Here is a 144179-nt window from a genome sequence, read left to right on the forward strand (position 1 = left end):
AAGGCTGTACATAATAATTTTACATAACATGTTTGGATCGAAATGATATATCTCAAAAAGTGATTTGTGCGTGAATAAAATCATTTATTGACGTTTAGACGCCTCCTCGTGATATAATTCCTTTTCATCTAAATTTCAAAGATGATTTTATTCAATTTGGAATGTATCATTTCTTAAATAACTATTCTGTACAGTAACTGTATAAATAACAGACATGAATAAAATAAATACGAATGCTATTTAGATGCAATGTTTAGTTTAATATCTGGTATTTTGCAAAACAGGAAATGGAATTTTTAAATCAATCTCTACAATAGATAACGAGATTTATTTGGGAAAACAATGTCTTATTCAGCTATTGCGAAATATCATTATCATTATGGCGGCTTCATTCTCGTTTTTACGATAAAATATTTCGTAATTACAATAATTTGTATTTTTATTATAAAAAGTAGTTATTATATCATAATTACGATACATTTTGTCATTACAAGAAAATTATCCGTATACCCGTGTCACATAACTATGAAATCTTTACATGCCGACTTCATATCTCGTTTACACGAGAAAATATTTCGTTAATTACTATGAACTATATAGCAATAAACTATGTCTTTATGATATGATAATTATTTCCAAATTTTCTCGTAATACCGAAACGTGTAGTAAAACTTTAGGAAATTTGACTTCATTTATAGTAGAATGGTGAATTTGCACATTTCTGGGTATGACTGCAATTCATGGCAAAAAAATCTAAACAAACACTACAGGAGTTATGGGTATGCATAATCTGAAAAATAAAAGAAAATTATTTTATTATTATTAGTATTGCTATTATTATTATTATTATTACGTTGTCCATTTTCAGCTTAAAATGCAAGATGTATTTTTACAATACATTTCTATCACTGTTTACGGATGTACAAAGAGGACTTTACTACTTTCTAACGGTTAAAGATTTAATTAAATTTCTGTTATTACTTTTGGCTGGTTCTTTGATTTTTATTCTACTGGTACTTTGGGGTGTTGGCTCAAAGTCATACGTTTCCCTTCAGATGTTTTATTGCAGCTTCTATTTCTGTAAAACGTTGCAGTTTTACGAAACTTTTGAATTTCATAGCCAACTGCAATGTATGCGTTATTTTAAGAATGGACAGTTATAAATGTGTAGTTAAATAATGGTCAGATATAGTAACATAATCGTGTGTATAGAGCGGTATTGGTACAGTAACTTATATAATGGCTTGTTTAAACGAACAATAAACAGAGTTTGATTTTCTTTTTTTGTTTATCTGGAGAAAGAAATAGTTTTTAAAAGATAATACGTAAGGGCAGACCCTCCGGAAGCACAAAGCACCAAAGAGCCACGTAAGCCCACAACAAAAAGAAGCTGTAATGGCAAAACTATTTCAGACGGATTTCTTCAAACATCCAACAAGGAATTTATGCTAAATATAAGAGGAGAAGGAAATGGTAAGGGGCAAAATGGGGCAGGGGGAGGAAACCCGAAGGTAAAGAAAAGGTAAAAGTTGAACAAGGACTTATAAGCAAAGAGAAAGCCGCGCTCTTTAACAACAGCCACACCTAAACGTAAACCACAATTGTTTTGCTATGAATCATTTCATAAATGAAGCATTTAATTCATTTGCCAAAACAATATCAAATTACAAATTATCTTTTATAGATATGGTTTAACCACAAAGTTAAATGGAAAGAAAATGGCAGCTGCTGATGCCAATAACCGTGTTCACCTTTTCCGTCTACAAACGCTTATCATAGATGGCGGACTTCTGATATTAAGAAATATACTCGACCAGAATCTCCACGTCCAGAACATCTCCCTAAGTACATGCTTGAGTACAGAAAGACCGACAATTACACGTCTAAAGAGCCGGAACACAATTACACAAGTCCAGTATGATCTACTGTATCCACCTGCAGGTGGAAAACTTCCATCGACAGCAGACTTTGACATCACGCTTATAATTTGTCTGCTGAGAAATCTGAAAACTTGTGGATTGAACACAAAATTTAAATGGAATGACCCGCTACAGGCAACAGATACAAGTATAGAAGCGGATGTGTTAAGGCTGAAACATTTTAGAAATGAGGTGAAAACACATTTATATAATAATTATATTTATACCATGCTTAAATATAGATCAACTTTAATGCAGTGACTTTTATCTTATCACAGTATGGAAATTAACGACAACGTAACTATAAAGGAAATTGCACATAAATAATGATAGACAAGTTACTATAAATATTCCTCTGTAAAGATAACATAATTATTCTTTCCATTAACACAATTTGTAAAATTCTCATTTACAGGTTGCACATATATCGACAACAACTGGAATCGACGTGAAAACATTCAATTTAAAATGGACGGAAATCGAACAGGTGAGACAATGTATTACAGAAATCATTCCAAAATTTAAATTAACATGGTAATGGTTAATCGCTCTGCTTACTCATAGGTAAAGGGGCGACTATTCTAATCAAGTTATGCTTCATACCATGGTTTAAGTGTATTTGTTTGTACCCATGATCGTTGACTATTCTTATAAAGATTGTACTATTATTAAATTCCATATTCGCTGACGACATGCTCCAGTGGTCGCTTACCATTCTATAAAAGTGATGAGTATATTTTTTTGCGGGGGGGGGGGGGGGGGGTTGGGGTGGGGGTGGATTTAACGTCGCATCGACACATGATAGGTTATATGGCGACTTTCCAGCTTTAAAGGGTTTATGAAGACCCCAGGTGCCCCTCCGTGCAGTAATTCATCACGTGCGAGAGAGGACACCTTAGTAGAACCACTCCCAGGAATAATTCAACTCCCCTAGTGAGGATCGAACCCTTATTAATGAAGGACAAGTGATTTGAAGTCAGCAATCTTAACCACTCGGCCACGGAGGCCCCGAAAGTGATGACTATCACATTCTTCCTGACTACAATTAAAATGTAAAGATTTATACCCATGTTGGCCGACTACTTTAACCAATGTAGTCATTGGTACAAATCCTCCCAGACAATTTTAAGCTTCACTATTTTGATAATAGGGGGCTGTGTGGGGGGGGGGGGGAGGTGGAGCTATTCTACTCGTCCTAGCGTCGGCGTGACTTTTTGATTAAAGTTTATTCGGCAACCTTTGATTTTTTTCTGTCATATCTTAGTAACTGTTGCTTATATCATACTGTAACCTCACATTACATTGTCCAGTATACAAACAAAATATGTATAGGGGCAAGGCCAATTATACCCAAGGTCAAGCTCACCAAGGTGTTATACTTACGTTGTTTTTAAGGTTAAAATTTTCGGTAACCTTTGATTTTTTCTGTCATATCTTTGTTACTATTACTTATGCCTTACTGTAAGTTCACACAAACATTGTTTAGCATACAAACAAAGTACTTGCAGGGGCTGGGTCCATTATATCCAAGGTCAAGGTCACAGAGTTGTTATACTCTGAATTATTTTCATGTTATTTTTTTCTTGAAGCCTTCACTTTTAGACATATCATCAATTTTGTACTTTAAAAGATAATGATTTGAAATAAAAAATGTTTCTTTATAATAATTCTCTGCATGTGCGGTTACAAACTCAATGACTCTGATTGTATTTTTGACAGAATTTTGCCCCTTTTGTACTTAAGGTTTCTTTTTTGCAATCTTCGCTTTCTGGGTATAACTTTAATGCAATGTAAGGTAAAGACTTGAAAATTAAAATGCATCTTTATTAAATAAATTATTCTACAAAGCCATTGTCAATTTACTAAAATATGTATTGAATTCAAGAAAGGGACTGCATGAAGTGGCTACACTTCCGGACAGTTCAGCGCCTTTAAAAACTCGCCATTTTTTAAAGATGTTGTACACGTCTTCGTTTTGAGGCATTTACAACATCGTGCGAGTTTTTAAACTTTACCTAACTAGATAAAACATCGTTTTTGACAATTGTTTACATTCATTTCGTTACAAATGGCATTTTTATTTAAAGGGGGACCACTCATTAAAATTATTTTAAGTATCCAACTCTGTGGGACAGAACAGTAAAACATGTATTAGACAGATAAGTTGTGTGTCAAGTTGTTGTTCATTCGTTAAAAAATCTGTTGTTTTGTGATATACTGCTAAACCTTAAGACATACACCATCGATCAGCCTTTTTCCACTTAAGCTACATTCTGTTCAATCATTTTATATCCCACGTACTAGTTTAAATTATCCAGCTGTTTTTCGTAATAATCTACGTATTTGTCTATCACCTTTAACTTCTACTATACTGAAGAAATATAAAATTAAACATACAAATTTTCCACAAAGATGTAGAGAGTACCGTTCTATTAACAAATGCAATTCTAAGAGGTGCGGTTGTTGCAATCATTTATCGCACAGGTCTACAATTACCTCAAACGTTAATGGCAGAACTTTTAATGTGGTACTTAATTCTGACGTTGATTGAATTACGTCCCACATGATATATGTACTGACTTGAAACGCAACTAATTGTGGTATTCAATATGTTGGCCAAACAGGGCGTTCTTAAAAAAATCATTTCCGTGAACATTCATACAAAATGCGTAGTCGAAACAAGTTTACTACATTTTTATATCAACACTTTCGTAAATCTGGCCATACATTTGATCCGGTAACAATGCAACCAGTAGAGCAAATAGTATATGATACTAATTCCACATCTAGTTTTAAAATTAAAGCCAGACATGTAGCAGAATTCAAATGGATTAAAAATTTACAGTCACCGTTTCCGTTGGGCTTAAATGATAATATTTATCTCTAAAAACCCTGATATCGATATCTTTTCTATTTTAAATATTAGGCTAGTCGAAGAAGCGGGCCAGTATGTTATTCAAACAGATCCGTTTTACACTGCATCATATCTTATTCAAAGTTACACATGTTCTCCGTCCACATATTGACACCCAATCTGACCATGAGAGGAGACATCTTCTTAAAATTTATTTCATGAACAAAGGTATTGAATTCATCGATGTACCTAGTGTATTTCGTGATAAACGTGTCATTGATTCTGTGCCTAAATATTTCAGAAACTCCGAAGTTCCTATAATCTGTTATAAATATAAAACACCAGTAAGAAATGTTATTTTCAATTACAATAAAATTGTTTCCAACTTAGATGTTCAAACAAATACTCCTTCTTACTGCAAATGTAAAACCTCAACATTTTGCTATTCAGATGCAGGTCGTGTCATCACTGGTAATTTTGATATTATTAAGGACAGGCGTATTCGTAATTTATTCTTTAAAGGACTAAATATAGAATTTCTTCAACTATTGATTTTAATGCTTGTCGTGGTTGCAGAATCCATCGAAACCTTCTGTGTTAAATGGTGTCGTCGTGAGAACGCTGATCCCAATGCATTAACATCTTGGAAGCATATTATTATAATATTTTTAACATTGCTGATTCTCGAATAATATTTTATCAAACTAATGAACACCTATTTCCACCAAAACCCAAGTTACTTTAAGACATTTGAAAAAGGAAATCCAAGAATTTCATTCTAAGTATGTCTTAGTTCCAGCAGACAAGGCGGCCAACAATATCATCATTTGACGTCTACATTATATTAATGTTTTACACTCTTGTTGCTCTGTCTTCTGAAAAGGCATTGAGTACATACGTTTTTGGTTCTTAAGGTTTGTTTTTTATATATTTATACACGAGCATTTTTGTGTTTTACATGCCATGCCTTTTTGTTTCCATTACGTGTGTAAGAGATTCACCTGGAGGGGATTACTTTTATTTACACTGTCCCATGTCTTTGGAACATGGTGCGGGTAAGAGTGAGGTTAGGTGCACCATAAACCGGTTTAAGCTCCCCAGTGGTGTTTTTGCCACTGACCGTTCCAAGGCGGTGCCCCACTGTGTTCCTTTGTTTGTTCGTTTCGTCTTATTTGTTGGCTTTGTGTGCGTGTGTGTTGTTCGTTTTGTCCTTATGTGTTGGCTTTGTGGGTGTGTGTGTGTGTGTGTGTGTGGAGCACGCGTCTGCGTGCTGGGGGTTTCGTTTAAAGGAGGCTACGTTTTTGGTGCGTGGCATTCCCTGTTTGATATTTTTCTTTGTTTTTTTACAAGACGAATTAAATAGCACTAAAACTTATACATTGAGTTCTTCTGTTGAAAATAAGTTGGTTACTGATCACATCAGTGAAGTTTCTAATTTAAAAGTTCGTATAGACGATCAACAAATTAAACTACCGACCATGTACTGGATTCCTATATTGTATAAACAACCATATAAAGCTCGCTTCGTCGCTAATTCAAGCTCTTGTACAACTGCAAATATTTCAAAACTATTAACATCATGTCTAACTGCTGTGAAAGCCCACGTGGAAAGATACTGCCATAAAGTATACGAACACTCTGGTAAACACTTATTTTGGTCGATTAAAAATTCTGGCGAAATCCTGGATAAGTTGAAAATTAATAATTACAAGGTATCTACAGTCAGTACTTACGATTTTTCTACTTTGTATACCACTTTACCACATAACTTAATAAATGACAAATTAACTGCCCTAATTCAAAAGACTTTTGCCAGAGAGAATGCTACATTTATCGCTTGCAATTTTGATAAAGCTTTTTTACTAGCAATATTATTAAACATTATACAATGTGGACCTGTGACGAAGTTTGTAAAGCCCTTTCGTTTTTATTGAACAACATTTACATCAGGTTTGGGAACGCAGTTTTTAGACAAGTTGTTGGTATTACCATGGGAACAAATTGTGCATCCCTTGACTCAGATTTGTTTTTATATTGTTACTAAAGAGACTTTATGTTGAGCCTCTCTCCAGATACGCAGGCAGATATTATAACTGCATTTAATAATACATTACGCTATCTGGATGATATTCTTAATATGGATAATCCGTTATTTGGTCAATTGATGGTTACTATTTATCCTAGTGAGCTTCAGTTAATTGAAACTAACAATTCGGATACTGATGCTTCATTTTTAGATTTAATCCCTCTATTTATGACAATTTTATACATACAAAAATTATGATAAGAGAGTTGATTTTAATTTTAGTATTGTAAATTTTTTCCCATTTGGATAGGGATGTACCTCAGGCTACATCTTATGGGGTATATATTTCTTAATTAATTCGATTTGCCAGAGCGTGTAGTCATGTCAAGCATTTCAATGAACGTAATCAATATATTACAGGTAAACTTCTTCAGCAAGGCTACCGTTATTACAAATTGCGTAAATATTTTGCTTAATTTTATTATCGTAATTCTGATTTAGTTTTAAAATTCAATAGTAATTTAAAAACACTTCTGGGAGAAGGTATTTCTAAATCCGTTTTTATGGGGATGTGGTTTACAAACTTCGTAAGATCTTGGGTCATAGTAATTTTCCAAATGTATTTGGAAAGATTATAAAACATTTTATTATAAGAGGTTACGACCCAACCGTTTTGAGACATACCGCATGTTAAGTGTTCAACCCGTTTACAGTTGGACACTACGCTTCCCTCTTTGATTGCACCTGACGGAAGAAGGGGAGGACTCTTTGATAAGCAGTTTTTAAATCCTACCAGGACTGAACTGTTTTGATATTTGTCTTCTGGTCTGTTTCGTCGGGCCTTATTTGCTATGTCTTCTGAAAAGGCATTGAGTACATACGTCTTTGGGGGTTTTTTTTATATATATTTATACACGAGCATTTTTGTGTTTTACATGCCATGCCTTTTTGTTTCCATTACGTGTGTAAGAGATTCACCTGGAAGGGATTACATTTATTTACACTGTCCCATGTATTTGGAACATGGTGGGGATAAGAGTGAGGTTAGGTGCACCATAAACCGGTTAAAGCTCCCCAATGGTGTTTTTGCCATGGCCCGTTCCAAGGCGGTGCCCCACTGTGTTCCTTTGTTTGTTCGTTTTGTCCTTATGTGTTGGTTTTGTGTGCGCGTGTGTGTGTGTGTGTGTGTGTGTGGTGCACGCGTCTGCGTGCTGGGGGTTTCGTTTTGAGGAGGCTACGTTTTTTTGGTGTTTTTGGCATACCCTGTTTGATATTTTTCTTTGTTTTTTATGTATCTTCCTTTTAAAGTGGAGGTCTCTGATTGAGACATATATTTATTTTACAATCAAATCGCCGAGTAGTGGAGCGCGCTGTCTTACTGTCTTACGGACATTTCTTGTTATCTGTGTAATTACTAATACCTATGCCTGCTGACTATTCTTAATGTAACAATGAAAACTCATACTCGCTGACCGCTCCTATCAGTGTAATGACACATATCCATGCTTGCTAACTATTGCTATCAGTATAATGATTTTATACCTATGCTCCATCACTACTCTTATCAGTGTTATAATTTAAACCTATGACCCTTGACTCCACCTACAAATGTTATGGTTAATACCTACGATTCTTGGCAACCTTATCAGAGATTTGATTTATACCTAGTTTTGCCTCCTGAGATCCAATCTTGCAAAATCCACACGAGCCGAATACTGCCTCCCAGATCAAGTAGTTATAATAACCCTATTATACCAACGCCTGTAACTGAAACAGAAACAATGATAAACTTATTGTCCGTGACTTCTCTTATCGATATTGTGTTTGCTACCAATGCTCGTTGACCAAATTATCAATGTAATGATTACCACACATGCTTACTAGCTATGGTCATCAATGTGATGCTTGTTACACCTGCCCCTTTTCTACTAGACACATGCCTTGGCGCGCTTACTACTGTTCTCAATGTAGTGACTAACTCCCCAGCTCGCTTACTTCTCTTGTCAATATACTGAATTATATCAAGCTCCTTGACTACTACTGAACTGATAAATGTCCCTGCTTGCTGACTAGTCTAATCAATGTTATGATTAATATCAATGCTAGCTTACAAATCTTATCAGAATAATGAACAATGCCCATGTTCGCTGATTATGTTTTAAACATGTTTTGACTAACGACCATGATCCCTGACTACTCATTATGTTATGACCAAAACCAATGCTCGCTTACTACTGTTATCAATAAAATGAATAATACCCGTGCTACCTAACAGCTGTAAGCTATGCAATGACAATAACCTTGCTCTCTGCTAAATCTTAAAAATGTAAAAAATAGTTTTTTCAATATCATTAGTAATACCTTATCGTGACAATTCTTGACAATGTAATGGCAAATGACAAATGCCGGTGTTCTATAACACAACGGGTGTCGTGAGTTCGAGCCCAACACGAGGCGTATGTTCCCCGTTACGATTTGATAAAACAAGAGGGCCAAGATGGCCCTTGGTCGCTCGCCTGAGAAATACACCATAACACAAAATAACAGTGTAAACATGTTTGACCTAGTGATTTCATGGAAATAAATATTCTGACCAGTTATTAACATTGGAGCTAAAATCTTGAGTATAAGTAAGTATTTTCTGTGATTTGACCTAGTGATCTAGTATTGGACCCCAGATGACCCATATTCGAGCCAACTGACCAAATTTCATGAAGATCAATTGAAAAATACAGCCTCTATCGTATACACAAGGTTTTTGTATGATTTGACCTAGTGACCTACTTTTTGACCCAAGATGACCCATATTCAAATTTGACCTAGATTTCATCAATGCAATCATTCTGACTTAATTTCAGAAAGATCAATTGAAAAATATAGCTTCTAGTTTTTCTTTGATTTGACCTAGTGACCTAATTTTTGAACCCAGATAATCTATATTTGAACTTTACCTATATTTCATCAATGCAATTATTTTGACCAAATTTCATGAAGATCAAATGAAAAATACAGCTTCTATCGCATACACAAGGTTTATTTTTGATTTGACCTAGTGACCTAATTTTTGACCCCTGATGACGCTTTTTCCAAAGCGGCCTACATTTCATCAAGGATATCATTCTGACCAAGATTCATGAAGATCAGTTGAAAATTACAGCTTCTATCGCATATACCAACTTTTTCTTTGATCTGACCTAGCGATCTACTTTTTGACCCTAAATAACCCATATTCAAACCCGACCTAGACTTTATCAAGGCAAGCATTCTTATTCGAACTTGATCTAGATTTTATCAAGGCATCATCCTGACAAAAACTCATGAAGATTAATTGAAAAATACAGCCTCTAGCGCATACAAAAGGTTTTTCATTGATTTGACCTAGTGACCTATTTTTTAAACTCAGATAATCCATATTCAAACTCGACCTAGATTTCATTAAGGCAATCATCCTGACCAAATTTCTTGAAGATTAATTGAAAAATACAGCCTCTATCGCATACACAAGGTTTTCCTTTGATTCGAACTTGACCTAGATTTCATCAAGGCAAACATCCTTATAAGAATTCATGAAGATTAATTGAAAAACACAGCCTCTAGCTCATACACAAGGTTTTTCATTGATTTGACCTAGTGACCTAGTTTTTCACCCCAGCAAACCTTTTTTCAAACTCGGCCTAGATTTTATCAAGGACCTAGTGACCTATTTTTAAACCCAGATAATCCATATTCAAACTCGACCTAGATTTCATCAAGGCAATCATCCTGACCAAATTTCTTGAAGATTAATTGAAAAATACAGCCTCTATCGCATACACAAGGTTTTCCTTTGATTCGAACTTGACCTAGATTTCATCAAGGCAAACATCCTTATAAGAATTCATGAAGATTAATTGAAAAATACAGCCTCTAGCTCATACACAAGGTTTTTCATTGATTTGACATAGTGACCTGTTTTTTCACCCCAGCAAACCTTTTTTCAAACTCGGCCTAGATTTTATCAAGATAATCATTTTGACCAAAATTCATGAAGATTAATTGAAAAATACAGCCTCTATCGCATACACAAGGTTTTTCTTTGATTTGACCTAGTGATCTAGTTTTTGACCCCAGACAACCCTTTTTCAAAATCGACCTAGAATTTATAAAGGTTATCATTCAGACCAAAATTCATGATTATTTATAAAAAAATACAGCCTCTATCTCATACACAAGGTTTTTCTTTGATTTGACCTAGTGACCTAGTTTTTGACCCCAAACAACCCCTTTTCAAACTCGGCATAGATTTCATCAAGGTAATCATTCCGACCAAGTTTCATCAAGATCAGTTGCAAAATACAGACTCTACCGCATACACAAGCTAAATGTTGACAGACAGACGACAGACGACGGACGCCGGACATCGAGCGATCAGAAGAACTCACCTGAGCTAAAAACGTTGCCTCATGTGGAGAAATTAGGAATTTTGTTGAGTATAAATACTGTTGAAAAAAAGCGTTAAATACTTATTCACACATACTGTTTTTAACAGTTTTAACAATGTATTAATATGATGGTTTGTAGTCTTGCTCCTGACTACGTATTTTAATGTTAAGACTACTGTTGCTAGTTTACTACTTTTATTAATGAAATAATAGATATCCTTGATCTTTGACTTCTCTTATCACTAACTACACTTTATAAATATAATTATTCAATCTATGTTTCCTGCCTAGTATTATTAATGTTTCTATTAATGTCTAAACTTGTTGTCTTCTCTTATCAATGTAAAGGTTATTACATAAATTCCAAATGCTTTAATTAGTATCCATGCTCCCTGACTATCTCTTATCAATCTAATGATTGAAACTTGTACTGCCGAACTACTCTTATAAATGTAATTATTTGTACCGTATGTCTCGTACCAATGCTTTGTAAATTTGTAATTTTGTTCACGCCAAATTGATAAGTTGTTCATCGGATTTTTTATCTGAATACAAATATGAGGCGGCGAGCGAAAAAATAATTTAGATATTTGTTTTTATGTTTTGAGAAAATCAGGAGCGAGCGAAGAGCGATGTTTTGGCTCGCGATTTCATTGCATCGGCAAACCTTATTTTGTTTTCTATACAATGTTTAACGATATAATATCTTCTTGGTGTTCATTTATTCATCAAGCCAGACCTGAAGATCAATACAAAATGAAAATATTTCATTTTACATACCGTTTTAAAAGTATCCATACATACCGTTTTAAAAGTATCCATACAACATGATCATTTGGTAAGGCGCTGTAATTGTTCTGCCTTGCTTTGAATGAAGTCGACGGTATGTGTCATGTAAGGCATGAGCTAATTTTATTAATCATATAGCAGTTATTTGCTCTTGATTTATTAACTAACTTTCATGCAACTTATTTGAACTTGATGATATATGTTTAAGTTTAGTGTACCGAAGTTAGGACGCTGTATTCTTGATCTTGTCATCAAGAGCATTGCTGTTCAAATAAGCACCACTTGGCCACCATGTCCCTGTTACATATCATATGCACCCTATTCAATAACTTTCCATAGCTAAAATTTATCATTATTTTACTGTAGGTGCTCAATCGGCTGAATGTTCTAAATCCTGTTCAAAACCTGCAACAGCTAATTAATGAATACAAAAACAGTTCTCTTGATCCAAAGGCTGAGGAAAAGTTACTAAAAGAAATACACAGCTGGAGAAACATGGAAAAGGGCTTAGAAACTGAAATACGTCTTGTAAAGAAAGACGTATCAGATGTAATAAAGGAAGTTGGAAACGTTAAAACAGGAGTTGACAACGTGAAGGAAGAGGTTAACGTAGTGAAGAAAGATTTAGCACAACATTTTGGCAAAGTAAAAGAAGATGTTGACGAAGTGAAGAAAAATGTAGAAAAAGAGTTTGGCAAAGTAAAAGAAGATGTTAACGTAGTAAAGAAAGATGTAGCAATTGAGGTCGGCAAGGTAAAAGAAGATATTGACGAAGTGAAAAAAGGTGTTGCAAAAGAGGTTGGCAAAGTAAAAGAAGATGCTGACGTAGTGAAACAATACGTAGCAGAAGAGGTTGGCAAAGTAAAAAAAGATGTTGACAAAGTGAGGAAAGATGTAGCAAAAGAGGTTAGCAAAGTAAAGGAAGATACTGACGTTGTGAAAAAGCACGTAGCAAAAGAGGTTGGCAAAGTAAAAGAAGATGTGGACGAAGTGAAGAAAGATGTAGCAAAAGAGGTTGGCAAAGTAAAGGAAGAATTTGACGAAGTGAGGAAAGATGTAGCAAAAGAGGTTGGCAAAGTAAAAGAAGATACTGACGTTGTGAAAAAGGACGTAGCAAAAGAGGTTGGCAAAGTAAAAGAAGATGTGGACGAAGTGAAGAAAGATGTAGCAAAAGAGGTTGGCAAAGTAAAGGAAGATTTTGACGAAGTGAAAAAAGATGTAGCAAAAGAGGTTGGAAAGGTTAAGGAAGATGTTGACTTAGTGAAGAAAGAGATGCACAATATGAAGGCTGTAAAATTTAGAAAGAAATTTCAAGGTAAATAAAAAATTTTAGTATTGTATCTTTAACAACACTATTTTCAAACATGGTCCAAGTAGAAATTATTTCGTAGGCCCGTTAAAGCATTCAAGTCTCAATATTTTGCATCAACAAAATATTAATCATAGATATTGTTTATATGAAATAAAAGAAATGTGAATAGCGTTTAGTTTTTTAAGATGGTGATTGTTTAGCCACAGATTAAAGTATGTGATATTTAGTAAAATTTCTAAAATAGCAACATCTACCTATTAGTAATGCCACTTATTTTGTATGTAACCGATTTAAGAGTCTCTCATTTTTATATATCACGAATTATTTTCTACAACTAGACAGAATTATAGCTTAGAAGTAATTGTAATTTGGAAAATATCTTTATTGAAAATTCGTCTGCGATACATGTAGTACCGACTGCCACCAACATTAATTGAAAATCGATTGCGACCTGTTGGTAATTGAAATGCAGTAGTTGCATCACAGAAAGAAGCCACAGCAGAAGTTAAATATTTGCCACTTTCAGTTGGTAACAAAGTGTAGCAATTGTTTTTAGATATTTTAACAGCACGTTCTCGGTCGATATTTCTTTATTTTAGACTTTTAGTATAGCCTCAACCATTTCTCCATTACAAAATAAAATCTTAAAACTATTTGAGGCACACCATGAGAAAACCAACATGGTGTTTTTGCGACCACTGTAGATCCAGACCAGTCTGCGCAACGGCGCAGTCTGGTCTGGATCCACACTGTTCGCTAACGGTTTCTATAATTGCAATAGGAAGCAATAAGGAAAACGAGCACTATGGATTCCGACCAGACTGTACAAATGCGCAGGCTGGTCTGGATTCTTGCTGGTCGCAAATTCACTATATTGTTTTTTTCATTATGGTACGGCTCATTTTATTATTGAAACAAACGGGTGTTTTAATCACACGTTTACACTGATTTTGCTTTACTTTGACGGATTACGTTTATGCTCATGTTGATGTGAAAATGTGTTCATTAAAAATGAAAGAAATATGCCTCACTGGTAAAATCACGGACCACGTTATTCAACTAGAAACCTAATAACATTGTATTTGATCTCACTTCTCCGTCAGTTTGGGATATCGTTCTCATAGAAAGTAAGTCTAGGGAATAACGAAGGTTTAAAGTTTAAAATAAAAGTTATTCAATCAACTCTGGAATTGTCGATCTTTTAATGTAGCGGTGTATAGCACTGCAGTTTGCATTTAAAAACTTGTATCAGCTTCTATGAGCTAAAGCTGTGGCCATTTTGTTAGTGGTGTTTTAATCATGCCATTTTTGTCCGAACAAAATACGCTTTGAACAGACAATACATTCAAAGTTGTACAGAACAGATTATCATTTATAGCTTATAAATACACGAATTTTAGTACTTGAACCATTATGAAGATTTCGTATATTTCTGTATAATTATTGTTAAACAGATTTATTACAAAATATGAATATTTGTGAAAATAGTGAAGGATCTTGTCAACGTTGAATCTTGTTTACGACCTTTGTGTTGAAAGTTTCCTTCATATATGTTTCACTTACAAGTACAATTTAATGAAACGCTTTCCAATAATACTTCTTCAAGGAACACCAACACGAGGGAAGAAAAGAAATGTATTAAGATGTTTTTCATGGTTGCCATGTCTTCGCCGACAAATGAAAGGTAATGTTGGTTACCGAACTTCAAGATACACCTGAATTTACATTTTTATATATTTTACCTTATTTGCTGACGCGTGTCAATTCCCATAACTGCAAGGCCAAAGCAACTCTCAGAGTCATTTATGTTTACATGCATAGCTAAGTCTAAAGCTCTGGCCGCACCTTCTTTAATGTTTTCTTTTTTCACATAAATAAAAGGTAGATATTAAGTACTCAGACTTTAATTTATTCAGCCATGTTGTCATTTGTCCAAATTTGGTTTATTTGGTTTTATATAATTTTGCTTTGATTTGGCCTAAAACGACTATTTCATGGTAATATAACTTCATAGATTTCAAATGTGAAGACAACAAGAAGAGCAGTTATGATATCATTTAAATAAGATTTCGTGGATTGATGCACCAAATTCTTTCCCCATGAATATTTCCAATCATAGAGTCTAGTAGGTACTGCTGCCAATAGTGTTTCTCTGTAAAAATAATAGATGCAATCATCACAAGCCTTGATGGTTTCGACCGTCACATTAAAAGTTAAATAATGAAACTAAATCAAATAATGTTTGCCTTAAAATCAATTGTACTAGTATAACATGTTGTTCTTTGCTGTGAAGTTAATCAACTGGGTTACCAGTAGTTTCCTTTTTTTATTCAGAAGAAACAGAAACAAACGGGATAGAATATGAACAGCGTCCGGTTGAAGAGGAAGATCAGCATGTTAAGATGAAAAAACGTATGTAGAACGTAGTGATCTTCTTTCAAAAGCTATATCCAACCTAAATTCACAGTGGTACATATTCAAGAACAAAAAGCGAATTGGGTACAATCTGTTAACTAACCTTTCAGAAAAACTGTACTCGCAATTTTAACCACTAGTAAACTTTCCCAATAGCAGACGAGAACGTGTAAACAAAAGAGAACAAAAAAGAGTCGTCGCATTACACTGGCCTACTGGCCTACTTTACAGTGTTTACGACCGGTACGTGGTTCGGTCTGTTAACAGACTATACTGCTTTAAGTATCATATAAATAAAATGTACAAGGAAACCCAACATCTATCGTTGTGTGTGTTGGTCTGTCTGTAAAATGTCCGTCCATGCATAAACATGTGTTGCTCTTGTGTATCAATCAAAGTATCTTTAATTAATATTAATTGGGTTACTAGTAGTTTGTTTTTGTTTTCAGAAGAAACAGATGTAAGTACGGCTGTACATACACAGCATTCGGCGGCGGAAGAGGAATATCTTCAAAAGAAAACCCGTAAGTTGATTTCTTTTGTTAGATGATCTTCATTCAAAATATGTATCCATAAAAATTTAGAGGTAGACACTGAGAACAAACACCGAAATTAATACAATCCTATAAAACTGAAAACTTTCAGCAGTCGTCAACATTCGTGAACTTTATGGGTTGGAGCAGAAAATTGCAGCAAATGGCAAATAACGTGCCTTCGCATTGTATTTGTCCCAATTTACAGAAATCACGTACTGATGTATATATTCCATGACTGCAAAGTTCGATTCGGAAGTAAATTTTACTGCTCTAAGAGTAATATGAAGAAAGTAAACAACATTTAGTCATAATAGTATTTGGTTTGTCCGTCTGTTTGTCCATTCCTACATTTGGATTGACACAGATGAGAATAAAATTTATGTGCATCTGTCCTCAAGTCCTTCCGTTATGCTTTTGTTACCACGTATCTCTAGTATATGTAGATAGTTTCTAAGTGCAGACGTCCGTTATTCTTTTGTGTCCGTCACGTATCTATATTTCAAGTATATGTCAACAGTTTGTTATTAAGGAACGTGGTTTTCCCTTTACTGATCAACTTTGCTTTCTCCACCCCCGACCCCATTTTGCCCTTTACCATTCCCTTCCCCTCCTTCTATAATTAGCATTTAGCATAAATAAATATGTACTTGTTGGATGTTTGAAGCAACTCGTCTGAAATATTTTTACATTACAGCTTCTTTTTGTTGTGGGCTTGCTTTGCGGGTGCCAGGCTCTGGGGCTGTGTGTTTAGTGCTCTGTGCTTCCGAGAAATCTACCCTTACATTTTATCCTTTGTATCTCTAGTATATGTAAATAGTTTCTAGGTGCAACCATCCCCAAGCCCTTTCGTTAGGTTTCTGTGTCCTTTACGTTTCTATATCTCTAGTATGTGTCGATAGTTTCTAAGTACACCATCCTCAAGCCCTTCTGTTATGACCTGCGTACCTCACATTTCTATATTTCTAGTGTATATCGATAGCTTTTAATTGAAACCATCCTCAAACCCTTCCGGTAGGTCTTGTATACTTCACGTCTATATCTCTAGTTTTATAAATATGTCAATAGTTTCAAAGTGTAGCCCTTCTCGAGCACTTCCGTAAAGATTTAGTATCCATCTCATTACTGTATTTCTAGTATATGTCAATAGTTTCTAAGTGCAGCCGTCCTCAAGCGTTTCCGTTAAGTTTTGTGTCCATTACGTTTCTAGGTTAAGCCTTCTTAGGATGGTCGCAATCACGTTTGTGTACCTCTCGTTTATGTCGAAAGTTTCCAAGTGTACCCGTCGTAAACAATATATTTTTAGTGCATGAACCAGTAGTTGCCATTAACAGCACGAGAGTCATCTGGCATGGGGGGTGCCAGACGGGTTTTGCTGGCATGGGTAAAATAACCGGAAACGCCAGTCCGATATGCAAGAAATTATAGGATGTCATACTTCAAATTTATGGGAGGGATAGGTTTTTGTCACTGGCAGTTATTTGCTGGCCAGTTAAAACACTGTTTTCAAACCTGGTTAATTCTAAATGTACACCGTCTTTTATCTTTTAGCTTACAAAATATTTGTATCAGGTCTATTATGACCGTAAAACTACTGTTTTATTCAATGTAGGCCCTATTGAGTGTTTGTTTTGTTAAATTTGTTGTTATAATTGTAATATTGATGCCCGTATGGGTCCAGTTATAAATAAAACCTTGAATAACCATATAATTATGCTTCTTTTTCTTCATGATTCGGCTCTATTATCACAAAAACTCTGGCGACACGAAGCATGAATAAAGTATGAAATAAGAGAAATGGCAGTTTCTGACCTCATATGCCTTATCTGAGGACATCTGATGCTTTTTATGATAACTCAACTGTTATGAAATAACGGGTATCAAAATAATTTGCTTTAAATCCTGCTCACGGGGACATAATCGACAAAAAATCATCGGGAAGCGGGCTGCGCACCGGGAATGGAGTTGCTCGTATACATCATAATGTATATAATGTATACGCGCAACTCCATTCCCGAGGCGCAACCCTATTCCCGATTTTTTTTGCCAATCTTTCCCCCAAAAACAACATTTCATTCAAATATATGTAATATTCATGACTGTCATACACGTGTTTAATCATTAGAAGCGTTACATTTCCAGAAAGAAGGCACAAGAGTTAGAAAAAAATGCATTTTTTTAGGATTCCAAACTTTTTTTTACAGATCCAGCCAGCAGAGTTTTCATGATATCAGGGCTAATGCTTAAATTAAAAACTTGGTATTTCAAACATATGATCTTTATTCATTTTTGTGTCGAATAGCATTTTGCTTTTTTTGAAAACACTCGTAAATTTGTCATTATTTACAAAAACAAAAAACCACCTACTTCGATTTTGTATATATTGATGCGCAACACCAACACCGGAAGTCGCGCAACCCGTTTTAAGCGTATTCCCAGTGGGAATTGGATTGCGCGTTTACCACCCGTGTATAATTACAAGATACGATAAAAGGCAGATTTTTGAAGCCGCAGCCTCTCCCTATACGAATACATGCCTAGAGAGAGGGCCCGATTTCCCTTTCAAGAAGAACAAGAAGGTCAGTCTTAACATAAGCACTTTTGCACGGTGCGACGACAAGTGTGGTCGCTTTCATAATATGAGACTGAAGGAGAAAAAGAAAAACTCCAAGTAGGCATAATGATAGAATGTGTAGAATAGAGGGTGGGTGTGAGGGAAGATTTGATATTGGTGAAATACTGCTAACTCACTTCTTTACATTTTTAAAGTTAACATTCTAATCATATAGGTCTACTAATGTCGGGCTTCACATTTCCAGTTCTTATTGTCAGATCCTCAAAGCGATTACCTTTAATTGTGTTCATTTGAGTGTACCGTATTGCGGAAGTAATCGCTGCGGGGAGTTTTATAAATGTTCATTGACATAACGAGGACGGTACCCATGTGCAAACGGGTAGGTATCATTGATTATTTTTATCCATCGTCAGAGGTACCATCACAAACAGTGACAGGATGCATATAATTGAAATTTTATCAACAGAAATAACTTGCAGGTACACGATCCATTCGTTTTGTAGTTGAGTATGCATAGGTTTACCAAGTAGAGTGCCAAATTCAGTTATCGCAACTTCGAACAAAGAAAAATACGCCTCAAAACGTCAAATTACATGATTTTCGTTACATTTCTTCTAAGTTTGTATTCATATCAGTATTATTAAGGACTGAATTTTTCACTAGTGCGAATTAATGCATTTCCTCGGACGATTCTGTCTTTAAAATGTTCAACATGCTTAAATATGTGTCATACGTTGGTATTGTGTTATATACCCTATACAACCCAATGTAATATAAATCACACGAGAGCGGTATCGCTCACTGGAGTAGGTACTCGTATAACCAGTGTGTTCATTATAGAAAGAAAATGTCTGAAATAGAAAATTTAAAGAAAAGTAACCCAAGAGATTTTTGGAAATTGTTTAAAAAGGGTTCGGTCAAGCTCGGAAATAAAATACCATTATAACAAATCAGAGAATATTTTTCTAACATAAGCAATGAACTGTTTGATTGTTACAATGATGAGGCTGAAGATTTTTGTGAGAATAATGATTTTAGTAATCCAAATGTATCATTCCCTGAATTAGACCAGCCAATTACTGTTGGCGAGATTTTATCAGCTGTGAAGTTATTGAAACGTAGTAAAGCTTAAGGTAGTGACTGTCTTTTAAATATTTTATCCTCTCATTTAAGCGATTTATTTAATTGTATTTTGAAATCGGGATATTTTCTCCATAAGTGGACTGGAGGCATTATAATTCCTCTGAATAAGAAAGGTAGTCAGTCAGATGTTAATAATTATAGAGGTATAACACTTCTAAGCTGTTTCTCAAAATTGTTTACTACTATTATCAATACACGGATTGAGAAATTTTGTAATGAACATAACACAATTTCGGATGCCCAGTTCGGATTTCGTAAAGAAAGGTCTATTGTAGACGCTATATTTATACTTACATCACTAGTTCAAAAATATTTAAATGGAAATAAAAGACTATATGTTATATTTGTTGATATGATGAAATGTTTTGATACTATCTATAGAAATGGTTGAAAATGTATAAATGTGGAATACAAGGTAGATTACTTAGAATGATACGTGATATGTTCAAAAAAGTTCAGTCTTGTGTTAAATCATGTTCTAACTATTCTGATTATTTTCAATATGCTGTCGGCTTACGTCAAGGGGAGGTAATGTCTCCTCTATTATTTTCTCTTTTTGTAAAGGATCTTGAGTTATATCTACAAAATAATGCTGAGTCCGGTCTGCTTTTAGATGAGGTAGTCCTAATACTTCTTTTGTTTGCAGATGATATGGCCATTATTGATAAAACACCAGAAGAAACACAATAACCTTTAGATCTTCTTTTTTATACTGTAATAACTGGGGTCTTAAAGTAAACACGTCGAAAACGAAAATTATGGTATTTCATAAAAGAGGTGGACTATTTAGCATTTGACCTATAATGACCAAGTAATAGAAGTAGTTGATGATTGTCAGGATACTGGTTATATGACCCAGGGAAGTGCCTACGCCTTTAGTATCTTGAACAATGAAATGGGTCCTATCCCTAAGGTGACTATGTCTTAGACTAGCTGACAAACGAAATAGAATGTCCTTTGTTAAAACGTATAGCTAGTGAGACCAAATATCTCATATATAGAATTTTCCTCTGGCTAACTTGCCTAAGTGATTCGTGTACCAATGATTTGTAAATGATTTCTATTGAGCTAGACAATTTCAGGGATCAGGCAAATCACTAAATGTTTCAAACTAAAAATTTTCAATCAGCTCAAACTCCTATAGGCTGGAGACTCTCTACTTGACTGGTCTTGTTGTTGAAGTTCCCGTCAGACAATGTATATGAATCAACAACATACGAGTCCTATCGCATAGATGCTCGGCCTCTGTCTTCTCAACTCTTTATGATTGCCCTGACTCCTGGATGCTCAGTGCCTATATGCTATCACATGTAGCATTCAACTACCATATAGGTATATCCCCGATGCTTTGGCTGTACTTCGCCAGTAATGCTGAACTGTCTATAAGCTGGAACTCTCCTACTATCTTAGTAGATTACCAAACTCTGGGTCTCTGTCTCAGCTTCCCGATGCTCAGCCTACGCTATCGTCTATAGCATTCAACTGCCCTTAAGGTTAAACTCCTATGCGCTGGCCCTATAGCTCGAAACCTTTAATATCGTATTTCTGCTACTCTTCTTTAAATAGTCTACGAACTTCTATTTTTTTCTTTTTAATAATTTATCCGCCCTGACAGTGTAGTTGCAGTAACTTCCTTATCAAGGTACTGCGATAAATTATTAGTTGAATCCTCGATGTGTTTTCTTCAACCGCTGGATACCGAATGCCTTCTCCTTTTGTTTTTGTTTTGTTTTATTCATTTTTATTTGTTTACGCTGCGCTGCGTAGTTATGACTGTTTCCAGTCAAACTAATCAATCGTAGGCCCAGCGAGATTTGAATTTTGAGACCCGTTGCCAGATACAGGTCGAAGTCTGGATTGTTTCCAAAGAATTAGATTCATATGATATAATTAAACGGGGGCCTTAATTCAAGGCCCGGGTGTTAGTTTTTGAACATGTCTGGGTCTTGGCTGGAGTATTTGTTGTTATTGTAATGTTTTGAAATGTTATACCCCCCTAAATTATGTCTAAACTGCCAAAAAATAAATAGATTATGAGATATATATTTAAATTTATTAAATTTGGTCATCCAGGGTAAGAACCGCGATTACCTTACTTACACTCCTGAAACGCCTAAGAAAAACTGCCACTGACCATGGACTACATCTATACTTTAACCATAAACTTTTTAAAACTTTTAAAACTTTAAAAACACATCTATTACAAAACATTTATATACGTCCGATTGTTGCCAGTACACAGGTTATTTATAGATTACACGCCACGCCTATACTGCATAAATGTGTCTTATCGATAAATATGCTTATTCTATATTCTCGTAAACATTCAATGTACTTTACCGATACCGTTTTACTCTATGTTTTTAAAATGCTGTCATTTTGTCATTTTTTAATGTTTTTCATGTCTGTTTTTTGCACTTTATAGCCCAAAGTCTAAATTTAATGATTATATCAATATTAATTACTTTACCTATTGTAAAGAAAAGATATTTACGATCGCGCTGTATGAAATTTTGCGGTTGGTTTTATCAAAATTCAATCGTTTCTATGTGATTTTGCTTATTTTTATTAAATTATCTTACTAAAAATGCTCTAGCATTATAGCTATATGTGTTCTTTAGCGATTCTGAGAATTTGAAGATAAACTATGGATTAATAAATGTTTTACACGCAATTCCTGTGAATGCCTTCTCCATCATCCATCTACTTATTTATACCCCAGCAGACGTGCTATTGTTAGAACTAGTTTCTGATTGGTCCAAATTTTAACATAACGTTTCACAACGAGCACTTGCTCTATCAAATATCTGGTTCCCTTTCACTCCAACATGCTACAAACTGGATGAACTGTCAAACTTGGTAAGGACATTGTTTATTTCAATATTTTCTAATTACTCATTCTGACCGTTTAAAGTGTTATAACTGATTCAAAATAGTTTACAAGCTGAACCATTTGCACTAAACAATTTGCATATAGGACATATTATTCACTTTGGAAACCCTTTAACAATGTTTACATTTTGCTTTTGAGAACGAGTTTGGCGATTCAAACCGTTTTCAACCTCATATTATGGACTTTCGGTAATGAATGTTATTTTGTAATTTTCAGTTAATTTATAAACAATGATATGTTAGGAAGTTTTTATCTTAGATCAAATAACCCAGATTTACAAATATATAAGCATATGTATTAGTCGATGGATACTTACCAAAGTGTTCACAGAAATTTTGAAGATAAATCCCAAAATGTTATATGGATAATAGTCAACATTGTAAACTGACACGAAAAAGAAACGCAACAAGTATTGTAATAGTCAATATTTATAACCTACTGATGTTTAGCCATACAAACTTATATGTGTATTCAAAGTAAACATAACAGAAAAAAAATTTATCATAAAAAAAATGAATATCGTCTGAGATCATATTTCTTTCCATGCTTCAACGTCAGTGCAGTCAATAACGCGTATAGCCACATTTCTCTGTATGACAGCCTATACAAGGGTGGACTTGAAGGTGGAGTTTATTGTTGACCGTACTATGACTCTGCCACCATTGTACGGATAAACCTCACGCATACAGTTATTTGCGAAACGTTCGTTGCGGCGTCTGTATATTCTGACCTATCCGTCAGCGTGATGGAGATTAAATCTTGAATCGTCGCTGAATACGACAGTTCCCCACTGACGTCATCGGTTATTAGAGCCCAGCGTTGCTTTTCTTGACGATGACAAGAACCTGACATCGAGTTGGAGGACGGAAATGAATCCCGTATTTACGCAAACAATCTATGACTGTGTCACGGTGAATTGGCCGTCCGGGATTTTCAATTACAACATGTGACGTGGATTGCGACGTCACAAACACAAAGCTGTCACGTAAATGATGTTGACGTATCATATTATCTTGATGTATGCTTGTCAGACGCGGTGCAACTGAACGTGGACGGTCACCAGCTGTTACTGTAATGTTAACGTCAAAATTGTTAATTTTGAAACATTGTATCTGTGAAATTCCACCGGTTAAAAGTCCCAAAATTCGATTTCTCTCTGCCATATTTAGCCTTGGTATTTGAATAAGAAATTTAATCGGTGTTGAGTATACTCCTTGTACATGTAAATGAAGCAATGTATAGATTAACTTTATGCATCGAGGCGTGTCTGCACTTTTAGGTCATAACAATACTGCGGTAAACACTGAAAATAGAGGTTAAGTCACGCCTTATTGGCGTTGAATTATACACAGCAAAGTTTGTATTGATTCGCCTCGTGGTAAAATAGCACGAGGTTCACGAGCATTTTGTGCAGCGCCATTTAGATGACAGGAAGCGAAATATGGAATATAAGTATTGATGTATGCTCTTAAAATGAACTGGTGAGGAAATATAATTGTTGCATTAATTTTTCGTGTAAGTTTAGTTTGATATTTGCATATGGTGTTCTTCCGTTAGAATTTTGTATATTAGATAGGTATGAAATGTGGTAACTTATTGCTGTAGCATGCTCAGTGCAATGTATTATACACGTGGTCAGTAAGAGAGGTCTTGGTGTACCAATATGTACACCTAGGTATTCAGAATGTGAACAGGGTTTGTGTTATTAGTGATTATAAAAGGTAGTTGACAATCAAATACATGTATGTATTTTATATGGAATGTGGAGACCGTGGGATAAAAAGGGACAGCGGGGGGAAATAACACTTATGCATATGTGTACTTGATACCAGGAAGGTGCAAGTTGTACACTGCGCCTGTTACCAGCATATAAAGTGTTAACAGACTCATATCATCATGTTGTTACAAAGAAATTTATCAAAACATGCCCACGCACACAAAACTGGTCAATCTGTAATAGGATGTTAATGAAAAAAAAATCAGTTTTGGTTATTATCCACTTTCAAAGACAACGCATGTAGGGCATTATCCATGGTCATTTTTGGCTATTATCCATTTTCATACACAGATAAATATAAATGGTTTTGACATTAAAACGGCAAAAGTAAACAACTTACTGTAAACTATAACAGATAGTGAAATGGTAGAGTCGTATGTACAGTGAATTACAAGTATGAAAAAAATTCTAAATATTTTTTATGATTTTTCAAACTAAACTTACATGGTTTTTGTAAACTATTTAACATATTGTGTATTGTATTCACAAAAATACAGTAAAATAGTTTGAGTTCCATGGAAACAAATCGCCATTCGTTCTTTTTGCAACATCTGGGGGTTAAAATCACTTATCAAGCCACAGCAACTTACCGAAAAACGTGAAATTTTCAAAATCGTTTATCGGCCATTTTATAGCATGGTGGAGTTATCACATCATCTTGTATTATCCGGGTAACAAGGGTGATAATGTGCGAAGCTGGGACCCAGCTATGCATATAATGAACCCAAATAAGCCACAAATGACCCTAAGTCTATTATTTATAGCAATTCAACAATGATAATAGCAACGATTACATGAAAAAGGGAGTCAAGCACAATCTGTGCTTATGTGTCACGTTATCAACATATTAAATATACAAATTATTCTGACAATGATTTTAATTATCTTGGTACTATGTTTAATTTCACGGGTAAATTTATATTAAATCAAGAACATTTGATCGGTAAAGCTTTAAAGGCCATAAAATGTGCTTTTGTATAAATGTAAGGAATTTTATCTCAGTCCCAAAACATTATGTCAGCTATTTGATGCCTTTGTATCATCTATATTAAATTATTCATGTGAACTTTGGGGCTATTCTAAGTCCAAAGAAATTAAAAGAATACATCTAAAATTTTGCAAAATGTTACTGAAAGTGAGACCAAATACATGTAATGCCAGTGTCTATGGTGAACTGGGAAGATAACCTTTATATGTACATAGATATGTAAGAATAATAAAGTATTGGTTGAAAATGGTTGATACTGATAAATATAATATTAAAAACAGTGTATAATTTATCATTGGATGATAGCAATAATGGTCTTAAAGGCAAAGAAAATCTATATAAGTGACCTCCTCCAAATACTAGACTTTTTAATCCCCAATATACAAGATCCTGTCTGGTCAAATCTGATAAGGGTCCATAAAACCCCTGTAGACTTGACATGTAACCTAATTATTGTCAGGGAATCATAAATTTTATTACCTACAGATAAATTGGTTATTTCCTGTGTTTTGCATTTCATTGAAGTGCTGATTATTTTTTTGTTATTTTTTTTTTGAATGTACACAAAATTATTTTAATTGATGTTGAGTAATGACCCAGCCAATTAAATAATTTAACTCTTATAGCAAAGCAATTCTCACTCCTTAAGCATTAAAGAATTACTTGAAACTTAATAAAAGAAATTAAAAGTTTGTTTATTCAATGATTATGATCATTTTATAAAAAGTAACAAAACAAAACCAGAAAAAAAGATAATTGCTGGATTGTTTTAGAAATTAAAGAAGCGTGCAGTTGCATTTTTGGTAGATAAAATGGAATATGGACAGAAGGATTTTATATATTAAAAATGCATAATTCCCATTGTGTTGTCTAAATAATGATTCTTTTATGTACAACAATATCCAGCAATAAAGAGATATCATTGTTCAAAATATACATAATTTATTATTTCTAAAAGCTATGTGCCTAGTGAATGCATTTTTTATATTTTTGATTAAAAAAACAAAAACAAAAAAACAGAAACGATGTATTTTAATTGTTAAAAACCTTGATTATTGAAAATATGGAAAAAAAAAACACTGTTGCATCTTATTACTTTGTTTATTTAGCCCTAATTCAATCAAGCTTTCTAAACTCGTAATAAAGGTGAGAACTGATTTGCTATGAAGGTGAGAAATATCACCTGTAATTTATGTACTGCACAGTAGCTATACAGTAGCTTATTATGATTAACAGAAGCAAGTCTATCAATAGTCCAGTCTTGTGTATTGGCCCTTACCGTTGATACGCCGATCTTATCATTCCCATAGGCCACATACCAGGCATACCAGAATCAGTGTCTTTTAAAACTGTGTTTCAAACGTCAAAAGGCTTTTGAACGATTATGGATTTTCATATATGTTTGGTAATTCTAGCGGTATAAATAAGAATATGTTTTTGCGCGAATTTAAATGTCTCATTATTGACTCTGTCAAACAAGAATGGTATGCTAATTTGGAAAACAGCTGTGTTTTGTATATGTATAAAAATGTTAAATGTTTTTTTGAATATGAACGTTATTTAGATATTCTGCCAAGATGTTTTAGATTTTATTTCTGTAGACTTAGGATGAGTGGTCTGCCCCTCAGAATACATACTGGCAGATATAATAGAAATCGAATTCCTCGTGAGGAAAGACACTGCTTATGTTGTAATACTTTGGATATTTAGGATGAATACCACTTTGTTTGTATATGTAGATGTTACGCTGATATTAGAAAGAAATTTAATATTTAAAAGCTTTTTATTATAGACATCCATCAGTATATGAATTTATACAACTTTTAAATACAACTAATAAAGCAGAACTTATTCACCTATACAGATATGTTAAAGAAGCTCTTACTATTAGAAATGCACTTTTAAATGTTGAAGTCTAAATTTTCATGTTCATTCTCCATCAGATTATCATTATATTTGTTTAATTATATTTATTTTGTATCAATTGTTTGTAACTTGTCCTTTATTTCATGTTTATTTTCACGTTGACAGTATATATGTGAACTATGTGAATTAGACGTTGTACTACGTACAAGTCTGAATAATATATCTGTTCTGCTCGCACACAGGACATTTAGTGTGGTAAACAACGAACTCCAAAGTCGCTGCCTTGTCAGGGAGCTCAGAAAATCGAAATTTACGTCCTGAACAAAAATTTGCATAAAATATGAGCCACGGAATGACTAAGCTATATACCTTTGCTTTATTTGTTGTAACATTTGTTTTATCAGTTGACACCTGAGTTCAAACAAAGATGGAATGTAAACGGAGAGAAATGGCTCTGATGAACTCCTTGCAATGTTTAAGAAACATAAATACGACTCCTTGAATATAGCAAGTATATAGTACCTTAGATGTGAATTCCTTGATCCAATATCATTTGTAAATATACTTTAGGATTTTCATCATTTTTACTAAAAACGCCCTACGTTAGTGCACGGGATCCCTCTCATTCGGCGAAATGCTGCCTCACAGGATCTCTCTTGACTCCTTAACTACCGGCACGAGAATCCTCTCGGACACAATTTTCTATCGACACCGGCGCCCTCTCAGCTGAACTTCAGTGTTAGAGTTATGAGATGGTATTCACATTAAAAAAAAAAAAAAAAACACTGCACAATAATACAGATTAACAAGTGTGCGCAGGCGTGCGGGGGTTCCTATATTTGTTATGGTATCGATGTGACACTGAAATGCCTCCCATTCATAAAGGGCCCCTTTTTGTATCAAATCAAATTATACAAATTCTAGTTTAATTGATTTAAGTATCATTCTAATACATTTAAGATTTTCTTTTTTATAAACAAAGAAGGATTTTACCTTGTATTGTATTGTCGATTAAAACACGTTTCACAAAATGACCTACTTTTGGTAATGCGTCAATTTACGTCTAAAAAGGATTCAAGATTAGAATTCGTTCTTGGCGCAAATCGAACGTGTTAGAATGGAAATGGATTTTAGTTTTGTTGGCAAATAAACTCGTTTTTATCGTTCAGATGCGTCGTAATAAATCATCTCTCTTGTCTCCTGGGTCAGAATCAGGCGGACCCAATAATGCCATTTTTCAGGACTAAAAAGCGCTTATAAAATGTAAACTACACGCTGCAAGCTAATCAAAGCAGTGTCTATTTGCCGACATCAACAAAGTTGCGGGGCGCTATTTTGCGGGGTGGTTGCACGAGCGAGAAAATAATTAAATTACTGCTACCTGTTTTATTTCATAACCATGGAAATAAAATTAATAAACTCTAATTACATGTTCAATGTCGGTTTATTTTTATTATCATTAGTTAATACAGCCTATATCACGCCCCCACCTTACCCTTCGATTTTTATTGCATGTTTGGCATTTTTTATTTTTCGTTTTCTCGCACAATATTCAGACCCGGTGCCTTATAGAAACTACACCACTCCGCTATATGTTATGCCATGAGCACTTCACAGTACATTACTGACCTAGATCTATATTATCGATTTCTTTTCCATTGGTGATGTCACAGCTTTATAACGTCACTGTTGGCACATTTCTTTCACCGGCATGCACCAGTACCGAACAACAGTGAACAAGTAACACATATTCACAGATCAATTCTAAGTCTATTTTTGCGCTAATAATTTTTTTTTTTTAGGGGTTCAAAACATAAAATTTACAATTTTTTTTAACAAAAAAAGAAATGGGGATGTCTTTTCATTTTGTTCCTTGTTTATTCTTTCATGAAATGAAGGTAAAGTTGAGGGGGAAAATCGAACAGACCTTACACGTGCTAAGTATGCCGTATGTTCATGCATAGCTTTTAGTTTATTCTGAATAAATCACCACGTGCAAACTGCAGGCTTTTATGTTCAGTTGATGTGTTTAATTATAATGGAAATATACTGTTGATCTAGTGCTGGTCAAAAAAATATTTTAAAGATAAGGTCACCCTGGGTTTATTGTTTGAGAGCGATTAGGGTTTTTTGGCAAATTGCCCCCGCTTTACCTAATAAGGGAAATTTGGACCGATTAACGAGTAATGGGCCCGCCCAAATTTTTAAAATTCCCTGTTTTTTTTTTTTTTTTTTGGTTATTTTTTCGAAATAAAACCCCCAAATTTATTTCCAAAGGGTGCATGTTACTGCCGTAAGAGCTTGGCGTATACGGGTAAAAGGGTTTTAAACCCATTGCTACTAACCAAGGCGTAAAATCGGACCAAAAATTTTCCTTTGCTTGGTGTCAGCTTTTAAAAAAAAACGGGCTTCCCCTTTAAAAGGGCATCAGCTTAGAGTCTTAAATGAAAGCTTTTGGCCATAAAATCAATCCCCCTTGATCCCACTTTCTAAAAAAATTACAATATTTTCCTCTGAAGACCTGGGGTAAAAAAGTTTTTCAGAAAATATCGGTGTCATATGAAAAAATTAATATTTTTACAGCTTATATGATCTCAACAGACTTTATGGATAAGCCATAACAGTATGCTGTCTGCATAAAAAAATCCGAAACAATGAAATGTTTAAATTAAATTAAAAAGAAGCACACTTAATCAAATTAATATCGTATTTAACCCGGTTATTGTATGCCCCCTTTGAAGGGATGCTGTACTTTGTAGAAAAAATTTTTTGTGTATTCATATGACGCTGAGAATAGAAAACCCGGTCTAACAAATCTGTTCGATGATAACCCCCCTCGCAAAAATTGGTGGCGGGAGAAAAAATGCAAAAAATTAATTTTATTTTATAAATAAAATATGGCGAATTCCCTATACTGTACTTTTTCCCGTTTTATAAAATCGACAAAAAGGGTTCGAAAATGATTAATATTTTTTTAGATTTGAATTAAGATTTTTTCACAAGGGTGTCGGGGGTTATATTCGGTTTTGCGACGACTTATGGCAAAATATCCGCATGGTTTTTTTTTTCCCTCCTTCCTCTTTTTTCTTAATCAAATTTACTTCTTTTTTATTTTTTTTTTTTTTTTTCCCTTTTTTTATTTTAGAACTTATTTTTTTTAAAAAAGAATGTTCTTTTATTTCATTAATGCACGAAATACAAAAATATAATGTCATTTTGTTATAGCATATGGTATGACTTGGGGAACCAACCCCTAATGTTTTTTAAAAAATTTTGGGGCCCCCCCCATTTCTTTTTTTTGTAATCTATTATCTAGCCCTTTTTAATATTCTTACTTTTTCGTTTTTTTTGTATGCAACCTTTAAATTTTTTTGTATTTTATGGAAGCAAAAAAAATGATTAACAGACTTTTTTAAGTCTAAAAAAATTTAAAAATTTTAGGGGGTGTCATGCTACGTGACTGCAGATACCTCATCGTTTTGGGTGTTCCTTACCTATTTTTTAAAATTATTTTCAACATTTGTTTTTTCAACTCGCAAAGTTTAACTGATTGGGGTAAAGGATTTAAACCCCAACCCTAAAACCTACGACCGCCCCCGAAAAACCCATGTGCACCCTCATTAATTTGGGACCTACAAAGTATAAAATTTACGTTCATTGTTTTAAACCAAAAAGTTTTTTGGGCGGTCTGCGGATCGCGGGGCGGGTTCGTCCTCGGGCGGGGGGTAGTTCTCCCTGATTATTTGATAAACGAATTTTATCTGAAAAAATTAGTCTTCAACCTCGATTATGTGGGGAAGTTTTCGTTACTTTCGGAGAAAAATTTTTTACTGGTACAGAAACCAGTAAAACCGGTTTGGTAACGTCACCTTCATGTGAAAACTGTTGAAAAATGGCGTTAACCCCCAAAAAAAACAAAACAAAACAAGTTTTTATCAATAATTTTTGTTCAGGCCATGCTGCAACCTTTCGCGCCCCTTAACCCCCGCCGTGGCGCCCGAGAAAGCGGAGATCACCCAAGGTTAACAAAGTTTTGCTGCAAAAACAATTGTTTTCTCACTCACGGTATAGATATACGTTGTGCATTCGGGCGTAAATGTACTTTTAATATTGAATTTATCCAAGTAAAGGGGTGCTATAGTTTACTGAATATATATTTTATACATAAAAGGCACCAACCAGTTGGACGAAATAAACTTGTCACGTTGGCGCAGTATGTTAGAGTGAACATCGCATGTAATTTATTAGGTGTAGGTGCGGGTTTGAATCCCGGAAAAGTAAGACTTTTCTGGTAACTATGTCCAACTTTTTTCACGAAAGAAGTTTTTAACGTTGATGATTCAACGTACGATTCAGAAACAGACACTGCCAGCGAATCTGACGATTAACCTTGTTTATTTGTGAATTTAATCTCTTTTTTATATATGAAGTAAATTTTTATCCCGGATTATGTACCAGTAAAAACCTTTTCTCCGCAAATAACTGCCAACTTCCCCACATGAATTATCAGAAGTGGAGGAGGAATGATTTCAGACACAATGTCTTTTATTAAATCGTCACGGAGAACATACGCCCCGCCCGAGGATAGAGCTCGCGACCCTGCGATCCTTAGACCAACGCTCTCCCTACTGAGCTAAGAGGATGGGCAAAATTTGAAAAAAAATGAAGAAAAATAATTCAAAAAAGTAAATATTGAAGTCCAGGCAATAAAATATGATAGTACTTTTTGAATTCTGATTTATAATACAATAAAAAGAAATTCTGTTGGGGTTCGAACCCACATGTTGCGTGCACGCCATGTTACATGGGCAATACGCTGTGCAAGTCTTTGATCGCAACGCGGTTAATTTCTTACATTACATACCTATTTCTTACGTAAATCATCAGCCGACATTATCCGAAAACCAGATCCACCTTAGTTAATGAACTCGCCAAAAGGTCATTTTTGAAGGTCAAAGTATATCTATAACATGTTCATCACGAAATTATAGGTTGTTGATATCGCTCGGATAAGGTAAATGTTTATGAAGTATTATAGAGATAAATAGGTGATAAAGACAATATCGACAAAGCTACTATTTGAATGGTCTAGTAGTCGCAACTTGACCGCATGGCTGGCCTTCAGCTGGTTATTCATATCGATTATTTCATTGTGAAGAAAAAAGGGTGATTATGGTAGCAATGTATGGAATAAATATGTATGCAGTGCAGTATCAAAGTACTAGTATATATACTCAATATTTGTAATAATTAGAACTTCGTGATTTCGGATGTCTGTTAAATATGGTGAGAGGTAGTGATTGTTAATTCTGTAGAAAATTTATACAGCCGTTATATGTAAAATTCTGATGTCAGTTGTAAAACTAACTGCTCCTAGCTTTGTATGAATTAATGAGACACATTTTCGCGGAAAAATTAAAATCACAGAAGGTATCTGTGCTTGTTGATTGGTACTCGTAACACTTCCGCTATTTCGAGAAAAAAAACTAGCTGGATGGGCCCCCATTCCGTAACAGTAAGGACTTGCATGTAAATCGAGAAAGTCAATAATTTGGCATTGTTCTTGCAGCGGGATCATTGCAGGTTGACAAAAGGTACAAAATTGATGATTTTTGCATGTTTTGGTTTTTATTAAATGGATGGTGTAAAACTTTCGTTTTGATAACTTTCTTTATTTTTGTATGAGAATCCTGATCTTGCCATTAATTTAAGGTTTCGATGGAGGCCTTGAGAAACAAGAATCAAACAACACCAAATCATAGAAAGAAAGAGTTGTTTGACATGAAAATTGAACAGCATGTAAAACATGTATATTACTTTACGAAACAAGTGTCAGCATACTGATATAAACATTGAATTCCGGAAAAGGGCTGCCTTAAGGGGCTCCACTTCCGGACAGTTAAACGCCTTTTAAAAACTCACCATTTTCAAAGAACTGTTACACATGGTTTGTTTTGATGCATTTACAATAGCGTGCGAGTGGTGAAATTTCACGTAAACAAGGTGGAACATAGTTTTCAGCAATTGTTTATCTTTTTTTCTTTACAAATGGCATTCATTTTCAAAAGGGGGACAACTTTTTCTCAAAAATTACTTAAAATAATCGGAAAAAGTTGTTTCCCTTTGAAAATGAATGCAATTTGTACTTAAAAAAATCGGGAACAGTTGTCTCCCTTTGAAAATGAATGACATTTGTAAAGAAATAAAGATAAACAATTGCTGAAAACTGTGTTCCACCTTGTTATGCGAAATTTCACCACTCGCACGCTATTGCAAATGCATCAAAACGAACATGTGTAACTGTTCTTTGAAAATGGTGAGTTTTTAAAGGCGTTTAACTGTCCGGAAGTGGAGCCCCTTTAGGCAGCCCTTTTCCGGAATTCAATGTTTATATCAGTATACTGACACTTGTTTCGTAAAGTAATATACATGTTTTACACACAGGTGCCAGACACATAACCAAATATTTTACTTAATAGACCTATATATGTATATAATAGACTTAAGGTCCCCAACGGAACAAAAACATCGTGCTGAACAAACAAGAACACTGCTGCAAGAATCGATCAGATCATGGTTTTCTCTTTGTGGTCGCCACTTGAAAGCATCAATCCAAGCGTTAACACTTTTTATTTCATTAAAATCCCTCAAATAGCAAAGAAATGATGAAAAGTTTCACTAAATACCGCGATTGTCAATCCATGTCGTTTTCGACGTCCATTCTATACATGTATACAAACACGATTTCTGATCGATTCCTACGAAATAAACAAGAAACGGCTAAAACTTCCACATACTTCCAATAAATGAACTCTTTTCCTGTCAATCTGCGAAGTATTAACTGAACAAAAGCCCTCTACAAACATTATTCATCTGAAAATATCACCCGTGGAAGCAAAGCTCAAGTAATGCTCGCCATTTTGATTCTGAAGTGACAGGAAAATGATGCGAAGTAATAGTGTTATACGATTGGTCAATAATGAAACAGGTAAATAATGACAATGGTTTTAACCAATCAAGTCCTAGCATAATATTAAGTGCAGAAACAGTATACATGGGGCTAAAATAACTGTCACAAATTAAATAACTTCGTACTCTTTAGATGAATTATGTTTGTAGAGGGCTTTTGTTCAGATAAGACTTCGCAGATTGACAGAAAAAGAGTTCATTTATTGAAAGTATGTGGAAGTTTTAGCCGTTTCTCGTTTATTTCGTAGGAATCGATCAGAAATCGTGTTTGTATACATGTATAGAATGGACGTCGAAAACGACATGGATTGACAATCGTGGTATTTAGTGAAACTTTTCATTATTTCTTTGCTATTTGAGGGATTTTAATAAAATAAAAAGTGTTAACTCTTGGATTGATGCTTTCAAGTGGCGACCACAAAGAGAAAACCATGATCTGATCGATTCTTGCAGCAGTGTTCTTGTTTGTTCAGCATGATGTTTTTGTTCCGTTGGGGACCTTAAGTCTATTATATACATATATAGGTCTATTAAGTAAAATATTTGGTTATGTGTCTGGCACCTGTGGACTAAAGTACATCTCCTATTACGCTACGCATAGGATCTGACAACGAGCTATTGATGGCCTCGTTCTGACAACCCTTCCGCTAGCCAATCAAAAGCTACATTACAGCATTCTGCAAGCTTTAAAAAGCCTTGGATTTTGATATCAACAATTTTAATGTCGAAAGATTTCAGATAGCCGGTTAGCTCAGTCGGTAGGGCACTTGCTCTGTAAACGAGAGGTCCCAGGTTCGAGCCCTGGATTAACTGCAAATTTTTCTTACTCTTTGACATTCAAACAAGTTGTCTGATTGGTTCAAACAAAAATAGATTTGCGAAAATAAAAATAGCAATATTGGAAATCCAAAATATACAGAAGACGAATGTGAATGGGTCGTTTTCAGATCTTCGTTTAGAAGATCAAGTACTTTAGTCAGATTGCCCAGATTCTGCTCATAAGGGAAGTGCAAAACTGCGACTAGCATATCAGTTAAGTTGGTCTGCAGTTCACAGTTCGCAGTTTGCGTTTCGAATTGCGAACTGCAAACTGGTCTGCAGTTCGCAGTTCGCAGTTCGCGATTCGAATTGCGAACTGCAAACTGGTCTGCAGTTCGCGATTCGAATTGCAAACGAAACGGCTGCACTTTACGTTTAAAATGTCAACGGCAGTCTGATCTACACTGTCCTGCGCATTCAACAAGAATGCTTTTCACGGTTGGTCTGCGTTCGCTTTTCGAATTGCGAACGCAAACTGGTCTGCAGTTCGCGACGTTTTCAAACTGCAAACTAGTCTGCAGTTTACGATTAAATTTTTCAACGTGCAGTTGATCAACACTGTCCTCCCATTGCAGCAAGAATGCATTCAATTGGTCTGCGTTCGTTTTTCGAACTGCGAACGCAAAAGGGTCTGCATTTTCGGGGTTTCGGTTGCAAACTGCAAACTAACAAGGCATTGCGGCCAGAATGCTTTAATTTTAGTCTGCATTTCTCATTTCGCTTTTTTAAAACTGCGAACTGGTCCCGGTTCGCGTTCCAAATTGCAAACTGCAATCTTGTTGCTGATTACAATAAAAATTTCAAAATGCGTCAGATCAGCATTTTCTTGCCATTGAGACAAAAATGCATTTCACATTTGGGTTATAGTTTTGCAGTTCGCGATCTGAATGCGAACTGAAAAACGGTCGCATTCGGATTGTTTTTCGAACTGTAAACGGGGACAAAATTTTACGTTAAAATTTCAAATGCACTGACGCACTGCCAGCGCAGCGGAAAAAATGCTTTTAAAATTAGTCTTTATTTTCGCATTTCGCTTTTCCCAAACTGCGAATGAAAATTTGGCCCACATTTTCGCGTTTCAAATTGCAAACTGCAATCTGTCTGCTGATTACAAAAAAAATTTTCCAAAGTGCAGTTGCAGCACTTTTGCGCATTGAGACAAGAATGCATTTCACATTTGGTTTATATTCGCCGTTTGTGTTTCCCAATTAAAGAACCAAACTGGTCTGCATTTCGCATTTCGCTTTCAAATTGCAAACTGCAAACGGGTCGAAATTCGCATTTCGCATTTTCACGATTCAAATTGCGAACGCAAACTGGTCTCAGTTCGCGTTTCAAAAAACAAACTGCAAAGGGGTCGGGCAGTTGGGGAAATTCGTATTGCAAACTGTAAGGGGGCTACAATTAATTCAAATTTAAAAAGTCAGTCTATAGCACGTCCAGCCATTGGGGACAAGAATGTTTTTCCAAATTTAGTCTGTATTGCATTTGGGTTTTTAAAACTGCGATCTTCAAGGCCGCAGTTGGCGTTCCATATTCAAACTGCAATCTTGTCTGCTATTACAATAAAAATTTCAAAGGCAGCGATCAGCACTTTCTTGCGCATTGAGACAAAATCATTTCACAGTTGGCTATAGTTCTCAGTTTGGTTTCCAGTTGCAAAACTGAAAAACTGGTTGCTTCGCAGTTCCCGTTTCGAAGCAACTGCAACGGTCTGCAGTCGCAGTTCGCGATTCGAATTGCAATGCAAACCTCTGCGTTCGCGATTCGAAATTCGAACTGCAAACTGCTCTGCAGTTCGGATCGATTGTACACTGTCCCCCTGGGCTAAAATTTTACGAATCAAATTTCAAGAGCATCTGATCAGCACGTCCAGCACATGCGGGCAGAATGCTTTCCCCTAATTATCTGCAGTTCGCATTTCGCTTTTCCCCAATGCGAACTGCAAACTGGTCCGCATTTGCGCCGAATTGAAAACTGCAATTTGTGGGCGATTACAAAAAAAATTTTCAAAGTGCGTCGATCAGCACTTTCTTGCGCTTTTTCACTTTGGCTAAGTTCGCATTTTCGCATTCAAATTTTGCAACTGCAAACTGGTCTGCATTCGCGATTCGAAATTGCGAACTGCAAACTAGTCGCAGTTGGGCATTTGCGTTTCGAATTGCAAACTGCAAACTGGTCGCGTTCGCGATTCAAATTTCGAACTGAAATGGTTTGCATTCAAAAATTCAAAATAAATAATTTGTAGGTTTCTTATATTTTAAAGTAATGGGGTCAGTGTTTGCTAATAAAATTTTGAGCCGTCCCATGAAAAATAAACATAGGGGGGTTTTGCGACCAGAGGATCCAGACCACGCGCTCCGGCAATCGGTCGGACCATCCCGTTCGCTAATGTTTTCTAATTGCAAGGCTTTAAAAGCAACAGCATAGATCCTGTCAGACGCGCGGTGCGCAGGCGCCCCTGGTCATGCTGGTCGCACCCCAAAATTTGTTGGTTTCTCAGGGCACGGCCAAAAATTTTAGGTCTCACTTCCCCCCTCTTCATTAGAACGCAAAGGGGGCAAGTCTGCGGCCCCTTTTTTCGATTCGAACTCGAACTGAAAAAGGGGTCGCATTCTCATTCGCATTTCGAAATCGTATTCAAAATTTCAAATTGCAACTCAAACTGGTCTGCAGTTCGCAGTTCCAATTCGTGTTCTAATTCGAATTGCGAACGCAAACTGGTCTGCAGTTGCAGTTCACGATTCAATTGCGAACTGAAAAACGGTCTGCAGTTCAATTTTTAAAATGGAAAGTATATTGGGGAACATTACTCTTAGGCCTAGAATTTTGTATTTTGTAATTTTTGCTTAAAAGGGGGTTTAGGGGCCCCCAGCTGCAGTCATTTATCCGAATAAAAAATTGAAACTTTAAGCTGGTCTGACAAAGCGACCTGCCGGTTCTTCCCAAAAAGAAGGCTTCTAAAGCGCATTGCTACCCAAAAGGTTCAAAGCACCAGCTGTCTTTCCACAAAGATCTGTACTAAAAACACGTTTTCCCTTCCATTGCTCGGGGGACTCGCTCTTCATCGGGGAGATGTTGGGGGTTAGATTACTTTCGCGACCAAGTGGCTGCGTTTGTGCATGAAAAACCCCTTTAAAAACGGGCTTATCGAAAGGTCTATAAAAAACTGGTAAAAAAAAATTTTCAATTACTCTAACAGAGTCAAATACTTAAGTTTTGTCCTTTCGGAAAAGGGTCAAAAATTGGAAAAAAAAAATGTTCGTGGGTAATTCGAAATCAGTCCATAATAAAGGGTCCCAAATTTTACCCATTTTATTGGGGCACATTCGGAAAAGAGTGCTTAAAAAATCAATTTTTGCACACTGGAATATTTTTCTCAGGAATGAAACAGTTTACTGTTATACACCCCACATGGAAATTTTTGCGATCGAAACGGGAAGTAAATTTTTTATTGTGGGGACTAGAGCAAATATCGTTTTTTTTAAAGGGTAAGACCACAACGGCAGGCATTTTAATGGGAATTCCAACCCCCATTTCTTGTTATTATTTTTTAAACAGAGCTTTTTCTGAAAGTAGTTGTGGAAAAAAATTGTGTTCTCAAAGATACGTAAGAGGGCCTGAAGTTAGCGGTTTTTAATACAATACAAAAAGGTTTTTTAAACCCATGGACTTAAACTTCCTGTCTAATGTATTTGTATATCGGTTTACAATTAAAATTGTGAATTGCATTGAATTTTGATTAGCGATCGTTTGGAAAATGGTAAAAAAAATCCCCTTAAAAACAAAAAAAGGGTCAACTAAATTTTTGACATTTTTTTGGTTTAAGCCCATAATTTTTAAAAAAATTTGCGAGCATATACAATCACTTCATCCCCCCATTGGATCTTTAAACACGTTTGGGAATTTTGCACAGACAAACAACACAACCTCTTCACCCCCTTTTTAAGGTATGTTGCCCAAATTCATGCGGTCTTAGTGCCGAGTGCATTTTTGCGCCCTGGACAAAAAATGCGTGTTCCAATTAGTTAGGACTTTTAATTCAAATTACTTATAATGGCACAAATAGTAAAATCTCAAAAGGGTACAGACACCGGCACATATAAAACCCCCACTTACATTAAACCAAACAAGATTTATAAAGTAATTTTTTTTCTAAGCCAAGATCAAACCCCGGCTCTAGTACTGCCGTTTGCAGATTTCTTTTCATATTCTTTTATTACCAAGACAATAAACGGGTCTTTTGATGACCATTCCAGTGCACCTTTGGCATATCCGAAGGGGCGGCAAGAATGGTTTTTAAATGGGTTTTTTTTAGCGTGTATGTAATATGCTTTTTTTCCCAGGGACAATTTATAGGGACTTTCTTTTTTAATTGACCTATCTATAATATTTTTTTAAAATAATCCAGTATATTTCGCTTAAACCGCCCAAAATAAGACGCGTACTTTGCTTGTGTGTGGACTCTTTCGTTTATTCGTTATTTTATAAAATTTGTTCTGTTTCAGAAATTTTTAGAAAAGAAAAAGTTCGGGAAAATTTACCCCGTCTCGGTGCAGTTCATCGCAAAATTAGCCTCCTCTCTGACGGACAATAAATAAGCTTCAGCGGTATGTCAAGTTTGGCATTGACCTGTAGGGTTAAAACGAATTTTTATATGTCAGAAAAAAACCAAAGTCAGGTGAGCTAAGTCAGACGTGAGATAGCATTTTTGAGTGGGCTGAAGTGACTTGAACATTCCGGCATTACTTAAATACCGGGCAAATTCCTAAAATAAAAACAGTTCTTTGTTAACTTAAAATTTAATCTTTCGTTGTTTTTATTTACAAAGGGCAATTAATTTTTTTTTTAAAATTGAAATGATATACCACATGTACTGTAATGAAACCACAAAGAAAAACTGAATAATTTTTCAGGAACACGCACTACGCAAAAGCTGCACAAAATTTTTTTTTTTATTTTTTTATATGTTAGTTCATGGTTTTTTGGGCCTTTTAATAACCAAATACAAAAAAGTATTTGATTTAAAAACTTCCAAAATAAAAAAAGTTTATAAATCAAACAGTAAAACGAGTTGGTTTAAGCCATTCGAGTTACATTGGCATACTTGGGTGTAGACGATCCTTATAATGGGTTAAATGTCTTTACATTTAAAATGTCAAATATACACAAATGAAAAACAAAGATAAAATAATCAAAGTTTTACAAAAAAAAAAAATTCACGCGCTCTGAAAGAAAAAACAAACTACAAAAATTAAGTATTTCAAAATATTTTTTGACCCGACTGGTGAATTAAATTTTGGGAAATAATCAAAGAATTCTAAATGGTTTTAATTTTAGTTTTCTATAAATTTTACTGTATTTCCGTAAGAGTAATTAACACTCTGACGTAAAAAGGGAAATTGGCAGAAAAGGTACTAAGAAACCCAGTGAATTTCTTTTCTCCATCTAGCTCTCCTTTATACTCATAAAAAAACCAAGAAGATTGTCATACAGGACGGATTACACCAAACCGGAAGTGACTACCATGTTACCTGGAAGTAGTCCAAATTAGTTCCATGCTATGGACCCGGTTGGAAAAATGGGTGACAGAGGAGTGACAGTTAAAGTTTTGGCTTTTGTTTTTTTGCTTATTTTATTGAGAATAGATCAAAACCATTTTTTTTTGAAATTTTCCCGGAATAAGTTTTTTTTTTTTTGCGAAAAAAATGTTTTCCAGCGAATTGTAAAAGGTGTTTTCTGGGGGATTTTTAAGGGTGATGTTTCTCAGAATAATTATTTTTTTTATATACAACATAAAAAAATGTCAATATTTTTTTATTTTTGATAAGAAGACATGTTATACAAAAGACCAAATATGGTTTTCATATCATTGAAAAGCTTAAAATCTGAAAATGAGGGATGAAATTTTTTTTTTTAATATGAAATAAAAAGAAATGAATTTTTTAGAAAGTAACCTACTGACAAGAATTCACAAAGACGTACGGGCAAGGGGTGAATGCCCCGGGCATCTCCGTTAATTCTAATAAAACATTCATTGCCCGGGGTATCCCAATTCAATTAAAACAGATGATACCGCCCGGGAAAAAATATTAGTTTCCCCGCTATGCGCGGCCCCCGTCATATTAAGTTTAAAGAACATGAAAAGTTACATCCCCGGGCAAAATGCTATAACTTCTAAAGTTTTCATTGTTTAATTTAAGCTTACTAATTCGTCACCGGTAATTGATAGGGGCGGCTCCTCCAAAAAAATTTTACTAAATTCATTGGGAAAAAAACCTGCAAGATAGAGAAGCTCCCTTTCAAGATTTTTCAATTCTTCTTTACTTTTTCCCTTTGCGATAGCAATTTTAAAACGTAACTGAGAACTGCAAAATGCAGACCAACTGTAAAAGCATTCTTGTCTACATTTTGCTGGACATGTGAACAGACTGCACTTTGAAATTTTAATCGTAAATGCACACAGTAACAGTTCTCAATACGAATTCGAAATGGACCATTTTTTCCCGTTCGGAATTTGAATGCGAACTGACCATTTTGCGTTCGCAATTCGAATCGCGAACTGCAATGCGGCCTTTCAGTTTGCAATTGAAAGGCAACTGCAACGCGGACCATTTGCAGTTCGCAATTCGAATCGCGAACTGCGAAATGCAGGGCCAGTTTGCATTTGCAATTCGAAGGCAACTGCGAACTGCGGACCGTTTGCAGTTTTACAATTTGAAACGCAAACTGCGAAGTAATCAACTGTGAAATGCATTCTTTCTGCATTTTAATGGAGAGGAGGAAGTGCAGATTTTTACATTTAGTTTACAAACACTTGCCCGTTACTTTTAAAATATAAAAGTAACCTTTAAATTTCATTTTCATTTTAATCTTGAACTCAACCATTTGGGAGTTCGCAATTCGACGGAATGCGAACTGCAGACCCAGTTTGCAGTTCGCAATCGAATTATGAACTACGAAAATTTCGAACTGCGAAATGAGAACGCAGACCAGTTTGCAGTTCGTAGTTCGAATCGAAAACAGGAGCCGCAGACTTGCCGGCACTTTTCGTTCTACTGAAAGGGGGGAAGTGCCCATTAAAAATAATGGCCGTGTCATGAAAAATCAAAATAGTGGGTTTGCGACCGCGGGACTGGCCGCTTGCGATCGCGCGTCGGGGCGGGCCATGCTGTTACCTTAAAGCCTACTGAATTAAGAAACCATTAGCGAACAGCATGGGTCCTGACCGACTGAGCGGATGGCAACCGGTCGGATCCTGTGGTCGCAAACCCCCTATTTGATTTCTCATGGGACGGCCAAAATTTTATATTTAGCAAATATGGGCCCATTTCTTAAAAATATAAGAGTAACGTTCAAATAAAATTTTTTTTTGAATCTTGAACCCCCAACCCTTTGCAGTTGCAATTCAACAGAAATGCGAACTGCGAAAGCAGCCAGTTTGCAGTTCGCAAATTTGAAAAAGCGGACTGCGACCCTTTACAGTTCGCAATTTAAACCAAATGAAACTATGACCAAATGTGAAATGCTTCTTGTCGCAATGCGCAAAAACGTCTGATCAGTGTACTTTTAAATTTTTATTTTAATCAGAACAAGATTGCGTTTGCAATTTGGAACGCGAATGCAGACCATTTGCAGTTCCAATTTTGGGAAAAGCAAAAGCGAAATGCAGATAATTAGAAAACATTTTTTCCGCAATGCGCTGGACGTGCGATTGCGTGGACCCGTGCGATCAACTGCACTTTGAAATTTGAATCGTAAATTGTAGCCCGTTTACAGTATGCAATACGAACCCGAACTCAGACCCGTTTGCAGTTCGAATTCGAATCCCGGAAATGAGCCAGTTTCGTTCGCAATTCGAAAGCAAAATGCGAACTATAGACCCAACGTGAAATGCGCAAGAAAGGCGATCGACGCACTTTAAATTTTTATTTTAATCACCGACAAGATGCAGTTTTAATTCGGAACGCGAACGCGGAACCTTTGCAGCGCAGTTTGGGAAAAGCAAAATGCGAAAGCGACTAATTTGAAAAGATTTTGTCCGCAATGCGCTGGACAGTCAAGCAAGTCAAGTCAAAGTTTATGGGGCCCAAAAACAAATTTTTAAATAGGTAAAAAATTTTTCCAAAGGATCCCCCAAAAAAAACTTAAATCGGAAAGAAAAATAAATTTTTTAGGGGTTTGACACAGTCGATATAAATAGGCGCTGAAAAATCATATTTTAAAAGGTAAAATTATTTAAGAGTTTTTCAAGATACAATGCTGTTAGTAAAACACCTTTTCATTTTCAAGCTAAATATGTTTTAAAAAAAATTTGTATACTGATTTCGGTCCACTAAAAATTTTACATTGAAAAAAAAAAACATGATATTACATTCAACAAAACTATGTTACTTCTATTTAACAAAATTGGGAGATACGAAAATACGGATTCAAAAGGGTATTGTTGTGCTACCATTTTTAAAATGAGCTTTTGGCTTGAAACAACGAAATTTTACATTGTAGTCTGTATTTAAATGGAATTTTTTTGTAAGGTAAAGTTCTGTATTTAATAAAGTTTTAAAAGTTTTAAGGGGACATCACTTTATTCCCCTTTATAGACTCTTTCCTTTTGTTATGCAATTTTGAGTCCCTTTTACGAAAAAACTAACGAATTCAAAATTTCCAACATCATGTGAAACCCCAAAAAAAACCCAACCATACAAAAAAAAAAAAAGTGTTTGCCTGAGTGCCCCGGGGATTCTACCTCTTTTCTAAAGATTTTAGCAAATATAACCCGTTTAGGGAACTGAGGGGAAGCATTTTCCCCAAAAACGCTGGACGGGATCAGACGCCTTGAAATTTTTAATCGTAAATTGTAGCCCAGTTTACAGTTTGCAATACGAATCCCGAACTGCAGACCAGTTTGCAGTTCGAATTCAAATCGCGAACTGCAGACCAGTTTGCAGTTCGCAATTCGAATCGCGAACTGCGAACTGCAGACCAGTTTGCAGTTCGCAATTCGAAACACAACCTGCTAACTATAGACCAACTGTGAAATGCATTCTTGTCTGCAATGCGCAAGAAAGTGCTGATCAGACTGCACTTTGAAATTTTTATTGTAATCAGCAGACAAGATTGCAGTTTGCAATTCGGAACGCGAACTGCGGACCAGTTTGCAGTTCGCAGTTGGAAACGCGAAATGCAAACTGCAGACTAATTATGAAATGCATTCTTGTCCGCAATGCGCTGGACAGTGCTGATCAGACTGCACTTTGAAACACATTCTTAAAATGAAACAGTCAACTCCGAGTTATATGGTCTATGGTGAAACTGGATGCCCCCCGTTACGTTTAGATATTGAAGAACGAATAATTAGTTTTTGGGCGCGAATATGTAACAGTGACAACAATAACCCAATGTCCAAGTTATCTTCAAAAGTATACCAAGGTATTATATCAACATCAAAAACACTAAATGATGACAATTTCAAAAAACAATACCCATGGTTATATAATATTAAGCAAATCTTTATAAAGTGTGGTACATTTAATATATGGAACGATCACACATTCCCGAACATTAAATGGCTTAAATTGACAATAAGACAAAAGCTTAAAGATCTTTTTATAAACGAATGGCACTCCAGCATTGAAAATTCATCCAAAAGTTCATTTTATAGAATATTCAAGACAGAATTTGGATTTGAAAAGTACCTAGCAAAATACTCAATTTCTTCATGTTTAACCTTTGCAAAGTTAGAACTAGGAACCACCGAATGCCAATAGAAACAGGTAACTGGGCAAGAATTCCCTTAATTTGACAGAAAGTGTATATCATGTGATAAAATAGGAGATGAATTTCATTATTTGCTAGAATGTCAAGATCTTAGAAAAGAACGAATTAGATATATTAAACTTTCTATTACAGAAGACCAAATACTCTTAAACTGTCCCAACTAATGACATCTGAAAACAAATCTGAACAAACGAAACTGAGTAAGTTTATGAATGCATCCTTTCTAAGTTTGTACGTTGATAAATTATATCTTCTATGTAAGTTATAGACTATACTTTTACTTGTTTTTGTCCATTAATTTAATGAATTGCATTGATTCAGTCTTCTGTTTCGTTTCGTGGGCTTTTAAATAATGATCTATCTGAAATTCCACTTTATTTCCCAATTTCAATCCGAATCATATTACAAATAGTTTGACCACACATGCCACCTATATCAATTAATTTGACTTACCTATACCATACTGTCAAACTTACAGACTATCAAATGCTGACAGATGTTTTGTTTGTTTATTTTTCTGTGTGGCCCTCCACAATTATATTATATTTTACTATTTTATTTAAAAAAAAAATGATATCAAGGTATTTCATCATGCCTGATATAAATTATACTTCGATAAAGTAGATCGTTGGAAACCAATTTATAGATGTAGATTTTGTTTAGTGAGTATAATCATTGTTGTAGTGAATATTTTCTTTACTTAAATACACATAAATATAACTGTTTATATAAAGAGCCTCGATTATAAATTGTTATATGTTTTACCTCATGTTTTCATGTATGCCATGAATTGAGAGAATAAAAGAGTTTGAGTTTGAGTTTGAGTTTGAAATTTGAATTGTAAACTGCAGCCCAGTTTACAGTTCGCAATATGAATCTCAAACTGCAGACCAGTTTGCAGTTCGAATTCGAATCGCGAATTGCAGACCAGTTTGCAGTTCGCAATTCGAAACGCGAACTGCAGACCAACTGTGAAATGCATTCTTGTCTGCAATGCGCAGGACAGTGTTGATCAGACTGCACGCTGACATTTGAATCGTAAAGCGCAGACCAGTTTACAGTTTGCAATTCGAATCGCGAACTGCAGACCAGTTTGCAGTTCGAATTTGAATCGCGAACTGCAGACCAGTTTGCAGTTCGCAATTCGAAACGCGAACTGCAGACCAACTGTGAAATGCATTCTTGTCTGCAATGCGCAGGACAGTGTTGATCAGACTGCACGTTGACATTTGAATCGTAAAGCGAAGACCAGTTTACAGTTTGCAATTCGAATCGCGAACTGCAGACCAGTTTGCAGTTCGCAATTCGAAACGCGAACTGCTAACTTCAGACCAAATGTGAAATGCATTCTTGTCTACAATTTGCCGGCAGTGCTGATCAGACTGCACACTTTGAAATTTGAAACGTAAACTGCAGACTAGTTTGCAGTTCGCAACACGAATCGCAAACTGCAGACCAGTTTTCAGTTCGCAGTTCGAAACGAGAACTGCAGACCAACTGTGAAATGCATTCTTGTCTGCAATGTGCAGGACATTGTTGATCAGACTGCACGTTGACATTTGAATCGTAAAGTGCAGACCAGTTTACAGTTCGCAATTCGAATCGCGAACTGCAGACCAGTTTGCAGTTCGCAATTCGAATCGCGAACTGCGAACTGCGAACTGCAGACCAGTTTGCAGTTCGCAATTCGAAACGCGAACTGCGAACTGCGAACTGCAGACCAACTTAACTAAAATGCGACTAGCTACATGTAGGACTGTCCATGCCCAAAATTTTCGAATCTAATTTAAGGTAATGTAACATTTCCTCCAGTGTATATTTACAACTATTCTTTTCATTTTTATCTCTTTTTAAATTTCTTTTCTTTAATATCATTTTTATTCACGGTTTATTTCAGTATATAGATATTAATTCTAAAACGAACAGCAAATAACCTATATAGATCTACATGTAGAGCAAAATCCATCTTGGGTTATTCTGCAATATACCACTCGCGTGCAATGACGTCATCGGATCCAGGTGCGTAGTACGGTCGTAAAAAGTAGTTACCATTTTTTTCTAACATTTTTGATACTAGTAGATCTCTGTGTCGTGTTAGAATCGAAATAAGAAGTTTCCAAGTGTGATTTATCGTAGAATAACCCGAGTTTCTTGTTCTTATGCGAAACAATATATCACTCAGGCCTACGGCCTTCGTGATATACATGTATTCTAACGATATTAATTAAAACAACCTTTATTCATGATTCAGTTTCGATCGCTATAATTTCAGTACGAAACACATATTATCGTGAAGCCCGTGAATTTTGATTTTCACGTGCCCCTTTGTAATTTAAAACATATAAACCAGCAAATAAATAAAAATGAAAATAAAAAGAAAATGTTCTCACGTATGGGCTCGAACCAGCAATTTTCCGCATGAAAGTCATGTGTCGTAACCACTGAGCCATCGATACGAAAAACGAGTAGGTGCTTCACTTACAATACTAATGATGACATTTAGACACTTAACCAAAATTTACTTCGTGGCCGAGTGGTTAGGGCTGCTGACTTTAAATCACTTGCCACTCATCGACATGAGTTCAAGCCTCACTCGGGCCGATGAATTCTTCATGTGAAGAAGCCATCCAGCTGGCTTACGGAAGGTCGGTGGTTCTGCCCAGGTGTCCGCTCGTGATGAAATAATGCACGGAGGGGCACCTGGGGGTCTTCCTCCACCATCATGGAAAGTCGCCATATGACATATAATTGTGTCGGTCTTTACGGATCTTTAGAGAACATCTTTTTTCCCTACTCCTATTTTTCACGAAAGTTCTATCACAAATTAACGAAAAAATGAAAAGAAAATAGGGGTTATATAGTTCCTAGTGAAATGCCAGTCAGTTGTGGTCTGCTACCCAAAAAATGGCGCATATTTGCTCTCGTCCGCGCAATAAACACCTACTTCCGGTTTCGATCTGCAAAATTTGCCATGTGAGTTGTATGAACATGAAAACCGTCTCATTTTATGCGGAATGTATTCTAGTAGTGAAAAATGGTGATTAAAGCTGTCGTTCTACACGAATTTTCGCAAAAATGGAAAAATCAGGATCTGTTTATTATGGACTTCTTTCGACTACACCAAGGAAGCACATTTTAGACCGAATTACTGACCTTATTCCTGTACAACAACAAACCATTTTCGACTTTCAGAAAACAAACGAGAGGAATTAATGACAAAAGAAAGCACAAAGCATATTACGTTTAGTACTGATTTTTTTCTATATATAAATAATTAGGATGAACTGAACAGTTTTAGATTAAACAAAAAAAAGTGTTCTTCGAAGGAACTCTCCAGGTCACGTGATTTTCCACATTTTGTTAAATTGTTCCAGAAATCCAACTGGCAATACAAAGTTGCTGAACGGTATCCAATGTCAAGGGTAGGGTTTCTTCTTGTACGTGACAAATGTAAAGTTGCTGGCAAATTCAATAGGTCCGCACTGACATTCGGTTATTTCCGTAAAGTAACGTATTTTCCGTAAGAGATTTCGGCATTCTGCTGATGGTTGCTCGTATAAACTACGTAAGCAGCCGAATGATGCCGAAATAGCATTCGAAGAATACGGAATCGAGCGACAATTGCCGAATGTCATCACGTGTCTATTACCTTAATCACGCAGATGGCGCTACTTGCTAGAGAAGTACTTTGCAACAAGATACACTCATTTTGCCATTTTATTTTTAGCGTCACGTTTCTTAAACTATCATGGTCCAATGAATGTTTGTCTTATCATAACTACTGTTATTTTCTATTCCATTTTTATGATATAGTGTGTGTTCAGTTGCAGTATTCGACAGCAGTTGAGTACGACAGCAAAAATAACAACAAATGCTTTCATTTTGTCGTTGAGGTTATAATAAAGGTATAACGCGTGTTTTCCCTGTTATAACATCTGCCGAGGGATTGGTAATTGCCTAATCCCGGTAATTCTTTAAAAAAAAAAGGAAAAAAAGAAAAAAAACAGACAAATCTCTGGTTACCAGCGTTTCCAGTAAATAAATTCTACAAGACAAAACATTTCAAATTCGTTAAATATGTTTTATGAAATAATGTAAATATAAAAGTAATATCGATGAAATTACATTTAATATAATTTTGAAAAAATGGTTTGAAGTGACTTAGATCCCGTGGAAACGTGTGTGAAAGTCAGAAAACTTTCTACTTCACCTCCGTGTCACTGGCTTACTTAATAGATTTTATTAGAAAAAAATATATTTGAGCCACGCCATGAGAAAACCAACATAGTGGATTTGCATCCGCGCAGTCTGGTCAGGATCCATGCTGTACGGTTACGGTTTTTCTAACTGCAAAATGCTTTGAAAGCGAACTGCATAGATTCTGACCTTGCAGACTGCGCGGATGCGCAGCCTGTTTTAGATCCATACTGGTCGCAAAGCCACTATGTTGGTGTTCTCATGGCGCGGCTCATTTTAAGAATATGTATATTACGTAAACAAACGAAAACGCCCGAAGATTTATAAGTGTCAGTCAATAATAATAAATTGATGTAACAAGCTATGATATAAAATGCCCAACTATACAGAATGTTTTCAGAATTTATTTCCTGACATTTGCATGGCATAAAAAAATACCGTTCACATTTGGTTGGCACTGAGACGATAACAGATTTTTATTTTTAGTGTGTGTTTTTTTTCTTTACATGTGTGTAAAATGTATAAAATGACTCTCGGAGTATTAGTGAATGACTGCGTAATGCGTAAAGGAATTAACTACTGTAATAAAATAGTACTTAAAAAGAAATGCAGAATCCTATATGCCTGGTGTTTCAATTGATAAAATGATGTCTCACTAGCATCTTAGAGTTGTATTTTCAAACGTTACTAGTATCTGAGAAAAGGCGTGGAAACGAATCTCAATAAATGGGAACCTTAAAATTTATTCTTGACCGCAAGTCTCTTGAAACTACAGTATCTATTTTAAAATTTTGTGTATTTGTGTGGAATTTTATAAATTTATAACCCAAACTTGAATGTATTAATTGTTATTATGACGATATTGTAATCTTATTCATTTTCTTTGTTTGCTGCTGTGTATAAGATTGATATTAAGACACTCAGTGTGTACACTGCAAATACATGAACAATATTATGTATAAATAACTATTCTAACATAGTCATCGTTGATACATGGCATATAATAATCAGAGGACAACAAGATATTCTTAGGATAGCCTCACATTTTTGTGCAGCCTCTCCAGGCATATGTATGTTTTTGACATCACGGAAAATGACATCACTCGACTTTTAGCTTATTTCAGGAAGTAAAGAAAATACAAGTAGACATTCCAGACTTCAAAACGAAAGTCGTCTAGATTCTATGGATTGGTCGATAGTTAGGGGCAACGCGCAGAGGTCATCCCGTTTTTTTTTAAATTACGTTACAGCTGCGGAAAAGTTATCAAATGTACTAAAGAATCTGGCGGCGTTTTCGGGTCTGTATTTCACACCACCTCCTAATTAGTAGGACCGCGAACAATGCGAGAATGAGAAGGTACGACTTTAATGTCAAAGAAAAATCGTAGAGAAACAAACATTTTATAGATTTATGAACAAATAGTACATAATTTGAATGAAAACCTTTACATCCGTTGGTAATGCAAACAAGCGCCGTAAACAAGACCGTAAAACTTCACTTCCAGCTCCGGTATTAAATTTGTGGGCTTGTTTTACAAAGCGGCATACACCGTTTTACGCCGATTTCAACTTCCGGAACCGGCGCAGCCACTTTATTTCTCTCGTTTGCGCCGCCGGAGAACGCCGATTGCGCCGGTTCACAGAATGCGGTGAGATGCGGCGAGGTGTAGACAAATATGGCTGAAAACTCCTCATAAGGAAATTTTGAAGTAAGTTAGTAATTATTATTATAAATTAAAAAAAAAAATTGAGTAACATAACTTTAAATACTTTAAAAAAGATAAGAATGCACGTAATCTGTAATTACAGACAGCTGTCACAGCAGTAGCCGCCATTTTTTGTTTAACCGGATTGCTCGATTCACTCATCATATAGGTGTACGCCGGTCATGTGACCGGCTTACCCCGATACGCCAGCGGCGAATGCAAATCAAGTAGACCCATATTGAGCGTACCGAGCTGCGTGATCCGGCTATACTCAATTCTATCCGGTAAACAAACGCTCAAGGTCGCCCTTGAAAATGAAATTAAATAATGATAACAATTTCACAAGATTATTCGCGCTTAAAACCATGATTTATTGATATGTAAATTAGACAAACTTGATTGACAGTGCCAAATCCATTTTTGTGAGTTTACAGCAATTGATCTGTTCGTAGAGATCGCTGATTGGCTTAGAATTTTGTTGTCGCGTGCTCTCGAGTCTTTATCGTTGGAAAATAATCTTTGACTGTATAGAAACCAAAAAAGGCCAAATTGCGCATTATAGGGATAGTATGAAGTGTGCGCAGCATTCATTTAAATTAATATAAAAATACATAGTGTGATATTTGTGGATTTAATTATGAACCAAACTTTAGTCATGGACGGAGTTTAAACCCCACTTTTGTGAGTAGTTCTTATCATCTTTATTTACGCATCGTTGTAGCTTAATTTGCATAAAAGGTATCTTTTGACCCGGCTTTCAAATGTTTCTGTGTACATGTATACCTGAACGAAAAATTACCAAAACAGAGATCTACTTATTTTTGTAAACGTTGAAGACATTAGCAACAAAATGTCCGATTTAATGTAAGGAATGTAATACTATACTTTTTAGTATTGTAACTGCATACTGCCAGTAACAATGGCATACCTGAATGAAGTGTCATGCATATAGTGATGGATGCTGTACACTTTTTCTAAATATATAGAGTTACACAATACATTGTATAAAACAGTATAGACCGTTGTTATCAGCTAAATGTGCAAATACGTAATTATTACTTTACATTAAATCAAGTGAGCACGCATCCGCGCAGTCTGGTCAGAATCCATGCTGTTCGCTATCAGTTTCTCTAATTGCAATAGGCTTTGAAAGCGAACAGCATGGTTCATGACCAGACTGCGCGGATGCGTAGGCTGGTCTGGATCCATGCTGGTCGCAAACCCACTATGTTGGTTTTGCCATGGCGCGGCTCATACAGTCTTTTGAAATAATAACGTTCATAATTGTCTAATTTGTCAAAAACAAAGAACAGAATAGAACAGAGCTTTTCCCCAAACTGTTTATGAGAACAATACGAATCAACATAAATTACATAGGTTCAGACTGAAAGCTAAATATCTTTCAAATATTGAAATATTCGACGACAGGACAAAACTACTTCAAAAATATTTTTTAATTAAATAGTGGCCGAGTGGTTAAGGTCGCTGACTTCAAATCTGTTGCCCTTCATCGATGTGGGTTCGAGCCTCACTTGGAACCCTTACTCGGGCGTTGAATTCTTCATGTGAGGAAGCCATTACGGGAGGTCGGTGGTTCTACCAGGTGCCCGCTTGTGATGAAATAATGCACGGAGGGGTACCTGGGGTCTTCCTCCACCATTAAGGCCGGAAAGTCGCCATGTGACCTATCGTGTGTCGGTGCGACGTTAAATCCAACAAAAAATTCAATAGTGTAATTTGCAAGTTAGGCGCTCACTAAAAGCTGGTAAGAGGGGGAAGAGGATGTGTACATTTATTAAAAGCCCTGCTTCCCGGCTATTCTTTTGTGTGTATGCAACCCATGATTACAATAGGTAACAGTTAACGGTCACGTGCCACACTTTAGCACGCAAAACCACAAATATTTCATATGGAATATTATATAAAATAGACTCAATTTTAACAAGTGTCACTGTTCAAAGTCAGGGTTTTCATGCTTTTTCAGTTAAAAGGTTAAAAGGTAGGACGGGAGCAGGGCTTTAAACAAAAGACACAGCATAGTTTTTTTTATGTACAAAAAAAGGGTGAAATAACAGACGCGAAATATCATCCCTTTTTTTTAAGAAATGAAATTCAAGTTTTAAAAAAATTTGGGCACGTTTTTCATGATTTTGCACGCAGGGCAGGATTTCTCTTTAGTACGACCTACTTTTTTTTGTCACGGTTTTTTTCGGGGAAAGCAAAAAAAAATAGCCACCTTTAAAAGCAAAGACTTTTTTTCACTACCCTTTGATTTAAAGTTTAAATTTTTATAGAATGTATACTATAAAAACACAAAACTGAATGGCATATTGATTTATGTAAAATAAAAGTAACTTAGACACTAAAAATTTAAGGAAAGGATGAACCCCGGCCAAATTGTTTAACAAAATGATTTTGGGTCTCTTGATCCCCAATACACAATTTTGATCAAAAAAAAAATCAGAAACTTGTTTCATAAAAACAATAGATTCTTTCTGTTTTTGGGAATTTCCCTATGGAAAATTTTGGGTCACGCCCATTAAAAAAAATGGTTTTGCGTTTTTTTAGTAACAGTTTTTTTTTTTTAATTTGTAAAATTTAACCCGGGGTTTTTTTTCCCCCATTCCCCTGAAAAATACGAAATTGCTTAGTTTAAAATTTCATTTTTTTTAAAGAGAAAAACCTTAGGCATAAAAATTTAAAAACCAAAATCCCGTTAAAATTGGATAAAAAAAATCAGTAAAAAATGGGAATAAATTACCCTCAAAAAAAGGGTTTCTTTTTTCTCGGGAAAACTATTATGTATACTGTGTTTGGGGGAAAAGCTCGTTTATGAAATAATTCTCGAAAAAAAACCCTAACCAACCCTCCCCCCAGAGACCCCCCTTTTTGTGGCACGACTAATTTTACCAAATTTGCCAGGGGGCCCCCTTTCTGGGGCCCCCAAAAACCCGCCCCCAATTTGGGCCAAATAAAACCGTTTATTTCAGTTTTTATTGCTAAAAGGAGTTTTGATGAAATTTATTTTTTAATTATTTTAAATTTAAATTGACGCCATTTCCGCCGGACGTCGACTACTTGAAATTTCGCCCCCAAAAAAATTTTAAATTAACGTTTGAAAAATAACGGGTCAATGTAGTTTTTTTCTGATACGTTTACCCTATAAAATTGCTGTAAAAAAATTTTTGGCACACTGAGCCCTTGTTTATACTGCTTGAGTAAAATCCCATAAACGTTTTAAAATTTGTATGATATATACTGAACGAAAAAATTATTTTTTGGCCCCTTAGTTCTGAAGGGGTTGCGTGTCATGAATATTAAACGGTGAACTTTTTTAAAACTAGGGTTTGTTTTCCCCCCCCCCCTTTGTATAAACCACTTTAAAAAGAACTTTTTCATTTGCTGTCTTAAACCCCTTTTTAAACTTGCATTTATTTTATTTCTTTATTTTTTCCACCCGAAAAATTAGTTTTAAATTTTTTTCCCCTTTGTTCCAAAAAACCTAAAAGTTTATTGGTTTACGGCCTGCTTGGATATTAAAGGGGGGCCCCAAACCCTATTTCAGATCAGAGCTTTTTTCCACCCCGAAAACCCAGTTTTAAATTAAAAAGGGAAAAATTTTTATGAAAAAGGAAACACTTACACACCGGGACATGTTATTTTCATCAGCGAAACTTTTTTCAAAATAAATAAACTTTATGGATGGAAGTGTTTTCCCCCCGGGAAACCGAAAAGAACTCAAGTAGTGTTTAAAAAGTGGCCCAAAACATATACCAAAACGTATGCCAAGCATACTTTGTTAAAAATTTAACTGTGAAAAAAAGGGGCAAGTAAAAAAATTTGGGATTTTATGTTGTGACTAAAAAGTGTATGTTTTTTTGGAATCACCTGAATCATCATTTGTTTTCCCCCGCTTAGCTCAATAGGTAAGAGCGTTGGTCTACAAAATCTGGGGGTCGCGGTTCGTCCTGGGGGGGCGTATGTTCCCCTGTGCTTTTGAAAAAACCCTTTGTGCCCTGATCCCTTTTGTCCCTCCACCTTTGTTTATGGGGGAGTTTGGCAGTTATTGTGGGAACGGGGTTTGTAGGGAAACAAAACCCCGGGGAACAAGGGTTTAAGGCAACTCCCCCCGGGTTCCCATGACTGAAATACTGCGGGGAAAACGGTTTTTTAAACCCCAAATCAAACAAAAAAAATAAAACCATTATTTCTGTTTTTTTTTTCAAAGTTCAGCCTCCCCCCTCCCCCAATTAACTCTTTTTTTACTTAAAAATCAAAATTTTTCAAAACAGGAAAAAACCTTTTTGAATAAGGAATGGCAGTTTTTTAGCAAAAATAAAATGAGTTCTTACGTACAACTTCTGTTGATTTTCCCGGGCCACTACATTAAATTTAAACATTTCAAACCGTTTTAAGAAATAAATGTGGGGAAAAAAACTTGGGAAATGTAGGCAAAAAAAAAAATTTCAATAATTTTCTAACAAAACAAAAAAATAAGAAACCCAATTTCCAACATACACAAAATTTACTCGTTGGAAAAAAAATTTATATATAAAAATTTTGAAAAAAGGGTTTTTTAGTTTGCACAATGATTAAAAAGGGAATTTCTAAGGCAAGGGTTTTTAAAAATTTTTAAAGCCTATCCCAGTATGGGGTTTCCCATTTCTATGACGAGAAATTTGGTTACTTTTTTCCTTTTTTTCTTTTTCCCTTTTTTCGAAAAAGGAATAAGTAAACTGGGTACTTTTTTTTACTTATTCCTTTTTAAAAAAGCAAATAATTAAAAGCACAAAAACCAACCAATAAAAGTTAATCTTTAAAAAAAAAGTTTTTTCTGAACACCTCACAATACTTTTTTCCCCCAACCCAATGAAAAAAGTCGAATAAGGAAAAAAGTAACTGGATTAAATTATTTACTTTTTCCCCTTTTTTCGGTTTTTCATTTTTCTCGGAGAAAAAAATTATGCCCTTGTATTCGAAAGTTTAGTGGGTTTTAAAAGGGTTAAAAAAATTAAATCAGCTGGAGAAATAGTGAAAGCGATGACACTTTTTTTTTGTTGTAAAAAAAATTTTGTCTTTTTAAACCAAATAAGCCGACATTGTACGTATGGGGGAAGGTAAAATTTTAAAGGGGTGAACATAATTTAAATTAAAAAAGGTATTTTTGTGTTTTTTGGGAAACCCAGTAATGCTAAACCCGTTTTGGGACTGGGGATTTATTTAAAACCCCCATGTGCCACAGGGGGTCTTTGAGTTTTTCTTCCCTGTTTATATCCATTCGAAATAGCTAAATTTTCCCCGTGACCAATTTTTTTGAATATTGTTTGAAAAAAAAAAAAAAAACCATCGTCAAAAAAGTATAAATCATGGTGTTTTAAACGCTTTTACTTTAAAAGGTTTTAAAATTGGGGAAAGAGCACGTTAAAAACATATCTTTTTTTAATAATCACTTTGTAGGAAAATTTTTTTCCTCACGTAACATAAAAAATTTAAAACGAAAAAATATTTCAAGTTTAACTCTTGTTTTACAGAGTATTTTTTTTTCAATGAACAATCCCCTTCGTGTAAGATAAAAATTTAAATTTAAAAAATTTTTTTTGGGGTTTTTGGTTTGCGAAAAAAGGGAGTGAACCAAGTAAGGGCAAAAAAAAGATAAAAAAAAGCCATAGTATGGTTTGAAACGTTCCTTTTCAATAATAATTTTAAAAGGGTTATTGGCTATTGCATCATAAATCTACAAAAAAAAACCCTTTTATAAAACATGAATCTGATATAAATCTTATAAAATGGGATGTATTGGCAAAGCACTTTTTGTACTTTTTAAAAACAACAGGAGCGGGCCTGTAAAAATATAACCTTTAAAAAGGGAACAATGTTTCTCTTTGTATCTCGCAAATCTTTAAAATCCCCAAAACCCGTGGTGGGGAATCTGCATAATTTAACCATAATTTTAGCGGGGGCTTTATAAGCTAATTTTTGAAAAACCAAAAGCGAGGGAAACTATCAGGCATCCCTTTGTATAAAACTTTAAAAGCGAGGGGAGTATAAAATAGGGCAAAATTTTGTCCCATAAAAAAGCGATGGCTTTACCCAGCATACCTTTGTTTCATTTATGTGCAAAGGGGCGTTATTTATGCATCCCTTTTTTCCCATCTTTTAGCGATGGAGTAACCAACAAACCTTTGAAAACCCAAAAATTTTTAGCGATGGAGGGTTATTTATAAAACCCTTTTGTACCATACATATAGCGATGGACGTATCTTTCAAAACCTTGTACATAATGTAGCGATGGGGCGTATCATCCCTACCTTTGTCCCATAATTTAGCGATTAAAGTATCATGCAAAACCTTTGTACCATACTTTTGGGATGGACGTATCATGCTTTACCTTTGTACCCTATATGTAGCGGGGGGGCGAAATCTTTGCATACCTTTGTCCCAAACATATACCCAAATGACGAATCATCATCCCTTTTGTACCATCCCTTATAGCATGGACGATCATGAAAACCCTTTGTACCAACTTTTAGCGATGGGCGTACCCATGCAAACCTTTGTACCTTTTACACTAGCGATGAACGTTTCATGCTACCTTTGAATCAAACATAAAAGCGATGGAGTATCATGCTAGAAAATTAAATTGGAAAATTTTCAAGGGTCACATTTTTACTCCCTTAAATTTTAAAAAAAAACCAAAATGAAAAGGAAACAACCTCATATAGCAAAAGGGCTTTAAACATGCATACCTTTTAACCAAAACACATAGCGAGGGACGTATCTTTGGCATACCTTTGAAATCAACATATAGCAAAGGCCGTATCATGATCCCTTTGTATCAAAACCTTACGATGGTTTTTATCATGCATACCTTTGTAAAATTTTTTAATACCCGAGGGGCCCAAAATGGGGCGAGGGGACAATCAGCATCCCTTTTTGTGCCAAACATAACGTTTGGGGTATAATGAACCTTTGTGCCAAACAAAATTGCTTTGGGCGAAATCATCTTTACCTTTTTTTGAAAAAAACATAAAAGCGATGGACGTATCATGCCCCTTTGTGCCAAAATAAAGGAGGGGCGAATAAAGAAAACCCTTTGTACCTACTATACGATGGGCGTATATTCTTTCCCTTTTTGCCCCATACATATAGCAAGGGGGCGTTCATCCCATACCTTTGTCCATACAAAAACGTTTGGGCCCAAAAACATGCATACCTTTTTTCCCATCATTACAAAGGGCGTATAAGCATCCTTTTACCTTACAATAGCAGGGGGCCCCATGATACCTTTGCCCCATACATTAGCGATGGGCGAACCCGCTTTCCTTTTGGGCCCCAAAAAATATAGCGAGGGGCAAATCAGGGCTTTCCCCCTTTGTCCCATACAAATAGCGAGGGGTTTTTTCATGCTACCTTTTTTACCATACATTTTTATAGCGATGGGCGTAAAATTAAAATTCTTTGTTTCGTCCCCCAAATATTGAAATGTTTTTTACTTTCTCTAAAAAACCCTTTTAGTTTGATATAGAGTTTGAAAAACCCCTAGGAAGGGGTGCCCTTTGCCGAATATTCAAAAAAAAAAGTTGTTTTCTTTAAATATTTTTTTTTGTTTGGGTTCCCCCTTTCATCGTTTTTTTTTAAATTTAATGCATTTAACATGTAAAACCCTTTGAAAATGGGGCCCATTTTAAAATGCTTGCTCTACCCCAGAGGCAAAAAGATATGCCCTTTTTCCGAAATTACGTTTGTTTATTTAAAATGGGTTTTATATCATTTTACTTTTAAAAGAAATATAAACATCCGTAAAACCCTAAACTTTTGGGTCTTTTTCCCCGTGCCTATCGTTCCTACCGTAATGGTGTCTCTCCCCCTTATTTTGGGTCGTAAAAAATTTTTCCCAGGTGAAGTATTTTCTCCAAACAAATTGTATTTTTCTCAAATGGGAAATAAAATTCATTTTACCCCCCGGGGGTAACGGGGTTTGACATTAGAACAAAAGAAAATTTTTAAAAAAAAAAAAACCTGATAAAATTTTAAATTCGGAAAATGTGAAAACTCAACCCCGTAATATCAAAAATTTAAAAAATGTTCTAAAATCCCAAGTTTAATTTTTATCTTTCAAAAATATGATAGGGGAAATTGAAAATCCCCCCGAGGGGCCCAACGTCCGTATTAGTTAAATTCTTTCTTTTTTTATCTCCCAAAATACGGACATTTTTTTATGTTTTCCCGGAAAGTCCGTAGACTAAAGGGTTTGAATGAGTAACAAGCCCCCCAAGCCCGTTACAGAAAATTTGAAAAACCTTTCCAACATAAATTTTTTTTTTATAAATTTATGCTTTTTAATTTATTTATTTCACTAAAAATAATGCAAGAAAGTTTCTGTTATTTGAGAGAAATAACTGTCATTTTACTTTAAAGATGGGGGACAATGGATAGAAAAGGGAAAACAAAATTGTCATAAAAAATCATTAAGTCTGGGGAAAACCGGTTTTCCTTTAAAATTTTCCCGTAATTTTGGGACATTCAAAAATTTTGAAAAAAACTTTAAAGAAAAAACGCTTTAGGGCCCGAATTGATTTAAAAGGGAAATCCATAAGAAAATTCCCCTGCAAAAGGGGCACGATATAATTTTTTGGGTTTTAAATATTTTTAAACCCAAAACCCCAAAATTTCTGAGTGTTATCTTTGAAGTTTTTGCCTAACGGAAAACCCCAAAAACCCTGGAGGCCCTTTAAATTTCATGCTTTATTGCATACTAAAAAGAAAAGAGGAAAATTTTGGTATTTAAAAATTTTACGAAAAAATTTTAAGAAAAAAAGTTTTTGGGGCCCCCGTTTTATAAAAAAATTTTCCCCTTTTATGCCCTGTAACCATAAAATGTGAAAAAACTTTTTTGGGGCCCAAACCATCACTGCAGTGACCCTGTTTTAATTTTCCCCAATTTCGCAAACTAAAAACCTTTTAAAGGGAAAAGTCTGATTCGATTTAGGTTAGAACCTAAATTTTTTTTCCCCAATAAAACGTAAAAAAATACTAAACTTTTTGGTGTGTAGGGCTTTCAGTAAAATTGAAACATGAATGTTTTCCTTTTAAAAGTTTTTCAAAAACCCTTTTTTTTTTTTTCCCCAAAAATATGGGAAACGAAAACCCTCCGAATGGGGTTTTAAATTATGAATGGGGTTTTTCCCTCGTTGGAAAGCCGAGAGTTTGGATTTTGTAGCTGCTTTGAAAAAATTTTGTGTTTTTGATTACTGTTCATGTAGTAAAAATAACATTTTTCGGGAAAAAAAATCACTCTTTAAGTTTGTTTTCCATGACTGAAAAATCGAATGCCCCAAAAGTTACTGTGATTTTATTCCCGGAAACCACAAAACGAAACCCAAATAAGCTGAAATTTTTAAAAAAAAAATAAGTAAGTTGAAATTTTTTTTAAATTTATTGTCTCGAAAAAAACCCAAGGGGAAATTTCCCATGACATCAGATTTTCGGGAAAAATATGTGAAGTTAAAACTTTAATGCCCATAATCCCAAGGGCGGGGGGCAAAAAATTTTGAAAAAAATTCCTATCTAAGAAATTTTAACCTTTTCCCTTTGGAAAAAAGGGAAAATTTACTAAAAAAAAGTTTCATCATAGTTAAAAACTGCAAGAAAAACCCGAAAACATTTTTCAGACATGAAGTTGACATAAACAGAAAAAAAGATTTTGTAATATTTCGGTTTTTGAGGGTTTTAAAACTAAACGAAAAAGTTCCCAAAAAATAATGTTACTCCCAATGTTTTCCCGTAATCGGGGGATTAAATTTTTGATGCGGTTTCGCACTTTTTAAGAAATTTAAATTTTTATTTTTTGGGGTTCCCCCCCAAAACGGGGGTTACCCCGTTTTATTTCCCTTTCGTCAAAGGCATGTAGGGGTTGGGCGCACCCCCTACCTGCCTTACTTTGCAATATTAAACACATTTTTTTATTTTTTTTAAACCTTAAATAAAAAACCAAAAAAAACCCTTTTTGCCCTATCAAAAAATCTTATTAACAATGTTTAAAATTCAGGTGTTAAAAAAATTGTATATAAATTGCCCGTTGCAAAATACCTTTTCGAAAAGGGAAATGTTAAAGAAATTTGAGAGGCACACCTGAAAAAGGGGAACAAGCAAGGGGGAGAAAGCCCAAGCCCCCCTGTCGAGGGTACATCGCTTTTCTCCCTTGCAATAACGCGTCGGGAAAATGTACAAATCAATCCCTTTTTTCGTTATATATTGCGTTGATTCAAACCCGGGGGGGGTGAGTTAATCTTTGCCCTTATCAAAAATGGTAACTCAAAAAACCGAAAAAAAAAGGTAAGCCTTTCAATTTAAATAGAAAAATTCCGTGGTCTTTAACTTGTATCTTGACAATGTCGAAAAGAAAATTCAAACAGTTTTGGGCCCAATGCCAAAGAAAAATCCCTATACTATACATGCTTACAATTGAGTCCGGCAAACGAATGAGACAACGTTTGAGTATCTGCCCTTACCCAAGGGTAAGGCAGGTTTTTCAGGTCCCCGGAAAGGTTTAAAATTTGGAAATACGCCCTTTTTTAAACCCCTTTTTTGGAAAGGCTTTAAACTCGGTTCAAAGCCCTATGCCCATGTATATCCTTTTCCCCAAACATGGCTTTGCGGAAAGTAGGGTCGAAAAAGGGGCCCCCAAAAAGGTCTTTACTTCTAATTTGCCAGGGCTAAGAGTTTTTCGACCGGATTCGGCTTTTGTCCCCAAAGAAATTACATATACCCTAATGATTGTATAGGTATTTCCTCGGGAATTAGCCCCAACGTTAGTCCCTGGTGCCCTGAGGTCCCCCGTTTCTTTATATGGCTACAAGTATCCTCCAGCATAGAAAAAAAATGCTTTAAAATAACCTAAGAGTTTCATCATGCCCACCAATGATACGATTTTGAAGGCAGTAGGCAAGGTTACTTGAGAAACGTTTGGGCTGGGAAAATAAAGAGCAAAAAAGGGAATTTTGGACATTACCAGAAAACTCCCCCCACAAATTTTGAGGTAAAGTGGGGGACAAAGGAAAAGGGTCACATTAAACCTGGAAAAGAAAAACCCCTTTCCGGACAAAAATTTGGGGCCCCTTTTAAAGGCCAAGGATCACGAAATTTAATAGGAGGTTGATCATGCCCCGCTTGATTTTGGGTAAATTGGGTTTCAAAGGTAAAATGTCCATTGAACCAAACATTTAAAACGTTTGTTTTTTTTTTGTTTTCTTTGGAAACTGTGCCCCAGGGGGCGCATTTCGTGTTCGACGAGCTCTTGTTTTTTTTAAAATGGGCCCTAAGGTTAGAAAAAAAATGTCTTCAGGAAAGGCCCATCCCAAAATTTTTAATATTTTTTGTTTACGGTTCGATGGTAAAATATTATACAAATTACCCCCTCTTTTTACACAAGGGTTTAGTTTTAAATCATTTTATTAAAATATCTAAGGGTTTTGGGAAAATTCAACCCAAAAAAAGAAGTTAAGGAAAAAAGGAATTTTTTTACCGAATTTTTCCGAAAAAAAAGTATAGACGGACAACCTTTTGCAGGGGAATTTTTTTCAAACAATCATCCCCGCCCCTTTAAACAAATCAATGACCCTGGTAAGTGATTCCCAGTATGCGGGGCCCTTTTGGCAACGCCCGGGGAAAGCTACAGCCCCACCCACGGAAAATGTCCGTTTCGGGTTAAAGGGCCGGGGGGGGGATAGGGTAAATCTTTTGTGGGGGATAAAATACGGGGCGTCCGTCTTTTGTACGGGAAAAAAAGGGGGAAACAGGAGGTGTCGGCCCTACAATTTCCCCTTCTTTGCTGTATAGTAAAACCAAACACTTTTTTACTTTGGGTTGTGAAAATTTTACAAAAAAAAAATTTCAGCAAAGGGCGCTCTGTTTTTTCTGAAAAAAATACTTCCAAATCAATAAAACCCCAGAAAAACACCACCCTCAACGATAAATTTTTTCTCACTTTAAAGTATCTAGTCCAAATTTTAAATTTTTCCCAAATGCCCTTCATGGCCAAACAGGGCTGGTGGGGTTTTTTTAAAACCCCTTCCGAAAAGAAATGTAATCCCGAAAAAAACACCCAAAAAAAAACCCGTTAAAAACATCCAAAAATGCCCAAAAAAATGTCCCCGTACCCCTAAAAACAAATTTGGAATATAACATGTCCAAAATAGGGATAGCGCTAAATTGGGGGAAATTCAAAATTTACAAAAGAATACTTTTTTAGGGTTTTCAACGACCCGGAAGTACTTCTATACCGGGGTGACACCTAATTTTTATCAAATTTTTAATTTAGCCAAATTTTTTCGCACAAAATTTGGGAATTTGGGGTTTTTTGGGGAAAAAATTTCACAAACATTGTCAAACGCAAAGAAAATTTTTGCACCCCAGAAACATTTTTAAAATTAGGGCCTCCCTTTTTGGAAAAAACTGGCTCGGGAAAACCGGGGAATTTTTAAGAAAAAAGGCCCCCTTTCAAAATTTCTTTTCCCTTTTGAAAAAATTTCCCCAAAAGAATTTTAAGAAATCCCTTTGATATCACTAGTTTAAGCTTATAGAAAGTTTTTATGAACCCCTTTAAACTTATTTAAAATTTGAAAAAAGATTTTCAAAATGGTATTTAAAATTAAAAATATGCCCAAATTTTTTGTAAAAAAAAAGCAAAAATTTTCCCCCCTACAATTGCAGGAAAAAAAGGGAAAAAATTTTAAAAATTGAAAAACCAGAAAACCCCCAAGCAAAAAAAACCCCCCCCAAAAAATTTTGTTATAAATTTTTGACAATTCCCGGGAAATAAAAAAGATCCCAAAACATCACACCCATCTTAAAATGAAATTTTTTCTTCGACTAAGCCCGGGAATGCCTGAAACGTTTAAATGCAAAGCCCATCCGCACCAAACTTGGAACAGGCAAATGCGAAAGGGCAAAACTCCAATGGAGCCAGACAAAGCCCCGGGTACCCTGGGAAAATGTCCGCAGTTACTGACAAGGCTACAGTTCTGACCCAAAGACATTAGGAAACCCGAGGGAAATCCTCCCGGGGGAACCGTAAAACGCTTACCGAAAAATAGCCTCATTCTGCGGTTTACACTGGGGAAAAAACGCTTTTGCCCGCTCGACTTTAAAATGTTGGTTGGGTTTTTTGGGAATCCCCGGACTGGTTAACTAATTTTAACTTCCTACTGACGTATGGGAAATTTAACGCCCCGGGAAATAACAAAAAAAAGATTGTTTAAACCCCCTGCGGGCCCTTTTTTGAGAAAACTGAGTCTGTTGTAAAGTTCAAAGGGGTAAACCCGGAACACCCATAGAAAAAAAGTGACATAATATTCACAATTGGTTCCAAACATCAAAAACCCCTCATTCTGATTTTCAACTGGGTTTTAGGAACTTTTCAGGAAAATTGCATTAAAACACCCGCAACGAAAAATTTTTAAATATAAATTCCCGAAATAGTGAAAAAAATATTAAAATAATTTTTAAACCCAAAAACCCCTTTCGCCCAGCCCAAAAAGTACTGAAATGCACATTTTTAAAAAAATTTAAAACACCAAAAAATGCTATGAAAAAACAACAAAACAGAAAAACAAGAATAAAAGCCCAAAAGGGAAAAATCCTATCAAAAAAATGAAGTGAATGAATCCGGGGCCCAAAACTGAAATACAAATACCCCTCAAGTTGTTTTCCAGGGCCGGAAACCAAAGGGCCAAAAACATATTTAAGGAAAAATGCCCCAGGCCCCACCGGGAAAAACAGCCCCAAAAAGTTTCCTTTTGTAACACAGGGCCCGCGTTGTAAACCGAAAAGCCAAAAACCCGGAAAAGAAGCATCCCATTCAAGGCAAAAAATGTATCTGGCCACGGCCTGTCCCGGGGTCATGAAGGGTGAAAGTCGGGAAAAAAATTTTTAAAAGAAAAAAAAAAAATGAATAAATAAAAAATAAAACAAACAAAAAACAACAACAAACTATTTTATCACACTGGGAAACACCCCAGGTTTCCCCCGTGGGAATAAAAACCAAAAGTCCTGTCATTTTAAAAAAAAAACTTGTTAAAACCCTTAATAATGCCGACAAATGCCCTCGGCACACCGGTAAGCAATTTCCTTTAATTGCCAAAAGCCGGTTTTTTAAACCCCTTGAAAATTTTTTGAATGAGAAAAATAAATTTTTTCGTGTTAAAAAAATTATGCGCTCCTACGGGAAAGGAACGAACCTTCACGCAAAATTTTTTTTTATCAATATTGAGGGGCCTGCTGACTGGGTTTTAAAAATCATGTAATAACCCCCCGGACCGGGTTTGAGTCCAGGGCCCCCAAAACAATCCTTCTCTCCGACTCTTGTCCCAAAACCCCCCTTAGTCCATTTAACCCCCCGGGCCAAAATGAGGCCTTTCCTGTACAAAAAACTGTTCTCCACTTCCCATTGGCGGCAAATATGTAACCCTGTTTACATAAAAATAAAAAAAATTTTTAAATTTTTTTTCGGGGAAGAGCGCTATCGAAAATAGAATTATTTTTTTTTAAAAAAAAATAAGAAAAATTTTAAAAATTTTTTTTTTTTTTAAAAAAAAAAAAAGGGGAAAAAAATATGTGTCTTCTTTTTATATAGCCTTTTTAAAGTTCCTGCTTTTTCGTGTCTTTGCGCTTAGTAGAAAAACTGAAAAATCAAGGGGAGACAACAATTTCTCAAATTTCAAAGAAAATTAACTACGAATTTTTAAAATTTGAAAAAATTAAAATTTTACAAACCTTGGAAAAAAACCTTTTAGCCAATGATTTGAAATTTTTTACCAGTACGTGTGTGGGAAATTTCAGATGTAAACCCTATGGTTTCTAGATATTTCCCCTTTCTGAATTTTCCCTATAGGGTCGGGCCCGGTTTCCCAATTTTTTCCCCCTTTTTTGCTGTATAGTAAAACAACACTTTTGGACATGGATTTTGAAAAACACAACAAAAAAATTTCAGCAATTGGGCAGCTCTGTATTTTTTTGAAGGGGGTAAAACAATCCCCGCCCAAAAATTTACAGAAAAAAAACCGCCCTCCGTGCCCCATTTTTCTTTCCCCCAAAATATTTTAGTCCCTGTTTTAAAAAATTTCCCCCTGAATCGCATGGCCACCAGTCTGGGGTTTGTTTTTTAATCCTTTCCCCCGAAGGGAATCCGAAAAAACACACAAAAAAACCAAATGTTAGGACATCAAAAATGACAAAAAAAAGTCCCCAGTTTCAAAAAATACATTTTGGAATATAAAAATTTCCATCAAAGTGGGGTAGCGTTAAAAAATTTTAAAGAAAAACTTTCTAGGATACAAAGCCCCCCCAAAACTTCCCAAACCGGGTGGCCCCCCAGGGGAAAAAAACAAAACAAACAAAACGCGGAAAAAGTACGGATAGGTCGAGGTACTACGGGAATTTGATTTTACTTTCCTTTCAACTTGTCCCCGCGCACGGGCGGGTCTGCGGTAAAACTACGTTAAAATGCTTAAGTACGAGCACCTTTGGGTACTACGTTCACAACGGCGAGGTAGTAAAAGCCCGGATAACAAAAATTTTTAAATGCGTTTAACTACGGTTAATAAATTCAGCCAATTGGACCCAAAATCCCCCCCTCCCCCCCGGTCCGGGTTCGCCCCCAAACGTTTGTGCTTGTTTTAAACGTTGGGAGAAACGCAAATTTTGGGTAAATTTTGAATACTTTTGGGCCGGTTTTGGGACGGGGTTAATACCAAAGAATACCCCTGAGGTACGGCTCAGTTTCGGGTTGTACTTTTACTACGTTTCGGGCCGGGAGCTATCCGCCCGTATATGTGCCCGGGGGGATAAATCCTTCAAGGCTTTTCCTTAAACTACAGGCCCAAATTTTCCCTTTTTGTTCAAAGAAAATAAAGAAAGTATTTGATTAAAAAATTTTTTAGTATGGGCCCCTCCTCAAATTTTCTTTCTGTAATCAAAATTTGTCAAGTAATTTTATTTTTTACAACTTTAGCAGGTGCGCATCACCCCCCCGGGGAAAAAGAATAACTTTTTATTTTTTGCATTGTTTTTTTAGGTTTTTTTCCCCTTTTCAAACAAATGTATAATATTTTTCTACTGAGATAAAAACTTTGTACAACAAAAATTAAAAAAGAGAAAAATAAACGGGCTGATTTTTTCCAAATTTTTTACTAGGGAGCGTGTTCCCACAGTACCGATAAGGGGGAAATAACATTTTGTGATTTTTTTTGTTAAAAACCCTTTTAAAAATTATAATTTTTTTTTCGAAAAAAAGTTTTAATTTTTTTTTTGCAGTTACTTAACAACATAAATAGATTATATAAGCACGTTTTCCCCTTTTTTTAAGGCTAAAATTTTTCAAGCCAAACAAAGAACACAGAGTGATCTTTGGGGCCCCCCCAAAGTGGGCCTTTTTTAGTGTTCCAAATTTTTAAACTTATTGCTACCTCGAGGTCCCAAGTTCATTTCCGTACACAAAACGTGGGATGTGGTCCCAAAATTTAAAACGTAGTTGAAAATGTTAAAGAGTCCCTTGGCAATGTTCCCAAGGTTTAAAGTTTTTTTCAGTACACCCAAACCTTGCCTGTTGGTCAAAAAATTTTTAAACCTATAGTTTCAGGTGTGAAAGTAGTTCACTAGGTCCCAAACTTTAAAGGGCAAAGTTCATTTCCCGGGACCCCAAAACTATGCCAAATGGTCCCAAATTTTTAAGGCTGTAGCTTGAGTGTAAAAATAGGGCACTAGGTTTAAAATCAAGGTTTAAATTCCCAAATTTTGGAAAAAAAACCCCCCCCCCTTCATGTGGTCCAAATTTGGGAAACCTGTACCTTTTAAAAAGTGAAAGTAGATCACTAGGTTTAATGAAAGGTCCAAGTAAAAATTTCGGTACACCCCCCCCATGCATGTGGGCCCAAATTTTAAGGCAAAAGCTTGAAAAAATGTAAAAAATAGGGCACTATTTTAAAATTTAAAGGGCAAAAATTTTTTTCAGGGAAAAAACTATGCAGTGGATCCAAATTTTTAAACCTTTCCTTTAAAATGGAAAGTAGGGCACTAGGCAAAGTAAAGGTCAACCTTCAAATTTTGGTACCCCAAAAAATGCAAGTGGGCCCAAAAAAATTTTTTTGGGGGTAAACTTGAGAAAAAGTAAAAATTGGGGGGGCCCTGGGCAAAAAAAAGGGCAAATTTTATTTCGAAAACAAAATATGCAAAGTGGTCCAAATCTGAAAACCTGTAAACCTAAAAAATGGGGAAAAGTAGGGCCCCTAGGTCAAAGAAAAATTTAAAGGGTTTATTTCGGTACCCCAAAAAATTTTCAAGTGGTCCGAATTTTAAAAGGGGGTAGCTTTAGCCAAAGAAAAAAATAGGGGCCCTAGGGCCAAAAACATGGTCAAAAATTTTTTTTTCGGAATACAAAAATATCATTTTCCAAATTTGAAACCCGAACCCTTTAAAATTGAAAGTAGGTCACTAGGGCAATGGTTAAGGGCAAAGGGTTTTTTCGCCCACAAACTATGCAAGTGGTCCAAAATTGAAGGGTGAAACTTTGGAAAAGTGGGAAAATAGGGGCACTAGGGCCCAAAAACAATGCAAATTTTATTTTGAAACACGGAACTTGCATATGGTCCAAATTTGACGCCTGTACCTTCAAAAATGTGAAAGTAGGTCACTAGGTCAAAATCAAGGTCAAAGTTTTTTCCAGTGCACAAAACTATGCATGTGGCCAAATTTGAAGGCTGTAGCTACAGAAATGTGAAAGTAGGTCACTAGGTCAAAATCAAGGTCAACTCATGTCAAGGTTCATCTTGCCACTCAAAAATATACAAGTGGTCCAAATTTTAAGGCTGTAGCTACAGAAATGTGAAAGTAGGTCACTAGGTCAAAATCAAAGTCAACTTGTGTCAAGGTTCATCTTGCCACTCAAAAATATACATGTGGTCCAAATTTGAATGTTTTAGTTATTGACAAGAACATTTTAAAAGCTTTTCCCTATATAAGTCTATATGAACCATGTGACCCCGGGGCGGGGCCATTTTTTGACCCTAGGGCGATAATTTGAACAAACTTGGTAGAGAACCACTAGATGATGCTACATTACAAGTATCAAAGCCTTAGGCTTTGTGGTTTGGACAAGAAGATTTTCAAAGTTTTTCCTTATGTAAGTCTATGTAAACCATATGACCCCCAGGGCGGGGCCATATTTGACCCTAGGGATATAATATTAACAATCTTAGTTGAAGACCACTAGACGATGTCACATACAAAATATCAAAGCCCTAGGCCCTGTGGTTTTGGACAAGGGGTTATTCAAAGTTTTTCCCTATATAAGTCATTATAAACTATGTGACCCCCAGGGCGGGGCCATATTTGACCCCAGAGAAATAATTTGAATCATCTTGGTAGAGGACCACTAGATGATGCTTCAAACCAAATATCAAAGCCCTAGGCTCTGTGGTTTTGGATAAGAAGGTTTTCAAAGTTTTTCCCTATATAAATCTATGTAAAATATAGAAATAAACAAAGGGCCATAACTCACTCATAAATTGTTGAACCAGTCTGATTTTCAGGGGGACACAACTAGGGTACCAATACATCATTCTGACAAAGTTTGGTCAAAATCCCCCCAGTAGTTTCTGAGGAGATGCGATAACGAGAAATTGTTAACGGACGGACGGACGGACGGACGGAATGACGGACGGACGGACCACGGACGCAGAGTGATTTTAATAGCCCACCATCTGATGATGGTGGGCTAAAAATGCCAAAGCTCAGGAAATTTCCCCGACGGTTTGTCCCGTCAGGAAAGAAACGATTTTTATATTCGTTTGAAGGTCCATTACTAAAACCCGAACGGGTATTATATGAAAACCAGAGTGTGTAGCTGAGACTTCCTATTTACTGAAAATATGGCCCACTGCATCGGATCTGACCAAATAGTCATGAATATGTTCACGAATAACTAACAAATAAACAAAAAATGATGCCTATGTCAAACCGAAAGTATGTTTTCCGACTGCTTACGAACCCGTCGAGCATCTTCGGATTTTTTCGGAAGAATCCTCCGAAACGAGGCTAAAATTTATAAATAGATGCTAAATATATCATATGCCCAAACGATAACGTGATTTTTACAAACTTAGCACATGGAATTCAACAATTTTGTAACTCGTAAAACCTTCATGAAAATCATTCTTATAATACAGGTAATAAACAGCTATACTATAAGTTTGCGGGAGGACAATTCAGGCCCTTCCCGAATAAAAGTGTTTTTACAACTTCGTCTGCAAACTTATTCAGTTAATCTATTTTCAGTATAGTTTTAAGAATATAAATGAATAACTGTCTTACACTGCCGAAACAAAATGTTATTGAACTTTACCTAAATACACTGATTTATGTACATATGGCTACATTAATTTAATAAGATTTTAGACATTGAACACATTGTCTTGGCCTAATATATGTCACTGTCAATTTTAAACATAAATTTTGTACATTTCATATTTTTCGTGCAAGTCGTGTAGTGCATTCGCTTAGAGCTATATTTTGGGTCCAGTGCGATTGGAAAAAAGATTAATGGCGACATATACCAAACTGTTCCGCAATGTCTGAAGTTCATTATAAGCCATGTCGCCGGTTTGAATTCTGCGACTGGACCGAGTTATGACGTCATCAAAATGGCGGCCATTTTTTAAAAAATAAATCTATTATCATCTTCGAATGACTGATAGGAGTTGTTTGTTTTTGGTGCTGAAAGTGAAGTCTGTTGTAGTTTACATCGTACACATACATGATTATTTAGCATTCTGTTATTTTGAATAAAAGTTACGTCATTTATACAATATTAAAGGTATATTATGCCTAAATTTCATATTTGAATATATGAACAATTATCTCCTATTATTTATGGAATTATAAATGTAATTATACAATAAACATGTTTGCGAGTATAAAAGGTAGTGTGTAAGGTTTAAATACTACATGTACATACTAATTAATGTGTAAGTAAACACAGTATGAATATATTACGCTACTAAAACTCTGGAAGTTTGTGCAAATGGTTAATTGCTAGTTCAGTTTACACAGTTAGTTTATATATTTAGCCAAGGTAAAGATGTTTAATGAGGATTTTCTAGATTTAGATCACTATTCAATAATGAAATAAAGGAAAAGCTTTGATGAACTATTTTCTATGCTGTCTCGTAATTAAATGAAAGTCAAAACTAGAAACCCGTTGATAATTATCTAATAGTAATAATCTTGCATAATTGAAAACAGTAATAATAGATTAGACCAACTTATAACCAAAAGCACCACCACATCGCAGGGACTTGTACTCACGGCCCTTCAAATATTATATGTTTATAGTCTGTAATATAATTCTACATTTGGACCTTTTAACGTATCTTTCTGATTGAGTGAACACTTTTCTTTCTAGTGACCTTTGTCTTGTTATTTAACACAGCTGGACATAACTATAGAATAAAAGAGTATAGCTATATATAATTCATCTTTCACATTTATAAGTTACTTTCTACTTTTCGTTGCTGTTGCTGCTGTTGTAACAATCATACATCTTCTCTATGGATCCATTCAAATCTATGTGTCGTCGCAAAACCCTTTAACCATGAAATATCACTCTTCTGTAAAATATACACAGCATTCAATGGAAACTGACATGATGTCTGTGGAGAATTTACAATCATTTCAGAAATGTTTAAGCTGCCGTATGAGACACATCAATAAATTTGTTTCTAACATTTTCTTAATAATGTTTTAGCACCTGTTCATTATTATCTTGTCTGTATTGTTTTAAATATTATTGTTTTATACCTAAAAAAAATATGTATGAAAATGTCCGATCACAACAATATTAAGCTCCAGTAGTACAATTTTGCACGATATGGAAACTATGTACTGGTATGATATGTTGAACGTACGATGGTAAAATGTGCCCTAGCGCTTACGCAACTGTCTTTTCTACCATTCGAGAACGCATTTGATATGATGATCGTGATTTCTCTAACATAGACTGACTTTGCATCTTGGTGAAGATATTGTGATAAAGCCGCTGAAGGATCGCGCTAAAATTAGATACGAAACGATTTTTGTTTATAAGACAATAGGGTCAACTGTGACTGAAAATAAACAAACGTCTCTAGTACTAACAAGAAGTGTTATTATGATTCTTTTAGGAAACAAGAACACTGCAGTGCGAAGCAATATACGTCCGAAGGTATGACATTTAACCCCTAAGTGTGACCTTGACCTTGAAGCCAGCCATCCGAGATATGCGCTTTGCATGTCGGCTCGATGTGGTGAACATTTGTGCCAAGTGTCTTTATAATCCTTCTTTCAGTTCAAGAGTTACAGAGCGGACACGAAACAAGATTCATATGACATTTGACCCCTAAGAGAGACCTTGACCTTAAAGCGTTCCTCTTACCAGCTTTCAGTGAGCGCCTAACTTGCAAATTACACTATTTCATTAGAAAATTATTTTTTGAAGTAGTTTTCCTCCTGTCGTCGAATGTATTATTCAATATTTCATATTTCAAAGATATCTAGCTTTCAGTCGGAAATTACGTAATTTATTTTGATTCGTATTGTTCTCATAAACAGTTTGGTGAAAAATCAAAGCTCTGTTCTATTCCGTTCTTTTCATTTTTGAGTCGGCTAAAGGCTGAAAGCCTTTTGACGAGTCCTTGCTATCCAACGATTCTCTAAATGGACCACATAACACAGTGAAGGGATGTAGTTCCATTAGATTTCTCAAACTTCAAACAGTTCACTGCATGAATGAAGTTAAGTTGTGTCAATTCCCTTTGCTATGACCAATATACGATGTAATCTGTCATATTTATGACTTGTAATTGTGCAATACTCGAATGTAACTCATTAAGCATAAATGTGCATTTTAAGAATTGCGCAGGCTTACAAAGCTTGGGTAACATCCAGCGAAAGACAAAAAATAGTTCCACAGGGCTCCAGATAAGATGCGTATTAGCGTAAATTACGTATAGAAATAATGCAAATACGCATGTCTAATAATTTCTAAGCGTATAAAAACGTATATAAAATTACAGAAACGCACACAATACTTTTTTTAAAAACAAAATCTGAATCGTCTGGATGCGTTAGGTAACATAGCCGATCAGCCTTAATTCTCACACATTGAACGTAAACACGCATCGTATGATTTCTATAAACTTTGCGTGGGTTGAATTTTGCAGTCAGTAAACGGATAAATTATCGGGAGAAGAAGCTCTTACTGGTTTGTTTAGTTACTACTGATATTAAAAATGATTTTAATTCTTATTTTTCGAGAAATAAACAAATCGGCGAAACATTAAATTGTATTTTCTTGTAGTTTTTGAAATCGAAAGTAGATCGTCTATGTTTGGCTGCTTTCACGAAACGAAACAACTTTTTTATGGAAAGATTTAAATAAGAGGTAATTTAACCGTAAACTTCAATGTCAGATACTGCCAATTGCTGCTGAATGTCTTCGTATCATCACAATTTGTAAAATATATTGTTCAAACTGGAGAAAAGTGTAATCGTATCCGGATATAATATTTTGGGTAAATATCGAGCTGTGTTATGAAATTTTAAGAAAAAAACTAAAAACAAACTGAAACTGGTAGACTATACTGTCAGTACATCAATCATTAGCCGACTCAGGCCATTCAGGCCTTTGATTATTTTTTTTTTTTTTGACTAATTAGACAATTACGAAAGATTTTATTTCAAAAGACTATAATGAATCGTACGTCAGTTGTTGGTGTGTGCAGTTCCGTAGATTAACACGATTCAAGTTACATCAGAACTTAAAGAAATCCAGAAGTTTTTTATTTCTGGATATACTTTGAAGTAAAATGAAAGCAAGAAGCCTTTACCCTATTACACTTAAAGTTATATCATTGTATTGTTTATAAAGTCAAGAATACCTACATATGTGATAATAAATTGTCATGCTTTGGAAAACATGATTTATTTGCCTCTAAATTAAGAGAAATTGAAAAGCTTACTGTTTTTCACTATATGTTCAATATAAGCGATGGTGATACTTTTAAAACAAAGTTGGAAGCAAGAAGATGTTCAGTTAGAATAAATATTTTCACATCTAATTGAAGAGAAGAAATTGAAGTTTACTGTCATATCTGATAAAATATCCACAAACCAAAAGACATATTTGAAACTAATCATTAAAAATATATTTCCTATATAATCTATTGCTCGATGTAATATCTATAGTGAAACCGATATTGATTATCGGATAAGTTTCAAGGGAGACAACCTACTTTGATAAGCCAGTCAAATATAATAAAAGCTGGGGATGAATAACAGATATAAGCCAAACCGTCTTATTTTAGTTGTTGAAAATTATTTCTTGGATATTTAAGTTATATTTACGTGTTTCTATTTACGTTCGGACCTGGCACCCATGTTCAAGCCAGGGCGATCCTTAGGATCGGGTCTAAACCTTATGCTTTACCTTTATGAAATAGTTATTAGAAAGGTATACAAGTACACGTAACTTATATTTAATAAGAAACCTTTAGTACTTTTGTCGTAATATTTGATTGAAAATGACCTCTTTTTCAAATTGATTTCAGGTCCGGGGTCCGAACCCCTCTAGAGATAGGTCTGACCCAACCAGGGGCCTTGGTTCTGAATAATATACGTTTGGACACTTTAATTTCGACTTCTTAAGGTATAGGTCCATGTTTCGAAGAAAAAAATTCGAAGGTCATCAAATCATAGAAAGAAAGCATTGTTTTACATGAAAATACAACAGTATATAAAACATTTATATTATTGTACAGACCCATTGTTAATTTATTCATATATATATTGAATTCCAGAAGGGGACTACATGAAGGGGACACACTTCTGGACAGTCCAGTGCCTTTAAAAACGCACCATTTTTAAAAAGCTGTTACATGTCTCCGTTTTGATGCATTTGCACCATTGTGCGAGTGTTTAAACTTTACATAACTAAGTAAAACATCGTTTTGACAATTGTTTACATTTATTTCTTTACAAATGGCATTCTTATTTAAAGGAGGACAACCCATTGAAAATATTTTAAGTATCCAACTCTGTAGGGCAGAACAGTAAAACATGTATTGGACAGATAAGTTGTGTGTCAAGATGTTGTTCATTCGTTAAAAAATCTGTTGTTTTGTGATATACTGCTAAACCTTAACTTTATATATGTCTTAGCCTTACCAGTGAAAAGTACAATAATTAAAATATTTGAAATTCAGGTGTTAAGTTATATGGTGTACCATTTGGGTCGGAAGCCTGCTTTACGTGTGCGTACCGTGATTTCAAAAAATACGTGCACATATGAAAATACGTCCACGTTTAACTTTTTATCTGCTCTTGGTTGATTATGTAAGTGGACATTTATAAAGACGTGCATATATATTTATCCCTGCTTATGTTATTATACATGCACTTATAATTTACTCGTGCAACTCAATTTATGCATGCACCTACATATTTACGTGTACGACGTATATATTTACGTGTGCACGCACATTCTAGACACACTTGAATACACGCGTGCAACTATATAATATATTAACAAATGTACGCGTCAAAGTAAGCAGTATAAAGTTGGCAGTTAGCAGTTGCAGCAGTTAACTGCTAGAACTGCTGGCAGTTCTAGCATTTTAACATTGCGAATGTATGAAATGTCTTTAATTACAAAGCTGAAAAATATCAACGCTTTTAGTGAGAATGTAACATCTATATACATTTTGAAATAGCATAATCCTACGGATCGCCGGAAGTTTGCACTGGAGTAGTACTTGCAATTTTGCTGCTTTTATGTTTTAATAGCAGTAACAACATTCTTTATTCTATTACTGTTGCAACAACAAACATTAAATTAACAGAATCCATATTACTACTGTATTCCCAATTTTGAGGGCGAATCATATGTAGCTACGTTTATTCTGGAAAAAATATCTAGCATAAGCATATTTTAACATAAAAATTATATAAACAATATGCAGAGTATACGGCCTACACCTGCGAAAGAATTTCACGAGTCTTGTACGAGTGACTTATCCACGCAGCGTGTAACTGACTAGTATTCTTTGGATAATTAAAACATGGTTCTGCTGTTTATTATTTTGATCGATTGTAATATGTTTTTCCTAATGTAAAAACGTAGATGGAAGAATGGGGAAGCACTAGTTCACGTCACATTTAAGGCACTAAATATTGTAGGTGGACGCGTCACCGTGGTAATTGTGCTAACAACGCTGAACAAGAAATATCTTTAAAAAAGATGGTCGGCGTGATGTAACTGAAGCACAAGTTATATATGGGCAGAAACCTGTATTATTTTTTTTTTGGCAATGTTGAAAGGGGGCCTCTGTGATGTTTTGTATAAATGAGGACAGTAGTTCTGAAGAAGACTGTGTTTAGAAATTGTGGAGAGACACACTACGGACACCAAACAACACAAAAGCTCACTTTGAGCCTTTGGTGCTTTAAAAGATGGTAACAGTAAGCAAACAATATTGAAATACGTTCTATACTTTATTTCTGGAATTGTTGGAAGCAACATGAACCCTTACCCTACTTAAGCTTATTATCAAATTTGTTTATCATTCAGAATATGACTGTACAGTACTGTTTTCACCGGAAAAATAATTTAAAATTTAGAGTCTAAAATTTAACAGTATCGGACATGTTGTTGCAGGTTAGTAATGATTTGCACTGGTTAGAAATTGTTGTTGTAATGAAGGGTAAGAGTTAATGACTATATAAAACAAATAACCTTTTTGTAAAAACAAAACTTAAGGAAATGAAACTTAACAAAACAGAAATAACGTAACAAGAAAACTTAACAAAACAGAAATATGTCCGGAGGAGCAGATGAATATTTGGTTACGCACACCTTTTCAAATGATACGCATACAACCCGATGGTGCTGTACTTATAGAGGTTATAGATGGCGAACGCGTTGTCATTTCACTCAGTGTCACACATGACTCAGAGTGAAGCATTTCAGCTTCCTCAGTCAATTGACGAGTACTTGATCTTCTAAACGAAGATCTGAGAACGACCCATCACATACGTCTTCTGTATATTTGGATTTCCAGTATTGCCCATTTTATTTTAACCACAGACACTGTCAAATGCCAAAGATAAGAAAAATATCGGTATTTTAGGCTCGAACCCGGGACCCTCGCTTACAAAGCATGGCCTACCGACATGGCTAACCCGTCATTGACAATACGACATCAGAATTGTAAATATTAAAAGTCAAGTACAGTGATTGCAAAATGTTGTAAAGGCTCTGATTGGCTACGAAAGGTCGTCAGAACGAGGGCCCTAATAGGTCGTTCTCAGATCCTATGCGTAGCGAATAGATATTACTTTAGTCAGATTGTTCTCCAGTCAGCCACTCTATAAATCTCCATTATGTTGAAATAGAGGATTTACCAAGCAAACGACGTACTTGTTCGCACATCAGTCATACGAGTCATAAAAGCGTGCTTAATACGGCACGCCGAAAAAACTTAGGAGTGCGTAGAATGAGTTCTATCCAGCGTATCTAGTAATCCATACACTGTGCGTAAATTAGCTTTTAAGTGTAACAAGCCTTTCATATATGAAATAGAAGATTAACTGTATATAATATCAGCACTCTTTATTCGTACCTGTTAAATGTTATCTTCATGTTAGAATTAAACTATTATGTTTTGCTTCACCAACGATTGTCAGTATGCTTAAAAACCTAATTACAAAATGTGCACATATTTAGTGCTCTGTTACTATACAGCACTAAAAAGCCTTTTTTTCAGAAACAGGTTGGTTCCTGTTGAAAAATGTTTACAGTTTCAAATTGTTGCGACATCAACCATTTCTGTCAATTCAGCATACAACGCCACATCAAATCTTTGGTACTGAATTAATAAAATTATTGTCTAATACCTTTATACAGAATAAGACTTCTAAACATCAATATGTTTAAATTGTAGTTACAGTAATGTAACAGTTATGATATACGTAACATATGTCTTGTCAAAACAATCAGTCACCATTCTATTTACCTAGACTCATTTCATTTTAAATCATTATTTTGTGTGAGGGGTGGAGGTGGGAGGAGAAGGAAATATATCAATCTACTAGGCTAATGCTATTTAGTGAGAGATACGCAAACATTAGAAATAAGCAAGTCAAAACAGGAGAGCGTCCGGCCAAACACCAAAGTCCACCCTTGCTCGGAAACCAGACCTTAACCAGGATGGCCACCACCCGGGCGTGTCGGGCGTCCACCCGCTCTACAACGATCACCCGGTGGCACCCCAGTTTCTTCTACCGTTGCGGGACTGGACCCCGACACCGAAACTCGCCATTTTACGTTCTGCCCAGACTTTGACGCACCCCCACTCATTTTCCTTCTTGTTATACATTATGTTTATTCTTTTTACCCCTCCTTTGTTCAATTACAATGATAAATAACTACTTGAATATAAATGCATGTAAAATGCATATACGTCTTATATCATTTCCGCAGCCTTAACGTACTAAAACGTATAAGCGCCTGATGGCCCTTTCACGCTTCCGTACAAACAACATTTATTACACAAAACTTATTTTGAAAATATTTCTGAAATGTCTAGGTCTGCAGCTCTAAAACATCTGAGGCATACACCGACACTCTCAGACAACATCAAAAATGACATTTTGAGCGATTTGATGAAGTTCCTAAATTATCTATGTACCCTTGGTCCGTTACGGACCCCTGTGGGATTTCTGTTTATCCAGAGCTAAAGTACGTTTTCGTAGATTAAAAGCTGACATGCTGTACTAAAGCCCTGGGGTGCGTTTCATAAAGAATCCCAAGTCTTATTCCTAAGTGTAAAGTTAGGACTTGAATAAGATTGCACTTATGTGCGTTTCAAGAAACACTCGTATCTCTCGTACGTAGGAATAATCTTAACTTTTGACTTAGGACAGTTTCAACACAGTGACGTGACGTGACGCGCACCTACTTGGAAACGTAAATAACAACAAAATTTAACCACCGCATAATCCTGAAACTTTGCGATTATTTAGCCTTCTTGTTTCTGACTTGCAACAAATCTTATTTTTGATTGTACAGAATTGATCCTAGTTTAATTGTTTTTACAAAAATAGTCGTGAAAAACACGCTTAATTTCTAAATACCGACTATAAATATGGCTTAAAAGTGTCATAGTTTTCGTCTACATATGTTTAATCGATCGAACTTTATCCGCACATTCGATGAAGTTCGTGATTTATTCAAAAGTATAATTTATGCTAAAATTGATAAATTATTCTGATGTTTTTAATGCTTTTCTGTTTGTTTGTGGAGATGTGGCGCAATTGTAGAATTATATAGCACTGTTTTGTGTCTGATAAACAACTATAGGTATATATACATTTTGACTACTTATATGTAATTTTAGACATAGAAGATTTCAGCGCCAGATGTGTGGTTTAGACAACCCTTAGAAGTTATCAATGCCATGCCACCCCTACCTCTCTTGTAAGAAAAAGATACTGCATATATTAATATTTATAGACAAAGCGCCTCCCAGTTATAATCAGTATTGATTGTTGGGCAGTAGGCCTAAAATGTAGATGTACTGTAGATGTTTATTTGTTTTATTTATTACGTGCGTAATGTAAAAAAATCCAGGTATGTATGTTGCCAAAACAAGATTTATTAAATTGTAGCACCTTTAATGCAAGCAGGCGAGTATGATACCCCATTATGCGTTCCCACACCCCCGACAGTGTCTAATTTCACTGAATTAGGGGTTCATTCCGCATCACATATATGCTTAAACATAGTACTTACAAGTGCAAGTAATGTAAGGCACCTTTCGTTAGCAGAAAATGTTATTTCAAAAAGAATTTAAAAAAAAAACAAGAAAAAAATATTTATAAACTGTCGTTGGGAAAGCTATGAGTCACCGCCTGGAGAGGTCGAAACAGTTTATGTCAATGTTAATACATGTATTTCTCATAATCTTACTCAAAATGGTACTTTCAGCGGTTCAAATTTTCGAAATAGTGACCTTTTCATGTCCAAAGTCCCCTAAGATTATATGCAACAAAATTCGCCAGAATGCACCATTTTTATCTGTCTCAAAAGTTCCTTGTGGAGGCCCCGGACCCCCATCAGCGTCTATACTACTGTATACATCGGATATCCGCGAAATATTAGGATCCTCGATATACTTAACTATTAGCAAATAAAATTTGGAGTGTGCTATTCATATCTGAATCACATAATAAGAAGTAGAAGTATCAGTTTTAAGTATTACAAGATTAAAAAAGCCCGCCTGCTTAGCTCAGTAGGGAGAGCGTTGGTCTACGGATCGCGGGGTCGCGAGTTCGATCACCGGGCGGAGAGTATGTTTTCCGTGACGATTTGATAAAATACATTGTGTCTGAAATCATTCGTCCTCCACCTCTGACATTTCATGTGGGGAAGTTCCACCTCTGATAATTTATGCGGGGAAGTTGGCAGTTAATTGCGGAGAACAGGTTTGTACTGGTACAGAATCCAGGAACACTGGTTAGGTTAACTGCCCGCCGTTACATGACCGAAATACTGATGAAAAAAGGCAATAAAACTCAAAACAGAAAAACAAAACAAGATTTTTAAAAAAAAGTCGACAACTTAACAATTTTCTTCTTTTTTCCCCCATTTCCTTTGTAGGGATAACACGCGTTATAACATCTGCAGAATTTTGAGGGATTGGCTAGTGCCCGAGCCCAGTAGGGCGAGGGTACGGTAACTACCAACGTATCCCGATTCTGAAGATGTTATGACACGAAATGAACATGCGCTAACGCTATTCTAGCATACAGTGCGTAAAATCTAATAAATGAGAACATTGTCCTTCAACGTCATTAAATTTCCATGAAATGCATGATAGTTTAACTGTTTTTTTCACGTTGATGTAATTTGCATTTGAATAATCCATTTTGGGTCATACAGAACGCGCATATATAAAAGGGTATTTTAACAGCACGTGACCGCGAGAATCTCTGTTAACACATGTTTTATCTATTGTTAAATCACCCCTGAAAAGTGACAAGAACGGCAGTTTTATGCTAGAATGTAGAACATGGGCTTATATTTGCCCTATGACATGTCAACAGAGCTTGAGCAGTTGGGAAACAAGTTCCTCTTTTGGTGTGCTGTATTTTTTCCGCCAGTCTTAATTAAGAAATAATTTATAGCAAAAAAGTGTTTTAACACTATTTATGCACGATGGGTAGTTATACGTCGGGCGTATTAATTTCACTCGGGCTACGCCCTCGTGAATTTATTTGTACGATGTATTACCGCTCGTGTGTATATTTTATGTTGGCAGATTAGGCATCTGTGTAAACTGTAAAAGCAGAAATGTTCACGAGGGTTTAATTTTTGCTACATTCGCGAGGCCCTACTTCTCACGAAAATTAATCCTTGCATTAATATTCACCATTAGTATAATTCAAGTAGGATACAATTTTTACAATTTCGTCAATATTTAACCTCGTAAACATACACAAAATTTCAAAATCTTAGTGGGTGGAGGGATGAGCAGACTGACTCCCTCTGCTTTCAAATCTGCTGGCTCATTATCATGCAGATATAAAAACCTTTGTTGCACTTGTAACAACAACAGTCACTCCAGTTTCAATTCTTCTTCTGATGTCCATGATAAGGGCTGTACCCACCTATATAACAAACAAGAGGGCCATGATGGCCCTATATCGCTCACCTGTTATCATTGCACTTGAGGACAAGAAGGTCCTCAGAAAAAATATCTTAAGTCCAAAGGACAGGAACAACAAAGGGAAGAAATTTAACCAAAAAAAAAAAAAAATTCTTACAAGGTACAGATATGTCAAAATACACCTAAAAATTGCTATTTATAGTAACCTAAAAGGGAAGTAATTAAAAAAAAAATTATTGTAAGTGAACAAAAGAAGGATCTGCCAAATAAATCTGTTGACATAAATGAAATTGCAGATCAGTATCTTCATTAGTTACGGAGATATCCCCATTTTAATTTGAAATAAAGCGAGGTAATCTGACATAAAATCAGTCCATAGTTATCTACCCTGATTGGCTCAGTCCAACTAATGACAATAATGAAATTTCAAATAAGTCCTATAAGTACTTACTGATATAAATCCATTTTGATTACAATCAGGGGAGGTAATCAGATATAAAATAACTCTGGAACCTACGATTGGATCTGATTTGTCATGGAATCCAAGATTTATTGTTGTTGAAGATATTTTGGAAGTTTGTATCAAATAAAACCATAAAAGAAGTCTCTATATGGCTGCAAAAGCCAAAATAGCCAATTTTGGACATTTAAGGGGCCATAACTCCGGAACCCATGATGGAATCTGGCCAGTTCAAGAAAAGAACCAAGATCTTATGGTAATACAAGTTGTGTGCAAGTTTGGTTAAAATCAAATCATAAATGAAGTTGCTATTGTGCAGACAAGGTCAAAATAGCTAATTTTGGCCCTTTCAGGGGCCATAACTCTGGCCATTAAGGGATCTGGCCGGTTTAAAAAAGGAACCGAGATCTTATGGTGACACAAGTTTTGTGCAAGTTTGATTAAATTCAAATCATAAATGAAGCTGCTATTGTGCAGACAAGGTCAAAATAGCTAATTCTGGCCCTTTCAGGGGCCATAACTCTGGAACCCATAAAGGAATCTCGCCAGTTGAAGAAAGGAACCAAGATCTTATGGTGAAACAAGTTGTGTGCAAGTTTGGTTAAAATAAAATCATAAATGAAGCTGCTATTGTGCAGACAAGGTCAAAATAGGTAATTCTGGCCTTTTCAGGGGCCATAACTCTGGAACCCATAATGGAATCTGGCCAGTTCAAGAAAGGAACCAAGACCTTATGGTGATACAAGTTGTGTGCCAGTTTGGTAAAAATCAAATTATAAATAAAGCTGCTATTGTGCAGACAAGGTCAAAATAGCTAATTTTGGCCCTTTCAGGAGCCATAACTCTGGAACCCATAATAGGATCTGGCCAGTTCAAGAAAGGAACCGAGATCTTATGGTGATACAAGTTGTATGCAAGTTTGGTTAAAATAAAATCATAAACAAGAGCTCGTCGAACACGAAATGCCCCCCTTGATGCATTTAGTAATTGCACAAGGAACAGAAATTATATGCACACTGTAAATAAGTATATGTAAACCATGTGACCCACAGGGCGGAGCCATATTTGACCCTTGGGGAATAATTTGAACAATCTTAGTAGAGGATCACTAGATGATGTCTTATACAAAATATCAAAGCCCTAGGCCCTGTGGTTTTGGACAAGAGGTTTTTCAAAGTTTTTTCCTATATAAGGCTATATAAACCATGTGACCCTAGGGGTGGGGCCATATTTGACCCCAGGGAAATAATCTGAACAATCTTGGTAGAGGACCACTAGATTTTGCTACATACCAAATATCAAAGCCCTAGGCCCTATGGTTTTGGACAAGAAGATCAGAAACCATTTAACTGTTCCTGGCCAATGTGACCTTGACCTTTGACCTAATGACCTCAAAATCAATAGGGGTCACCTGCTGGTCATGACCAACCTCCCTATCAACTTTCGTGATCCTAGGCCTAAGCGTTCTTGAGTTATCATCCAGAAACTGTTTTACTGTTCCTGGTGACTGTGACCTTGACCTTTAACATACTGACCTCAAAATCAATAGGGGTCATCTGCTGGTCATGACCAACCTCCCTGTCAACTTTCATGATCCTAGGCCCAAGTGTTCTTGAGTTATCATCCGGAAACCGTTTTACTATTCAGGGTCACTGTGACCTTGACCTTTGACATACAGACCTCAAAATCAATAGGGGTCATCTACTGGTGATGACCAACCGCCCTATCAACTTTCATGATCCTAGGCCCAAGCGTTCTTGAGTTATCATCCGGAAACCGTTTTACTATTCAGGGTCACTGTGACCTTGACCTTTGACCTACAGACCTCAAAATCAATAGGGGTCATCTACTGGTGATGACCAACCTCCGTATCAACTTTCATGATCCTAGGCCCAAGCGTTCTTGAGTTATCATCCGGAAACGGATAGGTCTACATTCCGACCGACCGACCGACCGACAGACCGACCGACATCTGCAAAACAATATACCCCTCCTTTTTCAAAGGGGGGCATAATAAAACCACTATCGTGCAGACAAGAAATTGTTGACACGGACGCACGGACGGACTGACGATCACAAAAGCTCACCTTGTCACTATGTGACAGGTGAGCTAAAAAGCAATTAGTTGCCAAACAAAGAAAGTAACTCCCACCAGCTTTCAACTATATGAAGGTCGCAGTTTATCTTTTCACACTAGTTCCATGTACAAGGAGTATATGCTTTGCTAAATGTTTCTTAGTTGTAGTATGAATGGCAACTTTTTACCAAAACCATATCCTTTAGAAGAAACATTCTCACATAAAGACATCAGTAGTTCAGTTCAAACCCATGACACTAGTGGTTGGGAACCATTTCCGGACACATTTTCATATTTCAGCTCCATTATTCCCTAAAAAAATATTTGACATAAATGAAGCCCACACTGCACAAACTTTAGCTTCTTCCGCATCCGATGTTGTAATCAGCATCGCGTTGTGATGTAAAATATGGGTTCCATGGGGCCTCAAATGGGGTCACTAAAATAAGTTATTTTCCCCGTCAGGTAAACCAGTAACTGGACAAATATTTTGACGGTGTTTTGCTGTTAATCTGGTAACAACAGAATTTCTTTATTATTCATCTCTTCAAAAATACACATGAAACATCACCAGATGTTGAAAAGCACCTACGAAAGCAAGCAGAGGTTGACTATATAACTCGGATTTCATCTAACACAAATGTTTATTCCAACAGATATAGAATAAAATTAGTACAAAAATCGACAGCCCAGCATCTTATATAATTTTTAGCGTGGAATTAAAAGTAGAGCACATAACAAGCAGACAATCATTATGTAGTTTGATTATTTCTTCCCCACTTGATACCCCGGCATGTGTGAATTACTGCGCATGTGCAATGATATCTTCATGCCCCGTTAAGGCAGAAATTTGATTTGTAAATGCAGGTGAGTTATCATCGAAAACCCAAACATTATACAGCCTTATAATATAGTGGTTTGTTCTAGACATGAAGAACAAACATCTAAATGATATAGATGAAGTAATCACATAAATAACAACGAAATAAAGCAGATATTACATGTGTCCGGAAACTGGTCCTGTCCGGAAAATGATTCCCAACCAGTATATCAACAAGACGTTAATTACAGTGCATTACAGACTTACTCCTTAAACTATGAATGTATTCCTTGAAAACAAGAGTCACTGTAGTCACTCATCTGTGAATATTTTGAGTAAGATTTATGAGCACACTTGGAAAAATGAAACCATACGGCTAGGATATAGTTCCGAAATTCCATTGAGGTATTTCAAATACATAGTCCAGGTAACTGTTGAATTTATGCTACACCATAAAGAATTCATCTAACAAAATGTGGAAAAACAAAAGAGACAAACTTACTTTAAATTTTTGGAAATTTTTGCCATCACTGACAACAGTCATCAGTGATGACTTCTTGCTGCCATCCCTTTGCCCTGTACTTAACAGGCTGATTTGCAGCTACATCTCTAACTTTCAGCACTCTGTTTGTAGGGTCCTATTCCCCAGTCATTGAAGACAGTACTGATGTTTGCTATCTAAAAGTAACAATATAATTTTTACTATACACAGCTCAATAAAAAAAAAAAACACCTTTGTTCTACAGGTACATTATATCTAAAAATAATTTATTTAAAGACCTGCTCCAGTCCTAACTTTTAACCTTAAATTGTCACTGAAAAAGCAAGAAAATCCTGATTATCAACAGTGATGCCTGCCAAAGTAGAGGCTATTTTATATGCAGTTTTGCATGCTAAGGTGTGATGTGCGGCCGTTATCTGTTACCTATTGTAATCATTGGTTGCATACACACAATAGAATCTGAATAGCCACGGAGCAGGGCTTTAAGGTATTGGGGATGTAAAGGTGAATAATTCAAAACATAACAAGAGGGCCATGATGGCCCTATATCGCTCACCTGTTATCATTGCACTTGAGGATAAGAAGGTCCTCAGGAAAAATATCTAAGTCTAAAGGACAGGAACAACAAAGGAAAGAAATTTAACCAAAAAGAAAAACAAAATTCTTACAAGGTACAGATATGTCAAAATACACCTAAAAATTGGAGGTACCATCCATGTTGTACCACAGAAAAGTGGTCTCGGTTTTTCCCTACGGCCAATAATAAAAAAGTTACTAAAAATAGGCTATTTATAGTAACGTAAAAGGGAAGTAATTCATAAGAAAATTATTGTAAGTTAACAAAAGAAGGATCTGCCAAATAAATCTGTTAACATAAATGAAATTTCAGATCAGTATCTTCATTAGTTACAGAGATATACCCATTTTAATTTCAAAAATAAAGGGAGGTAATTTGACATAAAATCAGTCCATTGTTATCTACCCTGATTGGCTCGGTCCAACTAATGACAATAATGAAATTTCAAATAAGTCCTATAAGTACTTACTGATATAAATCCATTTTGACTACAATCAGGGGAGGTAATCAGATATAAAATAACTCTGGAAACTACGAATGGATCTGATTTGTCATGGAATCCAAGATTTATTGTTGTTGAAGATATTTTGGAAGTTTGTATCAAATAAAACCATAAATGAAGTCTCTATATGGCTGCAAAAGCCAAAATAGCCAATTTTGGACATTTAAGGGGCCATAACTCTGGAACCCATGAAGGAATCTGTCCAGTTTAAGAAAGGAACCAAGATCTTGTGGTGATACAAGTTGTGTGCAAGTTTGGTTAAAATCAAATCATAAATGAAGTTGCTATTGTGCAGACAAGGTCAAAATAGCTAATTTTGGCCCTTTTTAGGGGCCATAACACTGGAACCCATTAAGGGATCTGGCCCGTTCAATAAAGGAACTGAGATCTTATGGCAACACAAGTTTTGTGCAAGTTTGATTAAATTCAAATCATAAATGAAGCTGCTATTGTGCAGACAAGGGCAAAATAGCTAATTCTGGTCCTTTCAGGGGCCATAACTCTGGAACCCATAATGGAATCTGGCCAGTTCAAGAAAGGAACCAAGATCTTATGGTGATACAAGTTGTGTGCAAGTTTGGTAAAAATCAAATCATAAATAAAGCTGCTATTGTGCAGACAAGGTCAAAATAGCTGATTTTGGCCCTTTCAGGGGCCGTAACTCTGGAACCTATAATGGGATCTGGCCAGTTCAAGAAAGGAACTGAGATATTATGGTGATACAAGTTGTGTGTAAGTTTGGTTAAAATAAAATCATAAATGAAACCACTATCGTGCACACAAGAAATTGTTGACGGACGAACGCACACACGACGGACGAAGGGTGATCACAAAAGCTCACCTTGTCACTATGTGACAGGTGAGCTAAAAATCATCAACTTCACAATTTTCTTTTCTCAAAATTCTTATGAAACTTTGCTCTGCAGGAAATGAAACGTCAACAACAAGTGATGAAAGATTACTGATTTTTCTGAATTTCTCAAACAATTTTTGTATTATTTTAGACACCATGTTGCGTTGTTCTAGATTACTCTAAAAGTACCATATCAATTACAATAAGTTGTTTGAAAATATTTCATTACCATAATTAAATCTTCCGGACACTAGAGTAGCTATTAGCCTGACTCAATTTTCATTAAAGGGAAATGTTCTCCAAAAAAAAATAAAAAAAATTGAAATTACACACAGTATTTCTTGAGAAATAAGCCACAAAATTTCACCAATTTAACTGACATGTAATTCATGCTGCATTGGAGATATTTCATTTTATTTTTTATTTTGTTGGGTTTAACGTCGCACCGACACAATTTTAGGTCACATGGCCACTTTCCAGCTTTAATGGTGGAGAAAGACCCCAGGTGCCCCTCCGTGCATTATTTCATCACGAGCGGGCACCTGGGTAGAACCACCGACCTTCCGTAAGCCAGCTGGATGGCTTCCTCACGTGAAGAATTCTACGCCCCAAATGAGGTTTCGAACCTACATCGATGAGGGGCAAATGGTTTGAAGTCAACGACGCTAACCACTCGACGCATATTTCAACGCACTTAAACTTATGTTACTGTCGTTACGTCACGATTGCATATATTATTTAACGATTTGCATCAAACAGACTAATATCAAACCCATTTGCACTGTATAATACAATGGTATGCACATTTTTGTTGTATAGAAAACGTATGATCGATTTCATTCCAAAGCCTAAAGATGTGCTTCGTGTAAAATGAACACTTGCTTATATTTCTACGGCCGACCATTTGCTGTTTTGTATCTCCCTAAACGCATTTTATTCGGCCAAGCTGCCACAAACATGTATTTACATGTAATTTCAATGGTGACCTCATTTGAGCTGTATTACCCGCCACACCATATTACCAGCTTTTGTGATAGTAGTGGGTGAAGTAATTGGTATTTATGTCATCAACAATACCATTCGACAATTAACTAAAAACAAATTATTTACACATCAGAAATTGTAAAAAAAAACACTGTAAAAGCAAACTCAGGAAACTGAGATGACCTATCTGGACGGTATCAAGTCAGTCTGTAGTGCTTTTCGTGATGACTTATTTTATGATCTGATATTCTTTAGTTGTCGTCATTCTAAGCCATATCAGGAAAACAAAGACATTAAAAAATAAATAAACAAGAGCTCGTCGAACACGAAATGCCCCCCTTGATGCATTCAGTAATTGCACAAGGAACAGAAATTATATGCTCACTGTAAACAAAAATTCTACCACTCTGGTTTAATCTGACCTTGACCTTTAACCTATTAACCTAACAAGAGATTACAGATTGATCTTGGCACCATCCACTATGCCATCCATTTTTGAATGTTCCAAATTTCAAGACTAGCTCAAGGTCAAAATCAAGGTCAACTATGCATGTGGTTCAGATTTGAAGGCTGTAGCTTGAGAAATGTGAAAGTAGGTCACTAGGTCAAAATCAAGGTCAAATTTTATTTCGGAACACAAAACTATGCAAGTAGTCCAAATTTGAAGCCTGTACCTTCAGAAATGTGAAAGAAGGTCACTAGGTCAATCTCAAGATCAAAGTTCATTTCAGTACACAAAACTATGCTTGTGGTTCAAATCTGAAGGCTGTAGCTTGAGAAATGTGAAAGTAGGTCACTAGGTCAAAATCAAGGTCAAATTTTATTTTGGAACAAAAAACTATGCATGTGGTCCAAATTTGAAGGCTGTATGTACAGAAATGTGAAATTAGGTCACTAGGTCAAGATCAAGGTCAACTCATGTCAAGGTTCATCTTGCCACTCAAAACTATACATGTGGTCCAAATTTGAATGATGTAAGTTATGGACATGAAGGTTCTAAGTTTTTCCCTATATAAGTCTATATGAACCATTTGACCTCTGAGGCAGGGCCATATTTGACCGGAGAGGGATAACTTGAACAAACTTGGTACAGAACCACTAAATGATGCTAAATTACAAAATACCAAAGCCACAGACTTTGTGGTTTGGACAAGAAGATTTTCAAAGTTTTTCCCTATATAAGTATATGTGAACCATGTGAACCCAAGGGCGGAGCCATATTTGACCCTAGGGGGATAATTTGAATAATCTTAGTAGAGGACCACTAGATGATGTCATATACAAAATATCAAAGCCCTAGGCCCTGTGGTTTTGGACAAGAGGTTTTTCAAAGTTTTTTTCCAATATAAGTCTATATAAACCATGTGACCCTAGGGGTGGGGCCATATTTGACCCTAGGGAAATAATCTGAATAATCTTGGTAGAGGACCACTAGATTTTGCTACATACCAAATATCAAAGCCCTAGGCCCTATGGTTTTGGACAAGAAGATCAGAAACCATTTAACTGTACCTGGCCAATGTGACCTTGATCTCTGACCTAATGACCTCAAAATCTATAGGGGTCATCTGCTGGTCATGACCAACCTCCCTATCAATTTTCTTGACAATAGGCCCAAGCATTCTAGAGTTATTGTCTGGAAACCATTTTACTGTTCCTGGTCACTGTGACCTTGACCTTTGACATACTGACCTCAAAATAAATAGGGGTCACCTGCTGGTCATGACCAACCTCCGTATCAACTTTCGTGACCCTAGGCCTAAGCGTTCTTGAGTTAACATCCGGAAACCGTTTTACTGTTCAGGGTCACTGTGACCTTGACCGTTAATATACTGACCTCAAAATCAATAGGGGTCATCCGCTGGTCATTACCAACCTCCCTATCAACTTTCATGATCCTAGGCCCAAGTGTTCTTGAGTTATCATCCGGAAACCGTTTTACTATTCAGGGTCACTGTGACCTTGACCTTTGACATACTGACCTCAAAACCAACCTCCCTATCAACTTTCGTGACCCTAGGCCTAAGCGTTCTTGAGTTAACATCCGGCAACCGTTTTAATGTTCAGGGTCACTGTGACCTTGACCGTTAATATACTGACCTCAAAATCAATAGGGGTCATCCGCTGGTCATTACCAACCTCCCTATCAACTTTCATGATCCTAGGCCCAAGTGTTCTTGAGTTATCATCTGGAAACCGTTTTACTATTCAGGGTCACTGTGACCTTGACCTTTGACATACTGACCTCAAAATCAATAGGGGTCATCTGCTGGTGATGACCAACCTCCCTATCAACTTTCGTGACCCTAGGTCTAAGTGTTCTTGAGTTATCATCCAGAAACCGTTTAACTATTCAGGGTCACTGTGTCCTTGACGTTTGACATACTGACCTCAAAATCAATAGGGGTCATCCGCTGGTCATTACCAACCTCCCTATTAACTTTCATGATCCTAGGCCCAAGTGTTCTTGAGTTATCATCTGGAAACCGTTTTACTATTTAGGCTCACTGTGACCTTGACCTTTGACATACAGACCTCAAAATCAATAGGGGTCATCTGCTAGTGATGACCAACCTCCCTATCAACTTTCATGATCCTAGGCCCAAGCGTTCTTGAGTTATCATCCGGAAACGGATAGGTCTACATTCCGACCGACCGACCGACAGACCGACCTACCGACCGACATCTGCAAATTAATATACCCCTCCTTTTTCAAAGGGGGGCATAAAAAGTCATAATATACTGGTTTGACTTACTTGCTTTAATAAGTAAAACATTCATACTCATGTATAAACTAAAACTGGGTTGAATTTAATCTGTATTTTCAAACAAGAGACTTTAATCTTCGAAAAATGATGTAACAGATGCGAAGAGATATCAACTCTGACACCGGTTTCGCTAAACAGCAAACTGCTGATGATACTATATTTGAGAAACAATCCTCACAGGGTTGCTTTTAAGGAATACGAAACTTCCGTAATCCTAGAATCGGACTCGGAGGCTAGGATTATGGTACCGTAATCGTAGCCACTGCCTTCATAAAATGTTGTGAGTCAAGTTTATGCTTCAATGTCAACATAAATTCATTATCAGAGAAGTAACCATTACAAATACTTTGTACATGCACCACTACCAACTAACATCTAAGTCACCGTAAGGGATTGGACGGTTATAAATGGAAGATAGATATACCAGAAAACTAGTCGAACTAATCAGACATATACCATTGTATACAATTTGTTTTATATTATTGTGATGGTCAAAAATAAAAGTCAGAAATTAAACAAGAGGACCATGATGGTCCTGAATCGCTCACCTCTTCCCACATGACCCAGTTTTGAGTATGACGTCATTTTTTCTATTATTTGACATAGTGACCTAGTTTTTCAGCTCATGTGACCCAGTTTTGAACTTGACCTAGATATTATCAAGATAAAAATTCTGACCAATTTTCATGAAGATCCATTGAAAAATATGGTCTCTAGAAAGGTCACAAGGTTTTTCTATTATTTGACCTATTGACCTAGTTTTCGAAGGTACGTGACCCTGTTTTGAACTTTTCCTAGATATCATCAATGGGAACAGTCTGACTAATTTTCATGAAGATCTCATGAAAAATATGGCCTCTAGAGAGGTCACAAGGTTTTTCTATTTTTATATCTACTGGCCTAGTTTTTGACCGGACGTGACCCAGTTTCGAAACTGACCTAGATATCATCAAGGTGAACATTCAGATCAATTTTTATGAAGATCCATTGAAAAATATGGCCTCTAGAGAGGTCAAAAGATTTTAATAACTTTAGACCTACTGACCTAGTTTTTGACCGCAGTTGACCCAGTTTCAAACTTGACCTAGATATCATCAAGATGAACATTCAGACCAACTTTCATACAGATCCCATGAAAAGTATGGCCTCTAGAGAGGTCACAAGGTTTTTTTTATTATTTGACCTACTGACCTAGTTATTTAAGGCACGTGACCCAGTTTCAAACTTGACCTAGATATCATCAAGGTGAACATTCTGACCAATTTTTATGGAGATCCATTCACAAGTATGGCCTCTAGAGAGGTCACAAGGTTTTTCTATTTTTAGACCTACTGACCTAGTTTTTGACCGCACATGACCCTGTTTTGAACTTGACCTAGATATCATCAAGATAAACATTCAGATCAAATTTCATACAGATCCCATGAAAAATATGGCCTTTAGAGAGGTCACAAGGTTTTTCTATTATTTGAACTACTGACCTAGTTTTTGATAGCACGTGACCCACTTTCGAACTTGACCTAGATATCATCAAGATAAACATTCAGACCAACTTTCATACAGTTCCCATGAAAAATATGGCCTCTAGAGAGGTCACAAGGTTTTTCTATTATTTGACCTACTGACCTAGTTTTTGAAGGCACGTAACCCATTTTCGAACTTGACTTAGATATTATCAAGGTGAACATTCTGACCAATTTTAATGAAGATCTCATGAAATATATGGCCTCTAGAGAGGTCACAAGGTTTTTCTATTTTTAGACGTACTGACCTAGTTTTTGACCGCACGTGACCCAGTTTCGAACTTGACCTAGATATCATCAAGATGAACATTCAGACCAACTTTCATACAGATCCCATCAAAAATATGGCCTCTAGAGAGGTCACAAGGTTTTTCTATTATTTGACCTACTGACCTAGTTTTTGAAGGCACGTGACCCATTTTCCAACTTGACTTAGATACCATCAAGTGAACAGTCTGACCAATTTTCATGAAGATCTCATGAAATATATGGCCTCTAGAGAGGTCACAAGGTTTTTCTATTTTTAGACCTACTGACCTAGTTTTTGACCGCATGTGACCCAGTTTCAAACTTGACCTAGATATCATCATGATGAACATTCAGACCAACTTTCATACAGATCCCATGAAAACAAGAGCTCGTCGAACACGAAATGCCCCCACTGATGCATTCAGTAACTGCACAAGGAACAGAAATTATATGCTCACTGTAAACAAAAGTTCTACCATTCTGGTTTAATCTGACCTTGACCTTTAACCTAACAAGAGATTACAGAGTGATCTTGGCACCATCCACTGAGCCATTTTTGAATGCTTCAAATTTCAAGACTAGCTCAAGGTCAAAATCAATGTCAACTTTCATTTCGGTACAAAACAATGTGTATGTGGTCCAAATAAAGCTGTAGCTACAGAAATGTGAAAGTAGGTCACTAGGTCAAAATCAAGGTCAAATTTTATTTTGGAACAAAAAACTATGCATGTGGTCCAAATTTGAAGCCTGTACCTTCAAAAATATGAAAGTAGGTCACTAGGTCAATAACAAGGTCAAAGTTTTTTTCGGTACACAAACCTATGCAATTGGTCCAAATTTGAAGGCTGTAGCTACAGAAATGTGAAAGTAGGTCACTAGGTCAAGATCAAGATCAACTCATGTCAAGGTTCATCTTGCCACTCAAAACTATACATGTGGTCCAAATTTGAGTGATGTAAGTTATAGACATGAAGGTTATAAGTTTTTCCCTATATTAGTCTATATGAAACATATGACCCCTGGGGCAGGGCCATATTTGACCGGAGAGGGATAATTTGAATAAACTTGGTAGAGAACCACTAAATGATGCTACATTACAAAATATCAAAGCCATAGCCTTTGTGGTTTGGACAAGAAGATTTTCAAAGTTTTTCCCTATATAAGTCTATGTAAACCATGTGACCTCCAGGGCAGAGCCATATTTGACCCTAGGGGAATAATTTGAACAATCTTAGTAGAGGACCACTAGATGATGTCATATACAAAATATCAAAGCCATAGGCCCTGTGGTTTTTCAAATTTTTTCCTATATATATAAGGCTATATAAACCATGTGACCCTAGGGGTGGGGCCATATTTGACCCCAGGGAAATAATCTGAATAATCTTGGTAGAGGACCACTAGATTTTGCTACATACCAAATATCAAAGCCCTAGGCCCTATGGTTTTGGACAAGAAGATCAGAAACTGTTTTAACTGTTCCTGGCCAATGTGACCTTGACCTTTGACCTAATGACCTCAAAATCAATAGGGTTCATCTGCTGGTCATGGCTAACCTAACTATCAAATTTCCTGAAACTAGGCCCAAGCGTTCTAGAGTTATTGCCTGGAAACCATTTTACTGTTCCTGGTGACTGTGACCTTGACCTTTAACATACTGACCTCAAAATTAATAGGGGTCATCTGCTGGTCATTACCAACCTCCCTATCAACTTTCATGATCCTAGGCCAAAGTGTTCTTGAGTTATCATCCGGAAATCGTTTTACTATTCAGGGTCACTGTGACCTTGACCTTTGACATACAGATCTCAAAATCAATGGGGGTAATCTACTGGTGAAGACCAACCTCCCTATCAACTTTCATGATCCTAGGCCCAAGCGTTCTTGAGTTATCATCCGGAAACGGATTGGTCTAAATATTATGCCTCTTTCTCGTAATTCCGAGCCTTCTCATTGATCCGAACCTTTGGAAAATTTGCACTTGCAGCTATTTTCTGTTTCTAAATTTTATGTATGTTGTAGCAAATCATATGATAAACAAAAAGAAAAAGAAAATAGAATTACTTGCATTAAAATAGAAATATACACAGCAGAAAATTTTGGTACAAAATTTGCTTATGGACGGATTACACCAAACTGGAAGTGACTACTCAGTGTTACATGTGAAGTAGTCCAAAATGTAGTTCCATGCTATGGATGAAATCTGGTATAATGAGTGACATGAGGAGGTGACAGTTAAATTTTTGGCTTATGTTTATTGCTTATAGTATTGAGAATAGATCTAGACCATTTTCATTGTAAATTTCTTGGAATAAGTTTTATTCTTTGCGAAAAATGTCTACCTACGCGTAACTGCTAAACGGCTGTTTTCATGGGGGCATTTTTAGAGGGTGATGTTTCTCAGAACAGATTATTTTTCTTATATTGAACATAACATGTCAATATTTTTCTATTTTTGATAAGAAGACATGTTATACTAAATGACCATATATGGTTTTCATATCATTGAAATGCTCTAAGTGCTGAAAATGAGGTCTGAATGTTTTGTTATTAATATGAAATAAATAAGGAATTGAATTGGTAGAATGTAACCTATAATCTAAAATCATTGGGGTAATACAGTGCTTTAGGGTATAGCGGATTTTAGGGTATAGAGGATAGATTGATAAATTTTATATTTAGACTTGAATTATTGTATAAGTTTTCATATCATTCTTTTACTGGCATGCAAACAGACATTCTGACATACATTTTAAATATTTGCTTGTTGTGTTATTTTTCATTTATGTCATCAAATGTAAAATAAAGCTATCCCCTATAGACTAAATCAGTGTATATGTAAAAAACGTCAGTGAATGAAAAGTATTTGATAGAAATTTAAAAAGCTGAATGTTTTTGAAAAGAGAATACATTATTATTCTGATTTATAGTAAAGAAGTCTTGGAAAGTTTGTTAAGATGTGGATTTTAAACTAATAATGTAAAAAATGACCAAAGCTATCCTGTACACCCTAAATCAGCTCATGTGTAAACAATGGCGTGGAGAGAAAAAACACATGAATTTCTATGAAAAGCTGACTGTTTTAAGAGGAATAGATGTTTTCTGTCTGACATACTAAAAAAAAACTGTTATTGTCATTTCTTTGAATTGGAATGCAGGAAAAATTAGTTAGCTATCCGCTATACCCTAAAGCACTGTATATAACCTCTTTACAGAAAACAGAAAGCATTTATTTTAAAACTTTTGTCTGCTAACACAATAATATATCTGTTCATAATTTTAACAAAGAACTTTTTCAAAAAAACCTTATTTTTTCAGAGGTAATAAAAATGATTGCAAGTCTCGGTTTAAACGAGAAAGAATTTGGCTGTGTCAGAGGGTTAGGGTCATCATGTGAAAGCCTGGATTATTCATTTACAAAAATCGTTAGAATTTTTCTTCTTGGGGATTTTATAAGTTTAGATGTTGGAGTATCAAACTATAGCAAATACTCTTTTGAAACTTAAGGTGATGTCACTTTTTGAATTTCCGGTGAATAACAAAAAAAACAAAGAATATTCAGTTCTTTCCAAAAACCGTTATATCAGGATTCAACCAAATAGTTTCCTTTGTCTACCAGAAAGGAACAATTTTTATATCTTAATATTGAGATTTGATACCTCTATAACAGACAATAAACTAAAACAATAGACATTCATATGTGACGTCGGTGAGCTCAACAAAGCAATTTCAAGCACAAATATTAATGTGGAATATAAAGTAAGTTGCACATTACAATATCCGTCCAAGATACTTTCAAAAACAATGCATTTGCAGAATAGAGAGATAAAAATAAGTTTGACAGCTCACGAAAACTAATGACAAATTTTGACAGGTATATGATGACTCATGACCTAATTAATTTTTTTCTGTTATTTCTAACTTCCAGTTTGATTTTCATAAAATGGGTATTCTTTATTGTAGCTTACAACTCATACATTTAATAAAAGAATATATTGTTACCTCACTGTTGTTTTGTCTATCCATCTCTCGTACGAATTCCTATAATTTATTTCAGTCATTTGTCAGTAATTAGAGCAACTCACAGTGTTGCAATCATACAAAACACATCCCTTATTTTCACATAGATATTGAGGATTTATCTAATTAGCACATGTATTGGAAACACAATTTCAATACCGACTGTGTATTGTAATAATCAGTGATAATCAGGCTGGGCACATCTCCCGATCGGGGTAATTTAGCTCGTTCGGCGTATTTTACCCCGATCGAGGTAAAAACCTAACAAAAGAAATCATAAAATATCAAAATTATGACCGGGAGCGTGTAAAAGCGATTTCTCTTCCATGTCTCGATGTTTTCTAAGTGTAAAAACAAGGCAAAATAAACTCATACATGTACAGTTTTCTTTAGCATAAAATGTGCTTTTTGGGTAGAAAAATTGCAATTTTTGAAAATACACACAAGAGTGACCCAGTACTATCACTTACGCTGTAATATTAGCCAAAAAATGTTTCTCATTCATTCCAGCATCTCAACAGCGACCATTTTGAAGTGAATAAATTTTATCCGTGATGCACACTACAGAATATTCTGCTGTTTTGTATTAATTAGTACAGGGTGTGCGCAAAATTATTAAAATATACAATTTAACTTATGAAAAAAAAGTTAGTTACTTAAAACAATGCGGTTATAATAAATCAGCATTTTATGTCCTTTATCTGTCATAACGTTTGAAGTGATATCTGCGATCCACTGAAGAGCAAATTCAATACTCTGTCATGATAACGGGAGTTTTTAGTGACCAATCAGAGCACTGCATTTTTAAGTACCTGCCAGTTTCAACTCCGACGTTTCTCATTACAGATCAGTGCAGCCGTCAAGCGCATGCCCGGAATGATTTATTGGAGCGCATGGCAAAATTGTGCATTTTTTTACATGCCCGCGCGCATTTATTGTATAATATGCTTAATATACTGACTAAAATCAGTAAATATCACACTTTTTCAGTCGAGAAAGATTTTTGACTGCATACGTCCCAGATGATGCTACAAACTACAAAACTTCGAAGTTTTATCCGGATTTTTTTTATGGATTTAACGGTTTTATTTTAGTTTAAAGTTTAAGATTTTACACAAGGATTCTATGATAAAGTCTGAGTAAAATGTTATCATTACCTGAATGAATTTTTAGTATCATTCCGCAATGTCTCGCACATGTTAAAATTATGGATACACGAGTTAGTGATTTATATATATACCGGTATTACTAACCAGTAGCGTCATTGACAGTGACTTGCATTATCTGTCATTGTATTATGTAATTAAATATAGAATAAATTAGGAAAGTGTGGAAAACGTGTTATTTAGTATACTGAGGGAGACCTTTAAATAATACAGAAAATTGCTTCAGGTTCCAGAATAAGATAAAAAAAATAACATGATGGTTCAATGATTATGAGTACAGACTGTACTTATTATTAAAAACAATGGAAATAACGGCTTGTGTGCATCACGGAAAATATCCATTCACTTCAAGATGGCGGCGATTGAGTTGCTACGTTGAACTGTCGAATAATAATTCTCGATCTGTAAGTGTTAGTGATAGTATGGGGTCATTTTAGCCTGTATTTTCAAAAATTGCGATTTTTCTACCCAAAATGCGCATTTTATGCGAAAGAAAAATGTACATGTATGAGTTTATTTTGCCTTGTTTTTAGGAAGTGTCTAGCCGTCCGGTAACCGGACGACTAGCCTGCGTTCTAGTCGTCCGGTTACCGGACGGCTAGCAAATCCTCAGGGGATTTTCTAGTCGTCCGGTAATTGATTTCTTAATGAATAAGTAATGATTTTATATAGTTGTTATTTACTTAAAATATCAATACTTATCTGATTTTTCAGTCGATTAAACGCAAGAGATCGTGTTTGTTTACAAATCCGTTGATATTCTATTTTTAGAAATGATAAAACATTGATCGCCGAACGTCCGTATAGTCTATAGTATGCTATTTTGTAAAAAATGTTATGTTTTTTTCCAACGGCCTTAACTTTAATTATTAAAACACAAATTTATATATATTTTTTGAAGAATGGGAAGCTTAAAAAAGCAATTCATTCATTACTTTTGACTATAATTATTTCAAAATAAAATGGATTACCAGTAATTATGAACGCTTAACTACTGTTTTTCTTAAGGTTTTGAACATCACGCTGCCGCTTTTGAAATTAGATGTCATTTAAAACAGTTATTCATTAAAAAATATTTAAATACTAAAATTTGAAAGTATCTTAAAAAATCCAGTGAAAAAGTTGTTAAAATTTAAAAATTCCGTTCCCATAAAAGCCTCCAGATGAACAGATTTTAATAAGTGACGTCACATCGATCTCGCCATTATTGAGTTCGGCAAACTTCCATTTTATCGGCTGAATAATGCAATGATTTATTGTAAATGTTTGTAATATGTATTTACACAAAATTTTGTTTGCAGATAAGTATCGATATCTTAAGTAAGTAACATTAAAACTATATAAAATCATGTCTTACTCATTAGGAAATCAATTACCGGACGTCTAGAAAATCCCTTGAGGATTTGCTAGCCGTCCAGTAACCGGACGACTAGAACGCAGGCTAGGCGTCCGGTTACCGGACGGCTAGACACTTCCTTGTTTTTACACTTAGAAAACATCGGGACATGGAAGAGAAATCGCTTTTACCTGCTCCCGGTCATAATTTTGATATTTTATGATTTCTTTTGTTAGGTTTTTACCTCGATCAAGGTAAAATACCCCGAACGAGCTAAATTACCCCGATCGGGAGATGTGCCCAGCCTGATTATGCTAAACTATCTCAGTCGTGACGTCTCCTTTAATCTATAGGAGAGATCGTGTTTGTAAACAAATCCATTGTATTTTCTATTTTTAGAACTGATAAGACAAAGACCGGGTGGCAGACGCCGAGCGTCCATGTTTTTTTGTAAACAGTGATGTTTTTCTAACGGCTTAAACTTTCTTAAACCCCCAACAGGAATATAAAAGGGAGGCAATGGCGGATGGGTTGTTTCCCTTACATTTTGAACATTTTTCAGTTCAATGATGGTTTTTTATGAATTTTAACTTTAATCAAGAATAAAAAAAATTTAAAAAAATTTGCACATATACTTTAGCCTATTCGTATTCCTTTGTGAGTTATAAAATGACATTTTATTGGAAAAAAGGTGCCTATGAGTAAAAAATATTGCACTGACAGTTTGAAATTTGAATTTTGTGGGAGGAGTCAGAATAATTAAGGATCATGTGATCTGTGTTTGTAAACAGTAGCACATGGTATAGAGCAAAATGTAAACACAAGCACAAATCATGCAAAACTTACCAGTTTTTAGAGACAGCAAATTTTGTAAATCCATTTGATTAGTCAAAAGACATAAAATTCCATTTATACACTTCACATTATTCCAGTATATGTATTACTATATTATGATGTAACATTATTTTTGCAAGGCATTTATTCTTTATTGGATATATTATAGTAAGAACATAATCCTTTTCATTTTGCAGTATATATGTGTACAGTTGTGAATAATATGAAAATAAAGATATAGTTATTTACACTATTACATATACATGTATTAGTGCAGGAATGTCCAGTATATGGTACTCCTACAGGGTTTGGATATCGTGAGCGTACAAGTTCAAGAACACAGTCTGGCATTATTTCACGTTGTACCCTTTCAATGTCAACACTTAGATTGTCTTTTTTCATAACCTTTGCCTTGCTTAATAATTATTTTTACTGCGCCAAGCATTACGACGATCCTGATTTGACAAAAAAAATTTAGAGCAGATTTTTCTTGCAATCCCTATTTTTTTTCATGAGGTGCTTTTCCCTTCCCCAGCTATGCTTGTTCATTTGTTGTCACACAGGGCAAATAAAAACACTCCTTACACATTCCTTCATCATCTGTATCATCATCCGATTCATCATATAATTTTCCTAAGAACTGGACATTCCTTGTGCACTGTTGTCTGCTCTATCTTTTTTTTTTTGATGACATTGAGCTAATTCACCACTGTTTTCACCTAACTCTCTTCATTGGTGTCTTTCAATAAATTCCCAGTTATTATGATTAAATAAAGCTTCAGTTGTTAATTTTTGTTCCTCAGTTACCAAAACTGATATACATTTTTTTCTGGTTTTCCATTTTATTCTCACAATGAAAGCCTAAAGAATGCCAACCCGCCACTTTTTTCTGGACATACTTCAAGGATTTCAAGATAGGGGGATGTTACCTGTCGTAGACAGATTTTTTGTACATTAAACAGGGTCTGAAGTGCAATTTGTGCATTATACATTATTCTACTAAAGTTTTATTAAGTTTCTCTGTCAGAAATCTAAACATGAATCTGCAATTTTAGCGTGTTCATTTTATTCTTTAGTTTGATTGCCCCTTCTGAAGAAATAAACTCAACCTTAGAAAACTGGTTCACTTGGTCAAGGATAAGCAAGGGCTATCAATTTAGGCCAAATAAACTTGATTCCTCTTTACATTATTTGATAATAACAATAACTAGTAGTGGAAGTCTACATTCATTATATCAGAAAATAACAATAACATGGAATATAATTTAGCATCACTTCCAGTAAAAATATTATAAACTATCAATATTTTGCATTTCTTTTGTGGAACATCTGATTACCATTTATGAACACATATACACTGAGAAACAAACTGTAAAATTACTGTTACACTGCAGCTTCTGCCTCAGATCTTATCTAGATCTATCCATACTGTACTGTAATACCAGATGTTTACTTGCTATTTATTACTAATTGGTGCTGCTAAGTCAAAGAATAAAACAATATTATGGTTCATAAACTGGTCAAATTTGTTTACAGGGAGCTTGAATGGTGCATAAGATTTAAGAAATAATGATGATAAAATCTGTTAAAATGATAACATTAAATATAATTATATTGTTAATTTTTGCTGTTTCATAAACAACCTAAAGATCAATATAAACCCCTATTTCAAACTGGGCTCTACAATTCAAGGTAAAACATGCTTTACATCTTAGATAACCTCCACTGATTCAGCTGATAAGCACTGCCTACTTTATAGCTCATTTACATCCGATAGTCTGATCGGATGTTGGGGCTTTAAAACACAAATAATATCAATAATTTTTTGATCAATGGAAAGTGTATAAAACAAGCAATTTATTGATTACTTTTGATTATAATTTTGAAATTAAATGGATTAATTATGAACGCTTAACTTAGTGTTTTTTCAAAAAGTTTGGAGGATCGCTACGCCGCTATTAAAATCTTATGTCATTTAAAACGGTTATTCATTTTAAAAAGATATTTAAATGGGAAAATATGAAAATCGTAAGCATTTCAAAACTTTTTGAATTTTTAAAATCCATAAATGAGCGAAAAAGTTATTAAAAATTAAGAATTCAGATCCCATACACAAACGATGTAAAAACATTTGTTTTACCGCTAGCAAGACATTTCGACCCCAAGACATTTCAACCCCAAGAGACAATTCGACCCCAAGACATTTCAACCCCAACTCCTTGGACATTTCGACCCCATTCAATGATATGCCTGAAAACATCTAAGAATGCCGTCATTATTATAATTAAGCTTTAATCTATAGATAATGGAGCAATTTCAAAATGTAATAACGCTTGATTACCAATTTAATTTAAAATGTTAAAATACGGTTATTTTCGCGAAAATAAGATTTTTTTACAAAAATGAGCCATAGATCTATTTGTCTAAATTTCTTTATTTTCTAAAATTCTTTTTTTTAATTTCTTAAAGTCTATATTAGTACATGCCTTCATATGAAATAATGAGTGATTTTTATCTCACAATACCGAACAATACCGAAATAATCATCATTTATAAATTATTAAAATAACGGGATTTAAGTATCAACCGCGTTTATTACGTAAATAATTTATGAACAAATCGTTCTGATTATCTACCTTAAAATAACCTTCATATAACATATTTTCATACTTGGTGTTTATTTATATGTTCAAATCATCTTAAAGACTATTTTAGTACACGGCTATATTAAAAAAAAAAAGAAAAGATTTTTAAATCATGGGCCGATTTCGCCGATTTTAATTATGAAAATAACTTTAATAAAGTCACATCTTTAATACCTCTTTATTTATTTATTTATTTTATATTTGACTTTTTTTTTTCGAAAGATATATGCATCTCATTTCTATGGGATTCAACCAAATATAAATAATTATAATGTAACTCAAAGAAGTTTAAGGTGTCATCATCTTCATTATATTGATATTTAAAATCATAATCAGAAACAATTAATCTTTTGATTGGATTATCACACCTTGATTAATTGTTTGTTGATATACAGCAGGTGTGCATTTATCTGCAGTGCGCATTGCAATTAACAAGCGATTGTGGTGACATCGGATATTTATAAACATGTGTCAACATTATCTTTAATTTGGACGAAAATGTAAAGAAAACAATAGGAAATTAAACAACATATTGTTTATTTTCGCATTTAATGTTATTTTCGTACGCGATTTTGACGCACACATAAAGTATTTGCTTTACAGAATATGATTTTCGTGTTTTACAAACTGCTCTTTTCTTTTTTATGTACGACATTCCTTCCAATTGTAAAATATCAAACACGAAATCCCCGTTTCTGCAAAATGTAAGAATATGTGAGTACTGTTCTGTTAAAAACGGGGAAAAAATTATTATCATATTTCTTATCTGTAAAGAAAATGTGACAGCCGTATTACTTTTTTCTATATTAAATATTTTAGCAAATACACGTGATTTAATGTATGATTTTAAAAGTATGATTTAAGCAACTTCAAGCGATTTCGGTCACACATTAAACCGGAATCCACCTAAAAAACCGGGATACGCCGGAATACATTTTCCATAACCGGGATACACCTGTATTTTGTAAGTTAAAGGTATTTTTGAAGTTTTTTTTAAATAATTCAATCATATATATCATAAATGAATAAAATACGAATGGAAAATAAAATGCGTTCACGAATATAAGTGATTTATGACTGAATTCAAACATATAGATCATAAATTATTATTTTTTAAAAGGAAATTAAAATACTGTCTTGTACATAATTGAAAATCGGCGTGCGCACTGGAAATTTGTACATTCGGAATTTCCATGTCCTAAAATATTCTAATGTACACAGGTATTTCTTTAATAAATCGTATTTTTAGGGTTTATGATAGAATTCAATCATATCTCAAATAAATAATTAATTTACAAAAGGAAAATAAAATGCACAAAACGTTTTTATACGAAGTTGAAAATTTGTTGAGCGCACGGGAAATTTGCGCACTCGTGGATGAACCACAATCACCATAATTTTGTTAGCTTTTAAATTAAATAAAAGCTTATCATATTTAACTGCACTTACCTTGTTAGACATTGTTTGTCACATGTCATTTGTGTGTGCTTACAAATATACTGATTAATTGATATAATCAATAGGTGTGATAATCCAATCAAACTCTATCAGGACTAATCAAAGGACATTATTCGTGCTTTGGCAATAAATGCAGTAAACGTTTTTATATTCATATATAAACATGATATTATTCTTTTAAAAACTGTTTTTTCATAATATATTTTCTTCTTAGATTATCAAAATAACATGAAGAAATAACTCAATTAGTTCCAATAATAAACATACGGCCAATCCTTTCCGACCAGCGCGGTTTATTCACTGACATGCATTTAAAAATAGAATATTTATATAGATCTATATATTCATATTTTCTAAAATATGTAAAATGGAAGAAATATAAAATGAAAACATACAACTATTTCTGAGGGGTCGAAATGTCTTGGGGTCGAAATGTCTTTGGGGTCGAATTGTCCAAGAAAATTAAATTTTGGGGTTGAAATGTCTTGGGTTCGAAATGTCTTGGGGTCGAAACGTCTAAGATTCGTTTTACCCACCACCAGATAAACAGGTATTTATGCGTGACGTCATGGCGATCTCTCCTATTACTGACAATTCTAACAAATTACTTACCCAGTATACTTGTATTCATCGAAAATGTTTCTCCACTTGTGTCTTCATGTTAAAACTTAACCTGTTCCTATCTAAAAGGATGATAAAATCATAAATTTCTGCTGTAATTTGCTCAGTCTTACATGTTTCACGGCCATGCTCGTCATCGATGTAAACATCTTGTGCGCATGCGCAGTAAGTATAGTCTTTATGTATTCCATAGGTCTTACGTTTTTCATGTCACACCGTCCATAATCTAAGTGAATGCAGAAAAAGTGCCACTCTCTGTCCAATTAATTCCAAGGCAGTGGCTACGATTATTCACTACATATGCCATTTCAACAACATTTTCCCCATTTTTACAACACACATTCGTGACATAAACACACTTGACGGTAGCGCCCTCTCACTAGCCTCAGTCTTGACGGGAAATAACTCGTGTTTACCGCTTTAGTCGTTCGTTTTCTTTTCAGTTGTTTCAGTCATGGGCGGCTCTAGCTGTGTATAATACCACCGGTACTGGTCCGCAAATTCATTTTTATAGTAAATTACTAATAAAAATCGCCTTTTTTTTCACACATATATACAGAATAATGTGCAGAAGTAAAACATTAGATAAATCTCACTAAATCTCACTAGCGGATCCAGAGGGAGGTGCACCCGGCGCGCACCCTCTAAGATTGCCGGAGCATAGGTTATTTGTCTTCTTTTCTGGGTAAAATAAGTGCAAAATATACTTTTTTTTTCTCGCTCGCTTCGCTCATGTACATAATTTATCTTTTGTTTTGTTAAAAAAAAATAAAGTATGATATTTTTCTTGCTCGCTACGATCAAATAGAACTATAATCTGGAGCAGTCTTCTTCCCAGCTATAATTTATCTTTTGTTCTGGGTGAAAAACATGCATTTTTTCTCGCGAAGCTCAAAAAAGCAATTTGTCTTCTGTTCTGGATGAAATTTTATAAAAAATGCATTTTTTCCTCTATCGCATATTTAATTTGTCTTTTCTTCTGGGTCATGCATTTTTTCTCGCTCGCTGTGCTCGCACATGTATCATCGGTCAAAGTTTGCACAAGCTCCTATCAAGCTCTTAATAATTTTTATGTTGAATCGTCTTAGGTAAACCCTTCCCATCAAAAATCCCAGAAATCGAGCTATTTTTTTTTACTTACGGAAATTCCGAAATACTTGCGCACAGTAAGTCTGACAATTGATAAAACATAACTATAGTTTGCGTGTTATTTGTGTTGATTTTGTCACAAAATATATCCTTTGTTAATACCAAATAAAGTACCTCAGAACGCCCAGAATGCATCAGATGGATCTATTGTTTTCATTTTTTTTTCGGGGAGCATGCCGGACCCCACTTCTTGCTCTGCACTACAAATATTTTACGCCCTCTCTAACACCAAATCCTGTTTTCGGCCTTGAATCTAACCACTTTCTAAATGGTAGTCCAGTTTTATTTTGTTGGAAACAGGAAATGTCTAGAGTAAGGGCATAATTATGTCATTTTCATACATACCAAAAAGTAAGGGTTTCTGGGAATAATAAAAGAGGATAAGCATCTTCGTAAAGGATGTAGTTTACTCATGATAGGGTAGATCATAGGCGTAACCAGAATTCCTCAGAGGGTGTGGGGGGTGCGAGTACTAGCGGTGAAAGGCTATTGTGGGAGGGGGGGGGGGGGGGGAAGCCATTGCTGCTGAGACGGGTGACCCTGGGACACTACGACACACGAATGCAGGAGTTGATGTGGGCATCACATGGAGACGTCTTTAGAAGATCATATCTCAGAATCGAGCCACTCATGTTTCGGGAGATGGTGGACAGACTGACAACCAGAATTTCTAAGCACCGAGACTGTCGTTTATGCTAGTACCTTCGCTATATCTTCTCCGCGCAGCCTATATGCATGCATAGAAGCAGTACGGGGCGGGGTCACTTGCGGAGACTTCACGGCAACTGCACTAAAATTGCACGATTTCTAAATAATCTCCGCTCAGATTCCGTACGGATTTCTCCCGGCCTTCCACTAGATAACGAGAAAGTTCGTTTGTTTATTCCTTATTCCTTTTTTGAATAAGTAACTAAGTAAATTTGTTACTTATTCAAATGCGAATAAGTAATAAGCAAATTAATACCAGATAAAGTCTCATCTCCTACAAAACGTGTTCTGAACACATCTCATATCTATTTCGCTAAGAAATGATATAAGTCGAATAAGGAATAAGTAAATTGATTCATTTTGTTACTTATTCCTTATTTGAACTCGAATAAGTAACAGACATATAAAGAATCATGACATGTGTTCAGAACACGTTTTGTAGGTCTTACTGTGAGTATTCAATTTATGTTGAAGAAATGGTTAACATTATGTGACTTAATGCACTTCCCCACCCACGGTGACGCCCTTGTAGATCTAGATTTTTTTCATAATGAATAATATCTATCCCAGTGGCAATATATATAACGTAAACAAACATACATTCTTTTTTGCTCTTTCCTGTAGCAGATTTCCACCTTTGGTGATACTCTAAGATATAGTGGCTGATTTCTGCCATTTCGTGCTGTCGTGTTAGTGGCTGATTTCTGCCATTTCGTGCTGTCGTGTTGGTGGGGCGGAAAGACGGAAACACGGGGTAACGAAACCACAAACAATTTAAAGCGCAAACACGACGTTTAGTGTACGCCGCGGCCGACACGACATATTTATCTGTCGAGTTTTCAAGTTGGCGGGTATTAATATTTCGTATTGGCGCCCTTTATATCAAATGATTATGTTTTCTTGTTTTCGCCCAGTCAACACGAAAACACGACAACTACCTTAATTGTCGAGTTGTTGTGTTTTCGCCAAGGCGCACAATTACTGAACTGAACACAATATAACTGCATACACAAATATACCAAAACAACTAGAAAATATAGGTTTGAGAAAAAAATGACTTATATTCTATGTATATCTCGGCCGAATCCCGTTTTGTGAATGACGAACGTCGGGTATCAAACTAATTACTTCTGCCTTTATACATCTCACCTACATTTTATGTATTTTCCCATAATGTATCAAAGAATAATAGGAACATTTTTTTTTTTTTGATAATGACCAAATCTGGTAAGTCTGTGTGTTTTTGACAGTTAATTTTGTTTTTATTTTAATTTTGATAACTCTACTCAGTATCATTACAGCGAAGATATTGCCAGTACGAAAGTGGCGGGTAAGCTGTTAGCTAATATATATACACATGTGGAGGATATCAACATTATTATAAAATTGCAGGATAAATATTTGGTATACCTGAAATTAATTCCACGACGACAATACAGCATTACAATCAATTTATTGTATGTGTATCCAGCGAAGAGGTATTCTATGAGAAGGTTGTGCCCTGCCATACGTTTAATATTTTATAAGAAAAATATCGTAATAATAAAATCAAAACCTTTATTAACGAGGGAACCAATTGGAATAAGTTAATCTTCATTGAGGCCCACGCGTAGACTTGTACTCAGCAAAGTTGCACCCAACTATTTTGGCGAAGGAGTAATATTTTCTCAGAATTTAAACACAAAAACGCACCACAGACCTCCTCCCATTCCTACATTTCAAAAATGTCCGATGGGGATACCCTATGTCACCCAAAACAGTAGGGCATGACCCATCCCCCTTCTCATGTACCTCAAATTTTGGACAACAAATACAGCATAGGCCACTATTTCATACCTATATTTCAAAAATGACGGGGGAGAGACCCTGTGGCTCCACTGTCAGGAGGAGTTTATCCTTCCCGTACTTTAAAATTTGGACTCAATCATTTTATACATATATTTGAAACATTCATATGCAGATATGCCCTGACCCACCTAACAGGAGGTTACACCCTTCCGTTCCTAACCACAGTCGGCTCGCCGATGCCGCCTTCATTCTTAACTGTTGCCGCTCCTCACATCCCAATCAATTATTTCTGGAACCGGATCTGTTATACATACACTTCATATTCTTAAAACAATAACTGAAATCGTCCTGTTCTATAATCTCAAATCTCCTAATGCAGCTTTTGTGAATATAAAAAATTCTAAATTGACGGTTCGTTCGGATAGAAAGAAAAATGCTTCAAAAACCCTTTGCCACTGGCTGCAAATAACGTTTTATTAGAGATGTCTGGAAAGTATTTGTCGTGATTCGTGTCGGCGGGGCGAAAACACGAAAACTCGACAAATAAAGGGCCAAACACGGCATATTTATACCTGTCAACACGAAAACTCGATAGATGAATTTGTCGTGTCGAGTTTTCGTGTTCTTCGCCCCAGCCAACACGCCATAACGAAAGTGCAGAAATCAGCCGCCATATTAGGAACATAATCATTATACAGGATGATGGATACTCTTATGCAAACGAAAGCTAAAGCATGACACTTTCGGCTTGCTTCGCACTCGTGTCTTCATTAAGAATCATTTACACCACAGGAACGGACCGGAGTAAAACAGTGACGTTTAACGTTTCATATAAGACCCCTAAAAACTCAACTTTAAAAGTTCACCACCAAAATCCTGGATCCGCCGTCAAGGTTTTATGTCTGAAATTTGGGCTTAGACTTTAAAATTCGAACTTCATTTTTTGTTCTCAGAATGTTATTTTTGCACAGATTGTGATAAAACTTTGCATCAGAGTGCATTCTGCAACTACAGACATCTCAGAAAAATTTCATAAGTATAAATTGCCTTTAAACGCAGTTTTGGCAAATCGAACATTTGCTGTGCCTAGGTCTGAGCTTTAAGATTGAAAGCAACATCAAAAGACGCTGTTCGAACGTGTGACCCACGCCCATAATCTTACCGATTAACTTCGTTGTTCTCCATTTGAATGGTTAGAAAATGCTAGGAAAAGCTTTAATTAAGTGACTGCGGACATTTTCAACGTGCATTTAAGTGTGAGTTGCAAAGCGTATACATGTGTGGGTTTTAAGTCGGACGTACATGACTGAAAAGAAAAAGAAAAAAACACGTTCAAATGACTTGTAACATTCAATGAATGATTCAGGCACTTGAAAAAAACTTTTAAAAAATAAAAAAATGAAAATAAAAAGTAATGATAATAATAATAATAATAATAATAATAATAAAAAAAAACGTACGGAAGAGATTTAATTCATTTCCCCCTTGTCTCAAGAACGCTTCCATAGATTTTGACACTTTGCAGCCAACGTTATTTATAGAACTACTGTATATTTCATAAGACGCTGGCTGCAGCGTGAATTAGTGTGTCAGTATACACTTAGGTTAGAGAAAATATCAATAAAATATTAATTAAAACGTCTTTAAATGAAAACAAAGGTATGTAGATTTCTTTCAGAGTCGTCTTATTCTTCGTTTCATGTTATTAAGAAAATACAGGTTCTGGCTTTGGATAAAACTGTGTCAATAAAATGTCGGCTGCTTCAGACTAAATAGATAACATCTCAAACAACTTTTACATTTACTTTTTGTGTTTTCTTGATTATGCTTTTGGTTTACATTGCATTATCTTAGATCGATGGTGATGAAAGCTTCAAGCTTATTTGAACCACTCTCGAATCCGCAGTAAAGTTGTCATATGAGAGCAGTTGGTCATGGCCGCAGTGGGACTCGAGTCCACGACTCCTGGTACAATGTACGAGCGGCGTTTTATGCCACATGTGCCGAAGACACGGGAGACATATGAGCCGTGCCATGAAAAAACCAACATAGTGGGTTTGTGACTAGCATAGATCCAGACCAGCCTGCGCATCCGCGCAGTCTGGTCAGGATCCATGCTGTTCACTTTCAAAGTCTATTGCAATTAGGGAAACTGTTCGCGAACAGCATGGATCCTGACCAAACTGCGCGGATGCGCAGGCTGGTCTGGATCCATGCTGGTCGCAAACCCACTATGTTGGTTTTCTCATGGCACGGCTCATATAGTAAATAACTGTTCCTCCATCTGTCTGTTCGTCATATTTCTTTCGTACTCAACTCCGATTGTTATTATCCAGTTAAAATGAAACTACATGTAGTTTTTTTTTGTCTTATATTTAGCCTTATGGCATTTTAAGCTTTTGAAATACATGTATTACAGCTACATCAGAGCATCGTGTAATCAACACCCCTACAGTCTTTGTACTTTTAAAATGAAACTTAGTACTGGTTGGGGGCCACCAACCGGACACTTTTAGAGGTTTTCCGCCATTTTCTTTTTCATTTCCTTCATTACAACTGTGAAATTTCACATGAACATAGTTAGGTGCACCCTCAAGAAGAAGACTTTTTTTTTTTTACCCCTAACGAATGATTAATGCCCTTTCCAGGGCAGAATGTAGGGTCAACTAAACTACTTACTTTCACTGCTTGGCAGTACCATATATCTGGACAGTTTTTTTTACAACTTATGGGAACCTCTGTACTGATGACATTTTGCTATGTGATGTGAAAACGAGTCAAAGTATTCATTATTGGCCTAAAAGATATAAATTTTATTCAGATTTTTTCGTGTGGAAAACTGCTATATGATAGTAAGAAATGCAGTGCGTATTTCCAAATCCCTCATGACTGTTTCATGCTTCAGTATGAATGACAAAATCAAAAAAATGAAATTTCCTCCTCAATAAGTTATTTTTGTCACATATAATTCCACATCATTGTTAAAATTAAAATAAAATGTGTGTTTGACTTATAAAAGATAGCTAAAATTACAGCAAAATTTAGCAGCTACGAAACTGTCCGGTTTGGTGGTCGTCCGGATTTGGTGGTCCTCAACCAGTATACGTAATCGGCAAGATGTGGATTAGCGCACACTATTTATTTCTTCAGTTACGCTCTGTTTGAACTACAACATGTTATACTAGCATCACAACAATTTGTACTCAGCTCCCCCTGCAGTCTTTTTGCATTTTAAATGTGACTTTGTATATCTATACCTCATCAACATGAAGTGGACATATTTTTCCGACTTTCATATTCGATATTTTTTTCTGGAGTTACAGTTTTATGAACTTTGAAATATTACAGTTGCATCAGAAACATTATGAATTGAACTCTTACAGTTCCTATCCAATTGAAATGAAACTTGGATACCATCTCATTTGTGAGATAGACATGCGCCTATTAAAGAATTTTTATGTGTGATTAATGATTATCAAGTTTATGTCAACTTGTATTTTGAAATATGTAACTTTCAAGACTTTCAAATTATTTTAAGGCTAAGCCTACTTTTAATCTTTGTTTATTATTTCGTCAAACATTTACAAAGGCACGTGTCAAACACAGTTGACATCATACTTGTTGCATCATCTAGACTATATCAATGGCATTTTTGTTCTTTTGATCAGTGCGCAGGGTGAATGCTCCCTTTCAATTTTATTTGTTGTAAATCTCACATCCCTTCACTTAAGATGTATGAGGAGAATTATCCAGCATCAGTATAGCATATTTACTGAATGGCTTGTCAGTCAATAGTAAAAACTATTGCCCGAGGTACATTCCGGAAGTGTTTTATTACATGACATAAGAAGTTAATTTTCAGTTTTATTTTTATACTTATGGCTTCTAGCCCAGAAAAAATTATTGAATACCATGCGCAGATCCAGCCACTTTTCTCATGGGTGAGGATCCAACCGAATCCTTACTATGACATTTTTTTGTCTTTATACACTAAACAATTTGGTGTGTATTTTTGTAGATGTTAGCCATTTACAAGTAGATGGTTTTGTTGAATAGGCTGAAATAGAACATTACCGACCAGCTATGAGGGCCGGGGGCATTAAACCCCTCCCACCCCACCCCTGAAAATTCTGAAATTCAGCACTTCATTTCTTGTATTCTGGGCTATTTTAGGAACATTTAAGAAGACCTATAATGTCACAATATATGATATACCCCTTATTTTCACATTTTTGCGCTCATCTGTTAAATTTTTGGAAAGAAAATAAAATTAAGTTTTCTCAAAGGTAAAATTCCTTGTTTCTTGGAGATCATTAGCAATTAACAGTCCTCAGTCTGCATTTCTTCAATTTCTCCACAAAAGAACTAGTTGGCATTACAATAAAAGAATAGACTACATGTATAACATGTTTCCCACATAAATCCAGTGGGATAAATGGTCAATAATTTGTTCATAAATCAGGGGTTAATATTCATTTAATGAAGAAATAAGAAGCCAAAAGCTAATTTTGTTAGGTCGCTTTCGTTCAGTCTTTTTCTAATCAGATTACACTATTCATAATGATAATATTGTGATTGACTGTTTTGGCTTGAATTTTTGTACTGAAATGTTTGACGTCTTTTTCCTTATATTTCAGAGCTGAAAGACGATTTGGCTACCTTCTACAAAACAAGATACAGTACAATACCACTGTCACCGCTAGTCGAGGGACACGACACTCCCCTTGTAGATTTTTACATTTTGCCTGAAATGAATTTCATTGAAAAGCAGGACAAAAGGCCAGCTGGGGAAGAGATTAAAACGCCTGTCAAATCGTTGTCGGACGTATTCCAGTCTGAAAACAGTTGTGAAATATATTTAACCGCTGATGCTGGATTTGGAAAAACTGCATTTTCAAAATATCTTGCTGTCACGTGGTGCCAGGCTCATCGTCCCGAAATGAAATACAAAAAGTACTTCTCAGAAGATTCGATAACTGCCATGCGTGATTTTGAGTTTTTGTTTCTTGTGTTATTACGGGATTCTTCTGATGATTGTAGTATTGATGATTTGATAATGAATCAAATTATACAAAATTTGGCACAGTCTTCAAAAATGACATTAGAATCTATACAGGGAATTCTGCGCCGGGAACGATTTTTAATTATTTTGGATGCTCTAGATGAATGGGTCCATCCTGAAAATAAATGTAAAAAAAAAGCCAAAAACAATCCCTCATCGTAATGCTCGTGAAAAATGTGTAATCCTTACAACAACAAGACCTTGGAAATTAGGTGTGTTAAATCTTAAAAATAGTGAAATAGGTAAGAAAGTGGAACTAGTAAAACTAACCTCAGAGTCAGCACAGACATTAGAGGAAAGAGCGATTTCAAAAATAAAAAATCTCGATGTTGCTGAAGCAAAAATCCTGGCCAAACAATTAAATAAAAAAATCAGAGAAAATAAGCTCGAGGAAATGGAATCCGTCCCCCTTCTTTCGATGTATCTCATTAGTTTATGGTGTGAAGACATTCCACTAGGACAGTCAAAGTGTGGACTATATGCAAGCATTATTGAACTCCTGCTGTCAAGAACTTTAAGCAAACATCCGGAAATGGAACCAACGGGCGAACCCTCCCAGAGTGATATTCCACAATGCTTCAGTGAACATGAACATTGTAATCAATACTGCACGTATCTGAAAGCGTTAGGTAAATTGGCATATGAAACTTTATTCAGTGAAACAAAGGAGAACACTCTTGTATTTTACAAGTCAGTGGCAGAGAAGTATCTCTCACCAGATGATTTGAAATTAAGTCTAAACTCGGGAATATTAACACAAAGTACAGAAAAGACACTACTCAAACAAATTTCTAAAGTTTCGTTTTCGCACAAAACCACACAAGAATTTTTTTGTGCATTGTACATTAGCTGTCAAAATGAAAATGATGTCAAAAACATTGTTCTAAACAAATGCAAAAGTTTGCAAAGTATTCTTGACATGTCGACAGTGCTTGTTTTCATCAGCGGAATGAATACAGAAATCATTTCTTCAATATCACAGGAATTTCTTTCTGTTATCAGCGAAGATAAGATAACGAGCGAATACAGATCCACGACTGACGAGTACTTTAACTGTGAACCTCTGAAAGACATACAAGACATGTACATTTCTTGTATGAAAGAAAACACGAGTGATAAGGAACTCAAACTTTTCTGTCAAGATTTTTTCTTTATTGAAGATTGTAAAGACGAAAAATACTTTTCATATTTAGCACAGCTCGCGGTACAAAATAAAACAAACGTGGCGTCAATAAATATCAACACATTATTCAGTGGTCGTAGTTTACGTGAAATTATTGATTGTTGTGAATTGCACGAACTGTTCCAGATCAATAAAATATACTACTGCGGTAAAGGAGAAAACGCACAGCTTCTTGTACTGTTGGACAAGTCGCCGAAATGTGTCACTGTTTGGTCGTCTCACGGATCTACTGGTTCTTGGAGCCGTGAAATGTTGGAAACATTACAGAATAATTCTCTGTTACAAGCAATTGATATCCTCCAGTTCAAGATGAGCCACGATGTACTGAGTGACTTTCTGAATTATATTATAAACAGAAAAACAATGACGGAGATTAGATTGTTGGACTTATACTGTACCGAGCACTGGCGTTCGTGTACTTTCAGTTTAGATTTTAGTCAGCATTCAGATCTAAGGAAGTTAGAATTGTACAAGATACCTGAAGTGTCACAATTGAAAGTTAATAGTCAAGTGAAACACGTGAGGTTGGAGGATATCAATCTAGGTGAAATGTCGCTGCCTCCTGAAATGGCGAATATTGAAAGTGTTTATTTGTCGCGTGTAAACATGTCTGCTTCAACATTGCGTGATCTCGTTAAGGTAGTGGAGAAACTTTCACACAAAGTCACAGTAACAATAGGCCCGGGGGGTAAGATACGACCGAGAACAGAGTTTGAACACGTTAAACAATATATACACTCATCTCAGAATTTCCGAGTTACGGCGGATGAGTATATGAGGTTTGTGTTTGAAACAAAAGTTGAAAGTTAACTTACTAAATAAACTCAGACATATAGTGTCAATGTATATAAACATTATTCATAAAACACATATCACACATTTACACACAGACATATAACATTTTTGTGACATACATATGTGTAAATAATTAAAAAAATAGTGTCAATCGCGTGTGGAAAATTAATTGTTGGAGCCAATTCGTAGGAAAGGATGGACGTTGTTATACATGGATTAATATACAAGTAAGTTCTTTTATTTGCTTTTATTTATTATATTCTAAACTTAAATATATATTTTTAACAGTTTTATAGAATTGAGCCCCGTCATGTAAAAAGGGGCCATCTTTGTGAAAAATGTTTCCTTGAGAACAGAAATCGTTCATTGATCTCTGTTCCCAAATTGACGATAGTTATTATTTTACATCTTGAGAAATGGAGTATATTTAAAGTTTTATAAGCCCCCAACCCACTCCACTCCCACACCACACCGGGCCTGCATCTACTAGTCGGACCATCCGTCTGTCCGTCCGTCTGTCTGTCCATCCCTTTCCGATTAAGAACAAAAGAAAACTCTTTACCATGGATAACTGAAACACTTTGGTCAACATACGTCAGACGTCATAGGATGATTGTCTATGGTCAGTTAATGACCCCTATCATTTCAAGGGTCAAGAGGTCAAAGGTCAAGGTCACAATGACCTGGAGACTGAAGACGGTCCGTCCGTCTGTCTGTCTGTCCGAGCTCACTTTTGCATACTTAGGTGGCTATAGGAACAATAGGTAACTGTACTTTTTCTTTGATGTCATTCATTCCGTAAGGCTTTTATGTGGCTATTTTTCTCTTACATGGCTAAAAGAAAAATAGAGAGAACAAAAGAGTAGCCACATAAATATTCATATGTAGGAAAGTCCGTCCGTCTGTATGTCCGTCTCTTTCCGATTTAAGAACAAAAGAAAACACGCTCTTTACCATGGATAACTAAAACACTTTGGTCAACATACGTCAGATGTCATAGGATGATTGTCTGTGGTCAGTCAATGACCCCGTCATTTCAAGGGCCAAAAGGTCAAAGGTCAAGGTCACAATGACCTGGAGACTGAAGACGGTTTTAGATCGATAACTGAAAAATACTTTGGCCAACAGAAGTCAGACTTAAAAGGATGATTGCTTGTGGTCAGTAAATAACAACCCCTATTGTATTAAAGGTCAATAGGTCAAAGGTCAAGGTCACAGTGACCTTGAGAATGAACATGGTTTCCCATTGATAACTGACCCGATGCTTACAAAAAGTTCTTAGTCTCAGTTGAGTCTGAAAAAAAATTTTAACCTAAAAGGCGTCAAACTTCTAAGGATAATTGTTTGAGTTCAGAAAATGACCCCTGTTGTTTTACCGGTCAACAGGTCAAAGGTCAAGGTCACAGTGACCTATAGACTGAAAAAAGTATCATGATTAACAGCCGAAAAAGTTTTTAACCTACATGCACCAAACTTTATAGGATGATTGCATGTGGTCAGAAGATGACCCCTGTAGTTTTAAGGATCAGTAGGTCAAAGGTCAAGGTCACAGTCATCTTGAGACTGAGAACGTATCCTGACTAATAACTGAAAAAAGAATTCAACCTTTAATAGATAATTGTGCCAAACTTTATAGAATGGTTGACTAAGGTCAAAAGATGACTCCTGTAGATTTAAGGGTTGATAGGTCAAAGGTCAAGGTCGCAGTCATCTTTAGACTGAAAACGTATCCTGATTAATAACTGAAAAAGATGTTTACCTACATTTGTCAAAGGAAGAGTGAGTGTGGTCAGATGATGACCCCTGTAGTTTTATAGGACAATAGGTCAAAGGTCAAAGTCGCAGTGACCTTAATACTGAAAACGTATCCTGATTAATAACTGAAAAAAATTAACCTTCATGCGACAAACATTATAGGATAATTGCCTTTGGTCAGAAGATGACCCCTGTGGTTTTACCGGTCAATAGGTCAAAGGTCAAGGTCGCAGACATTTTGAAACTGAAAACGTATCCTAATAATAACTAGAAAAGATTTTAACCTAAATGTTTTGATGTTCATAGTTTTATCTTGGTTAAAGATTATAGTCGATCTTTTATCATATTTATTTCTTCAAAATACGTCTATTTATATATAAAACTAGAAATATTACTGAAGGTGGTGAATGTATCCCCTGCACGCACTGACACCGTACGTTGCAATTTGACGCACCCAATTTAAAGTAACAAAAAACAAGTCAATAATGCTGATGAGTAAAGTTTGTAATAGAGCGGTTTTCTTGGTGAAATCTGTATATTGGCGGTAACAAAAATCGCGGAGTTTAGATTTTGCGCTATCAATGTTGACCGCGAATATAGCGAAAATTAAACCTCCGCGAATATAACCCGCTTTACAGTAGTTTAGTTACCTAAGCTTGATTTCCGTCGGCGTCGGTCTCAATACCATGCACCATATAAGTTCTGCATATATGCAGGTTTCTCTTAAGACTTAAACAAATGCTTTTAAACTGCACACACACATTTTGCATCAACAACTGACCTCACAGGACAAGTTGCATGTTAATAAGTCTAGCTTTTTTTGTCGATATTATGTCTGTAACATCACTGTAGCTTGTATTGTTTTAATAGTTATACCCTTTTTAAACTAACAAATTTCGCTTAATTTAAAGAATGACATGTATGCTCGTTTCTCACGTATTATTGGAAAAACCGTGTTCAAAATTAATTTAAACCTTTTGCACCTTTAAATTGACCTCATAGGACATGTGACTTTACTGTAGTTTTTTCATCAAACTGGTCCCTTTTAACTTAGAAATAATATATATACCAGTAAAAGAATTAGATTGCTCTTTGGTATATATCACAGACACATCATACATATTTTGTATTCTTTCTTGAGTTTCTCTCAGTGATAAAATTTAAAGATTTCCTTAAAAGACTAAATGTCCTCCACTTTTACCAAGCAGCTACTTGAAAAGAATATAATCAAAGCTTAAAATCATCCGCAGGCATTTCTCTTTTCAATTAAACACCAACAAAGCATATATCTGCCATAAGAAATGACCTTAACAAGGCGGAGAAATGGCACTATATTGATATTGACTACAATCAAGCGGACCGAAGAGACATATCCGGCAAATTACTGGACCAAGGAGGCATATCCGGCGAATTACATCGGCATATCCGGCATATTACATCAAACGCACACTTGAACCAGAACAACTGCATTCATTAAGAATATGTCTACGTACGCGTATGATTTTATGGAAGTAACTTATTCATTGAATGTTCTACAATTTCTTTTACATTTGATACTGCGGAGCGCATATCTTTGATTTTAAGGTATCTAAATCTAAGCAATCTGTATCAACATTAAAAAATACCAGCTGCATTTAATATGGTATTTAAAAAGTCGTTTAGTGTCTTCTCTTAAAGTAAATGCACATTATTATAACATAATTTAAAGCCTATGAAATTATATATCTTCTGTACGTTTAACCACGAACGCGTTTCAACACTAGTTTACAAGTTCGTATGTTTTAACATAGTTATAGTTTTTATTAATCCCCCGCCACAAGTGGTGGGGGTTATAGGAATGGTCTCCGTCCGTCCTTCCATTCGTCCTTCTGCCCTTCCGTCCGTCCGTCTGTCCGTAACACTCGTGTCCGCTTCATATTTCCTAAACCCCTTGAAGGATATTTTTGAAACTTGGGTCAAATGATCACATCATCAAGACGATATGCAGAACCAACGAGTCAACCTTGTCAGCTCAAGGTCAAGGTCACAACTCAAGGTCAAAGGTTTGAGCCTTCCATTTTGTGTCCGCTCTATATCTCCTAAACCCCTTGAAGGAATTTAATAAAACTTGGGTCAAATGATCACCTCATCAAGACGATGTGCAGAACCTATGAGTCAGCCATGTCAACTCAAGGACAAGGTCAAAACTTAGGGTGAAAAGTTTAAGCCTTCCATTTTGTGTCGTCCTGCTCCTAATTCCCTTGAAGGATTCATATGAAACTTGGGTCAAATGATCATCTCATCAAGGCAATGTGCAGAACTCATCAATCAGCCATACCGGCTCAAGGTCAAGGTCAAAACTCAAGGTCAAATGTTTTAAACTTTCATTTTGTGTCCGCTCAATATCTCTTAAACCCCTTGAAGGAATTTTATAAAACTTTGGTCAAATGATCACCTCATCAAAGCGATGTGCTGAACTTATGAGTCAGCCATGCCGGCTCAAGGTCAAGGTCACAACTTAGGGTGAAATGTTTAAGCCTTCCATTTTGTGTCCACTCTGTATCTTCTAAACCCCTTAAAGGACTTTCATCAAACTTGGGTTAAATGAACACCTTATCAAGAACTAATGAGTCAGCCATGTCAATTCAAGGTCAAGGTCACAACTCAAGGTTGGGTCAAATGATCACCTCATCAAGACGTTGTGCAGAATATATGAGTCAGCCATGTCAGTTCAAGGTGAAGGTCACAGCTAAAGGTCAAAGGTTTATACTTTCACTATCAATAGCATTGGCGGGGGATTTAGCTGTCTTTTAGACTGCCTTGTATCAACTTAGTGCTCGTCTGGCAGGTCTCGGTAACTCTCGTGTAGGCCGACATCCGGTGTTGGTCGATTCGATGAATATATTTCCGGTAGCTTGTTCTCGTGATTCATTTGAGCGTCTCCTAGTGCCGTTAGGCCTAAAAAAAGAGCTATAAAGGGAGGTAATAAAAAAGAATGGACTGAATAAAACATTCTGTTATTGCATCAATATTCAGACCTTTGACAAGTATTGGAGAAAGCAATTAAAGGAAATAGGATTTAAAACAATAGATTGATATATTTTGTGTCCATAATGAAAAATGTGGCAGCCGCATCTTTAAAAAAACAAAAACATTATGAGCCGTTGAAAAACGTAAAAATTGAATGTTGAACGTCAAATGTCTGGATAGCTCGATATTCCGCGAAGTTTTAATGTCGAATGTCAAACGTTCATTTGGCTAGGATTTGAATGTCTTATGCGAGCTATGCTTAAACTTGTCTAATGCTTTTGTGAAGCAATGCAAGCTATATTTTGAAATTGATTATGATCTTTACATGGTTACATATACGCAGCAAGACGATAGTAAATGATAGTAAAAACGTTAATTATATAATTTCTATGTCTTTTTTCAGGTCGAGTTTTCCTCTATACTTCAGTTAAAAGATCGACGCCAACACCTCAAAACCATAGACGTACTTCCTGTATCAAGGCTACGTATACATCGCCATATTATACGTGAATTTACAAATTGCCGCAATGCTTCTAGAACTTCCGGTGGCTTGCCTACACACACCATAACATACTTGGCATGACCTCTTCTTTCCGGCCATGAAAGAACAAAAACTTGCAGGAGTATAATCGTAGTATACCTAGAAGTCTGTGAGAAAAACTGCTTTCAGTTATTACATGTACTTTTTATTACCAGAGACAAATCATACTGTTTTACTTAAATTAGTTGGTCAAAAAATGTCTGATTTTCACTTGTCACAAAAACGCTTTTTAAGTTTTGTACAAATGTATGTACGTATGTGGAAGGGTTTCAAGTAGTCACGCGCGCTGTCTAAGTCAACATTTTTTAAGAAAAAAAAGCTTGATTTGGTCTTTTTATGGCATACACAATGAACATGGACAATGAAATTCGCTATGTTTGACATACCACGGCGAGTAAAATACATTTTTACGGAACTGTTTCATTGACTGGGAAAACCCATGAGACATGAGCCATAGTCACATAAAAATAAAAAATGTCACATAAGTTTAAGTGCTGATGAGCCCTGTGTCACATGGCTAAATTGTATTATATGCAAAAGGATGAAACTATTTAATAGCGTAGATCTTATGTAAAAAAATTAACCAACTGATTCTGCCTTTGTGGCCAGTGTAGATTATGATCAGCCTGCAAATCCTTGCAGTCTGATCATGATCTACACTGTTTGCCATTCAGTCAGTATATTTTGGTAAGCACTCCTTTTCACAGTTAATGGTATTGTCCAAATTGAAAGATGGATGAGGTATAAAGGAGTATTGTTCAGTTCTACCAGGAAAGTAGAGTAAACTAGCTCTGAATGACCAGTATTAAATGTAAACTGCTTTGAATTTTACTGACATTAAAGCTGTGAAACTGTTACAGTTGTACACTTGTTTTAATTAAGAGCTTCTTTAATCAAAAGTAAATACATACTGGTGCCAATTCCTAGTACGAAAGTCATAACTGTCCCCAAGAAATTTCTGAATGTCACAAAAAAATTTTAAATGTCTCATAATTTATTGTGTATGATGGGCCATTGTCCCATGGACAAAAATTATTTCCCAGTCACTGCTGTTTAAATATTAAATGTATTTTGTTTTAAGAAACAAATATATTGTGAGGCATGTTTTTATGTTGTTTCCAAAATCACTATTTTTTGCATAGTCCGTAGCCATATTCAATAACATTTAATATTTTCAAGCTGGAGTCCTCTAAAAAGGGATGTTATATGTACTCTCTGTAGAAAATTAATTGTTTCTGGCAGACGACATTCATAATTGCTCTAGGAAGAACATATAAACAAAGACCTTGTAGAGTACGTAGCGGATTTTTCATTATTTTGATAAAAAAGTTATAACTAGGAATTACTTTTGTTTCATATGATTGTGAAAAAAATCTTTGATTAAATAATAGATGAAAACTCTCCTACGTGGAGAATACTTGTATGGTTAAATTGTTGGAGTTACTTACTGAATGGAATGTTAATTTTATATATCTGATTAAAATTTTATAAAGTTTCAATTACATGTATTTCTACATTTTAAATGAATAGATGTTGCAAGAGAAATAATAGTTTCATCAACAAAAGTTGGGTTTACTAAAAAGGGGACTACGGACTATATGATAAACAGGACTTGGGTATTATTAGCTTACATATATTATTGTAACATTATATATAGGTCTGCTTTTAGCTCACCTGTCACATAGTGACAAGGTGAGCTTTTGTGATCACGCTTCGTCCGTCGTCTGTGCGTGCGAGCGTGTGTCCGTCTACAATTTCTTGTCTGCACGATAGTGGTTTCATTTATGATTTCATTTTAACCAAACTTGCACACAACTTGTATCACCATAAGATTTTGTATCCTTTTTTGAATTAGCCAGATCCCATTATGGGTTCCAGAGTTATAGCCCCTGAAAGGGTCAAAATTAGCTATTTTCAACTTGTAGCACAATAGCAGCTTTATTTGTGATTTGATTTTTACCAAACTTGCACAAAACTTGTATTACTCAAAAATCTCAGTTCTTTTTTTTTTAACTGGCCAGATCTCATTACGGGTTCTAGAGTTATGGCCCCTGAAAGGACCAAAATTAGCTATTTAACTTGTCTGCACAATAGCAGTTTCATTTATGATTTGATTTTTACCAAACTTGCACACAATTTGTATGACAATAAGATCTTCGTTTCTTTATTGAACTGGCAAAATTCCTTAATGGGTTCTAGAGTTATGGCCCCTGAAAGGGCCAGAATTAGCTATTTTGACCTTGTCTGCCCAACAGCAGCTTTATTTATGATTTTATTTTAACCAAACTTGCACACAAGTTGTATCACTATAAGATCTTGGATCTTTTCTTGAACTGGCCAGATTCCATTATGGGTTCCAGAGTTATGGCCCCTGAAAGGGCCAAAATTAGCTATTTTGACCTTGTCTGCACAATAGAAGCATCATTTTTTTTTCTAAACCAAACTTGCACACAACTTGTATCACCACAAGATCTCAGTTCCGTTCTTGAACTGACCAGTTTCCATTATGGGTTCCAGAGTTATAGCCCCTGAAAGGGTCAGAATTAGCTATTTTGACCTTGTCTGCACAATAGAAGCTTCATTTTTTTTCTAAACCAAACTTGCACACAAGTTGCATCACCACAAGATCTCAGTTCCTTTCTTAAACTGACCAGATTCCATTATGAGTTCCAGAGTTATGGCTCCTGATAGGGCCAGAATTAGCTATTTTGACCTTGTCTGCACAATAGCAGCTTCATTTATGATTTGAATTTAATCAAACTTGCACAAATTTGTGTTACCTTAAAGATCTTGGTTCCTTACTTGAGCTGGCCAGATTCCTTCATGGGCTCCAGAGTTATGGCCCCTAAAAAGGCCAAAATTTGCTATTTTGGCTTTTGTAGCCTTATAGAGACTTCATTTATGGTTTGATTTGATACAAACTTCCAAAATATCTTCAACAGCAATAAATCTTGGATTTTATGACGAATCATGTCAATCATCCAATCGTAGGTTCCAGAGTTATTTTTTTTATCTTATTACCTCCCCTGATTGTAATCAAAATGGATTTATATCAGTAAGTACTTATAGGACTTACTTGAAATTTCATTATTGTCATTAGTTGGACTGAGACAATCAAGGTAGATAACTATGGACTGATTTTATGTCAAATTACCTGACTTTATTTCAAATTAGAATGAGTATATCTCCATAACTAATTAAGATACTGATCTGAAATTTCATTTATGTCAACAGATGGACTTGGACAAATAAAGATACATATGACTGAATTTATGACAATTTACCTCCCTTTATTTTTATATAAGTAATTACACCTTAGCAGCTTCTAATGAGATTGGTTTGGAACGTTTTTCGTTATACGTCTTCCACGGTAAGAAATAGTCATATTAAATAACCCTTGACTGAACATTTATCGATATGAATTCTTTACTAATATCTGGTTTGTACTTATCTATTTTAAATGCATATACCAATGCATGATTACCTCCCCTGATTTTAATAAAAATGGATTTATCTCGGTAAATATTTATAGAACGCATTTGAAATTTCATAATTGTCTTTAGTTGGACTGAGGCAGTCAGGGTAGATAGCTGTGGACTGATTTTATGTCAAATTTCCTCCTTTTGTTTCAAATTAAAATGGGTGTATCTCAGTAACCAATGAAGATACTGATTTGAAATGTCATTGTGTCATCAGATGAGATCGGACAATCAGGGTTGATAACTTTTGACTGAATTTATGACAAATTACCTCCCTTTATTTTATATAAACGAATATATATCAGCAGCATCTAATGAGATTAGTTTTAAATATTACTTAAGTCTTCTAGGATAAGGAATAGTCATGTTAGTACAAAAATGTAGCATTTGAGCCTAGGACCCTCAAACTTGGTATGGAAATTGGCCCTGACAAGGTCAAAAGGGACTATTACATGAAAATGTTTATCCTGATCATATTTAATGTGTATGCCTATGTGCTCTATGTCAAAACTTGATCATATCATTTTGAGCAATGGTACTCAGGTGAGCGATACAGGGTCATCATGACCCTCTTGTTTGAAGAAAATATTTGTTTGCTATGTGAATTATAGCAGTTGCCTTGTGTATATACAGTTGATAGGCTATGGTAGATATATTGTCTGAAGTTTTAGCTATTTTGTTTGATATATGAACTTTTTTGAGTTTTACTAGTTATGTTTATTGTTTGTTTATGAAAAGAGTATATATTAATAGTATAAAAATGTTGTTTTGATCTAAACTTTGGTATTAGTATTTGCACATCTGAGAGCATAAATTGCTTAAAGTCAGCGATCGTCCATTCTCGTCTGGTGTCAACAACTTTTAAAGGTCAGAATGTTAACCTTGATGAAATCTCGGACAAGATTTCCACTATTTCAAATAAATCATAAAAATATGTAGAATTAATTGGAAACATAATTAAATTTCCAGATGCTCCATTTTCTATTTTTCTTTCATAAAACATTTCCAAATTTGGTATAACAAGAAAAGGGGACTTTGGACTATGTACAAAACATAAGCTTACAAATATTAGATTTCATGTAAGTCTATTTGTATAGGAAGATAAAGATGTGTATATATATTTGATAGACTATGGTAGGTGTATGGTATGTTTGCCTTATGTAATTTGTATTATATATGAATTGTTTTGAGTTTTTCCAGTAATGTTTATGTTGATTGCTTGTAAACAGAAGACATGATAGTTTAATGCTGTTTTGATCGTAACCTTGTTACAATGACACGTTACAAGGTTATAACACACTAAACAGCCAGCACTATATATTCTATATAAAATGACATGTTTTCACAATGTTGCAATACACACCTAGACCCATTTTAAATTTCTTTAACTTACATTTTCTTGTAGAGCAACATTTATACTGTAAAAATATCCAAAGAAAAGTAGGGGTCATGTTTGATGCAAGAAAAATATTTCTGGTCAAACGAACACACCGTAATTTTTACACTGAAATGACAATCACAATTTAGGGTAGGGGTGTATGAATAAATTTCACATGTTAAATCAGTTTGGAGTCTTTTTTCAACATGCAAATGCTATCAGTATGTCAAGTATAGGCATGCAATATGATTTCAACCAGTATATAGCAATGATTTCAAGGAGAAATCGTTCTTACAGCAAAAAGAACTGAGAACTATTTGAATCCGCCATTATGCGATTATACAATTCTTTTATAGGTGCTCAGGCTATTTAGTGTCTGTATGCCTATAATGACACGTTATTTGCTCACTTGAGAGCACAAAATGTGATCGTCCTGCGCCCGTCGTTATCAAAATACTTGTCGTGGTGGGAAACACTAGTCTGATGTTTTAATTCTATTGTAAAGACATTTATTGTTTATAAACCTTAAGTCTTACTTTGCTAAGTTTTCTGAAGTGTAAAAATATTAATCTAAAAGTTAATCGGCTGTTAGCTTAATCAACTGTTAAAGTTTCGAACAACCGGCTCCAGAATGATAGCCTTAAGAAATATCGGACAAGATTTTTACTTTATAATATGAGCAACAGCTGTTCCATGTCATCAATGACCTGACACCATATGACACAAGGGCCATTACTCTTGCACCAATATTTCATGAATTATCTCCCATTTTAAGTTACTAATATAATAGAATTAAAGGTTGTTATGTTGTTAGCTCAACTGAGCAATGCTCATGTGAGTTTTTCTGATCGCTCGGTGTCTGGCGTTCGTCGTCTGTCGTCTGTCTGTCGTCCGTCTGTCAACATTTAGCTTGTGTATGCGATAGAGGTTGTAATTTTCAACTGATCTTCATTAAAACTGGTGATAATGATAACCTTGATGAAATTTAGGCCGAGTTTGAAAATGGGTTATCTCGGGTTAAAAACTAGGTCACTAGGTCAAATTAAAGAAAAACAATGCGTATGCGATAGAGACTGTTTTTTTTTCAACTGATCTTCATAAAACTTTGTCAGAATGATTACCTTGATAACATCTAGGCTGAGTACGAAAACGGGTCAATTGGGGTCAAAAACTAGGTCACTAGGTCAAATCAAAGAAAAACCTTGTGTATGCGATAGAGGCTTGATTTTTCCATTTATATATAACTTAATCTTCATGAATTTTGGTCAGAATGAATACCTTGAAAACATCTAGACTGACATTAAAAATGGGTTATCTGGGTAAAAAACTATGTCACTAGGTCAAATCAAAGAAAAACCTTGTGTATGCGATAGAGGCTGTATTTTTCCATTAATCTTCATAAATATTGGTCAGAATGATTACCTTGATAACATCTAGACCGATTACGAAAACGGGTTGTCTGGGGTTAAGGTATTAGGCCCCTAATAGTAATGTTTACAAAATGGCATTTGCTTTGTATATTTTTACAGTTAACCGTGTTTTGCACTGTGTTGCAATTTTTCAAAAACTTTTACCGTGCCGTTTTTTATGAATTTTGTGTAATTTAAGGTATTTCCTCAAGCTCAAGTAGAGACAAATTTCAAAGTGATGGCCTTTATCTAAAACGTTTGCAGAGAATTCATTATACCATTATTTTTTATGAAAGAAACATCAAACTATTGGTAAATAATTATAAAACCTAAAATAAAACTTTCAATATCATTTTTAGCTCGACTATTCGAAGAATAAGTAGAGCTATCCTACTCACCACGGCGTCGGCGTCGGCGTTGGCGTCGGCGTCGGCGTCACACCCTGGTTAAGTTTTTCGTACCAGTCCACATTTTGACAAAGTCTTTTGGGATAAAGCTTTGAAACTTTCAACACTTGTTTACCATCACCATGTCAAGTTATAGGCAAGAGTATATACCTCTGTCAAGCATTTTGACTGAATTATGGCCCCTTTTGACTTAGAAATCTTGGTTAAGTTTTTCGTACCAGTTCATATTTTGGCAAAGTCTTTTGAGATAAAGCTTTGAAACTTTCAACACTTGTTTACCATCATCATGTCAAGTTGTAGGCAAGAGTACATAACTCCATCAAGCATTTTGGTTGAATTATTGCCCCTTTTTTACTTAGAAATCTTGGTTAAGTTTTTCGTACCAGTCTACATTTTGACAAAGTCTTTTGAGATAAAGCTTTGAAATTTTCAACACTTGTTTACCATCACCATATCCAGTTGTAGGCAAGAGTACATAACTCCATCAAGCATTTTGGCTGAATTATGGCCCCTTCTGACTTAGAAGTCTTGGTTAAGTTTTTCGTACCAGTTTATATTTTGTGTAAAGTGTTCGACATATGGCTTTGAAACTTTTATATCTTGTTCAGTATTATAGTCTCTATCAATAGGCAAGAGTACATAACTCTGTCATCTTTTTTGGCTGAATTATGGCCCTTTTTGAACTTGGAAATTGGTTCTGTTTTCATATATGTCCATGTTTTGTCAAGACTATTTGACATATGGCTTTTAAACTTTAAACACTTGTTTATCATTATGATTTCCATCTGCAGGCAAGAGTACATAACTCTTGACAACTATTTTGGCTGAATTATGGCCCTTTTTGGACTTTGACATTTTTGTCAAAATATTTGAACTGTGGCTTTGAAACTGTTAACACTAGTATATCAACATGATTTCCATCTGTAGGCAAGTGTACATAACTCTGTCAACTATTTTGACTGAATTATGACCCTTTTTGGACTTGGAAATTAGTTAAACTTTTCATACAAGTCTGTGTTTGCCTAACATATAACTTAATAACATATTTGCCATCATGGTCACACATTGCCACTTAGTGCAAGACTAATCGAAATCCACAAATACAGGAAAATTTTTTGTTTAATCCATTTTTTTCTTTTGTCTGAAAATCTATGGAAATATTTTGACCCCATTCTTCAATCAATTCTTCGAATAGTCGAGCGCGCTGTCATCCGACAGCTCTTGTTTCTAGGGTGCCTCAAGTAAACGGATTTAATGAGACAGAATTCTAACTCCAACATTGAAAAATTAAGGTCGAATCCTGCGGGTCTGTTTTGAATTTTCCTCACTTCATTCAAAAATAACCTTGAGGTAGAAGTAAAACCTACCTACATTTCTTCCACAATATGTAATCTAAAGAATGAAGGCAAAATAGAGAACTTTTACCGCATGTAACTCAGTATTTTTAAAGATGTCTAACTCTACCCCTCCTGTTTCAGAGGTAAATTTACTTTGAATAGCAAGGAATCGCTTATCAAATGAATTTTTTTCCACTTTTGTACAATAAATGAATAACAAGTCTTGAAAGAAGTAAAATCTTACCAGAAAAAAAGGAAAATAAAGAAAAAAAAATTTGGTCCCAGTGGGGCTTGAACCTACGCCCCCCTGAGAATTGCAGTCAATGTAGGTTTATAGTAGGAATTGAAGACTCTTCAAAAAGAAGGTACTCTATTATGGGCCTAATACCTTAAAAACTAGGTCACTAGGTCAAATCAAAGAAAAACCTTGTGTATGCGATAGAGGCTGGATTGTTCCATTAATCTTTATGAATTTTGGTCAGAATGATTGCCTTAAAGAAGTCTAGGCCGAGTTTGAAAATGGATCATCTTGGGTCAAAAGTAGGCCACTAGGTCAAATCAAAGAAAAACCTTGTGTCGTGATGCAATAGAGGCTGTATTTTTCGATTGATCTTCATGAAATTTGGTCAGAATAATAGTCTTGATGAAATCTAGGTCAAGTTCGAATATGGGTCTCGAACTCTGGGGTCAAAAATTAGGTCACAGGTCGAATTAATGAAAATACTTATTTATACTCAAGATATTTGCTCCAATTTTAATGATAATTGGTCAGAATCTTTTCCATGAAATCACTAGGTCAAACATGTTTACACTGTTATGGTGTGTTTCTCAGGTGAGCGACCTAGGGCCATCTTGGCCCTCTTGTTTTAATGTTAATTTCAACCGCTGAGATTTCCTAAATCATTTAAGGTAGTGAAAGAATTTTCAAAATCAAATTAAAAATTGAGAAAGCGGCATTTAAATATTTGACCAAAATGGCATCAGAAAGCATGTCCGATCTCTAAGTTGGACAGTTCTTATCTGAACTTTAAGAAACTTGCTGACAATGTTTGTGAGTATAATATCTCGGCCAAGTTCGAAAAACTACCAATTTAGCCTTGTGCGCTTTCTGAGTCGAACAGTTTTCATCCGATCTTCACCAAGTGTGTGAGCATGATGTCTTGGCTAAGTTCAATAACAACCAAAAGCGTTCTAGGCACTGTTGGGTTATGGCCCTTGATTAAATAGAAAAAATGCGACTTAAGCCATGTCCGCCCTCTAAGTCACAAAACTTAACGGCATAATATCTTGGCTAAGTTAGACTTTAAACCACCCTAATCCATCCTGACACTCTTGGATTATGGCCCTTGAATTTACGTAACTGAATATTTAATCGGGCGTAATTTGTGTCAGTCTGGCACTTTCTTTGGCGTAAAATGTTCACCTCTATGAGACGGAAATCTCGGGTTCCGAACTCAACGGTATTATAGATCTTATCCGGACTGTAACTTTGTCATGCATATTTAAGCAATCCCTTTTATACGCTCTTTTAAATAACGCAGCGTATAATGTAAATGCTGCTGGCGGGCGGGCGAGCGGCGTCCACAAACTTTGACTGGAGCATTTCTCCTTCATGCATGGAGGAATTTTTATGTTACTTGGTACAAATGTTCACCAACATGCATAAGAAGCTGGTCCCTAGGTCAATGGTCAAGGTCTGACTTAGACGTCAAAGGTCAAATTCAATAATGACTTTGTCCATGCATGAAGGGAGTTTGCAGTAACTTGGCACACTTGTTCACTATCATGAAACGGAATGTCATGCATATAAACCAGGTCCCTTGATCTACGTGGCGAAGTGGGTAAGGCCACTGACTTCAAATCACTTGCCCCTTATTCACTTAAAGGTCAAAGGTCAAATTCAACAATAACTTTGTCCAGAGCATTTCTTCTTTATCCATGAAGGGACTTTGATGTTGCAGGGCACAAATGTTCACTAACATGAGACGAAGTGTCATGCATAAAAAGCAGGTCCCTAGGTCTAAGGTCAAGGTCTCACTTAGAGGTCAACGGTGAAATTCAATAATGACTTTATCCGGAGCATTTCTTTTTCATGCTTAGAGGGATTTTGATGTTACTTTGCACAATTGTTCACAATTATGTGACGGAATGTCATGCATATAAACCAGGTTCATAGGTCAAAATACACTTATAGGTCATAGAATACAAGAATGACTACTTTGTCCGGAGCATTTCTCCTTTATACATGGAGGCATTTTGATGTTGCACGGCGCAAATGTTCACTAACATGAGACGAAGTGTCATGCATAAAAAGCAGGTCCCTAGGTCTAAGGTCAAGGTCTCACTTAGAGGTCAACGGTGAAATTCAATAATGACTTTATCCGGAGCATTTCTTTTTCATGCTTGGAGGGATTTTGATGTTACTTTGCACAATTGTTCACAATTATGTGACGGAATGTCATGCATATAAACCAGGTTCATAGGTCAAAATACACATATAGGTCATAGAATACAAGAATGACTACTTTGTCCGGAGCATTTCTCCTTTATACATTTTGATGTTGCATGGCGCAAATGTTCACTAACATGAGACGGAGTGTCATGCATACGAAGTTGGTCCTTAGGTCTAAGGTCAAGGTCACAAGTAGAGGTCAAAGTTCAGTTCTGTTTCAGTAATGACTTTGTCCGGAGCATTTCTTCTTCATGCATGGAGGGACTTTGATGCTTCTTTTCACAATTGTCACAATTATGAGATGGAATGTCATGCCCATAAACCAGGTCCCCAGGTCGAAGGTCAAAGTAATGCCAAGTCTTATAGGACAAAAGACTCAAGAATTACAACTTTGTTAGGAGCATTTCTTCTTCATACATGGAGGGGTTTTGATGTTAATTGGCAGGAATGTTCACCTTGTTATGCGCAAGAACTAGGTCTCTAAATCTAAGGTCAAGATCACATTTAGAGGCCAAATGTCAGATACAAGAATGCCTTTTTCCGGAGCATTTCTTCTTCATGCATGGATGGATTTTGATATAACTAAGCACAATTGTTCAGCATCACCAGACGGAGTGTTGTGCACAAGAATCTGGTCCCTAGTTTAGAATTTCTTCCTTTGTTGTTACTGTAAATAGTCTGTATTGTATCTTTCTTATTACTGACCGTAGGGAAAAATCAAGACCACTTTTCTGTAGTACATGCATGTTAAATCGTATTATTTAGGTATATTTCGGCCTTCCTTGTATTAAGCATTTTTAAGTGGACATTTACTATCCAGCATCGAAATGGTCGAGCGCGCTGTCTCCTCTAACAGCTCTTGTTAAAATACTTATTTCAAGAAAAAGAGTAAAGTTTGTTTCTATTTTTTACCTCCGTTCATGCATATTAAATGAAAGTGCTGTGGCAACATACAATACAAAAGGTACAATACGGATATTTTCTGGTTGTTCGTATAATATTGTGAAATACAAGCGATTTTTTGACAGAAGTTTTATAGGTAAATGATGAAAAGTTATATCATTTCATACGTTTTGTTGTATATACTGTAATATAAGATTGTCGTCTTATGTATATTGCTTTATTGACGGTGAAAATTGTTTTCTCATAGTATTTGCTTTGTCTAGTTTAAACATATTTTATTGCTTATAATACATGCATGTATATTATTTCATCAACATATAGATATTACAAACAATTGAATTATAGCGATAGGGTCGGGCCAGAAGTTCTGCCAACATAGGTAAACGGCTCTTCTCTTAAACTTGCTTTGTCTATATTAGTGATGAAAATGGTATCAAATGAGTGCAGTTTCAGTAGTTGTTATTGGACAGGTAAAGTTGAATGATAGCATTCGAGCTCTTGCCAAACATAATATTGTTTAATCAACGAGTTCTATAACTAAAGGCATTTTTAATCAAAATCTTTTATCACATAAAAATTAGACGCTGTAAACGGTGTTCTGTGCTGTTGAAAGCCGTTCACCGTGTCAAAGCAGAAGAAAAAGAAACTACGCTCTACTTTGACTCCAGTATTATAGTCCTGGTTATATAAGCAATGAAGACATTTGGTATAATTTGGATGCCCAATCCTGAGCTTATAAATAGAGCACGTATTGACCAATCTGACGAAAAACCATTATGATTACTCTTTCGGTTTGTTGATAGTGTACAAATTGGTTTTATCTCATCATGGCTGTGCAAAAAACAGTTTCGTAATAAATATTATTACATACTCGCTTCTGTTCCCCATAAAGTTACACTGGTACAGGAAACGTTAATATTTTTCCATACATTGACGCCTGAATTTCATATCTCGTGCGTGACGAAATTTTATGTGTTGCTGCAACATTTTTTCCTATAAGTTCAGTATTGTCAAATCTATTCAGACCGTTGAACATATTTATGATATTTACATGATATTTATACGTGTATAATTATGTGTATATAATAAAACGGTCATTATCTTTGCAACTGGAATTATGCACTCGTTCTTCAGCGGAAGAATATTACGCTCATTGAGTACGCTGAGTACGGAAGAACTCGTGCATATTTCCCGATTCAAAGCTAATAACCTATAATCATAGTTCATGAAGTGTTTGTCCATTCTTTAGTATTTTATTTAATTTTTATGTCATTACCTTTTTGATGCATGACGTAGTGTAGGTTCTCAGTGTAACACATATTTTGATAAATAATAAATCAAAATTGTGTGAGTAATTTATTGAAATTGCATAAATATATGAAAATAATAAAATTACATCACTGAGTTTTGATTTGTGTTATCACTTAACACTTTGGCAACTTCTTATTGTATCCAAACATATCCAGCAAGGATAATATTCGTCCGAACAAGGGCAATATTCATATGTACAAGGTAATATTCATACATACAAGAGCAATATTCATATGTACAGGGGCAATATTCATTTGTTAAAGGCATACGATTTCGCAAAATCTTATTTCTAATCAGGTTTCCGTGAACTTTCTTTAGAGTTAGCTGTTTGTATAGTATAAATAGACCATATATTGACTTTTAATGAAAATAATTTTTCCCGGAGTAAAAGGACAGCGTCAAGTAAACGCTATAGAACAATATATCACGGCCTGTATACACTGGCTCGTCCTCTTTGAGGAGATGAGTTGAAAAAAGAGCCAATGATACTTCCGAGGAGGCGCTAATGACCGGAACAATATATATTCATTTGAATTTCAATAAGTTCTTACAACCTAAGAGCGTAACAGAAATCAAAGAGGATAGAATTCTATGACGAAAAAAAAAAACAAGAAAAAAAAAAACTAGCACTAGCAACCAAAGTGGAAAATGTTAAAAACAAAACTTCTCCTACTTCAACCACAGGACTAAATATTATTTGTTGTGAAGCAATGTCTAGCGGGTCTCTACCATGTTTGTTCAAAATGTACTCCTGTGGTCAAAATGAGTCCCGTCCTTGGGTTCACTAGGTTGACGTAGTCTTAGATTATATCTTCTTAAAAAAAGTTCCTTGTCTAAAAGCTCAAGGCCTAAACCTTAGTACATAGGATCTAAATAGCATATGTAATACCCTACCTAGTTTGTTTAAATTTTCCACACAGCCTGTCAGAGTAGAATTGCTGTAATACTCTACCTAGTTTGTTTACATTTTCCACGCAGCCTGTCAGAGTAGAATTGCTGTAATACTCTACCTAGGTTGTTTACATTTTCCAAATAAGAAAAATCAACAACAACACGTGTAGCGTTTGTTCATAGATAATAATTAACTTCCAACGTTTCGCGGCGTTTTTTTTTTTTTTTTTTTTTTTTTTTTTTTTTTTTTTTACATTTTCCACGCAGCCTGTCAGAGTAGAATTGCTGTAATACTCTACCTAGGTTGTTTAAATTTTCCACGCAGCCTGTCAGAGTAGAATTGCTGTAATACTCTACCTAGTTTGTTTAAATTTTCCACGCAGCCTGTCAGAGTAGAATTGCTGTAATACTCTACCTAGTTTGTTTACATTTTCCACGCAGCCTGTCAGAGTAGAATTGCTGTAATACTCTACCTAAGTTGTTTACATTTTCCACGCAGCCTGTCAGAGTAGAATTGTTGTAATACTCTACCTAGTTTGTTTACATTATCCACGCAGCCTGTCAGAGTAGAATTGCTGTAATACTCTACCTAAGTTGTTAACATTTTCCACACAGCCTGTCAGAGTAGAATTGCTGTAATACTCTACCTAAGTTGTTTACATTTTCCACGCAGTCTGTCAGAGTAGAATTGCTGTAATACTCTACCTAGTTTGTTTACATTTTCCACGCAGCCTGTCAGAGTAGAATTGCTACAAAGCAATCAAGTCATGTTGGTTTATGCCCAATGATAGACATCAAATAATTTCTAAAAATAGGAAAAAATAATCCGACGGCCTAACTGAAGGGCTTAACGTTTCTTTATCGTATATTCTACATCACTATTCCACAGTAGATACCCGGGAAAGTATGCCCTGTTTTCAAGTTTGTGAGGAGTAATATTAAGCAATATAAAAAATACTGTAGCAGAAGTTATGTTAAGCCGGCGCACGTTATGTTTCCCGCCATTTCTTTGTTAATGCAGACGGCAGATTACGCACAATCCTGTGTCTCCGTAATTGAGAAGCACCTGTCGTCTGCCTGGTCCGTACGGTCAAACTGCAACGCCAACGAGACTGAGCATGTTTACATGACAATGTTTAACTGATTACCAGCAGAGATAAATTATAATGACAACAAAACGGCGGGAACCGTAACATGCGGGTCTCGTGTGACGTCAGCTAGGTTTAGTTTACATTCGGCTTAGAATATAGCTTCTGACGAACTTTGATATCGTTTTACAACGTTGTCGTAACAACAATATACATTTAGTAGGTTTATGTTTAAGAAATAATATATCTCATCGGTGATTTGTCGCTGAATAAATCACTGTTTGGAGTTCAGATGCGAAGGAATTATATCACGAAGGCGAGTGATATCATTCTACGCATCTGAACGACAAACAATGATTTATTCCAGAGCAAATCACTAAATGAGATATATTATTTCGATTCTAACACGTTACCAAGGATTTTGAAGTACATCCTTGTTGGTATTCATTAAATATTTACCCATTTTCAATCGGTTTCTTTTCCAGCGCGCCGCAACGCCGTTTGACGCTGTGACATAATAATCGTGACGTCAGAACAGTGAATTGTTGTTTAATAATTCACTGTTTCAAGCCTTCTTTGTTTAATAGGAAAATAAATCGTGTTAGAATTAAGATTTATACATGCAGCTGTTCAGCAAGAAATATATGACATTACGTCCTAAATTTCATCAAAACACACTTTCGATTAAACGGAAAAGCAAGTAGCCGTTCATAAAATGAATAGGATAAGGACAAAAGGTTCTACTTTGGGATTAACCTTTGTTTTAATCAATTAATTTATTTGAATAAGTTGGATTTCGTCAATGAAAAGAAAATATACAAATAAATCACACGTCTGCTTTTAAGTTTGCAATAAACTATTTTACTCAGCCGATAAACAATAGTAACAGACGTTGCATTAGGCCTGCATCTTACGTTTTCCTCCATTTAGTACATGAAGCAGACGGCAGTTAGTGTACACGTCAGTACATGATGCAGACGGTACACGTCAGAACTTCTGCTGGGAGCCAGTTAATTATTGTCGCGAAACGAGGCGCAGGAATCTTTCATATGATTCTGCATGTACTCATTTTAATAAACTGACAAAATACCCGCTATGTTTATCATACAATCAGCTCCGTTCAGACACGGCTCCCGAGGCGTGATCCTCTTTTATATAATGCTGGTAGTTTTGTCCTTTCGGGTAAACAGTGAAGAGTATACACTGTACCCTATAGATACCCTAAATATACCTTATATCACCAATGTTTATATGTTTCTTGTAAGACATTGGCACACAATTAATTAATTTCACCTCACGATGTATTCAGTCTTGAATGGCGAAATGTGTGATAAGCCTATATCAACTGACTGATTAAACTGTCCGCTAGCTTAATTAAAAAAAACACAAAATATAAAGACAGTCCATAAACCGATTTGTATCAGAATATCGTCGCCTTAACGCTGTACTGAGGTTAGTCATAAAACATGCACAAGTTTTTCGCTGTTACAACAATTTCATGATGGCACATTTTTTCCGTTGGGAAAAAGCAATAAATACAACAAAGAACATATATTCTTGATTGGTTTCCAATAAATGTTGAAACATATGTAGAGGCCATCTTGGGCAACGTTACAGTTCACGGATTATATTCTTGAGCACAGAAATTGTACAGCGTCTGGCAAGTAGTCCGGCATAAAGGGCTACATTGAAATCCACCAATTACATCAATGCACTGGGCACCGTTTTGGCATGCGCTGTTTTCTCACTCTTTAGTCTCATCGTAGCAGTTGGCACTGAACCATCCTTCTCTACAGTCACACCACAAACAGAATTTTATAAAGCATAATTTTGTATAAGAACTATCATAGCGATCAAAGAAACACTAAACTATAAATAACTAGCCGTTTTTGTCTAAGTTATCAATGCGTCATCACAGATATCTTATATAGTTCTCATGAGATTTAGCGAGACAAAGATTTAGAGAATGAATTGCTCGAGTGCCTTTCATGTTTATTACATTTGTCGGTATTTTTTAAAGAAAAAATCTGATACTGATTAAAAACCGAACTTAAGATACTTGGAGCAATTTTTATTTTCGTTTCTACTAAAGGTAAATGCAGTCAGCCATTATTATCATGGGACGGATTTACCACACAATTGCACAGGCGATACATATCCTATTTCATACGTGCACAAGTAATACCCCCTTCACACCTACGATTTTTTCTTACGATTCCTTACGATTTGCCAACTCGTAGACAGTCGCACGCAATCGTAAAGAGCTCGTCGGTAGTCGTAAATAGCTCGCCACCACTCGCAGAAGATCGCAAGCAATCGTGAACGTTGAGGTAATATTTTTGACATGTCAAAAATTTCTTACGATCGTCCGCGATTTGAATTACCGGTGAATAGCTCGAAAAGAGCTCGTAAAGAGCTCGTAACAAGTCGTAAGTATCGTAAACAACACGTAAACCACTCGTAAGCGCTCGTAAACGTATCTTAAAGACTTTGTTTTACGATTAAATACGATGTGTTTACGATGTGTTTACAAGTTCTTACGATTTCTTTCACGATGCGGTACGAGGGGTTTACGATTTGTTACGGGCACTTTACGAGTACTTTACGTGTACTTTACGATAACATACGTATGCTTTACGATTTATGAGAGGTATAATAGCTACCGAATCGAACAGTTCCTTTCAGTTGCTGTCAATACGTCAAAGGAGTGAGACCTCAATCATATCTGCAACAATGCCACCTAAAAAGGAGGTAGGCAACAAGAAGAAGAGAGCACGCTCGCCTTCGTGCAAATTTGAATTGCAAAAACATGATATTCGTAAATACTCGTATCTAACACTTAACTACTCGTAACAACTCATAAACAAATCGTAATGTACTCGTAAAGCCTTTAGTGAATCATAATAATCCGTAATTCACTCGCAACAGCTCGTGAATAACTCGTAAATAGCTCGTAAAACGATCGTATTGATCCGTAATTACTCGGAACAAATCGGTAATTTTAGTCGTAATTGCATCGTAAAAACTGGGAAAAAAAATCGCAATTGATTTTAAAACGGGGCTTTTAAAAAGTTCGAAATTGGGGGGAAATTCGGGGGGAGTTTTTAGGGTTTTGTGAATCCACCCACAAACGTAAGAAAATTTTGATGTGAAAGGGGGTAAACCCAAAGTAGAAAGAAAACTATTTCTTTGATTTTTTTTTTTGCACGAGTTCTATGTTTATCAATAAAAAGTAAAAAATAATGTTAGAATTCGCCTTGTTTGGTTGAAAGGTAGGGTTTGGCCCCCGAATGTGGGGCCCCCCAAAATTTTTAAAAAATTGGGTCTTGGAAATCCCAAAAAATTTTCTTTTTCCCAAGGAGCAGTGACAATAGCTGGATAAAAATAAATGTTTAAATGGTGATTGTGGTTTTTGGTTTTTTTGGAAGAGTATCCCCACAGTCGGGGTGACAAAAATTAAAATTTGAATATAAATAGTTTTATTTTACCCAAAAACCCACCTTTGTGGAAAAATTCGCCTGTTTTTTTTAAACCCGTCAAAAAACTAGCCCTTATATGGTTTAGTTTGGCTTTAAACCCATAAAAACTTTTCCAAAAAAAATAAAAACCCGTCTACACACAGCCCCCTCCCGGGAACCGGAAGTTTCTTTTTTCCCAAGGTAAACCCGTTTAATTTTTTCCCTCAATTGAGCCCCTAGATATGTAAAAAGTTTTTTGTTTAAAAACAATGTAAAATTTAAACCTAGATTAATGGGGGAAGCCCCTGATTGTATTAAGGATAATTTTCCCTTTGTTGCTCTGCCCAGTCTTTGTTGGGGCCTTAACCCCAAATTTCGTCTTTGATTGTGAAGAGGGATGTAATAAAACACGTGTAAAAATTTCCCCCCAAAAAAAAAGTTTTAGAATTAAAAACTATATATGTTATATCTAACACCCTGTTTGTCGGGGGCCCTTGTTTGATTTTTTCCCAAATTTTCCAAAACCTTTTAAGTAAAGCGCGACAAATTTGCTTATGGTTTAAATGGCATCAAATCTTATTACTTCTGCCTCCAAATTTTTCAAGGTGCCTTTTAAAACTTTCTCCCTCGAATTTGTAATCCCGTCACAGAAAAATCTACGAAAGTCCTTAAAAACCTGGCCCATTACCCTTTTTTTCCCTTTTTCAATGCCCACGTGTCATCAGAAGTAAGGGGCCCCAATTTATCCCCTTGAAGATGAGGAATTGTTCCAAAGTAATTTACGAAACCGTATTGGAGACGGGGAAATTAGACAATCTTCGCCCAATTTCATCTGACAAGAAATTTTTTTTGTACAATTTAACCAAGAAAAAATAGGACCCGGTAGAAACCCACCGGGTTTCCCCTTTACTGCCAAAAATTGGGGGAGCCGGTATGGCGTCGGGCGCAGTTAACTATAAAACTGGGGCCCCCGGCAGGGAACGTAAACAAAAAATTTTACTAAAATTTTTGGGGACCCGATATGAACGTCAGTTAGTTTATAAAATGGGCTGGGAGCATCGGTATAAAACCATCAGGGCTAAGTTTACTACAATAATCTGGGGGATCTGTATAAACGTCCGGCCCGTTTATACCAATCGGGGGCATCGAATGCTTTCCTTTCCCCAGTTTACTACAATAGGCTGGGGGGATGGTATAAATTTCGGTTTTTCTCCAAAAATTGGGAGCATCGGTTTAAAAACATCGGCCCCAGTTTATCAATAATCGGGGGGCCCCGGGTTTTGGGAAACAATGGCCCCAGTTTACTACAAAAAATTGGGGATGGGCATGGAACATCGGGCTCAGTTTACTACAAAAATTTGGGGGAGCATCGGAAATGAACTTTCAGGCTCAGTTTCCCTTTAAATTGGGGATCGGATAAAAACATCAGGCTCATTTTTATAAAATAATCTGGGAGATCGGTTGAACTCAGGCCAGTTTCTCCAAAATTGGGGGGATCGGCGAAAAGGCTCAGGTTTATAAAATAATCTGGGAGCTGGGCCATGAAGTCAGGTAAGTTTCCTACAAAAATTGGGACATGGGCCCTGACCCGGCTCGGGTTTACAAAAATAATTGGGAGCTTCGGGTTTTGAAAATCAGGCTCAATTTACTCAATAATTGGGAGCATGGGCCTTTGAACTTTGGGGTCAGTTTTCTAAAAATAATTGGGACCCTGGGTTTTATGAATCAGGCTCATTTTTACTACAATAATCGGGAGCATGGGTAGGGAATTTCAGGCTCTTTTTACTACAAAAATCGGGGGAAGCTCGATTTAAAAATAGGCTCAGTTTCCTAAAAAAATTTGGGGGAGCATCGGTATGAATTTTTTCAGGGGGGGCTCAGTTTACTGCAATATTGGGGAAACGGTTATAAACCCACCCGGGGCCCAGTTTACTACAATAATCGGGGGAACTTCGGTTTGAACGTCAGGCTCAGTTTTTATAAAAATTCCTGGGACCCTCGTTTTAAACCCAATAGGCCCCGTTTATCCCTAATCGGGGAAAGCATAGGGGATAAAATTTCAGGCTCGTTTACAAAAATAATCGGGGGCATCGGTTTTTAAACATCAGGCTCAGTTTATACAATAATTGGGGCATCGGATGAACGTCAGGACTTTTTTAACTTAATCTGGGAGATTGTTGAAGTCAGACTAAAATTTACTTCAAAAATTTGGGGCATCGTATGAACATCAGGCCCCTTTTTATTTACAAAAATCTGGGGAAAGGTATGAACATCGGGCTCGTTTATAAAAAATTTGGGAGCCCCCGGCCCTTTGAAGTCGGGTCGTTTACTCCAATAATCGGGGAAAGGCATCGGTTTAAAACATCAGGCTCTTTTTATTTACAATAATTGGGATCATCGGAAATGAAGTCAGGCTCAGTTTATTTACAATAATCGGGGAGCACCGGTTGAACGCCAAATTGGTTTAAAATTTTCCTCGGGAGAAAGGGCCCTGAAGTCAGCCCCATTTTACCCAAAATCTGGGACCGGTTAAACGTCGGGCTGGGTTTACTACAATAATTGGGAGTTTCGGCAAAAAGGGTCAGACTCATTTTTACTACAATAATTGGGGCTTTTTAAAGGGGTAGGGAAGTCGGGTCTTTTTCTCCCAAAAATCTGGAAGCCCCCCGGGGCATGCCCGTAAACCTCATTTTTAAAAAAATTTCTGGGGTCGGTATAAAAAAGGGCGGGCCAGTTTACTAAAATAATCGGGGGCCCTTCGGAAATAAAGTCCGGCTCAGTTTACTTAGGGATTGGGGAAAACCCGGTTGTCGTCGGTCCCTTTTTACTTTTTAATTCTGGGGGCATGGGCCCTTAAACGTCAGCCTCAGTTTAGTTATAATCTGGGGAATCGGCATGATGTGGGTAGTTTAATAAAATTGGGGGCCCACGGCAGGGAACGTCAGATCATTTTACTACAATAATCTGGGAGAATGGAATAAACGTCGGGGCAAAGTTTACTTAAAATCTGGGGGCTCGGTTGACGCCCGGCTCTTTTTATACCAAAATTTGGGGAAAGATCGATAGGGAAAGTCAGGCCCCGGGTTTACTAAAAAAATCTGGGGAATCGTTTGAACTTTCGGGCCCTCAGTTTACTAAAATTTTTTGGGGAGATCGTTATGCCCGTCGGGCTCAGTTTTTTTCAATAATTGGGAGCCGATAGGGAACATCGGGACATTTTAAACAAAATTAATTGGGGCATCGTATGAATTTCCGACTAGTTTACTCCCTAATTTTGGGGAGTCGTAGAACATCAGGCCTCAGTTTATAAAAAAATTGGGGGCACGGTATGAACGTGGCAAAGTTTATTCCCAATAATCTGGGGCACGGTAGGGAACTCGGGCCCCAGTTTCTCAGAAATTTTGGGGGGCTTTTCGGTATAAAATTACAGGCTCTTTTTCCTCCAAAAATTGGGGAGCATGGGCCCATGAACGTGGGCTCGTTTCCTACAATAATCTGGGGATGGGGCATGAACCCCCGGCTCAGTTTTTAAAATCTGGGGCTTTCGGTTTTTTGAACCCCAAAATGATTTTTCTAAAAATCTGGGAGTTGGGCCCTGAAGGCCGACCCCTTTTACTAAAAATTCTGGGGGCATACGGTTTTGAACGTCGGGCCCCAGTTTTCAAAATTTGGGGGGACCTGGGCCCATGGAACGTCAGATCTTTTACTAAAATCGGGGAACATACGGAAAGAACGTGGGGGTTCAGTTTACTACAAAAATCTGGAAGCACCCGGATGAACGTCGATCAGTTTACTCCCTAATCTGGGGCATCGGTTGCCTTTGGGGGCCCTTTTTTACTCCCAAAAATTTGGGAGCATCGGCATAAAAGTCCGGCTCTTTTTAATAATCTGGGGGATCGGCTGATCGTCAGGCTAAGTTTACTTTTTAATTGGGGGCCCCCGGCATGAACGTAGCCCCTTTTTAAATTATAATTGGGAGCATGGGCATGTGTGGCTGGTTTACTTATAATCGGGGGGATGGGCCCAGAACGTCGGGCCATTTTAAATACAATAATCGGTGGAATGGGGAATGATCGTAAGTAAGTTTATTATAATCGGGGGGGCATCGTTATAAACGTAGGCTCGGGTTTTTTAAAAATAATCGGGGGCCCTGATTTAAAAGTCAGGCCCCGGGTTTTACTACAATAATCGGGAGCATCGTTTATGCCGTCAGGCGTTTACAAATTTAATTGGGAGCACGAAAAGAAATCGGCTCAGTTTACTACAAAAATTTGGGGCGATGTTGCGCGGGACTCGGGTTTATTTACAAAAATTTGGGGGGATCGTTTGACCCCCCGGTATTTTAAATAAAATAATTGGGAGCATCGGTTGAACGTGGGGTTATTTTTATACAAAAAATTTTGGGAGCATGGGTATAAAAGGGTCAGACTCAGTTTATAAAAAATTTGGGGGGGCTCGATATGAAATCAGGTCAGTTTATTACAATTTTGGGGGCCCTCGGTTGAAGTCGGGCTAGTTTATACAAAAAATCTGGGGATCGTTAAGAACGTCAGACTCAGTTTATTTACAATAATCTGGGAGCCCCCGGTAAAGGCCCCGGTCTTTTAAACTTAATAATTGGGAAACGGTATGAACGCCCAAACTCAGTTTATTAAAATTTAATTTGGGGAAAAGCGGCATGTCGCCCGGTCGTTTACTAAATAATCTGGAATTTGAAAAAAATTATAAGTTTTTTTGATAAATCCTGTTTGAAAACTGAAATCATGCAAAGGAAATCCCAAATTTCTTGTCTTGTCTAATTTTTTTTCCCGGGGAGAAAGCGTTTTCTTGTACGAAAAAAGCCGCACAAAAGATTTTGGCTTTGCTTCTGTATAGAAATCGAAAGGATTTTTTTCCCATTATTTGAAAATTAAAGTAATTTGTTTCTTTTCTTTTAAAAAAACAACAACA

General features: G+C 35.7%; 1 protein-coding gene and 1 long non-coding RNA gene across 2 annotated transcripts; one reads left to right on the forward strand and one right to left on the reverse strand.

The window, feature by feature from the left end:
* Positions 1–1662: 1662 nt before the first annotated feature.
* LOC123540783 (uncharacterized) lies at positions 1663–114134 on the forward strand. The gene is made up of 7 exons (XM_053526113.1): positions 1663–2111; positions 2335–2406; positions 12376–13324; positions 14928–15005; positions 15656–15733; positions 16186–16260; positions 113409–114134. The coding sequence occupies exons 1-7, from the start codon at positions 1719–1721 to the stop codon at positions 113993–113995; spliced, it is 2232 nt and encodes a 743-aa protein (XP_053382088.1). The 5' UTR covers positions 1663–1718; the 3' UTR covers positions 113996–114134.
* LOC128549473 (uncharacterized) lies at positions 81340–105548 on the reverse strand. Its single transcript, XR_008367736.1, has 3 exons — positions 105118–105548; positions 85591–85766; positions 81340–81732 (listed from the first exon to the last, which is right to left on the reverse strand). It is a non-coding gene; the product is annotated as an uncharacterized LOC128549473 (long non-coding RNA).
* Positions 114135–144179: the final 30045 nt, after the last annotated feature.

This window comes from Mercenaria mercenaria, chromosome 16 (assembly GCF_021730395.1).
Source record: "Mercenaria mercenaria strain notata chromosome 16, MADL_Memer_1, whole genome shotgun sequence".
Classification (NCBI taxonomy): domain Eukaryota; kingdom Metazoa; phylum Mollusca; class Bivalvia; order Venerida; family Veneridae; genus Mercenaria; species Mercenaria mercenaria.

Excerpts from the sequence above, each read along its gene's own strand:
- LOC123540783 (XM_053526113.1), top strand. The coding sequence starts at position 1,719 with ATGGCAGCTGCTGATGCCAATAACCGTGTTCACCTTTTCCGTCTACAA. Across the intron at positions 13,325-14,927 it reads ATTTAGAAAGAAATTTCAAG|GAACACCAACACGAGGGAAG; the intron begins GTAAATAAAAAA and ends TACTTCTTCAAG. Across the intron at positions 15,734-16,185 it reads GCATGTTAAGATGAAAAAAC|AAGAAACAGATGTAAGTACG; the intron begins GTATGTAGAACG and ends TTTTGTTTTCAG.